At 58.5% G+C, this 102,350-nt stretch overlaps 1 protein-coding gene across 3 annotated transcripts; it reads right to left on the bottom strand.

Moving 5' to 3' along the window:
* Positions 1-4,138: 4,138 nt before the first annotated feature.
* On the bottom strand, positions 4,139-97,635 carry PACSIN2 (protein kinase C and casein kinase substrate in neurons 2). Of its 3 annotated transcripts, none has more exons than XM_075553529.1 (11): positions 97,538-97,635; positions 29,689-29,827; positions 19,295-19,451; positions 17,541-17,776; positions 16,783-16,938; positions 13,844-14,019; positions 12,962-13,082; positions 10,682-10,803; positions 9,544-9,669; positions 9,050-9,246; positions 4,139-5,717 (listed from the first exon to the last, which is right to left on the bottom strand). In XM_075553529.1, the coding sequence occupies exons 2-11, from the start codon at positions 29,746-29,748 to the stop codon at positions 5,605-5,607; spliced, it is 1,464 nt and encodes a 487-aa protein (XP_075409644.1). In that variant the 5' UTR covers positions 29,749-29,827; positions 97,538-97,635; the 3' UTR covers positions 4,139-5,604. The 3 variants fall into 3 exon arrangements, with proteins under 3 accessions (XP_075409644.1, XP_075409646.1, XP_075409645.1); XM_075553531.1 differs by having other exon boundaries at positions 9,544-9,666; XM_075553530.1 differs by lacking the exon at positions 97,538-97,635 and adding an exon at positions 72,841-73,007.
* Between the last annotated feature and the right edge of the window lie 4,715 nt (positions 97,636-102,350).

Here is a 102,350-nt window from a genome sequence, read left to right as displayed (position 1 = left end):
ACTCTGCTGTTTCTTTCTCCCCTTCCACGGCCGGTGGATTTGAACTACTGACCTTTCAGTTAGCAGTCAATGGACTAGCCACTGCACTGCCTTCGCTACCAGGTGCCTCTTTTCCATGAGTGGATGTGGAGTCACGAGAACAATGTTGCCGGAGGTTGGGCAAATAGCGGGGTTGGGAGTCAAAGGTAAAGCCTTGGCTCTAGGCCCAGCTCAGCCACTTTGAAACTCCATAGCCTTGCTCAACGCCTCCACTTCTCCGAACCTTGGCTGGCTGTCTGCCCAGGGTGGTTAGCAAGGAAGAATCTGAGCCGGGCAGCTTCCCATGGAGACCTGGGGAAGCCCCCAGGCAGCCCTCCTTCCACTTTCAGAGAGGAGACAGGACTATGGCCTCAGCTCAAGACGCCCAGTTAGATACTCTCAGAAGTTGGAAGCTTACAGGGAAGGTAGGCTTCCAGAAACCCAAGCTTGGAACTTCCCCAAAGACAGAAGGTGTCATCTTCCAGAAGGGCAGACAGTGTTTTCGAGCACAGCTGTTAGGGAAGCCCTGGTAGCATAGTGAGATATGCAATGGGCCCCTAACCACAGGTCAGCAGTGTGAATTCCGCAGCCATTCCAAGGGAGAAAGAGGAGGCTACTGGAAAGAGCTAGTCTTGAAAATCCACAGAGCCATTTATACTGTCCAGTGGTGTCTCTGTGAGGCAGAATCTAGACCAACGGCTCTCAACCTTCCTAATGCTGAGGCCCGTCAGTACAGTTCCTCATGTGGTGTTGACCCCCAACTGTAAAATTATTTTCATTGATACTTCATCACTGTCATTTTGCTAGTTATGAATAGTCATGTAAATTTCTGATATGCAGGATGTATTTTCTTTTTTTAAACTTTATGATTTAAAACTTTACAGAATGCATTCGTTTTCCATGCAGGATATATTTCCATGGTTATAAATTGAACATCATTAAAGCATAGTGATGAATCACTAAAACAATATATAATTACATATTGTGAACTATGTATTTCTAATGACAAATGAAATCTTGTCTTGAAGCATGGTACAGCATGGGTAGCAGTCTTCAAGCCAGGTACTCGTAGGTGGGCGTATCTGCATGTGGACCAGCCTGTAGACGGATAGAGGAGCAGTCTCTGCTCCTAAGACTATTGGAAATAGGTGTTTTCCGATGGTCCTAGGCTACCCCTGTGAAAGGGTCATTTGGGCCCCAAAGGGGTCATGGCCCACAGGTTGAGAACCACTGAGCTAGATGGAGGGGTGGGTACTAGTAAGGCCTACAGAACTCTGCCCCCTTTTCTACTGTTTACAAGGAGCAGCCACACCCTGTAAGAGGGGGAAATACATTCTGTCACTGAGTAAGTCAGTGGCAACAAACTAACTGCTGGCATAGAAAACCCCATCTGTCTGTCTCCCTCAGAGCAGCCGGTGGCTTAGAACCGCGGGCCTTGTGGTTAGCAGCGCCGTGCATCACTAGTATGCCACCACGGCTCCTCCTCTGAATAGGAAAGCTGGTCCCACTTCGTGGTTGGAGGGGAGTTCTTCCTACTTACACGTGACACACGCGGGTTTTAAGACCAGAAGCTCTTGGAAGGCAAGGCCCAGACAAACAGACCCGCCTGGCCTCGTGGCTAATTGTCTCTGTTTATCTTTCTCAAAGGCACCCTGGTTATGGCTGTGGCCACGTGACAGGTTGTGTTGTTGACTTAGCGTCTTCACAGTCCAAGGGGAGCTTGCACAAAGCCAAATGCCACCGTCAGGAAAGGCCAGGCTGGCCGGCCGCGACAGTCACCGGTGACTCACCGAGTGCAAACCAGCGTAGTTCTTGCCCCTTACCCCTGGTGGCCAACACCAGCAGACTTTGGTCAGGCAAAAGGGAACTCAGGAGACGTTCTCATACACACCCATCGTGCAGGGAGGGAGGTGTCCACTTCCCACAGCCCCAGGAGGGTCAGAGAACGGGGCTCTGGAGGGGGTTTGGTGGCTGAATTATCCCCAGTCCGTGCCCAGACCTCTGAGTGGACTCAACCTGTGGTCAGCAGCTGAGTGTGTTGAAGTTCTACCTGGGGGCCACCTCTAACCAGGATGCAAACACCTCAACTAGTTGCCCCTCCACCCCTTCGCTGGCTCCTTTGCTGCCTCTGGTCTCCTGGGCCCTCCCCCACCCCCTATCTGACCATCCATGTTTATGGCTTTCACCCTCGTTCTGGAGCCCCCACCCCCATCCAGCCTCTGCAGTCCCTGGCAGCCTGCCCTCAGGTCCCATGGCTAATGACGGGCATGGAATCCTGGCCTGGATCTTCAAGGATGCTAGTGGGCAGAGCTCCATTTTGCCAGCCTGCCTTCCCCCACCAGAGTCCCGGGAGCAGTGAGGTTGGGGAGGCAGCAACTGGGAGGGGCCGGAGAGGCTGGGGGTGGGGAGGAAGTGGGGACCACCTGGCCCTGGGCCACTTGGAGTTCTGGTGAGTCTGGGTGGGGGGAGGTGTATGCAGCCAGGTCCTCAAGAGAAGACCCGCCACACTGGTGCGGCAGTGTCCCTCCACCACCCCACACCCCCGGTCTGCATGGCCACAGCAATACCACTCACTTGGTCTGGCTTCGCACACAGTAGGTGCACAGTCATGGCTTGGTGAATGCAGAGTACAGATGGCAGGAGGAGGGAGCCAGCTGATTCTCAGCCAGACGGGGCTGCTCGGGACTCAGGCTCCCCCAGACCCGTGCTCCGTGGCTGTGGGCAAATCACTCCTTGCTGGCCTCACTGGGCAGCATTTCCCCCTTTAGCATTGTGGGGGAGGGGCCAGGTGTCCCCCTGGGCCTTTCCCAATCAGACTGGAGGGGTCCCTCCAGTAACGAAGGGGTAGTTTGGCAGGAGCATGCCCTAAGAGAGCTTGGTGACCCGGTGTGGAGAGTGCAGGAGCGTGGCTGAGGGTGCCGGGTGGGGACAGGGGGATGGAGAGCCACTCTGACACAGGCCTGTGTCCTGACTTGACCTTCCCAACCAGGAAACCAGGAGTCACTCTTTTCTGGAAACGTGGGGCCAGAGGGACCAAGTAACTTGCAGAGACAAGCTAAGGAGCTCAAGTCCCCACTTTAGGTGGGCCAGGTAGACAGGATCCAGGTGGGAAGCAGGGAGGGGGCCCCAGGGATCCAGGAAGGGGCCATGGGGAAAGAGGTTCTTAGCACAACAGCCAGGCCCTGCCCCAGCACCCTCCCTCTCCCAGGCCGCCCTGTGTCCCCAGCAGAGGGAAGCAGTAAGAGCCTACTTGCAGAGCTCTGCAGACCAGGTTTAACTCTCCTCCCAGGACTCTCAAGGTCAGCAGTTTGAAACTAACAGCCAGTCTGGGGGTGGGGGGAGAGAAGGGGCTCCTACTCCTGAAAAGACTTCTTCTTGGAAACTCACAAGGGCAGTTCCCCTGTCCTTCAAGGTCACTGAGTTGGCCTTGATTTGATGGCAGTGTTTTGGTTTGGAGCAGAACCTGCGCCTCCCCATGTCCACTGGCTTCCTGTTCTGTAAAGTGGGGGTGCGGTCCGAGGGGAAGCTCAGCAGACCAGGTACCCACGACCCCACTGTGGTGTGTGGGCAGTTGGGCGGGAACTGGCAGCCACTCAGACTTGACCACAAGGCACGTACATTTAGGCACCCACTCCACCCCCACGAACCCTGTGTGTGTCCCCAGTGAGCACTCAGGGTCTTGAGGTCAGACTGGTGGCTGTCCACCCTGAACAGCAGCTGGTGAGCATCCAACAGTGATGTGGCAGGGAGGGAGTCACCAGGGGCAAGTCCACCAGGGAGAAGCCCACCAAGGTGAAGCCAGGCTGTATAGCATGTTTTGGGGAGAGGGGAACCCCACACTCTAGAGCACCGTTTCCCAACATGGGAGATGGCACAAAAGCAGATACCTATACTTTATCCTGGATTAGGGGCTATGGTACAGAGGTTTTTAGTTGTAGGGTGGGGAGCAAGTAGGTCAAATCAGTTTTGGAATGTGACTTGGGGGGCGGGGAGTGGCAGGGGGCACAGGGCCCTGAGATGTTGGCAGGGGTCCTGCAGCCTGGCCCAGGCCATGCTGGGGACACAGGTACCTGCCGTTGTCGGTGATGGGGCATCCCTTCAGGAAAGAGGTCCACGCTCATGAGATCAACTGTTTATTGATTTGCTAAAATACTCTACCCTCTGAATAAACGCCTGGACTAGGGAGACGTGGCAGTTTGGGGTAAACCTGCAGCGCAGGCGCGGGGTCGGTTGGTCAGTTCTCGCGGCAAACACGAGCTCACATTCATTTCCAAGCACGGCCTCGCTCTCACTGGAAACGGTGTCCGTCCGGGCAGAGCTGGTGGCAGCGGCAGCCACCGCAGGGGTCAGACTGGGTTCCCCTCCTGCCGGATCACAGCAGCATTTCCGGTACGCACCTCTGCCCGCTCGGGGGGCCTTGGGGGACCCTGGTCCCATGGGCCAGACACGGCCTTTTGTGACTGGGGGATGTGCAGCTGCTCGGCAGGCTCGGGGGGTGGGGGGCATGTTTACAGTGTTCTGCTACAGAAAGGACTCAGACGCTGGCCCTGAACTGGCCGGCGTGGACTTGACTTCTCAACAAAGCTAGACTCCTGCACCAAGGTCGTGGGCTTCGAGCGGTGTACGACGCATGAAGCCATCTGCCGGTGGCCACCCACTCTCGTGAGCTCGGCAGACAAACTCTTTTAGGATTCTCTGAATACCAAATATTTACAGATTTACACTGAGCCGGGGTGGGCTGGCAGAAGACGCCTTCTGGTTTTACACAGAAGTAGCCGTCTTGTGTTTTGCCTTCCAAATCAGACAGAACGGTTAACGGGCAGGAGAGTCGAGTGCAAGGAAGGGGCGGGGGCGGGAGGGGGGCAGAGAAAAAAGTTTAACTATGGCAGCTTCGGCAAGTCCAATGCAGGAGACTTCTGAGCTGCAGCCCAGGTTCCTCCGGGGCTAGAAGATCCACCACAAGCAGCCCCCACCTCCATCCATCCACCCACATGGGCGACACCTCCTGTGGCCAGCAGTGGGGCCAGGGGGGAACGGGCCTTTTCATCAAGACTGGCACACGCCAATCTAAGCCATAATTTAAGAATGAATGAGTGTGGAAAAGCAGGTCTATTTTTTAAAGGGGGGGAGGGGCATACATGGACGGAGCCTTCAAATTAAAAGAAACCTCCCAATCTCCAATCAGAAAATGGCACGTGAATTTGTTCGTGTGAGTGGGAGGTGGCCGGCTGGCCAGGGCTATGGGAATCAGCAGCCGACTAGGAGCGGGTGTGGGGCAGGACAGGCAAAGGAGGCCCAGAAGCCAGCGAGCAGGGCCACGTCGGCTATACTTTGTCCTGAGCTCGGGCAGCTCCGGGCGTGCTTTGGGAAGGGCTGCATCCTGGGTGAGGTGACCAGCTCGTCCACCTCTGGGGGGGGACACTGTGAAGCCGGAGCGACGGAACCATCATCGTCCGCGGGAGGAGTGGGCGCCCCACATGGCTGCCGGGGGACGCGTGAAGGTGCTGCTGCCCAGGGCCACGGGCTAACGGAACTCCAGGGGCAGCAGTCTCTGGCCCCCGCCTCCAGCCTGCCCACCGACCCCGGTCACTGGATCGCCTCGACGTAGTTCGCTGGGTACAGGCCAACCTCTCCACTGTCCAAGCGTCCCTTGCACCAGCCCTGCTCATCCTCATCCTCTATCTTGGTCAGCTCGTCCCCTGCAGGACAGAGAAGCACAAGGTGACGAGTCAGAGAGCCGGCCCCGCCACTCTCGGCCCAGACCTGGTTTTGGAGCCCCGAGAAGTTCAGTCTAGTGGGGAGCAGCAGGGGTGCACGGGCCCATGACCCACAGCAGTAAATTGTACTTAAGTCGCTACGTCATCAGAGGGGCCGTTGTGGGACCTCAAGATTAGTGTGGCCCACACCACGGTGACGTGGGGTTGGCCCTACGGACTGGGTGCCTGCCCTCCTCCTGTGTCCTTCCTCCCCCTGGGGTCATCCGCTGGTTGCCTTGTCTCTCACAGCCTTTGTAGTGACCGGTGTGTCTTTGCTGACTCACCCTCTCCCCTTCCAGGAGCTCGGGGGATGGTGCAGATTAACAGCTAAGCTGCTAACTGCAAGGTCAGCAGTTCGAATCCACCAGCTGCTTTACGAGAGCAAGATGAGGCACTCTGTTTCTGGACAGGTTAATGGCCTTGGGACCCCACGGGTAGTGGGCTGTCTACCTTGCCCTCTAGAGTCCCCGTGAGTCAGGACTGCACAGTGGCAGGGAGTCTGTCTCGTCTGCCAGATGAGAAGTATGGGCCGGAGGGGCGGGGGTGGACGTCTGTCATGTCTGTCATCCTGTCCGCAGCACCGACCTCGGGGCTAATGCCCAGTGGCCTCGCTCTGGAACCTCCCCCAGGGCTGTGTGTGCTGTGGGCCAAGCGTCTGTTTGCCTGTCAGAGAACCCCGATCCTCCAGAGACCCAGCTGGAGCAAGGTGGGCTCCAACTCACTGACCTCCCAGGTAGCGACGAAACACTTAACCCCCGTGCCTCCGGGGAGCCCGGTGGGGGTTCCTGCATCGGTTCCCACTGATCACAACCCTACACACCTCAGCCCCTCCCCACAATCGCTGCGTCTGCTTGGGCCGTCCATGTTCTCACGGCCGCACGATGTCCTTCTTCAGGACCTGGTTCTTCTGAGAACGTGTCCAAAGTCCGTGAGGCCGAGTCTCACCAACCTGGCTCCTGAGGAGCACCCTGCCTGCATTTCTTCCAAGACCTCGGGCGGGTGCGTCTGGCAGTCTACGAGACAGGTAACTCAGCGCTGCCAGCACCGCCAGCTGAAGGCATCACACTTCGTTCGCAGTCAAGTCGGTGCCGACTCCCCGAGGCCGGGGGCCCACAGAACGGAACACTGCCTGGCCGGCACCCGCCATGCAACCGTTTCGAGCGCTGGGTCAGTCCATCTTGTCCAGGGCCTTTTCTTTCGCTGCCCCTCCGCTTCACCAAGCAGGACGTCTTTCCCCAGGGACAGGGCTCGCCTGACAACAGGTCCAAAGCACGTGGGACGAAGTCTTGCCCTCCTGGCCTCCGAGGAGCATCCTGGCCTTACCTCTTGCAAGACAGATTGGCGTGTCCTTTCAGCAGTCCACGGTCCTTTCAATATTCTTCTCCAGCACCACCGTTCAAAGGCACCGGTTCTTCCTGGGGCTTCCTTATTCACTGTCCAGCTTCCACACGGAAGGGAGGCCATCGGCAAGACCCTGGCTTGGGTCAGGTGCACGCGAGTGCTCAAAGCAGCAGCAGCAGCCTGGCTCTCTGGCACTCTGGAGAGGTCTCGAGCCGCAGACTGACCCAAAGCAATGCATCGTGTGCTCGCGACTGCCGCTCCCTGGGCACTGAATGTGGGTCCACGACAGGCAAAATACACGTTAGGTGGTTGAAAAGCACCAGGGCGTGCGTCCTGCACGTGCCGCCTTTGCTCCTAACCGCTGCAGGGGTGGGCTGCAGCAGAGGTGACCGGTGCAGAGGTCATTGGATTCCGTGACTGTGGCGTCTCTGGGGGTTGACGATGGATCCAAGGACGGAGAGATCTGTGGCCGTGCCCCTCATTGCCCCCTCTGAGGTTGCTCATTGGTCCAGCTGTGAGGGGTTTTGTTTCCTTAACATTTGAGGTGCCACCCCGACAGAAGGCTGCCATTGTTTGTTTTTTTAAACAATTTTCTGCACAACTGGGTGGAGGCTGGTGGAGCCTGTGCTCCGTTCCACGAGGCAACGTCGTCTCATTTCCTCCCTGTGAGCTACCGGTCCCAGTCCTCCCCCTCGCCCGACCCGCTGCATGTTGTCCTGATTGATCGCTGTCCCCCACCCCCATCCCTTGGTGACAAGTGGTGGACTGTTCCACGGTGTGTGTACCTCGCTAGTGTGGTAGTACCTCGTACAGACCCGTCGTGTGGCTGAAAACTGAGCCATTGGTGAGTTCTCTTCCAGACCTGAGGGGTGACTGAGGGGCCCGTCTCAGGGGTCCTGCTAACTTCCATCCAACTAGCGAGCTTGTTTTTTCAAATTCTGCATCTTTGTCTCACATGTCCCCCCATGCCACCTAGGACCTTCTAAAGCCGTCTCTTTGAGAGCAGTTGGTGGCGGGAGCCGGGCACCATCTAGTTCTTCTGGTCTCAGGGTGGTGGACGCGGATGTTCGCATGGTCTGTGAGTCCACTGGACTCACTGCTTCCGCATCTTAGATTTTCATCACGGCGTTAAAGACTCAGTCGTTGCTCACACCAAAGTAGGACCTACAACACTTGGCTTTTGTGGACGAGGTGCCAGCTGACCTTGGGGTCCCCTGAGACCACCTTCCTGAACCTCCAGCTCTCAGGACACCTTCCCTCGAGGGGTCTGGTTATATCGCTGGAGTGTTTGGGCTTCACCGGGGAGTGCTTTGAGTCCTCTTCAATTTCGGCGAGTAGGGCTGTCATCCCACTGCTGCACGTGGTGAGGGAGCCTTCCTCCGGTCCTCCTGCTGTTTCCTCCTCCAGGAGCCCCGCTCCTCAAATTCTCGGCCGAGCTGATGGCCTGAATAAGGACGGTGACGGGACACCACCCCGATGCACGCTGTCCCTGATTGTCAAACAGGTAACATCCCCCTTGGACCCTCCTGGCCTCCGGACACAGGCTCCTCGTGGGAGCACGAGTCTCCTGGCGGTCCGGCTGCTCATGAAGTCCACAGTGTGTCATGACCTGCACAGTCGAGCGCCTCTGCGTCACCAATTAAACACAGGCATTCCCTGCTTTCAGCCTAGAGCTGTCTGACATCAGCACGCCATCGCTTGTCCCCGGTCCTCTTCTGGGTCTGGCTTGGCTTTCTGCCGGGTCCCTGTCCACGTGGCCCGGTGCCCCGCTTTGCTTTCTGTTTGGCAGCGAGCATCTGCCACGTTTGACATGAGGGAGCTAAAGGCCCACAAAACGACGCCAGGAGGAAACGGACGAAACTGGGGACGCCTCCATACACACACACACACACACATACACACACAGATGCGCTGGGCAAGGCCGGCCCACCTACCCGCCTTGAAGCTCAGTTCGTCATGCTCCTGCCCTTCATAGTCGTACAGGGCCCGCACCCGCACCCCGGGCACCGACGTGGCGTCCTCCTCAAAGGGGTTGGAGTCCCCGTTGGCGTCCGTGGAGGAGAACGGGTTGTTCGACTCGTCGTCCGACCAGTCCGCAGGGTAGGGCTGGGTCTTCTCGTAGCTGCTCACGCTGTGAGAAAGCAGTGGACATGGGCACCTCAGCCGGGGGAGGACCGCGGACCCTTCTGAAGGGGCCGAGCCCGGAGCAGGGAGATGCCCCCGGCAGGACCCGCTCGGGGCACCCACAGGCTGCTGTCCTCCTGAGGTGCAGTCCCAGGGCCTTGGCGGGGGGGTGTGCAGGCAGAGAGACAAAGCGTCAGCAGAGTGTTAGCGGTGCACCCCCCACAAGAGTCCCGGCTGAGAGCCCCCCAAGGCTGAGCGCCCTGGACATGGAGAGAGAGGGAGGGGGAAGCTTCTGTTCACCCACTTTTTGGCCTTCCCGTCCTCCTTCTCGCTGACTGTGCTCCCCGTGTCGTCCTCCTCCTCGAAGGGGTTGTAGCTGCTGGACTGGGACTGGGAGGACTGGGTGGGGTTGCTGGCGACGCTAAGGCTGCTAGTGGGAGAGAGAGAGAGAGAGAGAGAGAGAGAGAGAGAGAGAAGCTTTCAGAGCCACGCCATGGGGAGCCCCTGTACTCAGGCCCGAGCTGCGCCGTGGGGCGGAGGAGTCCCCACTCTGGGTAGCAGACAGGCGGCCCAGGCCTGCGAGAAAACCAGATCCCCAGATTCCCATCCACCAGCCGCAGCCCCGGGCCTGAGCTCTCTGGCCCCTGAAGTGCCTTCGGCAGCCTGTCATCTGGGACCAGCAGAATCCTCTCTGGAAGGGAGAAAGGCACCCGTACGCGGCGCAGCAGAGAGAGTGTGTCCAGGCAACTCCGTCCATGAGTGCCCACTGCAGGCCCGCCAGGCTGGCTGGAACTGGAGGGAGAAGCCCCAGACCGCCTGTGGGAGACCGCCAGGCCCTCCTCCCTGGGGTGCTTTCCTGGCAGACGCTGGTGCTGGGCCTGACCACTAGGTGGTGCTGAGTGGCCCTGTGCCCAGGCCTTGTGCTGAGTCAAGCTGGCCCTTGTCGCCCAGGGAACCAGGCCTGTGGGCAGAGAAGGCTTCCAGGAAGTGGCCGTGGAGGGCTGAGTTCCGGAAGGCAGAGGGAGGCCTCGCCCAGCACATATGACGACTCCCGACCCCCATCCCCGCCTCTTCCATCCATATACCCTTTCATCAGCGAACCATGAGGCTGGACATCGCCAACACGTTCGGTCACGAGGTGGCCTATGACCCTGCCTTGTCCTGTCCTGCTCAGGCAGCACAGCAGGTAGGGGCAGACCTCCAAGACCCGAGCCTACGCCCAGAGGAACCCTCTCGGGGCGGCCATCACCACCTGGCACGAGCTTGCCACGCCTGGGCCTGGTGCACGGATGCAGCTCAGAGCCAGGCAAAAAGGTGAGCCTCCCCAGAGATACCCAGGGGCTGTGCTCCCCCGACGTCTGGCACCCAGGAAACTTCCAGGAGGCTGCCTCTGGGCTCCTGCAGGGCACCATGGGCTGCTCCCAGGTGCCCGCAGGACTCACCTGCTATGCTTGTTCTGCAGGGACTGGTCGCCCGTTTGGTTGATGCCCGTCAGGGTGACGCCATCAGCTGCCTTCTTCTTCTCTCGCCGGCTCAGTGTCCGGTTCAGGTCTGCGGACCACTCCTGGGTGACAGGTGCCCGGGAGAGAAGTTGAGAAGCTGATTTACTGGAAGCACATGCATGTAGGACACCAGGCCAGCCACCCTTCTGCTGGCATGGCTGGGGATGCTGAGCCCCGTGTCTAAGCGCCACATCTTGGTCCGTCGCCCAGACCTCGGGCCTCAGGCACCCACTACCCCACCCCACCCCTCTAACTGACGGCAACACCTGAGGCCATTGGCAAAGAGAGCCCTCACCCACCCACCCCCCACCCCCAGCCTCCTGGAGGTGCAGGCTCTGACACCGGGGCAGGACAGGGCTGACACCAGTCCTACACCCCAGCCCAGGGACTTGGGGGCTCCCTCAGGACAGGACAGGGGGCGCTGCTGAGGCTGATGGCAGCCAGAGTCCCTCAGGCCTCCAGGGGACAGAGCAGCCCCCCTCAGGAGTTCGGGGGGCAGCAGCCTTGGCCTCACATACTGAAGGGCCTCTCCACTTGTGCCCTTTGTCCCCAACTGAGCAAGGGCTGCAGCTAACGCCAGGCCTCAGTCACTCCTGCCCAGGGAAGCCCACTGTCAAGAGCCGGCCTAGAACCACATGTGCCCACCTACAGGTGGGGCCACCGGAGCTCCCGAGGGTACACCCGGGGCCCCTAACATCCCAGGTGGCTGAGAAGGAAACTAGAATCCCCATGGTGGGCTCCCAAGCCTGGCAGTGACCCACACCAGGGCGACCTGAATGAAGGAAGGGCCGCTGGTGACCCCCGAGCTGTGGAGGAACACCGGCTAGCCGGGACGCAGACAAACAACAAGCACACACACTCACAACTACCACACTGGGGGCCCACCAAGCTGAGAAGCAACACCTGCACACACGTTACACACCAGGCCGAAAAACACCCCCCACACACACACACTCCCCACACCAGGCTGCGTGCACGGATGTCCCACACCAGGCTGAGAAGCACGCCCTCACATGCGCACACACAGTACACACAGTACACACACTCACTGCACGCACTGGGGGCTCCGCGAGTTGGCTGTGAAGCAGAGACTCACTTCGTCCTTGCCGCATGGAAAAAAGCAACGACCTTGTCAGAGAAGTCACACAGGCCCTGCTCGTGTGTGTGAGGCCAGCCCCTCCACGCACCAGCAGCACTACACGGGACCCCGCCCCGCTCCCCAGAGCACCCGCCACGGCCCCGAGCAGGGCTGGACCCCAGCTGTGTGCCCGAGGGAGGGCGGGCGGGCCTAAGCCCATGTCCTCAGCAGCCGCCCAAGGCCTCCCTGACTCAGGGGCCTGGCCCTGCTTTCCCCCATCCTCTGTGGAAGCAGGCAGCCGCAGGGGCTGCAGGGACCCCCAGCGTTGCCGGGAGTGCCCAGGGGTGGCAGACCTGCAAGAGAGGGAACCACAAAGGGTCCCACTTGGTGGGCTTAACAACAGCTGCCACGTCTGCCCAGGCCACATGCTGCCGCCTCCCCTGCTTAGTCACAACAGGGCGGAGGCTCTGCCTCAGCAATAATCCCACACAGCAACTGTAGGCTCCGACCCACAGAGCCCCTCCCCACACTGACCCTGGAGCTGACCAGCCCCTTCCTGCGGAGACCACTGCGGGGCAGGTGGCCTGGTGACCCAGCCTGAGGCTGCGAAAGCCCCGTGGGGCCTAAGCCCTTGCATTTTAGAAGAACAGGATACTGGTCGGTCCAGAGTCACAGAAACAGACAAGGGCAGCTCATCCCAAAGCCAAACTGGCTGGAGGTGCTACCTGACCCTACGGAGCCCGGAGGCGGGGTACACAGGGCGCACATGGGGCTGCCTCCACCTGTGGCCACCAGGGCCAGTGTGCACGGCAGCCTCTCCCGTGCCCATAGTCGGACACGCTCAGCTGCCACTCCCACCAGGCTTAGGGGCCCGGCTGTCATACCCAGGACCCCAGGGCCTGTGAACACCCACATGGCCAGTGGACAGGCTGCCCGCTCTGTATCTGGTGTGAACACCAAGTGGCCGGTGGACAGGCCACCCACTCAGTGTCTGGTGTGAACACCCATGTGGCCGATGGACAGGCCACCCACTCAGTGTCGGTGTGAACACCCACGTGGCTGGTGGACAGGCTGCCCGTTCCACATCTGGGACACTCACAAAGGCCGTCTCGAGGAAGCTCCGTGGGCCCGGTGGCTCTTACCTCAAACTGCGGCCAGTTCATGGACATGCCCGGCCCGTGATTGGCTCGGAACCACCTGAGGTCCTCCACGGCGTCTGCCACCTTGATGCTCTGCTCCAGATCTCGGTAGATGTTTCTGTAGCTGTACCACAGAGGGAGGTGGGAGCCCCATCACTCACCCTGCCCCCGCTGCCACCAGCTGACACGAGGGCCCACAGCCCCCCCAAGTGGGTGGTCAGTTAGCCCTGATGTGCACAGAGGGGGACAGGTGGACACTGTGCAGGAAGCCCCGCTCCTGAAACCAGGGGAGGCCGAGCAAGCTTTGCTCCTGGCCAGCAACCCCATAGGAGCCACGGGGAGGCCACAGAGCACCTTGATCCGTGAGCCCACAGAAGGGTCCGGATCCAAAGGGAGGGGAGCACAGAACTGCACAAGATGGTGTCCTGGGGGAGCTAGGTGTGCTGACCCACTGAGGGCCTCTGGGATGAGGTTGCTGGTGGCGCAGAGTGCCCACGGGCACTTGTTAGTATTGCTGGCGGAGAAGCATTATCACGCACTCTGCCCCCACAGGGCAGAGGCCGAGGGGTCATGTGGCAGAGAGAGGCTGAGGACCGTGCGGGGCATGCCTGCGGGTACCACTGAGAAAGCAGGCCTTGCCAGCCCAAGAGCGGTGTCCGGGGCACTTGTGGTCCAGGGTCATCAGTGTCTATAGACCCCACAGTTTACGTTTCGCCCATGCGGTCGCTCCACCAGCTGTGTGCATCCCGGGTGGGACGGTGGGCATCACAGCCGTACAGGAGGAGAGCTGCCCGCCTGTCTGCCCTCAGCCTCGGCCCATGGTGGAGCTGGGCTGTTCCTCCCACTGGCTGCCTGAGCCATGCTGGTCAGCGCCAAGGGACATACCTGGGCACGGTGGACAGATCCAGGTGCTTCTGGACCTCCAGTAGAACCTCCCGGAAGAACCGCAGGCGCTTCTCCTCGGACTGCTGGCACTGCTCGAACACCTGCTCCATGTTCTCCATGTACTGCGGCGTGCCCGCGTCCAGCTCTGCCAGCGCCTTCTCGTACTTCTCCTTGGTCTGCGGGGAGGGGGCAGCACAGGACAGGTGAGCTCCCGCGCGGGCCCGGGGCCAGTCTGGGGGGACCCACGCACCTGGGGGGGGCAGGGTGAGAGGAGGTGGAGGAGGCTAAGGGGGGGTGGGGGGGATACTCTGTTTCCAGGCCAGGGGGCAGGTGCAGAGGAGTTCAAGGGCAGGCTGAGTGAAGGAAGTTAACCTCTCAGACGCTGCAGGGCTGCAGGCTGCACTCTCGGGCCCGCTGAGCAGTGTCTGCCTGTGAGTGTGAGCACCGGCCAGGCGTGTGCTCAGACAGACGTGGTTTAGTCAACCAGGGTCACCGGGAGCCCTGGTGGGGCAGAGGGTCAGCGTTGTGCTGTTAATGGCAAGGTCATCCTTTTCTGCCGACCAATCACTCGATCTGCGGGACAGCGAGGGGGCTTCCGCTCCTGGAGATTTATGGGCTCAGGACCCCTAAGGAGCGATTCTACTCTGTCCCACGGGGTTCCCAAGAGTCTAACTGGCTGGCCGGCACCGGGTAAAGAGCTTGATCACTAACTGCCAGCGTCTGGGTTGAAAACCAGTGTCCTTGCTCACTCAGATGGTAGGACCGGGGAGCAGGGAGCGGAACCAGCCAGCCGAGTGGTGAGTGGGCTCTCTGGTGCCTGCCTGGCCCGCTGACCCACTGTGGCCGTAAGGTGAGTTCTGGGGGATGTGGCTATCGCTCCTCCGGCTGCTTCTGGTCAGTGTCCCCTCCTGCTCTGCACCCCATGTCCAGCCACGTGTCCACATCATTCTGTGCCAGGAGCCCCGCTGGTCTGCCCGTCTGTCCCACTGTGGTGGCATGTGTGTGGCTGGCGCTGGAGGCTATGACCCTGGTGTTTCAGATGCCAGCAGGGTCACCCCGAGTGAAGCGGCTTCGGTGGAGCTTCCAGACTAAGAAGTCGATGGATAGGGACCCGCCACCGGAAACCCCATGGGGAGCAGTGGGACATTGCCAGGTACTGCGCGGGACACTGGTCGGTCTGCTGCACAGGCCTGCTTTCAGGTGTTGAAAAGCCAGGGGGTGACTTTGAGGCCTCAGGTGCGCCTGGCCCAGCCATGGGCTCTCCACACATACCACCGCCCACCCCCGCCCGCCCCGTCCGCCCAGGCATGGGACAGGTGGACACGGAATGAGGGAGACTGAAGAGCTCATGCATTGGAGTGCCGGTGCTGGTAGGGATCAATCACTCAAAGCACCGTGGACGGCAAGAAGACACAGCCATCGGTCTGGGAAGAACACAGCCACAGTGCCCCTTAGAGGCGAGGACGACAAGACTTCCTCCAGCTCCTTTGGGCAAGTTGTCAGGAGAGGGCAGTCCGTGCAGCAGGGCATGGCGCTTGGTAAAGCGGAGGCGCAGCGGTAAAAGAGGACGGCCCTCAAGGAGAGGGGCGGACACGGTGGCTGCAATCAGGGGCGCTGGCAGAGGAGCCACGGTGAGGGAAGGGCGGCGCAAGGACCGGCAGGGTGTCCTCCGGTTGTGTCTGGGGTCACCAGGGCTGGAACTGACTCCGTGGCACCCAACAACAACTGCGGGGCTGGGGGGGTCACTTTAGTTCTCAGGGTACACTGGAGTTCTTGGGGGTACACTCAAGTTCTGGGGGGGTGTTTTCATTCTGACCAGTTCACTTCTGAAAAGCAGCACTGCCGTGAGCTTGAGCCATCCCAGTCACTGGCGGGGCCACCCTGCGTCCGGTTTGAGGTCAGGCCTGTGGCGGTCCGGCCCCCTCTGCAGTGTCTGTCTGTCTGTCCCCCACTGTGGCTGCTAGAAGTTAACTTTCTAAACCAGTGTTTCCCAAAGCGGGCGGATACCACCTCTGGGTCAGTGCCGCAAAGACAAGGGTGTGGGGGTGTTTTCAAAAGCAGGTGCCTGCACTTTAACCTAGACCAGGGGCTAGAGCCCACATTTTTAATGGCCAGGAAGGGGCACGGAGTAATTTCTTTCCCCCCCTTTTCTTTTCTGTAAAGGGGCGGGCGGTAAGCCTGGGGACCTGTTCTGAGTGCAGAATATCCCGAAGCCCCAGTGTCGGTGGCTATCTATCGGCTGCCGCCACTCAAAAAGCTGATAAAATTAGTGCTTGTACATTTCTGACCACACTTCCTGGCCTGTGGTTTCACCCTGTTCTCAGCCAGCAGCTCACCCTGTATTCTAAATCACACAGCTGACTACTCGGGAGGGAGCCCCAGGGTGGTCGGGCTCAGGGGTGTGCCTAGCAAGCTCGTGTCCAAGGAGTGGAGCCTCGGGGCAGCGCCCTGGGTCTCGGCCCTCTTCCGGCCACACCCACGTGTCTGATTTACTGAAAAGCAGACTGGCCACTTGGGGAGCAGCAAGCACAGCTAAAGAGCTGTGACCCAGCAAGCCAACGGTCCCAGGAGCACTCCGAGCTGGCTTGCGACCCTCCCCCTGCCTCCTGTGCACCCCAGGGATGCACTCCCACCTTTGCCCACCAAGAACTCCTGCCCAACCTGGGAGCCAGGCCCCAACACCTTTGGGCAAAGCCTCTGTGACCCCCCACCTGTGACCCCCCAGGGCAGGATGAGCCCCTCCTGTCTCAGGCCTCAGATTTCAAAACCAAAGACCACAGTGTGCAGACGAATCAGCCATGGCTGGGTCCCGGGGGTGGGTCTTTGCCCCCATACGAGCTGCCCCGCCCCTCTCCCCAGACCTGGTTCCGGCCACCTCGGAGTCCCAGCAGGTGCGGGGGGACAGCTGAGCGAGCGGCAGCGAGGGGGGGCGGTCCCACCTTGAAGACGTCTTGCTTGCATTTCTCCACCTTGTCCTGCAGCTTCTTCAGCTGCTCAGGGTTGAGCGCCGGGTCGGCCTTGCTGCTGCTCTCCCGGGAGACGGCAAGCTTCTCTTCCTTGCACGCTGTGTGGTGCGCCTTCTTCGCCGCCTCCACCTGCGGGCACCACCGCGGCCTCAGCACCCTCCTCCAGGCCCAACCACAGCAAGTGCCCACCTTGTCCTCTCTAAGGGTGTCCCCATCTGTAGGACCTGCCCCTTGGGTCCTAGAGTGACCCCCCCCCACCTCCACCCAACAGCAGTCACCGCCAGCACCCCCCACCCCCACCCTGTCTGCATCTCGCACTGTGCCTGGCAGTGTGGACATGGGCAGGACACGGCATGGGACTCTTGAGCCTCATGCCCCAGGCGGGAGACAAATGGCCCCAGAGCCACAGAGAAAGAGTGGCCGAGGAGGGAAGGGAGGAGGTGGTTCGGGAGTGAGGCCTGAGCGCCTGAGAGGGCAGGTGGCAGGGCCCTCCCCTTCCCCCCAAGAGCCTGGGTGGAGAGCGTGGTGAATAGTGGGAGCAGGGTGCAGGAATGTGGGTGGGTGGGGTGGGGTGCAGGGTGGGGTGAGTGAGGAGCGTGGGTAGGGAGCAGGGTGGGATGGATAAGGGGTGGGGTGGGGGTGAATGAGGAAGGAGCAGGGTGGGTGAGATGGGGCGGGTTGGGGAGCAGGGTGGGGAGGAGGAAGAGGGTGGGCAGCGGGCGTGAAGGCACCTCTTTCAGCTTCTTGGCCCAGGGCTTCTGGGCCTTCCGGAAGCCATCCTCAGCCTCCTTGGACTCCTTGAAGCTGCCCATCATCTGCTTGTGGAAGGCCTCCTTCTGCCAGTTCTTGACCTTCTCGAAGTCCTCGTTCATCAGCGAGGCCTTGACCTCCAGGTGCAGCTCGCTCACCCTCTCCGCCTCAGTCAGGACGGCCATCCAGGCCTTCTCCACGGTGCCATACTGCGGCCCTGCCGGCGGGAGCGGGGTCAGCAGGGCCCTCTCGGCAGGAGGCCACCTGGTGTTCTAGAGCCTTCTCCCCATGCCCACTGCTCCCTGGGCTCTCCGGGATGAGGGTGGAAGTGGGGCCGAAGCTGACTCCGCCCTGCCCAGGGCGCACGGGGGACACACTCCTTGTCGGTGGTCAAGACCACTACGCTCTTCAAGAGGCCCCATGTCCTCCTTTAGGAAGGTGCAAGCAGCCCTGGGGCACAGTGGTTAAGGCATCAGGCTACACGGTCGGCAGTTCAAGTCCAGGAGGTTCTTTGAGGGAGAAAGATGAGGCTGTCTGTTCCTGGGGATTTACAGTCTCGGGGTAGGGGAGTGTGGTAGGGGGTAGGCCCATTCTGTCTGACAGGCTGGAGGAGCTGGCATCAAATTGAAGGCAGGGGGCTGGTTTTGTGGGTTGAATCTGCTCCAGACTGCCTCACAGTCCCCTGCCCAGACTTCTCTCCCAAAGCCGGGGCTCCCCAGCGATATGGAACCCCTGTCCCTGCAGCACAGGACCGCCCCTCCCTCTACCCCGTCCAGCAGACAGGGCAGAGAGCAAGAGGGGAGATGTTGATGGAATCGCAGAAAGGGGGCGGCGTCCTCAGCCCCGCTTTGATGGGGGAGAGCACGTCTCATTTCTAGATCGTGTGTGCCCCGGGTCCCTCACCCAGACTGGAACCCCTTCTTCCAGTGGCCTCTTGTTAAAGGAGTGGAGCGGGATGGGGTGAGGGGGAGAGAGTGCTGTTAGTGGTTCCTGGGATCTGAGAAGGGACACAGTGCTCGGGGGCAGCAGTGAGACCTCAGGCCCTAACGACAGGGCAGTGTGACCCTTGCCCAGCCCAGGTCTGGAGCGGGGCAGAGGGTGCTGGAGCCCACCCCTCACCCTGCCCACTCCACGCCCCAACACAAGACTCAGAGCTGGACCTGTGAGCACTGGCCCAGATGGCCTCAGAGGTGAATGCTGCATCCCAGCTCCAGGGGGCAGGCGGGCCCTACAGCGGCCTGAGGCCCTGACCTACGGGGGGAACCTGGCCCCACCCCACCCTGACCCTGTTGTGTGTCCCCTGAAACCCCTTCAATGTTAGGGGGGTTCTGGACTGAGCTCTCTGGCAGATAGGGACAGAGAGGGGACCAAGGCTCCCCAACACCTGATGTTCTTTCCTTTAAATTTCAAAACAGAAAGCTCACTGCATGCCCCCAGCCAGTCCCCGGCGGCCTCACTGAGTGGCCAGGTGGGGAACCAAGGTGCTGGGCCTACCCCAGCGGGGCTGACTCACGTGCTGGGTCTTAACTTGGCTTGTCCCACAGGGGACAAGTGGGCTGGGACAGGGGGCGTGGCTGCTGTCTGCAGAGGACAGTCTTCTGTCCCCAAAGGAGCAGGGTGGGCCCCATTCTATCCCCCCAACCCACAAGCCCCCCACCAACCACCCTGCCGCGGGAGAGGGGAAACAGGCCAGAGCTCCTCGGCGTCCAGGGTGCCAGTCGGTGGCGCCTCCTACCTTTGTCCACCAGCTGCCGCCAGCGACGGGCCCACTCGGTGAGCTGCTGGGCGTAGGCCTTCTCGATGCGCGCCCGCTCATGCAGGCAGCCCATGAGGTCGCTGCACAGCCGGTGGCCATCGTCAATCCGCCTCACCGTCCGCTTGTAGTTCCCGACCTGAACGGAGAACACGCTGTGAGCTAGGGCCCTGGGCCACCCCCCGACAGCCCGTCCACGCCTGGGAGACGGACAGTAGGACTCGCACACGCACACCCTCCACACCAGAGCCGGCTGTGCACTCGCTCACCCTGAGGGTCTGGCTCCCATTTCCCACCGCCCCCCACCCCGGGTGCCAAGGCACCCTGCTTGGTAGTGAGAGCTTCCTGGGTCTGTTAGGACCCGCCCCTCAGAGGGTCTGTCTGCCTGCACTCAGCACCTCCCAGCCCGCCCTCCGGCAGCCTGTGGCCCGTGAGGAGCCAGAGAGCACGGGGAAGGGCCAGAGGCAGGCGGGCACGGCATCCCAGAGTAGGTGACACCTAAGCAGAGGTGGGTGGGTTTTGGATCCGTAACCATTCTCCAACCACAGGCTTCCCGGGCTGGCCGTGTCTGGGTCACTGGGCACACACACAGGCTTCCAGGGGCCTCGTGCTGGACTGGGTCCTTCTGACTCTTAAATGGCAGCAGTGACTAACAGACTGATCTATGAACACACGCACACGCGTAACACACACGTAACAAGATGTGCTGCCAATCCTCCAGGCCCAGGGTGAGAAGCCCACTGAGGGGTGGGCTGTCTCTGGTCGGTGAACCAGGCAGGACTAGGGGAGGGGGTGTGCTGAGTAGGTTCCTTCGGAGCTAGAAAGGAGGTTACACAAGGCAGCAGGGGGTGGGTGGGTGGGGGGGGGGACAGACGGGGCTCAAAGAGAGGCTGAGACACAAGGAGGTCTCTGGAGCCTGGATGCAGGACAGAAAGAACAAACACCTCAGAGAGAGAGAGAGAGAGAGAGAGAGAGAGAGAGAGAGAGAGAGGCTCTCCCTCGAGCTAGCCCACTAAAGCATGGAGCCTGCCACCCTGAGAGGATGCCGTTCTGCCTGTTAGTCACCCACGTGGGGTATCTCTGTGAAGACTGGCCTACCGAGGAGGACCGGCCACTCCCATCTCACAGGTGAGGACATGGAGGCTTGGAGAAGCTCCACAGGGGCTGGGCTGCCACTGACAGCTGCGTCTCCAATGGCTGTGGGCCAGCAAACTAAGGCAACCACCCTGCTGAGCGGGTGGGGGGCCCCAAGGTGGGTTTTGATGACCCTTCCGCCCCCTCCCCATCTCATCATAACGTGGCTCAAACCCACTGCCACCAAGTCAGTCCCGACAAGGTGACCTTGTGCAGGGTTTCTGAGGCTCTGGCTGGTCACAGGCGCTGACAGCCTCATCCTTCTCCCACACAGCAAAGGGTGGGTTTGAACTGCCCACCTTGCACCAGACTGCACTACCTAATCTCCTTACAGGACGGACCAGCTCTCCTGTGAGGGGGGGGGGGTAGGGGAGAACCGGAAAACGTTCACTGCTAATGTGAGGTAAAAATCCACGTGTCCTTCCCTAGGTTTCTGTCCCGCAGCCCTGATCTGGAAGGGCACACGGGCACAGAGCACAGATGGCTGGCAGCTTGTCTTGCAGCGGCCTCAGCCACCCTGTGTCAGACCGACCGAGTCTAGCGCCCCTCTGCCTGCCCGGGCGGGCTCAGGACATCACCTCTGCACTGCTAGCACCGCAAACGCTCTGATTTGCCTGCTTCTGCAAAAGAGAGCCGGACTCTCTGGTGCTGGGGGCAGCTTGCCCAGCTTGGATTTATTTCCCAGCAGGCCAAACAATCTGACGCTGCCTTCCGCCCCGAACCAGTACATTCTGACTCTAACAGCCCTATAGGGCAGAGAAGAACCGCTCCCCAGGGCTGTGACACCATCCAAAGGCCCCAGCTTTCTCCTGGGGAGCAGCGGGTGGATGGGAACCGCCAGCCATGGGGCACACAGCTGAAGGGGTAACTCCCGTGGGCACCAGGCCTCAGCACGACCCCTGGCCGTCAGCCTGGGTGGCCCCTCCAGGGCCAGAAGCCCGTGGTCTGCAGCAGGCCATCTCCCTCCACGGACCCTCCGCCCAGATGGGGTCCCGCTGTTTGCCTTGGCAAGAAAGGCCACTCCACCACCCACCCGACAGCAGCTCTGGGAGCTGCATATTCCCCAAGCTGCCTTCCACCCACAAAGGCCTCCCTGCCGGCCCGGCCACTTCTGCCTCCTGGCAAACCTCGGTCACTGGGTTTCTGAGGCCATCCAACTTCAAGGAGCAGAACAAGCCTCATCGTTCTCCCTAGGAGTGGCTGTTGGTCTCGAACTGCTGACCTTGCTAACCCAGCGCATATAACCCACTACACCCAGCTGGCATGGTCTCAGCCCGCTCACCTCCCTTCACAGAGGGCCCTGCGGTGGCTCTTGAATTCACACAGGTAGAAGGAAGGAACCCACAACACTCGCTGGGCCGGGGGGAGAGGGGGCTGACAACCACAGCCTGAACTCCACCTTGACCTCCAGCCCCTCGGCAGTATGCACCTTGGGACCCAACACCGACAGCTCCCCCAACCCCGGGCGCTCCAGAAGCAGTCCACCCCCCTCCAACGAGTGTTCAAAAGCCCCAGAGAAGGGTTTTAGGGTGTGGCCTGGGGGCATTTAACAAGTCAGGGCAGCTGGTCCCCCTGAGTGGCTGCTGGTCATGTGGAAACGAAGGACAAGCAGCGGGAACTGCTGGCCAACTGCACGGCACCTGTTCCAAGTTTAGGTGTGAGCTCTCGGGCGTCAGATGGGAGGGGTCTCTTTCAGCGGCCATGTCCCAAGGACCTGGGACACGGGCCCTGCGGTGCCCCGTCTGCCCTGCTGGCCCTTGTGCCATGGGAGAGGCCCCATCTGGGCTGACGACAGCCATCAGCTAACCCTTTACATTCGCGTGTCAGGCATGCTCCAGGGACCACCAGTCCTGCAGCAGTCTATCTGCCTGCCTGCCTGTCCCTGTGTCTGAGTGACATGCTGTGGTCGCCACAGCTGCCTGCTAAGACAGGCGTGCCCGGGGGCATGGCCATTGCCACCATGAGGGTGTGTGAGGCTTCCGCCCGCCCCCCCCCCAGCTCCTCTGCACCTGCAGTGCTCACCCCCCACACCCACACCCAGCTCCCTTGGCTTTTTGTGTGTCTCATTACCAGGATGCCCAGGACATACGCAGCCAGAAGGCAAGATGCAAAGGGCAAGGGCCGCTCCCGGGGCCCCAGGCCCCAGAGTCTCTGAGGAACGCGTTTAAACAGGCCTCTGCCTTCAGAGGGTGAGGCAGACAAGGTGTCCCAGGCATGTGTCTGTCTGTCTGTCTCCTTAGGGCGTCATTTGCTTTTGCCTTCGTGTCTTCTAGCAATCAGTTTTATTTGTAAAAAGATGACATGTGTCCATGTACAGAAACACGTTAAAAATAAAGGTTGCGGGCGGCTTAAATAAAAAACAAAACACCCCCCTCCCAAAAAAATACATCTACAGAGAAGTCCCCAGATGGGGGCGGGGGAGGCAGGAACCGAGAAGAAAGGTCCTGAGTGGGTCCCGCAGACAGCCCACACAGTCCTGCTGCTGTATGGGGTGAGAGGTGCATGCGGGTCAAATGATTTTTCAAACGAAGGAACTGGGGCCCCATGAAAGCAGCGGCTTCGGAGGCCACGCAGGGCCCCGCCGATTCCAGGCCGAGGGGTTGGTGAGCTCTGAAGGCTCCCGCGACTGCTCGCTGGGACCCCAACGGGTTCCTCTTCACAGAGCCACGCAGCGGGCTCGGGAGAAGCAGGGGCTTGTTGGGAAGAAGGGGAAGGGTGAGGAAGAGGCCGGAGAGGCCGTGCTGAGGGGCTTTGCCCATCGGTTCCAGAGCCTGCTCGTTCTCGGAGGGCAGCAGGGCTGTCCTGGGAGTTCCCCGGGGAAGCCCACTGACCTCCACATCACCCTACAGCTGCTCTTTGTCCCCCAAACTCAAGAACATTTCGAGGACCGCTCCTTGGGTCTCTTGGAGATGTAAATGGGGAGAACTGGCTTCTCCGGGGACAGGAATGTGGAAGCACCACCTTCCAAAGGCCACGCTGACACACAGCCGCGTCCCGTCTGGACAAGAACTGCCTGTCTGTGGGTCTGTGGCAGTGTCTCGGGGCTGCCCCGGCTTCGGTTGCTGCTGCCCTGCTGCCCGGCTGTCCATCACAGGCTCCTCCTTCTCCGTATGGCTTCGTTTAGGTTCTCGGCTAACGAGGGCTCTTTACTGTCCATCCAGTTGGAGGACATTTGGGTTGTTTCCCATTTGGGGGCCGATTTTAAATAAAGGGGCCACGAACACTTACCGACAGGCGTCTGTGTGACTGCGTGCTCGCTTTCCTCCCACGAGCACCCACCAGTGGGGATGTGGTAAGAAGCGTCCTTTGAGCTCTGTGGGGAACTGCCAGGCTGCCCCCCACTCCCGCCCCCGCCCGGTGGCTGCAGCATTCCCTCTGCACTGCCAAGAGCCCCCGGCACGGCCTGGGCTTACCGCGGGGGCAATTCCACTTTGTCTAAGGGGACACCCTTCATTAGACTGGAGTCCCTGGGGGAGGTGTGGTCAAGCACTGGGCTGCTGGTCTAAAGGTTGTCAGTTCACACCCACCCGGTGACACCTCCCATGCCAGCCGGCAGTCTGGTCCCCAGCAGTCACAGCCTGGGGAGCCGTGTCTGGTCTGAAGGACACTGGACTCCACAGTAACCAGCAGGCGGCTTGATACCTCACTGGCTTCCCTGCTGACTGCTGACACCACCCCAGGCCCAGGGGGAGGAAAGGAGACAGGCTGGAGGCTCAGGTGGCTCTCTCCTCCAGGAGGAGGGGGAAGGCAGGGTGGGGTGGAGCCAGGCTCCAGGCACTGTGGCAGTCACCATGCCCATGCTCCAGAGAGCAGCTCCATCCCCCACCCTCCATGGGCTGGCAAGGGCCCCCATCCACCTAGTCACGGGCACACAGTCGATCTTCTGAAGGACCCGAGCGGCCCTGTCCACCTCCCCACAACGCACTCTGCCTCGGTCCGAATGTCTAACGATGGGGAGGGATTAAGCCTGGGGTATGTCCAAGACAGAAGACAGGGCTCCTTGGGGAGATGGGCAAGGGTCTGAGCAGGTGCAGGCTGAGGGAGAGGAAGCCCCCGGGCTGGTGACTCCTGGAGCATCAGGCCCCCTCACTGCATACACTGGTGGGAAAGCCCTGGTCCCCACACCAGGTGCTGTACACCCTCACTTCTACCTGTGGGTGAGGGCCCAGCAGGGGGGCAGGCACTGGTAAGAGGACGGTGTCTCCTTTCTGTCCCTTCTGCTGTGCATGGGTCCCGACCAACTGGAGGGCCCTCACAAGGAGCATGTCTGAGCGCAGCCCTGGCTCCAGGGGCTTCCAGGGGAAGACGGCCAAGGAGCTCACAAGAGACCAGGGCCTTCGCAGAGCCTTCGCTTAGGGCAGCGGTTCTCAACCTGTGGGTCTCGACCCCTTTCACAGGGGTCGCCTAAGACCATCGGAAAACACATTTCCCATGGTCTTAGGAACTGAGACCGCTCCTCTATCCGTGTCCAGGCGGGTCCGCCCACATGCAGATACGCCCACCTACGAGTACCCGGCGTGAAGACTGTTCCCCATGCTGCACCGTGCTTCAAGACAAAATGCCATTTGTCATTAGAAATAATATAGTTCACAATAGGTAATTACGTATTGTTTTTGTGATGAATCACTACGCTTTAATGATGTTCAATTTGTAACGATGAACACTGAACATACATCCTGCATGTCAGATATTTACATGACGATTCACAACAGTAGCAAAATGACAGTGATGAAGTAGCAAGGAAAATAATGTTAGGGCTGGGGGGTCGCCACCACATGAGGAGCTGTCTGAAAGGGCCATGGCATGAGGAAGGTGGAGAACCACGGGACAGAGCCAGCACCCTGACTTTGGGCTCCTTGCTTCCTAATCTGTGAGAAAACAGCATCTGTTTGAGAAAGCCACGCCCCCCCATCCCCTACCCGTGGTATTTGTTACCGCAGCACTAGCTGGCGGAGACGTCAGCAATGCCAGGACGGTCAGTACCGTGTGTTTCCAGTAGCTTCGACCCAGCAATCCTGCCTGGAGTTAGGAGAGGTCCCACGGGACAGTGGGAGGCTTTCATCATGGTGGGTTCCCTCGGTGGGGAGTGTGGGGGCCAAAGGGGTGGGCACACCTGGCCACAGCCCAAGGAACAGGAGGTGTCACCAGGTCACCAAGCAGGCCACTAGCCAGTGGGCGGCACCCAGCACGGGCGCAGAGCTGGCCAGCATGAGGGCAGGTTGGGGGATGCTGAGATCCCAGGGCCTCCGACCTGCCCGGCTCTGGGTGGCTGGATGAGCCTCCCTGGTGGGCCCCATGCTTGCAGCAACCCCAGGAATGGGCGGCCATGGCCCCTGTACTTGCAGTGGAGCAGGGCAGGACCCGGCCGGTGCAGGGGTAGCGCAGACAGGGACAGATACTGCCTCATTTTCACTGGGCTCCCCTCGGACACTGCTCGGACCCTTGTCCCCTTCTCGGACCCTTGTCCCCTTCTCTGGGGACACACATACTCCTGTCCAGAGCCGACATCACCATGCCGCAGGGGGGCAGAGCCTGGCCTTTCGCACCCACCTGCGCCCGCCCGGGGTTGGGGACTGAAGGTTGTCAGCCAGACATGCCAGCGGCTGTCAGGCAGCAGGTGTCTAAGGAAGGCCAGAGAGATAGAGAAATAGAGATAGAGAGAGAGAAGAGCACACATTCCTGGTCCAAACCCTGCTCAAGACCCCGGAGCCTGAGACCTTCCAGCTTCACCCTCCCGGTCCTCGTGACCCAGAACCAGAGGCCTGGCAGCCCCGGCAGCCTGGGCGGTGTCAAGGGGCCCCAGCCAGGACCATCAGGCTGAGCAACGGGAGGGAAGGCCGCCACTAGGGAGGGGCTCCAGGCTCACAAACTCCGGGCTCCGCCCCCAAGCTTAGCAAAAGAAGCAGTGGCCCCAGGGCCAACCACCAGCTGTGAAGACAAGCAACTCCAGGGAGAGGGGGAAAGAAGCCAGAACCTCCCATCAGAACCAAAACACAAGGGAAGCCACCGAACCTTCCCACGGCTGTCAAGACAGTGACGTCACGCACGGAAGGAGCCACAGAACAAAAAGAAAGAAGCCAGCCTGGAACCTTCCACCAGAACCAAACCCCACAGGAAATCACAGACCCTACCCTTCCACCAGAACGCATGCCCCCCCACCCCAAAAGGAAGAAGCCACTGCATCTTCCACCAGCTGTAAAAACAGAACATGCCGAGGAGAGCCTTCCAGCAGCTGTGCGGCAGGGATACTTCAAGTACATCGGAAAGCCACAGAACCTGCCACCAGCTGCAAAGTCCAAGATGGGTCAAGTGCAGGCAGAGGCCACCGACCCTTCCTGCAGAGACAGAGTCACATCGAGCACCAGCTGCAAAGGCTCAGAGGCAGGTGCATCCACACGCCGCAGCACCTCCCACCAGCCGTAAAGGCAAGCACACGACGTCGGGCGCCTCTAGACGCCACAGTGACCCCACCTTCTGCTGGAAACAAAAGAAGCCACAGCACCTCCCACAAGAGCCACGGAAGGCAGAGGCCCTCCGCTGGCTGTGGTGACAAGCACCCATCGATGCCCCAGCTGTCAGTCAAGGGCCGAGGACGCCCAGCTGCCAGAGACCCAGCAGTCGGGAGGAGGGTGCGTCCAGGAAAGCCTGAGGCCATGGGGCGCCGTGCTCGCTGCGAAGACACCACTGATGCCAGGAAGCCACAGAGACAAAACGAGTGGGCGCATGTATAAAAAGAGGCACAGAACCTCCCTCCACTGCAGAGACCAAGGTGCATCAAGTGCAAACATCTGTACCCACAGAAGCTTCCGCCAGCCATAAAGCCACGACCCCACAAGGACAAGTGACACAACAGAACCTTCCGCCAGCCTAGAGACAAGGCTGTGTCAAGGACACACCAAGGGCACCACAGTATGGCAGAACATGCCAGCAGAAAAGACAGGGATATGTCAGAACACAGAACCTTCCGGCAGCTGCGAAGGCATGGATACAAGGATGACCCTTGAGGGCCTGCCACTAGACACACACGCACATGCACATGCATGTTCTCACCAGGAGGACTGCCACCAGGAACACACACAGACATGCACATACCCACCGGGAACATTGCTACCCGCCATGCATGAGCACACGCACACACCCGCAACACACATGCAGACATACAAGAACATGCACACATGTACACATCAACACTGTCACCAACGCCACCCCCCCCACACACACACACATTCCCCCAGGGTGAGTGCCACCACACATGCACAGACCCCTCAGAAGGACCCCCACCAGCCTCTCCATACATACACAAGTGCGTGCGCACATAGACACACCCACACCAGGAGGACTGCCACCACCAACTCATCTACACACACATGCCCATCAGAACTGCCGCCAAACTCACCACCACATACATGCATACATATGTGCCCCACAGGTGCACTGCCACCAGACACACACACACACACACACACACACACACACCAGGAGGAGCCCCAGCCCCCAACCACACACATGCACAATAACACCCATATAGAACCACCATGAGAGCTGCTATCACACACACACATGCACACACTAGAACTGCCACTAGTACACACACTCACACCTACATGCCTGTACTCACCAGGAGGCCGGCCACCAGACACACTCACACTGACTCCCATCATGTGGCCACTGCTACAGAGACACACCAGCAAACACCCATGCGTGCATGTGCATGCCCACCAGGACTGCTGACACGCAGACCCACCTAGAGCACTGTCACATGCGTGTGCACCCACACCACTACACACTCACACAAGAGGACGGCCACCACATGCAACACAGACACACACAACCAGGAAGACGGCCACCAGCCACACATATACCCACTAGAAAGACTGCCACCATCCTCTTGGCCTCCTGGTGGGCACCTGTTGGGGTGGTGGGGAGAGTCCTCCTGATGGCTACTGTCAGTCTTCCTGGTAGATACGTGTCTACATATGTGCCTGGTGTAAGGCTTTCTCTGTGTGTGTGCACGTGTGCGTGTGTGTTAGCTGGTGCAGTCCTAGTGGGTGTGTGTGCGTGTGGTGTTGTCAGCTGGCGTGGGGACGGGGGTGCCTGGTGTGCGTGTGTGTGTGCCCACAGTGCTTCCAGTGGGTACTTGTGGGTGTGGGTGCACATGGGGGACTGGCGGCAGGGCTGTAAGTGTGAGGTCCCCCAAGACTCGTTCCATGCCCACTCAGCAAGCTGGAGGCCTCTGTGGCCTTGGGTTGCACCTGCCGTGGGTGGCAGGAAGGTGTGCCCTCACGGGTCTCTCTGGAAGTGCATCACCAGGAAGCAATAGACTCAGAACAAAACGAAACGCAGGGGCTTAGGTGGAGAGCAAATGTTTTGAGAATGATGAGGGTAATGAATGTACAAATGTGCTTTACACAATTGATGTCTGTATGGATTGTGATAAGAGTTGTATGAGCCCCAATAAAGCCATTAAAAACAAACAAAAAACCAAAACGAAATGTGGAGGAGTTGAGGTTGATAAAGCACTACCCGTCATGCCGGTGTCGTCCTGAGGCCCACTGCCATGGTCAGCCTCGAAGGGAGGCTACAGCCATGCCCTCACTTCCCATACCCTCCTCGACAACCAAGCCCCAAGGTCAGGGCTCGCCACAGCACCGGCAGAGAGAACCCAGTGCCTGCACCGCAGACCCAGGAGCTTCCCCCCAGCCGCTGCTGGGAGAGGCCAGTCGGGCACCAGGGCAACAACAGCGGGAGAGAAGGCAGCAGGAAAAGGAAGTGAGAGTCAGGCGGAGCTTCTCCCAGGAGCCATCACGGGGAAGGGAGTTTCTCGCAGCCCAGGGCCGGCAGGGAGCCGCCCAGCTGTCAGCCACTGACTGCTCTTCTGCACTGCCCACCACCCTACCACGCGGTGCTGTTTCTTTTCTAAGGCTGCAGCAAGAGAGCTGCCTCTTGGGCCACGCCCGGCTACCCCCGTGTCTCCTGGACATTCAAGCCCACGTTTCGAGACACAGACGGAAGACAGGAACAGCCTGCTCCGCTGGGCCCGTGGGAACCAGCCCCCGCCTCTGTCCGGATCAGAATCCTCAGGCACAGGCGTTCACTGGCTTCATGGGTGCCCAGCACACTGGACGGGGCCAAAAACGCGTGTCCGCGGCCTTCCTGCAGCCGCGGAGAACTGACACGCACCCCCGGCACAGACGTGGCCCGGCCGGGGGCCGCTCTCCACGGGAACAAGCCCAGGCAATTACCTCCCAGAAGCTGTCGCTGGACACTTCAACCCCCACGGAATCGTCGTACGTGACAGACATCTCTCCAGAGGGCGAAGGAGCGCAGGGGAATGCTTAGATCCGGAGGCGGGCTTCCGATGCTCGAAATGTGGAGACAAACCTATAAAGCAAACAAAGCAAAACGGCGTTGTGGTTTCGGAATCCCCCGGGTAAAGCGAGCAAGCTTCTCCATGGTGCGGGCCACTTCCCGTTTCCGGGGTGGCCTCTGGGACAGGGCTGCCCGCAAGTCCGCTGCCGGTAGAAGAAAGTCAGTTGATCCCAATAAACTCTGGGCACTGACAAGGATGTGCGTGTGTGTGTGTCTGACAAGCAGAGGTGAACGAGTACTGACAAGGGTGTGTGTGTGTGTGTGTGTGTGTGTGTGTGTGTGTGTGTCTCACACGCAGAGGTGAACATGGCTTTGCACCACCTTTCCCCAAAAGCTCGAAGAACTTCCCAAAGCGTGGCGTGTGTTCTTGGGCTGAGCACTGTAGTGACACAGGTGTGAGGAGACCCCACACTTCACGGACGACCACCGCACCAGCAGCCGAAGCAGCGGGGAAGGGCTCTGGGGTGAAATGGGTCAAGAGGGCGCAGTCCCACCCATGACACCTAACTGCCATCTCCAGAGCCCCCACCACGTTCCCCTTGTCGGGCACTGTCTGCCGCGCGGGCCCGAGTGATCTCAGTCCCCTGCTGAAGCCCCAAGCCACGACTGCTGTACTCTGACCCCAGCCCGGTCAAAGCGCGTGTGGAAAAAGAACTCTTAGATGTTTACAAAGCTGGACCCATTGACTCTGAGTCAGATTCTCTGTCCCCAAACTCAGGCCAAGCTAAGAGCGGGGATGAGTCTTCCGGATGTGGGAAGGCCTCGATGAACCACACCCAACAAATCATGCAAATGAAGCGACCCATTGCACCAGCTCGGGGCTCTTGGTACAAAGTTGACCACACCGTGCTCTCCGCGTGCCTGTGTTCAGAGCACAAAGCCGCTTTCTTCACTGGGCTGTTCAGGCAGGCAAAGCCTCAGCTCAGCAGTGAGAGGAGGGCCGGCCGGGGCCCGTGACCAGCCCTCGGCTTGCGGCTTTGCTCGAGGTGTCTGCCCACACGTGACCATCTGATAGCACCCGAGTCCCTGTGACAGACACACAGCCCAGGGCAGCAGGAAGGACACGGGGGCTGCCTGGGCTCCAATCCACCACCCACCATTGGTGAGCATCAGAGGACGGCTGGATAAAAGTGTCAGAGACGTGGGACCCAGCTAGGGCCCGGTGAGAATGACACACAGCCCCCAAGCAGGGTGCCAGGCTGCCTTGTCTACAGGGTGCACCCGGGAACCCACCGGCAGGCGAGACCAACACCGAGTCACGGCAAGAGTCCAACAGCATTGCCAATGATGGTGACCCTGAGGCCTTGCCAGTCCCCCAGCCCTGTTTTCCACCGGCTCATCCCCATGCTGCTAAGTGGAACAGGCTGGTGCTCTGGCCTCTGGTCACCCAAGTCACAGATGGGGGTACCCAGGGTCCGCTCCTTACACCAAGATGCGTTCCGTAATGACCTTGCACTTCCATAAAGCAGATGACCGGGGGAACAGGCCCACCTCCCGGCATTCTCTTCTTCTGCAGGACCCCTGGGGGACAGGATTCTGCCCAGAGGGGCTCCTCCGGCGGGTCTTGGAGGTCATGATGGTCACACGGTGCACGGTGGGGGAGGTCCCTGGCTTGCTCTCGTTCCCTATGTTCAGGCACTGTGATCATCCTCCCCGCTCCCGCACCCCCGAGCTTGGCTGCCCATGGAGGACTCAGTATGCCCCCTGGCACCCTTGCGACCACAGCCCATGTCTCACAGCTGCAGGGGTTCTCTGTGCTCGTGGATGGTGTCAGAGTAACCAATAAGCAAGGCTGACCAGTGCTGGCTTGAGAGCCTGCAGTGACGGACCCCATGTCCCCGGCACATCAAGGAGTCTGCTTGTAGGCCTGGCTGGCAGCTGTGTCTGTCTCTCCCCAGCTCCCTGCCCCAAGCTTCTGACGACGCCATCAGAATCGCCATTCTCTCTGACACTCCCCATCAGGGGCTGGGCGCCCAGTGAGCAGGACAAGCAGGCGCTCACCTGTGTCTGGTTACTAATTGGGAGGGAGTCACCTGTGGACTTGGTGACCACGGATTCGTAAGCAAGCACCAGCCAGCATGTGCTTCCCTGGCTTGTTGGCAACCTGGTACAAAGGGTTCGTGAGCCTGGACTGCTTCCTAATAGGCTGGGGGGCGTGGGGGGGGTGTCCAGGCCATGCCCAGGTGCCTCAGACGCAAGGCCTGGTGCTCTGCTTCCTGGAAACCCCATGGAAGCCTCATTCTAGTCTGCTCGTACGGGGGCCGCTGGAGACCCAGGCCGCGGCTCTGCTGTCAGGGGTGACACGGATGCCGCAGGGGAGAACCCGTCCCTTCTCTCTCAGCTCTCCCTGTAGTACCATGAGGTGTTTAACAGTCCCGACACGGCAACTTTAACTGTTTACTGCTCCAAGAAGAATTGATTTCTGCCTGCTGGCTACTGCGCCACTTCGGAATAACTGACCACCTGAGGGGAAGCAAGAAGCTGTGGCTGTCAGGGACAGGGGGCAGGTCCCACGGGCACCAGTCTACTCTAAGCAGAGTGGGTACAGTCAAGGTCCCATAGTCACGTGCTTGTCTGAGCCCCGTGATGGAGCCTTCAAAAACAGAGCAAGGCACAATCGGAGCGGTGGCCTCCAAGGGGGTCTGCTGGGCGGAGAGGTCAGCTCAGGGGGTGTGGTGACTGTGTCTGGAGACTCCAGAGGGGTCGGTCACCTGGCTAGACTTCCTCCACGGGCACAGGGCATCCCGGGGGTTTCTCCTGGGAAAACGCGTAACAGTGTTGGTGGGGAAAGGCGGGAGAGTGGCAGAGGGGCCTCCCCCACCGGGAAGCCTTGCCCCGCCCACCCTACAGCCCCCCTCCGGCCCCTCTGCGCTGCTTTCTGTTCCCTGAACTCCCAAAGAACACAGAAGGAACGCGAGGTGGGTCCGTGGACAATGTCCAAGCCGCCACTGTGCTGGGTGTGCACGGCAGGAGTTGGGGGCAAACAGGGTCAAAGGGATGGAAACACGCCCTCAGAAGGGGCGGGGACTGTGCGGAGAAACGTCCACGCCCACGCTCATCAACATTCACATCCCCACGGCCTGAGAGCAACCCCTTGTGAGTTGGCGAGTACCTTCCTCTGGGTGGTCCACGCACTCCCCCGCCTCCCATGGGAACAGGGGCAGGGGTCAGCCGGTCTCTTCCTCCTGCCACACTGCATTGGCTGCCCGGTCCAGGGCTGACCACAGGCTTGATTCTGGATCTCAGGCACAGCGGGCAGCATCTCGCCACCCACTGTGACGTTGCTATGGGGTTCTCGGGCTATTGCGGCCAAGGCCAGCACACCGCACACCACGGGGGGTGGGGGGACGGGACGGCTCCAGGGTTCCACGTGGCAGGCCAAGGGGGTTTCTGTCTGCTCCCAGGTCTATGAGGTGGGGCTTCAGAGAGTTTTTTTGGGGTATATTCCATTATCTTTTCATTCTGAACGAGCCCCTTGTCTCACAGACGGACTGTCGGTGCCAGACGGGTTTTCTGGTCTCATCACCATTCTCCAGCACGGGCCAGGGAAGCCACCCTACCTGGCTTTCCTTTGAAAGCAAAAACAATGCACTGCCATGGAGCTAGTTCCGACTCACAGCTCCCCGGGCAGGGATGGGGGGACGACTTCTGAGCGTGCAAATCCTTCCCGGAGCAGAGGAGAGCCTCAGCCGTCTCACCTTCTGAGGAGCGCTGGTGGTCTCACCTGCAGACTTTCTGGGTCAGCCCGCCAGGGCCCGGCTGACGCGTTCTGTAAGCCGTCCTATCCACAGGCTCCAGTTCTATAACGGGGAGCATTTATTCGTGTATTTTCCACCTCCTGTGTATTGATTTCAGTAAGTTGTATTTTCATATGGTGTCTGATTTATTGCCCGCCACTCCCCCCCGAATCCAATGACATAAAATGGTTCTCTGATCTCTTCGGGGCCTGCGTCTGTACCTGTGCTGATGGCTCCTTTTCCCAGTCCCTCACTAGTGACTTTTGGGTGCCCTTTCTCTTGCTCGGACACCTTCATCTTCATCGAGAGAGCGTCTCTCCGGGCGGTCTGCGTGTCTTTGTCTCCTTGGTCCCTTTCTTCCCTGGGATTCCTGTCCTGGCTGCTCTTCTTTCTCCCAAGCTCCAGGAGGGAACATTGTGTTCGTTCATTTCCAGGCTGTCTCCTTTTCTAAGGGACTCGTTCAAAGGCAGGAAATGCCTCCTCCTTCCCAAGCTCAGTCATTCTCCGCAACAGTTCCGAGGGGTGTGGACTTTTAGTCCTTGGTGAAAATGTGAAGAGGAAGGTGGGAGAAGTAAGGAAACCCGCTCAAGGTCACACAGCGAGTCCGCAGCGGCCCCAGAGACCAAAGCCCCATCCTGCCTAGTCCCTGAACGCAAGACGCAAGGGCAGGACCCAGCACGGTGCCAGGAGCCTTGGGGCAGAGTGGCTGCGTGCTGGGCTGCTGCCTTCCTTCAAGGTCAGCAGTTTGGAAGCGCCAGCTGCCCTTCGGGACACAGACAAGGCTGTCTGCTTCCATAAAGAGTGACGGTCTCGGAAAACTCACAGGGGCAGTTCTACCCTCTCGTGTAGGGTTGCTGTGAGTTGGCATCAGCTCGATGGCAGGGAGTTTGGTTTGGGATCTTCTTTTTTCAGTGGTGAGGGCATCCTGCTCCTAACAGAGAGGTTGGAGGTTCATATCCTGCATTGGATCCATGGTGGTCTGTTTCCACCAAGCCTTTCGGCCGTGGAAGTGCTAGGGGCCCATTCCCTGAGGCCTGGGGAGTCGCTGTTGAGTCAGAATCGACTGGGGCAGCAAGTCCTATGTATTAAGGTGCCGTGATAGCGTCCATCTGAGTGCTTCTCCCAAGAGCCTGAGGAGCAGGAGAGGAACTGACGGGCAGGTGACATGTGATGTGGGGCTGTGGGTGCCTGAGCTGTGGAAGGACTTCCTCTCGGAACGCAGTCACAGATGGGTCAGGGAGGCCAAGGGCACCTCGTCTGTCCAGGCAACCTACAACCTGTCCGTGCACACAGCAGAGGCTGGGCTCTGGTGTCTGGCTCACACAGGAAACGCCAGCCCCTGCAGCCGCCACCGCCGCCACCACCACCACCACCGCTCCCACCTTAGCTTCCCTTAGCTCCTTCCACACAGCGCAACCACCAGCCCCGATGCCTGGACCCACATGACCTCTGAGCCACACCAGCTCCGACCAGCCTCAGTGTGGTGGGCGGGAACCCAGAAGCACCAGGCGGCCTCATGTCCGACCCCACGTCCGCTTTCGCTGGGAGAGAGGGGAGGGCCTGCCCCTGCCAGCGGCCCATGGGGGGGCCTCGCCTGTTCCCTGCGTCCTCTCTCAGGCCCCAGAGCTGCTCCGGGGCACAGACAGGCACAGCTCTGGGGCTAGCCCATGTCCTTGGAACAAAACTGGGAAACGAACAGTGGGCCCAGAAGGAGGATACGGAACATAGAAACCTGTCAAAAGCCTGCGGAAGAGCTCCTCCGCTCTTTGAAGACTGTAAAACACAAGCAGAAAGAAATCCCCAACTCACTGCCTGCGAGTGAGTCCGTGCTGACTCACAGCGCCCCCGTGGGTTTCCCAGGTGGGAATTGCTGGCGGGAATACACAGCCAAGTTCGGGAGCGGCTCAAAAAAAACTGGCAGCTGCCTGTCTGTGTATGCGTATGGGAGATCTCCTCTGATGGAGGCGCTGATCTGATCAGATCAACTGAGGCTTGAAAAAAAGGTAACTGTAATTTTAAAAACCAATGAAAGTAACAAAGTTCCACATGGACACCTCAGAGAAGAGTGGAAATGCTGCCCAGAGTCCCAGCATCCAAAGTCACGTACACACACACACACACACACACACACATGCGCGCACGTGCCTTGCCCTGCCAGGGGATGTTCCTCAGGAACCTTCTGTACTCCTCACGGTGAATCTGAAGACCAGCTGGTTCCTCTAGCCCAGGGACCGGTAGACTCCTTCAGTGCCTTTGTGTGGAAAATGTTAAGGGATATTATTCAGGAATGGTGACTTCCTGTGTTTGTAAATTAAAATTTATGGCTCTCGAATGAGGTTTAAATTGTGAGGGACAGGACTGGCTCTTCAGTCTCAAAAGTTCGCTGGCCCCTTGCTCCCGAGGATGAGCCCCTTCGCCCGGAGTCTGGAGGAGCCCAGCTCTGGGGTCTGGCTTCCAGCCCGCGGTCGAAGGGACAAGGTGTTCTCGACTAGCACTGAAGTGCTCTTCAGGCCGACACCCCTGCAGCGTGCACTAATTATTAACGGAGCGCTTCTCGGCTGGCAAGGAACGTTCCCGCGGGTCGGGGCGCGGCTTCCGGGCTCCACCTCTGTGAACAGGTGTTTGTCCTCCTGACCCTGGGCCTCCTGCCAGTCACGCCTCCTGCCCGCCTCACCTCCCAGGTGCAAGAGGCTTAGGTGGCAAGAAACTTGGGGAAAGTGAGACAACCTCACTGCCACTGAGCCGGTGCCGATTCACAGCCACTCCACAGGACAGGAGAACTGCCCCCGGTGTGCCCAAAGCTGTAACGGGGAGCAGAAAGCCCCGCCTGTCCCCGAGGGGCGGCTCATGGTTTCGATCTGCTGCCCTTGTGGTTAACAGCCCAACGTGATCAGTGAGCCGCCAGTGCTCCTTGGGGACGGTGCACACGGGCAGACGAAGGTGTCCTAGCTGCCTCCACCCAGGACGGGGGCTGCGTCTGTTTCTCTCGTATGGTTCCTGCTGTCTAGGCGGCACCGTGGATACACGTCAGGCTGCTAGCCACTAGGTCAGCGGTTCAAAACCAACAGCCGCTCCTGGGGAGAAAGACTGGGCTTTCTACTCTCATCAACTATAGTCTTGGAACTCACAGGGGCAGTTCTACACTGTCCCAGAGGGTCATTATGAATCAGAGCCGACTCTGGCCGTGAGTGGGAGAGTGAGTGAGTGAGTGACTGAATGTTTTGAAGGTGTCCCAGGGGTGTCCTACGAGCCAACTGGCCGGCAGTTCAAGCCCTCAGTTCTCCCTCAGCTGCTCAGAGGCAGAAAGATGAGCCCATCTGCTCCCCTCAAGACACACGACCTCAGACAGACAGACAGATACACACACACACACACACACACGGCAGAGTTCTGCTTCTCTCCCGGGACCACCGAGTCAGAATTGACGTGTTGGCAGTCGGCTGGCACACAGTTGGTGGGGGAGCAGTTACGTGGTCACTGCTACCTCAGACCAGGGCCTCTCCTCAGGCCTTCCCTGGTCAGTCCTGGCCAACAAAGTAGAACGGGGCAGACTCGAATGACAGACGAGAGTAAAGTGGCATGCTATCCAGAACTGACAATGACGACCATTACACATGGGGTGAAACTCCATCCCCCTCCTAAAACACCAGGGTGGCACACCCACTGCACACCGGCCAAATCTCTGGACCGATGACCGTGCACTGATCAAAGATGGTGGGCAAGTGCCGCTCTCCACCGTCCTGGCAATGACCCAACCACGTGCTTCAGGCTCCCGGAAGGCCTTGCCGTATGACATTTCCAGGTGTCAGTGGCCTGTAATCTCTCTGTTCTGTCTCACCGGCGTTTTAACAAGGCAGGTCTGTTCCACTTTCCATCATTCAGTCATTCGTTCGTTCGGTCTGGCTTCACCAAGACTTACGTAGTTCAAGGATCTGGCTGAGACACACCCGGCAGCTCCGAGGAAGACCTGGCAGATGCCACAGTCCAGGAAACCCGATAGGGCAGCATTCTGCGGTCACATGGGCTCACTGAGTCAGAACCGGTTGGACAGCGCCCAACAGCAAGGACGTGCACTGCAGGTGACCAGTCTGTAAAGAAACTAAACTACAATGACAAATGCCACGCCCAGCGATTTCTGCTGCGACCATCTAAGAAGACACCTTCCCGGACCTCCTTCCTGCTCACTGGACCCGGCACAGTCCACCCTCGACAGGTGATTTCAGCAGTAACACTGACCCCCGAGTCTCCACCTCTGCCCCTACATAAGGCCCACGGGTTCAGCATCTCAGAGGCTAACGGAAGTGGCCAAGGGCACCCCAGAGGCAAGCTGGAGGTTACCCTGACCCCTCCCGCCTTCCCTCCAGGCCTGATTACAGCAATCAGGTGAACTAAAGGTACAAAGTCCATTAGTCCACCCGCCCTCCACCTTTCAGTGCCCTTAAGTTATCCTGAAAAGGAAAAGCAGACGAGGGCTTCAGAGGAGAGCTTGTTACCACAAGGTGAGGAGTTCAATGGGGTTGCACACGGACCTGCTGACCACCAGGTCATAAGTTCAAGCCCAGCAGTTGCTTGCAGGGAGGACGGGGAGGCATCTAGTCCCATAAAGATGTAAAGTCTTGGAAACTCATAGGGGCAATTCTACTCTGTCCTGTAGGATCTCTACGGGCCGGACATCAACTCTGCAGGGAGAGTAAGGTCTCCTGGGTGAAATGCCACGTCGCCCACCTCTTCTTGCACCAAAGTCACGAGATCAAGTGACGTATCACAGACTTCATTAAGAGGGCTGACGAGCAGGGATGTCCCTCAGAGCACAAAGGGGTGCCTGGCCCGAGCCATGGTGCTTTCAATGACCTCCTATGCACGTGAGAGCTGGATGCTGGATCAGGACGGCTGAAGAACGAGTGCCTGAATGACGGGGCTGGCCAGGAATATCCCAAGCACCATGGGCTGCTGAAAACAGGCGACAGAATACTCCTCAGAGGCACGGCCTTTGTCTCACGCCCTTTGGACATGTTGTCAGGAGTGACCAGTCCCCGGAGAAGGACACCGGGCCTAGTGAAGTGGAGGGGCAGCAAAAAGGCAGCGACCCTGGAACAAGATGGATTGACCCCGTGGCTGCAACGACGGGCTCAAGCCTGACAATTTGTGAGGACGGCGGGGACCGGGCAGCTTCACTGTGCGGCCAAGGGTCAGAACCGACTCGAAGGCACCTGACAACGGAACGCAAGGAAGGTGTCCAGCTGCTGGGCCTGGGAAGGAGTGTGTAAGGCCAAAGGGTGGGCAGACAGCACCCAGCGACACTTAGGGCTTCCATCTTGTCGAGTCGGGGAGGGAATGCCTTTGCGGCCTTAACATGACTCCCACCTCTTCTCAGGGGTGAGGGGGGTGCGGCCCTGAAGGAAGGGGCACATTTATCCCTTGGCTTCCCCGCTGTGCCAGGGGCTCCCCCAAAGCCAGAGGATGGAGCAGGGCCCAAAGCCACCTCGGGCTCTGCCCACTCGCCTGCCCAGGGAAAGCAGCAGGGAGTCTGAGAAGCGCTCAATACCATGCTGGAATTCAGCAGTCCCTGTGGCCTGTTGGGTGAGCACTTGGCTGCTAACCAGAAGGCTGGCGGTTCGAATCTCCAGCCATGGAAGTCTGGAAACCCCATGGGACAGTTCTGCTCTGCCCCCCAGGGGTGGCTGTTGAGTCGGAATGGTTGCTGGTTCTGGGTTTGTTTGTCACAGAGCAGAGGGCGGAATAAGGAGGAGGGACTTGTTGACGCAGAGTGGTCAGGTCCTCTGAGGACCCAGGAAGATGGGTCACGGACACAGGAAGGGCAGCAGAGGCCTCCCTCTGCACGAGCCAAGGCCCCAAAGGAGCGGGACCTGACCCAGCATGCAGCAGGCCCAAGGCCCATGTGCCCGGGTGGGGGCAGAGAACAGCACCCCAAGGACTTCAGGGAGGAAGGAATTGACGTCATTAATAAGTTGCATGTTAACTCAGATCTTTAGATCTGAGCTGCTCGTTTAATCTACCAAACACTCACGCACCGATGAGCTACGCTGTTAAACAGCAGCCCAAACACACCTATCCGCTGCACAATCGTCCTGGGAACGGACTCGCATGCTCTGCATGTGCCTTCGGAGCCCATGCAGGAGCCCACGAAAGAACGCTTTCCCTTCGACCAACCATTTCTTCTGAAACGGGAGCCTTCAGGGAACTCGCCCCACACAGCCAAGCACAGGTGTTGTCGGCGGCGTTCTATTCAGCCGCAGCAAACAAACATACAGCACAGCTCGGTGGCCACAAACTCTTCTTCGACAAGAATACAGGGGGAAGCCTTCAGGACGGGCGCTTCGTGGGAATTCCGAGAGAGGAGACCAATAAGCCAAGCAACAGGAGGAAAACCTTACAGATTGCTTATTTGGGGATTAAAAAAAATTTTTTTAAGCAATCCATGAGCTTCCAAGAAAGAACCACCCGCAAATGGAAAAACAGAGTTGGAAATCGTGAGGCTGGGGGGCACAGAGTCGGGGGTCCGTGCCCACCCACTGCAGACTGCAGGTGGTGTAGGAGGTTAGCAGAGCAGGTCTTCCCAGGAGCCGGCTCCATGGGAGGGCTTGGGCTGGAAGCAGCCAGTCAGCATGAATGTTGAGCCTGAAGAAGGCGACAAAAATCCCGGCTCGCGTGCAGTACTGAAGTTCTCTGGGCCAAAAGGGCGGGATGACACGGGAAGCCTGGAAAACGGAGCGTGTGAGAAATACACAGAGTTAACATACCCGCAGGACACCGGGTCGCAGCATCTGCTCGAGAACAAGGGGCCGAGAGAGCCCCAGCTGCACTGAAGCCGCTGGTGGGAAAACAGAGCTCCAGAAATGGGCAGAATCCAATTGAGAAGTCTCAACAAACGGATGCAAAGCTGGGTGCGCCCAGGCCAAGGCGTTTGGAAGACAGCAGCTGCCTGGCCAGCCGACTGGAAGAGCCATATTTGTGCCCATTCAAAGAAAGGTGGGCCAACAGGATGCGGAGGGTGGGGAGCAGTGCTACTGATAACCAAGGGAAATGCTGCTGAAGTCCCAACCCGGTAGAACAGTACGTGTACGGGGAACCTGATGAGATCTTCCAGCCAGATTCCGAGGAGGACGTAGAACAAGGGGCGTCGCTGCTGAGGTCAGATGCACCTTGGCTGGAAGCAGAGAATACGGGAAAGATGTTGACCTGTGTTTTATCGACTGGGCAAAGGCATTCGACTACATGGAGCGTAACAAATTATGGCTAGCATTGAGAGGACTGGGAATATTCCAGAACGCTGAACCGCGCTCATGCAGGACCAAGAGCCAAGTGTTACAGTGGAATGTGCAAAGACCTGGGGTTCGAAACCTTAAGGGAAGAACGCACCCGGCTTGTCTCAAGACCAAGGAGCAGGTAAGCAGTTGCTGAAACAGAACAAGGTGATGCTGAAAGGTTTGAATTCAGGAGAGGTGTGCATCCACCCGGGAGGGATGAATCCTGTCACCACACTTAGCCTCGTGCTGAGCAAGTCATCTGAGAAGCATCGGGTTGGAAGAAGGCTCATTAAGAGCCTGATATGCCGATGACACAACCTGACTTAACTCGAAGCACTTACTGGTGAAGAGCCAACCCCACCCTTCAGTACAGAAGACATCTGAGCATGCAACGCCTCACTGTAGGACCAATAGGCCTCCGCGTTGGAAATGGATAAAAGAGGGATGCTGTCCAGGATTTCATTTTACCAGGATCCCAAATCGGTGCCCCTGCAAGCAGCAGCCCCAAACAACCAGATGATGCCCTGCTCCGGGCAAAGCTGTTGCAAGAGACCTCTTTGAAGTGGACAAAAATCCCACTTTGAGGACTAAGGCGCCCCAGATGTGGGCCGTGTATTTTCAATGGATCCACATGTCCCCAGAAGGTTGACCATCAAGAAAGAGGGCCGAAGAAGCCATGCCTTTGACCGATGGTGGCTAGGGAAGGACACAGCACATGCTACGGACCGCCAGGAGGAGGAGCAGATCAGCCTTGGAAGAAGTGTGGTCGAAATAGTCCTTGGAACCGAGGATGGTGAGACTCGGTTTTGCATCCCTCAGACATGGTGTCAGGAGGGCCCAGTCCCTGGAGAACGACCTCAGGTTTGGCCAGGAGCAGGGTCTGTGGACTGAGGATGGTCACAGTGGCTGGGACACAGCGATGATGGTGCGGCGATTCAGGGCCAGGTGGCACTTCTGCTGCACGCGGGCTGATGTGGAGTCAGCCTGATGGCACCTACACACCATGACAACGGCAGTACAAGAGAGAACCACCCGGCATGAGGAGAAACCACGTGCCGGTGTGTGTGACCACACAGACCTGACGGCTTCAGAAGCTCGTGCTCGGCCGGACGAGGACTGTGGGATCCCACTTACACGAAACCTCTTCAGGGGCAGTGGAACAGTGTGACCCCAGCCTGGGCCTGGGTACAATAGGGAGCTATTGCTTCGTGGGCACTGGGGTGATGGAGCATTCCAGAGATAGGAAGTGGGAGTGGCTGCACAACACTGTGGATGCTCTGTCCCTGGACTGGGCATGGAAACTAGCGACAACGGCCCTTTTGATTGATTTCTCTCTCTCTCTCTCTCTCTCTCTCTCTCTCTCTCTCTCTCTCTCTCTCTCTCTCTCTCTCCCCCCTTCCACTCCCTGGACTGGTCTTCCCCAAGATAGCTATCTACCACCACCCACCATTGCCAGCTGGGGTCCAGCCACACCAAGATTTCCTGACTCGCTTCCCCCCCCCCCGCCCCCACCACCACACACACCTCTCTCCTTTCCCCGGGCATTTGCCACTTGCTGACCCAGCCACCACTTACTCAGTGGTTCTCCTCCTGGCTCCCCCAGTCCCCACCCCCGGGTAGGCCGTTGGGACCCCGAGAGTGGTGAGCCACTGGCTCAGGAAGAACTGAGGCCAAGGGGCTTGCAGTGAACAGTCAGACAGGCTGTCACCGACAGCACAGCCAGACAGCTGCCCCACTCGCTGCTGCCACCAGGCCAGCCCCACTCACACACGCGGCCCTGCGGTGCCTGGTTGGAGTTGCCTAGCGGTTAGCATGCTGCCCCTGCTTATATTAAAAGCCACAACCAGGGGTCGCCACCAGGCTGGGGGATGGGTTGCTCAGCCGTCTGCCCACCAGCAGTCCCCAAAGACCGTCTCCTGTGGGGCAGCATCCAGGCTCAGCCCCTGTGACAGGTAGGTTTGTTATGCCAGCCTGGCCAATAGGAACATGTGGGATTAATTAGGTCGCAGTTTGACTGGAGGGCAGAGAGATAAATGGCTCTGTAAGGCCCGCCCCACTCTCTCTGGCTCTCTGGTGATTGGAGCGGGGCTGGGGTGTGTGTGCTGCTGCCGTAGCTAGTTCTCGGCCTCAACCTGTGAGCTACACTACCTGTGGGTCAGGCCAACCCATGGATCATGTCGCTAGAGCCCGAGGCTCCTTGGAGACCTGTTTTGCTACATTGCCGGTGCGTACTTCGCTTGAGCTTGAGGCTGATGGGCACGGCATTGCTTGTGCTTGATATCCCATCCTGCCTGCTTCACCAAACTCCTGAGCTACTGACTATTGGTGACCACCCTGCTGCTTGCTGCCTATGGACAGACTCTGCTGTCTGCTTCCTTGACCTTGGACAAGCCCACGTGAGTTGAAGGGCTTCCTGTATGTTAACTGCTGCACGGAAGTGACCCCTCTGTACTGCCGTGTGGGCTAATTGGCTGTTATGGTCCTTCTCGCTGTGTAAACTTATATATGCACAGAAAACCGCTGGTGTGCTGGTTTCCCTTCTCTGGAGAACCCTGCCTAATACAACCCCTACCTGGGCCAGGGTGGGCCCACGTGTCCACCCAGCCCTGGGCCCTTGTCACTGCCACGGATCTCCCAGTAGGCAGGCCAAGTCTTCACCCACCACCCCAAACACACCCCAAGGGAACTAACGAGGGGACACGGACCGTAACCTGGGGTGATGCAGAAGCCACTCTTCCAGGGGCTTTTGGGGTCAGCATTCAGATCTGTTCCAAATGTTCCGTGCGGCAGCAGACCACACTGCCTGCCACCGACTAGCCTGGGCAGGGAGGGCCGAATGAGGAGTGATCCCAGTCCAACAGCGGGGGCACTTGCTCAGTCTCTAGGCCTCCTCTGGGAAATGCAAATGACCTATTGTGACCTGCTGCTGCCGTCGGAGCCCAGTGCACAGAGTGCACAGTGCTTGGCACACAGGGGCACCCTGATGGCCAGGAAGGGCGCTGAGGAACCTGGAACAGGAAGCAGCCAAGACAGGCTAATGGCGGGGGCTGGACTGGACAGTGCCAATAGGGGCAGCCGGGACCCAGAGGGTTGATTGAGTGCCAATCCCCAAACGGGAACAGGACGGCAGGAGGGGGAAATGGTACCTCATTGCTACACAAAATCCCCCCCCCCCCCGTGCGGTTTGAGCTTCGTGGGTTGCCCATCCTGTCATCTCCTCGCCGTTGGCTACGCTGAGCCTGTCCCGGTCCGGTCGATCACTACGTGTGAATGAAGTGACAGGGCGGGAGCAGGCTGTTAACGTCACTGTCACCTGCAGACAGAGCAGGTGGATACACACTTCGCCTCTCTTCCAAAAGAACCTCCCATCACAGGAGCTGTGGTTGTCGGGTGCCACCAGTCGGCTCCGCCCATGGAGACCCCATGCACAACGACCCCGTGCAGCCCTGTGCCGTCCGCACAGTGGGGAGGCACTGATGCAGCCACCGTGTCCATCTGTCTCCTAGAGGGCCTTCCTCTGTCACCACCCTTCCACTGTAACCAAACCTGGTGTCTTTCTCCAGGGACCGGTTCCTGCTGACAACACGCATGACCCAAGCATGTGAGACCAAGGGTGGCCATCCTGCCTCTATGGTGCACTCTGGCCGTGCTTCTCCCGAGGGAGAGTGGTGTGTCCTTTCAGCAGTCCAAGAAGCAGGACTTGGCTCCCCACTTGGGAGGAGGAAGCTGCTGACAACCAGTGATGGTCTTAACGACACCCCGGTCTTCAAAGCCCATGGGAAGACGAATGTTTCAGTTTCCCAGAGAGCCCCACACAAGAGGACGGGGAGAACGCACCCCCACCCCGACCCCGACCCCATGGCCTCCTCGGGCAGTCCTGCAAAGTCCCGCACTCGACTTAATGAGTTGGCTGATAACCGCAGGGTCAGCAGTTCAAAACCACCAGCCGGTCTACGGGAGAGAGATGGTTCTCTGTACTCCCATCAAGAGTCACCATCCCGGAAACCCACAGGGGCAGTTCTGCCCTGCCCTACAGGGTCGCTGAGCCGGCATTGACTCGAAGGCAGTGAGTCTGGTCTGGGGTTCCTCCTATCTGCCTGCAAGTCCCCATCCCCGTTTGCACCCTACTGGCCCCGCCCTCTCCTGCCTTCCTCCCAGCACACCCCTCACTGCCAACTGCTGGACCCACTGTGCTCCAGCCCCAGGGGCCTGTCTGGTTTCCCTAGCTCATTCCTGTCTCTGGGACCTGCACATGCCTTCCCCCGCCTGGAACGCTCTTCCCTGCGGCACCTGCACGGCGGTGGCACGCAGGGTCTTCAGGTCACCCTCCTTTACACACGAGCCGTTAGAGAACACACCAGGGCTGGAGGGGCCGCCCCCGTTCCCAGCACGACTGGAAGCGGCAGGGGCCAGAAGAGGAGGACCACGCGGAGGGAGACTCCGGCTGCAGGTGACACCCTCGTGGCCTTCCTGGCTTTCACATCCACTCGTGGTGAGGCGGAGACGGCCGGGGTTTGGGGGAAAAGGTAAGTTCAAGCAAATGAATATTCTTTGTAAGGAATTTTAAATGCAAAAACCCCTCTCATGTCCAAATGTCCAGAGGGTGTCCTCTGGCTTGCTCTGGGGTCTGCTGTACTTCAGACCTGGGGGCACCCGGTGAACCCGTGGACATAATTACCATATATACTCAAGTATTAGTTGAGTTTCCAGCACATTTTTAATGCAGTTTTGGGGGTAAAATTAGGTGCCTTGGCAGATATTACGGTCGACTTATACTCGAGTATCTATGGTACACTGCAGTGAATTGGCCAGGTGAAAGGACGCTGGGGGAGTAACCTGGCGGACATGCCAATTTTTAAAGAAGACTGTGCACACACATCCCCAAACCAAATCTCTTCCCTGAGGCACCTACACGGCCAGCCCTCCTCCTGGGAAGCCTCTGGCCAGCTCGCTAATCCAGCCTCCAGCTCCTCTCTGTTCTTACACCTTCAGATCGCCGTGGGAACGAACACACACACGTCTCACACGGCGGTACATCCCGCCTGCCTGGCTCACACACAACAGCGATGACTTTTACTGAAGCTGACAGAGATATCTGTTAGGATCTTTACAGATGAGAGGCAGGTGGGGGTGGGGGGACGACACACTAAACCCGCTGCTATCGAGCAGATTCAGACTCACAGGGCTTCCGAGACTGAAGCTCTCAACTGGGGCAGAAAGCCTCAGCTCTCCACGGTGGAGCAGCTGGGGGGCTTGAACTGCTGGCCTGGCCTTCCTGACGGCACCACAGGGCTCCGACAAGTGAGCGTTGCAGGGAAGTAACGCGTGGGGCTCACAAGGACTGTCCCGGGAGCACTTCATGACCAAATCCCGCTGTGCCGTTCCGCTCCTGCGGGCACAAGCTGGTGTCTCTAGACAGCAGAGGGAGACAGGGAGAAGGAGGCTGAAACTCAGATTTCTGACCACCAGTGTTTCTGGAGCGGAGAGGAAGATGTCACATTGTCAGTGACTGGTACGGAGGGCAGCTTGGGGAGCAGACACACTGGAGGCGCATCCACCTACGGTCTCCCGGGCAGTCCCCGGAGCCCAGAGCCTCATGTCTGCCAGTCCTCAGCTTCGTCTCCTTTCTGGGGTCAAACACGGGCTGGGTCAGAGGACCCTGCTGTGTTTGGGGACCAAGGGGCAGCTGGTCCCCTCCCTCGCCAGGTCAGAACTTGCCGAGGAGCATGCAAACGTTGGCAAAGACGAGGCCTGAGGCCCCGTAATAAACCCAGGCTGGTCCCTCATGGAGGTTCCCAGGGGAAGTGTTGTCCCTGCCGAGCGGTGTGTCAAGAAACCAGGGACAAACTCTGGCTGCGCTCCCGCAGAGCGCTGGGCCTTCTCGGACCTTCTTCTCAATTAGGTATGGGTTTACATTTCAGATTAAAAAAAAAAAATTTAACGAGCGCACTATTTGGAAACGAATGTGGTACACATTTCTCAGAGCAATGAAATGTGGGAACAGGCTCCCCGGCTGGCCGGTCCTGAGTGTCCGGGAGAGAGGGGAGAGCAGGCTGTCCAGGGACCGCGAGGCCTGCTGCCTCCTGGGGCTGACCACAGCTCCTCCAAACAAGAGACCCGCCCAAGTGGGCACCTCCAGCGAGCCCATGAATCAATCAATCAATCGTCAGTGGGGAGGTGGGTGAGTGAACGAGGGCAGGGGAGGAAAGACATACTCAAGTTGGAGGTGACTAAGAACCACCGAAGAGTGCTGGAAGTCTGAGCCCAAGGAGCAGCTGTGGCAGCCTGCCCACAAGGCGCCCCCCACTGACCGTGGGGCCCAGCGGGAAAGCAGCTGGTGTGATGTCCGCAAGTCCCACTGGAGGACGACTGTGGGCGCCCAAGAGGCCCGCACCCACCGCACGGGGCTACCTCCCCAGCCTGGGCCCCTTGGAGAAGAAACAGCCGCCTTTTCCCCAGGGAGAGAGAGAGACCACTGTCGCTGGGGAAGCAGACGGCCAGAGGAAATATTGTGGAGCCATGGTAACAGACCAGGGAAGGGGGAACGAGCTGCTCGGGCCGGGCAAAGACACCGGAAACTACCATGCCAGCAGCAAGCGAGCGAGCGTGCGTGACTCAGCCCGTCCTCCCCATGGGCTCGTGGGAACAGCCAGACCTTCGACACCCTCCTCCTCCAGGCTTGACCCCAGGGGCCCTGGGACACAGAGGAGCAGAAGGACGAATGGACCGACAGACGGACACATGCACTGAAAGCAGCTTGGGTCTCGCCAGCATCTGCTGTGACGGGACCTGAGAGGTTCAGGGATCAGGCCAGAGGCTGGGGGCCTTCGCAGAAGTCAAACTGTGCTCTTGGCTGCAGCCTAAGGCAGGGGGAGGGCTGACCGAAGTGTCCGGAGAGCTGTGCGTTCCTGTAGGGAAGCACAGTTCCTGGGACAACACCCTGGGTGCACAGTCCCCCTTCTTCCTGCTCCTTGGCTGGCTTCTGTGCCTGTCCCCCTGGAGTGGCCCGTCCCTGCAGCCACACACACAGCTTTGTTGTTAGCAACCCCCAACACATGGTGACCTCACGCTCAGCAGGTCTCCCTGTGCTGTCCCCATGATGGGTCACCAGGCCTCTCCTCCTCATCTCAGTCGGGGATCCCTACCGAAGCCTGCCCAGCGCCATGGTCCTGGCTCACAGTGACCCTACATATGGCTGCGTAAGACCGCCCAGTCCTGCGCCATCCGCACAAGCGTTGCCAAGTCTGAGCCCCTTGTGGCTACCACAGTGTTACCCCATCTGACGGAGTAATGTCCTCTTTGTCTCTGTCCCCCGACTTTGCTGGCAAGATGTTCTTTTTCCAGGGGCAAAGCCCATGAGAGACCTCCACCAGCATAAGGGTGAGGGCTGGGCCTGATGGCACCTGGTCGAGACTCGAACCCAGGTCTGTCTCCTCCTGCGGCAGGGACTCTCTCTCACCCCTCCCCACTCACTACCCAACACACCTTCTTACTGTGGCAGCTGCACGCGCCAAGAGGACACACCTAGCGCCCACGGTGCCTGCGACAGCCCTTCCTGGCCCCCAACTCTGTGACCCCATGTGATGTGGCTCGGGCTCCAGGGCTCTGCCTGGGGCAGTGGCTGCTCAGCGCCAGTCACTGAAGGAACAAACGCTCACTCACAGGTCAGGAGGTCGCTAAGGAAGACACATCCCTTGTCGGTCCAGGGTTCCCCCACCCCCCATCTCCTCTCCTCAGCCCATGAGACGATGTCCCCTCTGTCACTGACTGCCACTGTCCCCAAGACAGTGAGCGCAGAGACCCACCTCAGCATGCACCTCACCCCCTCTTGACTGGGACTGGAGGGGCACCCAGCAGGCTGGCGCTGCCTACTAGTCAGCTGTGCCCCCCTGGAGGGACCACTTCATCGTCTGCTGTACCCTAAAAGCTGAGGTTTCCACCTGGTTTGGTCCCAGGGTCCCAGCTTGCCGGCAGATGTCCATCAGCAGGGCCAAGTCCTTCCAGTGGAGACAGGGTCACCATGAGCACACGCCCTGGGCCTAGTGCTGGGCCACACCGCTAGTACCAGGAAGACGCAGTGACCGCCAGCGTCCACAGCCAAGGCTCCCCTGGACGCTCACCACCCTGTGCCTGCAGCCCCGCAGTCCTTCTACTGAGTCCCCACCTCATGACCCAGCAGGCACATGCCTCTGGCCCCCCATCTCTCCCTTGATGACACCGGGCAAGTCGACACTTCCCTGGGCCCCGGCGGGCTCCTAGGAGGGGACTGGCTGAGAAGTGGAGGGACTGTTGGCTTCTTAGCTGGCAGGCCGTAAGTGTTGGTGCCACTCCAGGCTAATAGTTCTTAAATGTTAGGGGGCCACCATGCTAGCAGGCCGTACATATTAGTGTGCACAGCCCCCCTCATGCTGGCAGGCAGGTCCTGCCCCGCCCTCCCTGATATCAATCACACCACAGTGCCAAATGCCCTGGCTGATCTCAGCTCTGAGAAGTCTCCCTGGCCCTTCCGTCTCCTGGCCCGGGGAAAGTTGATCTTCAGGTTCTGCTCTTGGGGGAGACTGGGGCTGTGGTCACGGGGTGCCCCACTAGCTCTGGGCTGGGGAAGTGTGCTCTACGCACACTGTCCTTTGTATCAAACACAAGAAGTCTTTCCCAAACCCCCAGTGGCCAACAGAAGGGGTTCCTTTCGAGCTCGCAGTGGGGACGAGCCGGCAGCCTGCCTGGCTCTCCTGTTTCTTCTGCCCACTCCCCACCCCTCCTCGGCCCTCAGGGGCCACAGAGCCACACTGCACGGTGTGGCCAGAGCAGGTCTCACTGTACAGGTGACTGAAACCAAGCCAGCGCTCCAGCTGGCAAGTCCACTCTGACGCACAGGCACCCTAGGGGGAAGGATGGGAGTGACCCACAGGGAGTCCAAGCCTGTCATCTTCCCAAGAGAGAGGGCCTGGTCTTTCTTCCCAGAGCCGCTGGTGGGTTTGAACTGCTGACCTTGCGGTTAGCAGCCCGACCCATCACCCACCAGGCCACAGGACTGCTGGAACGGCAGGAAATGCATGCCACTGTTAAAGGCCTGCTCAGCAAAGGGCATTCTCTCAGAAGGGCTCCCCAAGTGTGCACAGGGCGGCGGAGGCCACCCCAGGCAGTGGGTCCAGCTCTGAGCAGGCCACCTGGATTTCCCTCAGGAGGGACGACCCTGTCATCTCCTCGCAGAAACACCACCCTCTGAGCCACTGCCTTCAGCCCACTGTCTCTGCCCTGTCCACCTGGGTTCTGGGAGGGCAGGGCTCCGCCCTCGGGGCTTCGTACTTGCCCCACAGATCCAGGGGCCCTGGAGGCAACACAAAGCAGCACTCTAAGGTCTGAGAAAGCCCAGACAGCTCGCTCCCATCACGGTGACAAACCCAAACAGGCAGGGCTCTCTGGTCGGACTGGGCCTGCCACTCTGGCCCGCCCACAGCCTTCCACTGGAGCGGGGACCGCAGCCATTCCAGGGGGGCTCACCAGCCCGCTGGACAATAGGCCCAGAGAGTAACAGTCACGTGGGAGGGTGAGGAATGGGTGCTGCAGACCGGTCAACCACTCAGTTATGTAAGGTCAAACAAGGATAAGCAGACGGAAGGGGCAGAAAACCCAGAGGCGAGGCTGCGGGAGCAGGGTGGGGTAGGCTGTGGGAATTCAGTGGGCTGCCGGACCTTTCCGAACCAGTGGGCATACAGGACTCCTCTGCTCTGCCAACCTTCGCCTGATCAGAGCCCCTCTGGAGGAGCCCCACCCCGGAAACCCCATGGGGTCAAGCTCTGCCCTGTCACCCAGTGCTGGCTCCCCAAGGGGGGCAAATGGGGTTTTGTGCGGAATTCAAGCTGAAGAAACATCCAAGGCACGGGTGCGGGCTGTTACCCTTCAAGGAACCGGTTCGCCCCGGGGGGTTGAAGAGAACTCTGGTGGCCAGTTGGGTGGCATGTCCTGGGCTCACGGTGGTGCCAAGGTGCACAGAATGAGCAGCAAGGGAGGTGGGAGGAGACCCCGCCCCTGCCAGCCTTGGCCCAGCCCATCCGCCGCTGGCTCAGGCAACCTGACTGGGTCAACCACAAGCTGGGCCCGGGTCATTTAAGTGAGACATAGGTGCAATGACCCAGGACCTTGGACTGATCTTTCTGTAACTGGTTGTTTTTTGTTTGTTTGTTTTCAGACCTCACGTTGGCAAGCACCCTGGGAACCTGCAGATTCAGGGTGAAGAGATCCCCAACCCCACCCAACCCACCACAGGTCACAAAATAGTAAAGTTACTTCTAAAAGGGCAGACACCTGTCTCCATCACCCTGAGTGCAGAAGCAGCAGATGGTGCCCAACTGCTCTGAAAGTGAGCCCCAGAAGACCCTGGACAGACGGGGGGGGGGGGGGGGGCCGGGGCAGCGGACACAGAACAAAAATCAGAACCATGAAAGGATGGGGTTTACTGGTTGGACAGAGGCACGTGGGCCACCCAGGACCATGGCCCTTGGTCACAGGCCAGCTGTGGGGGCGGGACTCACACCTTCATGAGAGAATGGAGGGTCATTGGGAGTAAAAGGGCAGCACTGACGGGCCCATTGGGGGGGGACTCCCTGCGAGGGGTGAGTTCACACAAAATGTGTCTGAACTGTTAAGTGGGAAACCTTTCATCTGCCCCGTAAACCTGCGCCTAAGTCACAGTCAGGAGGAGGGCGGGGAGCGAAAGTGGGAACGTTCAAACCTCATGTCCACATGAAAACATGTGAGGCTAACGGCAGATGTCCAGCGAACTGGACGTCTTAGCAGGGCAGGAAAACGCAGCGCGGCCAGAAGGAAAGGGGCTGAGCTCACTTACTGCCGCTTCCCCCAGAGCCTCTGAGGCTCCAAGCCGTGGGACATACTCAATCTCTCACAGAGCCCTTTTCCCTCGGGGCGGGGGTGGGGGGGTGGGAAGAGAGGTGGAGAATGTGCAGGGCCCGCACACCGGGATTCCAGCACTCGCTGGCACTTCCTGCTGACTGTATTTCTGGCTGAGGCTTCTTTAGATCAGTGCACTGCAATTCTCCAGGGTGCTGCTCGAGGAGCCCTGGTGGTGTGGGGGCAGGGGACCAGTTCGAAACCACCAGCCGCCGTGAAGAGTCCTGCCCTGTCCCTGTCCTGTCGGGTCGTCCTGCCCTGTCCTGTCGGGCCGCCCTGGCCTGTCCCTGTCCTGTTGAGTCGTCCTGCCCTGTCCCTGTCCCGTTGGGTCGTCCTGCCCTGTCCCTGTCCTGTTGAGTCGTCCTGCCCTGTCCCTGTCCCGTCAGGTCGTCCTGCCCTGTCCCTGTCCTGTGGGGCCGTCCTGCCCTGTCCCTGTCCTGTTGAGTCGTCCTGCCCTGTCCCTGTCCCGTCGGGTCGTCCTGCCCTGTCCCTGTCCTGTGGGGCCGTCCTGCCCTGTCCCTGTCCTGTTGAGTCGTCCTGTCCTGTCCCTGTCCTGTCGGGTCGTGGTGACTCCACTCTGAGGCGGGCGTTGGCGTTTGGAGGTGCCATTACAAATGTAGCTGTTTCCTGGGCTTCATCTTTGCATGGCTCACTCCCCGAGTGGAGAAACGCCAGCAAGCTTCGTTCGGTCCTGTGCTGGGTTCTGCCGCCAGGGACATGCGTTCGACAGGCTCTGGTGCCCTGCTTAGGGCGAGCAGAGAGACTTCTGGGACTTCTTTTCCCACCTGTCGTCTCTCATCCCCTTCCTGGTCCGGCTGCCCTGCCTGAACCTCAAGTGCAGCGGTTCTCAACCTGTGGGTCGAGAACCCTTTGGGGGTGGGGGTGGAACGACCCTTCCACAGGGGTCTCCTAATCCATCCTGCACATCAGATATTTGCAAGACGATTCATCACAGTAGCAAAATGACAGCAACGGAAATCATTTTATGGTTGGGGTCATCACGACATGAAAGGGTCGCGGCCCGAGGCAGGTTGAGAACCAGTACTCTAGTACCAGGCTGGCCAGCAGTCTTGGTCATGGTCGGGAAGTTGCCCTGTGACTCTCTCAGCTGGGTGCGCTTCCAGGGGTGCCCCAGGCCAGGGTGAGGAAGTTAGTTGAGTGTTTTTGAGGCTCCTGTATTGAGACAAGCAGCCCCTCCCCGGGCGGAAGGCAGGGCCGCCTGCTTCGGGAAGGACAGTGGTCGAGGGGACCCAGTGGGGCTTCTGGGAGCCGGGATCCACTCGAGGGCAGTGGGTTTGGCGGGAAAACCGGAGGGGACGCTGACACTGCTGCTGAGCCTTCCAAGGAAACATCGAAAAATGCGGAGCCAGGCCGACGGCAGTTACCGACCTCTGACCCTGCAGTCCCACTCTGGGGAGGATGCCCCAGGTAAACAAATACACGGGGGTAAAAATAGCTCGGACAGAATGTTCACCTCGGTAACATTTATAGCAGCAAACGCCAGGCCCCGGGCAAGTGTCCCCAAAAGGTTGACAACAGAGTGAATGGACAGATGGGGCATCTAGCAGGCAAGTGGGCAGGAAGGCCGTCTGACTTCTGAAGTGGACACGCAGGGACGCAGAGGGAAGGGGCACTCGACCACTCAACACCCAGACGGTCAGTACCATGCCGACGGACCATCCGGCTGACCCAGCCAACCACCCTGATGGAGCACACACCGGGCCAGTGAGCATCCCACATCATCTCAGAATCACACACACGCGTGCACCCTGCGAGAAATGCAGAGCACCCCAGTCACATACACCCCAGCACCGTCCCCAACATTACTGCCAGCTCGACCCACGTGATCTCGCAGCCTGGTCACAGCAGCTAACAAGCGACAGATATGCTGACTCTAGAGACTTGCAGGACGACATGGCAGGGGACTGGGCAGCCTATGCGTGCACCTCTGTCCGCTTTCACTCCTCAAAATGCCAGGTGTTCAGCTTTCAGGCTAGGCAACAGGGCCGGGATGTCAGGCCCATCAGGGTCCCTCCACCCTGAGGCCGGGCTCCTCACTCAGACTTCCTCCAGCCCCGAGAAGGCACGTGCAGGGAAGAGAAGGATTCTCCTGGCAGAAGCACAGGGGAAGGATGGAGTGGGGGAAGGGGGGCTGCACTGTGCAGGTGACAAAGGGAGGGCCCTCCCCCAGGGCATCGGGAGGGTAAGTCTGAGAGAGGTCAGAAACTGGCAGAGGGTGCACTCCAGGGGGCTGAGACAGGTTCCCAGAGCCAGACAAAGGCATTGTTAACAATATGCATGAGTCAGTCAGAGTGACCCCAGGTCACTCCCCAGTCCCCTGCTGGGAGCCCCCCCCAGGAAACCTTTTGATGGTCACACAGAACCCCTCTATGCATCGCACCCCACCCCTTACTTCCTCGGGTAGCGTGGAAGCTTCCCTGCAGCCCACCCTCAGCCGCTCAGGGAGCAACTTTCTCTGCAGAATGTTCTAGAATAGTCTCGGCCCTGGCTGATATTGGGGGGGTTGGGGGAGGGGTGTAGCAGTGTGAAAGTGAGGGACAGTGCCAGGGCATGACACCAGGGAGCACGGATCTATCAGCCTGCCGTAAGTGTTGCCGCTTTCAGAACTATCTTGTTGTTAGAGGCCACAATCATATTCACATAGACAACAGAACACGGCCCTGTGCACCACACAGTGATCCATTCACAACAGAACACGGCCCGGTCCTGCACCATCGGCATCACTGTTGCTACGCAAGAGCCCATGGGTGCAGCTCAGAACTCTCTAGAAGGGAGCAAAGTGACCACAGCAATGGAGGGAAATCATGCTCACGGGGGAACCACAAAGTCACGGAGGGAGAGGGTGACTGGCAACTCGGGAAAGGCACCGCGGTTCAGAGAGTGTGTGCTCTGCTGGGTGCACTCAACCACACCAAGGCTGCACCACACAGATGGGCCGTCCAGGGATGTGGAAACTGCAATGGGGACCCCATTTGGAGAGCAACATTTGGAAGCCTGCAAGCTAAGCTCCCGGGCGGCCTGGCCAGCAAAGCGTTCTCTCTCTCTCTCTCTCTCTGTCACTGGGAGCGGCTGAGGTGCAGGGCTTGGCACAGCACGGGCAGCCATGGGTGGTGCCCTGTTTGCTTCTGAGCCTCGAGGCTCGTTCTTATCCGTCAAATGGGGGCGCAGGCCGCCCGGCTCTGTGAGGTGATCATGCTGGCTCTCTGTGACCTCCCGGCAGATGTTCTCTCCCCTCTGTCCCCCACCTGCAGGACCCTTTGGCCTCAGCGGCCAGGACAGCTGTCAGCTGGCAAACAGGGTGGCCACACCCTTTCCCTGGTGGCTTCACTCAAAACTCCAGGAATTCAAAACAAAGGCCTGCCCTTAGGAAAACCCACCCAACCCGTCAAATCCATTCCACACCACAGCAACCCCCAGGGACAGACCAGACCTGCCCCGGGCTTCCGGGCTGTCGGCAGCCTTCAAAGAGGAAGACAGGGCCACGTCTCTCTCCCCGATCAGATGGTGGGTGTGAACCACTGACTTCGGGGATGGTCGCCCAGCACCTCACCATTCATGGCACCACCTGGATCCCACCCAACACTAAGCCCCTTCTGTATCTTTGCTCGGAGCCCTGGCAGCGTAATGGTTACACGTTGGGCTGCTAACCTCGAGGTCAGCAGTTTGAAACTGCCAGCAGCTCGGAAGGTAAAAGATGAGGCTCTCTACTCCCATACAGTTAGTTTCAAAAACCCAGGGGGGCAGTTCTGCCCTGTTCTGTAAGGTCGCTGAGTCGGCACCCACTCAATGGCAGGGAGTGTGGTTTGGTTTTTATACGTTTTCTGCATGCTATCACATGCCTAGTATATATTTCCAGAGACCATTTTACAATGGGGGGGCCACAGGGAAAGCTCTCCCCTGCCCTTTGACTTGGCATCCACTGGACGGCAGTGAGTTCTGAGCCGATGGTTGCAGCTCAGAACTATCTAGAAGGGAGTTTGCTTATTCATAAAGCCTGGGCTAGCTTGATTGCCCTGTGTTCCAAACTTTTTGATGTTTTTTAATAAAAATTTAATTTATTGCCCTAGACTGAAAGCATCTTAAGCCCAAGTATTGTCATGTTTTATGTAGATTTCTCCTGATCCTCTAAAAGCATCGACTTTCTCTTAGCCACAACACCCGCCCACACCCACCCCACCCCCGCAGAGAATGGTGGGTAAGCCGCCAGTCAGACCTGCCCTGGCACTCACAGGAAGGTCAGCAAGATAAGACAAGGTCATAGGAGAGTGAGCTGACTGGGCAGGCCCACGGAGTGCAAGGCCAGGAGGCAGTGAGGGAGGGAGGGACGGGAGAGGGAGGAGGAGAAGGTGCAGTCTGGGTGGCAGGGAGGCTTGGTGCCCACAGCAGGGAGGAATCTGAGGCTGCCCCCAGCCCAAGTGGGGGTCCCAGGAGCTGCCCAGGAGAAAGGAGGTGACTTCGCAGTCACCGACAGTCACCACCAGCCTCCTGCCGCCTCAAAAGCTGCACTGGAGGGAGTGCTTCTGTCGGCCGACGTGGGCGACGGACGGCCCAGGGTGGAGATGCCGCACCAACCTGCAGTCAACTGGTTTCAGCCACGGGACCTAAGCAGGACACGCATGGGTGTCGTGCCATGCCCACTCCTCCGTGACGGGCCAGCTCGCTATCCGACATCCAGTATCCGTTTACCTCGAGAGTAAAAAACTGACCATCCGATCCACGCTAAGCGTCCACGAGGCGTGTCTGCCAGCACAGACGGAGGAGGGGCAGGCAAGAGCTGTTAGGGAGCTAGGACAGGGACAGAGGTTGAGCTTCGTCCAGGAAGGGGCGGTACACCTAGGTGGGCGTTACACTTGGATTGGCCCATCTGGGCCAGGTGAATTCAATCCAGTCAATGGGGTCGACCAGTATCGTCGACCGTGCCTCCCAACGGGCCCCTGGAAAGCCAGAGGTTTTGCTCTGGCTCTCTCTCCCAATGGCGGCTACACGATGCGGCACAGCCGGGCTGTGGTCCCGCAACCATGCCGCGGACGCTGTCTGGCCTGCATTCCATTTACTGTAGAACCTGACACTGCTGCTCTTCTCTATAAACTCACTGGGCTCACAAACCAGGCTTCGGCGTGAATTCTTTCTCTCGAGAAGCCAAGGACGGAGGTCTGCCTCCCACAAGAGAGAGAGCTAACAGTCACGTGCTGTGACAGTCGGGCTGGATGACGCCTTGGCTTAGCCAGCTGCCTGTCTTGGTGGGTTGGCAGTTACGTGACCAGGTGGTCAGTGACCTGACAGGGTAACCATTCACAGAACGCCCATTTCCACTGGGCAAGGGGCCTGTGTGCGGAGCCTACACATGTGTGTGTGCCCGCAGAGGGCAGAGTCTTGGCGGGAAACTAGAGTGAACGGAGCCTGGCTGCTGAGGGGTTGGCGAGGGCTAGGAAGGAAAAGGAAGCGGGGGGGGGGGGGGGGGGGGGGAGGACAGAGAGCTGAGGGTGGCCAGGGGAGGTCCTCCTGGGGAGGAGACGGTGACAGTGACGTCACTGGCATGGCGGGCGGCCTGGCAAGCTTGGCTCTCCCTCTTTGCACCTCTGCCTCCTTTCCTTTGCCTGTCCCGAGACCGCGCAGGGTCGCCCCCGCCTCCTGTGTGTGAAATCCACGCTTTTCTGGGAAAAGGATCCAGGCCCCTTATCTTGGTATCTCTGATAACCACCTGAGGTGTCGCTTACATCCCAGCAGCACAAGGCTCACATGCCTTCCCTCCTGGTCCGTCCCTCAGGGCTCCTACATTCAGGGGGTGACACTCGGCATGTCTCAACTAGGGCACAGCCCCCTCACCCTCCCCCCCCCCCCCCCGTGTCTCTGAGGGTCTCAGAAGGTTCCTCCATTATCCACACCAGCTCCTCTCCAGGATCCCTCAACCGCCAACCATGTCCTCCTCCCTACCCCCGCCACCCCGCAAATCCCATCGGCTCCACCTTCGGAGAAATCCATGTGGGCCCATCTCCCTCACTACCTCCTGCCTCAGCCACCCTGGTCCAAGGTGCCACGCTCCAGCCTTGCCAGTAGCTGCCTGTGGTTGGGACAACCGTGTCAGAGAAACACACCAGCGACGCTCATCTGTGTACAAGAAAGAACTTTTTTATCCAGAAGCAACTGTCCATCAAGTCCCTGGATCCAGTGCTAGCCAGGCCTCTTCAGAGGCATGTGGCTGCAGGCCGCTAAGGCAGGAAAGTGGCTCGGGAAGCAGGGAGGTGCAGAGTCACGTGAATCGGGGTCAGCGGGAGCCTGGCAGGGTGGGGGCTGCTCTCAGGGTCCACGGCCCACATGGGGCTTCCCTGGAGGCAGGCACGGGGTCCCAGCAGGGAAGGGGGTCGAGTGGCAGAGGAGTTGTCTCTGCTTGCCCTTGCCCTTGCACAGAGACCACAACCCCAAGGGGGTGGGATAGGGGGTCAACAGCTACCACTTTGACTGACAGGTTGGACTCCACCTGTAGCCCACGTGTCCAGTTGATATACTCCCTACTGATCACAGGCACTGCTTCTGCATTCTCTTGTCGACTGTACCCCACCTGAATACAGGATCTCCCCGGACCCCTGACTCCTACATTGGGCTCCCATCCATGCCTGCACCTGCTCCCTTGTGCAGGTTCTTCCTGTGTCCCTGGGGCTCACTTCATCAGGTATCTGCTCCAACGTGGCCCCTCCACCGGTATGCCGGCCACGAACCCTGCCACGCTGTCTTAATCACACTGGCTGCCTTCAGCCAAATGGTGTATCTCTCTAGATTCTTCCATGCGTAACCCTGGTGCTGGTGTGGGTTACACGCTGCACTGTGAACCTCGAGGTCAGCAGTTCAAAACCACCAGCCGCTCTGAGGGAGACGGATGAGGCTTGCTACTCCCCCGTAAAGCAAGGTCCGGACTCAGAGCACAGGGGCAGTTCTGCCCTGTCCTAGAGGGCCGCTGGGAATCGGCATCGACTCCACAGCAGTGTTTAGTTTTTGAGTCTCTTCCTCTCTCAAGAACCTATGACGTTAAGAGCATGAGTCTGTCCTGCTCACTGCAAACCCCAGCACAGACGGGCCTCGGGTGTCTGCAACAAGGGACTCAAGGAGCATGCTAGAACCTGGCACAGACACACCGAAAGAGGGCCCAGGTGTCTGTTTTCAGCATTCTGGCAATCCGGGCACCTCAGCTACTCTCCCGTGGGCGTGTTCCACAAGCAGAGGAAGGCAGAACTGCACTGCGGAGCTGGCCGGAGAGAGAGGACTGCGACTTGGGCTCCAGCTGCCGGTCACTGGGTCTGCCCGGCTGACCGCAGCCTGAGCAGGAAGAGCAGAGGGAGAGAGGGCCCGAGCTGCGAGCAAGGAGGCCCGCCAGCTTTCCCTGCGAGCAAACAGAGGAAGGAGACAGGGAAGAGAGAGTAAGGTGCCTGGAGGAGATGATGAGTGCAAACTTGCATCCAAGGAAGTCCCAGAGGACCTCGCACCAAGCACGGGGAAGAAAGCTGGCAGGAAAATAAAGGTGTATAAACTGTTGAGTGGAATATCAATTTGCTCTGTACACGTTCACCTCAATATCTCTGTAGCTCACTCGCTCTCTCTCACACACACACACACGCACACGCGTGCACAGTCTCACAGAGGACAAAATACCCAAGGAGATACTTCAGGCAGAAGGAAATGGAGTTGGGTGAAGCACTGGAAACAGGAGACGTGTGAAGCACACAAACTAGTTGGTACACAGCACAATCTAAATTAACAGACTGGGAAGGGAAAAACAACAACAATGTCTAGTTTATACACTTTTTAGAATTAGAAAAAATATTGGACGGGTTGGGAAGGAGGCTGGCCTTTAAATGTTGTCAGCCCTGCCACTGCTGAAGAGGGGACAGGACGAACCACCGCCCCCTGCGCCGGCCTCGCGCCCGATGGAAGCCCTTGTGGTGACCACTGTCACACGGCTCCTCAGCGGTTTCTTTTTCCCTGAGCTGCCAAGCATGGCGTCCTGCCCCAGGGACTGGGCCTTCCTGGTCACAGGTCCAAAGTCCACAAGACAGCATCCAGGCAGCACTTAGCCAGGCTTGCTCGTCCTTTAGCCAGGCTTGCTCGTCCCTGGCACACAAGATCCTCTGCCAACACCCATGTTGGCCATGAATCGGCAATCAGTACTTTAATCAGAAATGAAGTCTAGCTGTCTCCATAGCTCCACCAGCCCCTGCACGATGGTCGCCGACCAGAGGCAAGCTCTGGCTGAGTCAGTCATAACTCCTGCAGACCCCATGGACCATGGACCTGAACACTGCACAACCGTCATCCCCCAGCCCGTGTGCCAACCCATCCCTTTACAGGCCTTCCTCGTTTCCAGGGACCCTCCTCTTACCAAGCCTGACGTCCTTGTCCAGGGGCTGGTCTCTCCTGGTTACATGGCCAGAGTATGTAAGGTGCGGGCGTCACATCATCTCATGTCAACTGGAGGGTATTAAGAGTGAGCGGTTGGGGTCTAGCCTGTCCATCAGGTCACATAGTCTGATGATGGCTCCTAGTGGGCGTGGCCTTCTCATGAGGATTCTGAAAACCTCCCCTCTCTCTCTGCGTTGGTCTTCCTGCTGGCAAGCCACGCTGAGACTTGCTGAGCGCTACTAGACTCTCTCTCTTTCTCTCTCTCCTCTATCTTCCTGTTGAAGAGCCACACTTGGAGAGCTGGAGAAGCTACGTGGAGACCCGGGTCAGCCCTGAGATGCTCCCACCACCACTGGATCCACAAGATGCTGCACCCACCGGCCTGTGATCTTCCTGCATTCAGCATCACTGCATGTGCTGCGTGAGTCTGAAGAGGAATTCATGGGCTAGTAGCAGATGTATGGACTTGATCTGGACTGGGCTGGGATGGTTTTCTTAATATACAGTTACTCTTTGATATAAAGCTCATTCTCATACATGTGAGTATCCATGGATTGGTTTCTCTAGACAACCGAGTCTAACACACTAAGGCATATGCCCAAAGAACGTGACTCTTGCCAATCTTGCTTCTAAGGAGCATTCTATTCTGGCTGTGTGTTGGGGCAGGACTGGAAGCATTTGCTGATGCAAGGTCAGGAGCTGGAGCCTCCAGGATGGACCAGGAACTCAGTATAGACACAGCTCAACTCAACTCTGGGCAGACACAGCCCTGTGGGTTTCTGAGACTTTAACTCTTTACCAGAGTAGAAAGCCTCATCTTTCTCCCATGGAGGAGCTAGTGGTTTTGAACTGCTAACTCCGTGGTTAGCCGCCTATGTTAGTCTGGGTTGACTAGAGAAACAAATCCAGAGACATTCAAGTGTGTAAGAAAGAGTTTTATATCAAAGAGGAATTGAATATTGAGAAAACATCCTAGTCCAGTTCAAATCAAGTCCATAAGTCTGATATTAGTCCATATGTCCTATAACAGTCTATAAAGTCCTCTTCAGACTCACGCAGCACATGCAATGATACCGAATGCAGGAAGATCACAGGACAGTGGGTGGAAAGGCTTGTGGCTCCAGTGGCAGTGGAAACATCCCCAAGCTGGCAGGGGTCTCCATGTGGTTCCTCCAGCTCCAAGGCTCTAAAGTAGCTCCATGTGTCTTGTAGGCAGGAACGTCTCTCAGGGAGTGAGTGTGTGTCCCGCCTCCTATAAGTTATTTATCTCCTTAGTGCCTCTAAAAGAGGTCATATCAAGCTGCAACCTGATTGGCAGGCTGGACTCCGCCCCTCTACAAGTTGACACCAAATGACACAACCATCACACCACCCAGTGCATAGCCCACTGCCACGAGGGCTCCCCGGCGGCAAGCAGAGAATGGACATGCGTGGCGTGGAGTCACAGAGGAGGCAGACTGACCTGAAGGAAGCCCTCGGCTGACTGGTCAGTGTGCAGCAGTGTTGAGGGGATGGATAATCAGTCATTCCTTCAGCTAATCAATGCCCAGGTTTCCCATGGACTCTCTCCCCAAATCACACACACTCTTCACCCCCATCTCCGGCCTAGAAGCTACCTGAGAGACTGGGAGAAGGCTCCTCACACCCCTAGAGAAGTCTCTGAGACCACCACCTGTCTGCAGAGGCTGCTAGCACAGACAGGTAAGGAAGGGGGCGCCCAACAGTAGCCCCCAAGGCTGCCCTCCAACAGGCAGAAGCCAGGGCAGCAAACACCAGGGGCTGCAGGAAGTTGGTGGACACATGGGATTCAAGGGTGAAGGCATTTCCTACCAACTCTCCGCTGCCCCTTTCTCTTACTTACTGATTATGGCATGGGCTAACACGGTGAGGCTTTCTATCTTTTTTTTTTTGTCAATTCAGTAGAGGTTTAGAGAGCAGGTCAAGTCGATCCTCTATATTAAGAAAAAGGCCAGGTGAAACCTCCCCTCCTTGGTGCATGATGAATAGGGCGCCGGGAGCAAAGGCAGCTGAATCAGGGGCGAGGTGAGGTAAGCCACCCCCAGGAGCTGGCCAGCCGGCCACATCCTTTCTGCAGGGCTTAGGACGGCGTCCCGGCTCCCAGCGCCTTCTTCCAGGACAAAGGCAAAGAGGGCCATGCAGAGCCTGGCTGGCAGGCTGTGTCCCCACTGTGGGCGACTTACCAGGTACAGTAGCGAGGATGACATGGGACAACGCAATGACCGCAGGACAGTTCAAATGTTGATGCACAGGCTAGTTGGCAGTGCCTGAGAACCCCACCCAGAAATTGTCAAGTGGATTTGGTCGGAGCATGGGCCACTGCTCTGTCCCCACCCCCCTCTGCCTGCAGCGAATGCCTAGGCCTGAGCTTCTGCAGGATTCCAATTCTGAGCAGAGTCTGCTTTGACCCGAGGCTGGAGAGCTGCCAATCAGTCATCAGTTCCACCTTATCACCAGAATTGTTTCCCTTTTTCTCTCCACTTGGGGTGTGTCACTTTAAAGTCTGTGCAGCCCAGCTCCCCAACACAGGTCATCAGGACCGCCTCCTCTCGCCGCGTTCCGTGTCTGTTCCCGTGACTTAGTTGTGAGCTTATTACGCCTGGGGTCACCTCTAGCAGATGACCCCATAAGGTACTGAGTCCAGTGGATTACTACCCACTAGGTCCCGAGGTCAGCGGCCCCCAAGGTTGGGGAAGGAGCAAACTCAATTCAAATCACTGCCATCAAGTCTGACTCACAGAGACCCTACAGGACAGTGTAGAACTGTTTAGGAAAGTAGACAGCCTCATTGTGCTTCCACGGAGAGGCTGGTGGTCTTGAACTGTCGGCCTCGAGGTTAGCAACTCAACACATTACCCACTACGCTACCAGGGCTCCTTAGGGAAGGGGCAGGGAAAGTTTCACAGTGAGAATACCGATGTTTCCTGCCTCTTGACAATGAGGAGCGTCCTGTCCTTCCAGGACCGGGCTCAGAGGCACGGGTTCTCAGCAGGGAGCTGAGCGTCAGGAAGGAGGGAGGCCCCGGGAAACAGGCTCCTCAGTGATAAGGGGTTGGTCATTCCCCGCCAGGTGCTGCTGACCTTGAGAAGATCGTGTAGACAAGGAGGACAGCCTGAGTGGAGAAGCCAGTGACCTTGAACAAGCCAGTGGCCTAGCTATTTCACCTCGCCATCTCGACCTTCAGCGAGAGACGGTCTGCTCCCGTAGACTTACAGACTCAAAACCCACAGGGACAGCTCCACCCTGCCTGCCGGGCCCGCTGTGAGTCGGCATCGGCGGGGTGGCAGAGTTTGGGGTTTTGTCTTCTTTTGGGGGGTCTAGACCATCGGGTTAGAAAAGCTCCCGCTACAGCAGCCTTAGATCCCCTGGCTTGTTAATTACGCTGCCAAAGGCAGAGCGGGACCAGCCAGAGGGGGCTGGCCAAGAGCTAACCAAAACTGCGACCGACCGAGGGGAGAGAGGGTGGGGCTCGTTCTTATTTTCAAGTACAAACCTCCTGCCTGCAAGAGAAGCTGTGGGTGGTAGCTGCACCCCTCTCTCCATTTGCATACACATGCCCTGACCCTCACGGACCCCAGTGCAATCTGATTACCAGGAAGGAAGGCCTACAGCGCAGCTGGCTAGCAGACCTGCTGAACCGCAAACAGAAACTCGAGTGGGGGGGGGGGGGGGCTTCTAGGACCCTTGCCTAGGCAGCCCTGAGACCGTCGGGATACACAGAGCCCACTAGGTGACAGCTTAACAGGAGAGGATGCTGGCTGGCACCGAGGGTCCCGGCATGTCCACACCTGGAGGGCGTTTGGGGCAATAGGTGATCCTATAAAAGCAACCCACTTACCAACGGAGGCCGCGGTCTGAGTTGGGGAAAAAACAAAAACTTGCTAGTTAGGGTTACCAACACCGAAACCAAGCACAATGCCATGAAGTTGATTAGGCCGGGCCTGCCGGAATTAGGAGGAGTGGGGGCCAAGGGAAGGGAGCCCTACCTTTGCAGCTCTAGAATTATGACTGCCAAGGTAACGATTAAATATGTATGGGCAGCCGCTCAGTGATCGAGCAACACAACCTTGCGACTCAAGGGGAAATCACAGCAGGCCTCTGGAGAGGGGGATTCAGAGTGGGGTGATGGGCCCTGAGAATCTGGGGGTACCCACCTGGAAGGCCCAGCCACAGGGAAAGCAGGTCCTGTCCCTTTGCTCTCTGAGTGCCACGGCGGAGTTTGCACAATGGGCCTGGCCGGTTAGAGAGGAAACAGCAGCCTGCAATGGACTCACAGGGGGAGGAAACCCCTCTTCTCTACGATGACCATTTATTTACTGGCCTCGCTGCCCAGTGAGTCACATACACAGCCAGTAGGTCTTTACCTGAAGCCCTAACATAACCGAATGTACCCTGTCCTAATAGACACAAGGCGTGCACCTGGGTTCTCACACCAGGACACACAGCAGAGACGCGGTCTCCCTGGGGTCAGGCCAACAACTCGTCCCCAGGAAAAGCCCTCACCCTGACCTCCCGGCCGGCACTTGGCTAAGGCTGACCTGGCTGAGCAAGGGAGCTGTCCACAGGTCACTCACTGGGTCACTGTCCCCTTGCCACAAGGGTCCACCTTCAGGGCAGCATCCGCCTTGCTCGGTGGAAGCCGCCAGCTGCCGCTGCCGCTGCCTAACTTTCTGGGGCGTCCGTCTGTCCCTACCTGCCTCTGCAGCCCTGCCGCGCCTGTCCTCACCCCCGCCCCCCTCCCCCGCAATGCTGGCTCCCAGCCCAGCTCTCCCAGCTGATTTCATCATTTCCGGTTGGCTGCCAGAGGCATCCCTGCAGCCGACAAGAGAAGGTCATTCCCACCAAGACAGATGTCCTGCACGCCTGCCCCGGCCCTTGGCCCTCACCCTTTCTGCATTGAGGATCCTTCTGCTTCCGAGGGGAAAAAAAACAGAGGCCCCCGGGTCGCCCCCAGACCTGAGGAGCCAGGCATCAGAGCATCAGGAGACAGGGACGTACTTGTAGGAGCTAATCCTACGTTTCACTGCGTCTTGTGACTGCACATATCAAGGGCCTGCGTCCCCAAGGTGAGCCTCCCTGACCATACCTGCCTGCCCACCCCCAGGGATGCCCCAAGGAAGCGGTGGAGGCATGCACGGGGCAGTTCCCAGGAACGTGCTGCTTGGGCCAAAGAAAGCAGCTCAAATGGCCACGGTGCGGAGAAGTAACACTAGACAGACAGACGTGCAAGCGGACCTGGGGACAGGATGACCAGACTCTACCCCCACCCCACCCCACCCTCCGGCCACACACACACAGTAAAGCAAAGATCACACGGGACAGTGAGTCTCGTGTACACATTGCTTTCTGTGTAAAAATCACGGGTACACTCTATCAAGCGTGCAGCAGAGTGATGAGGCAGTGTGGAGTGTCCTAGATCGACTCTGGGCCCGTGTGGCCCCAAGGGACACAGAGACAGGAGGTGAACACCTGCTCTGGGGACCCGGCACCGAGCACAACTTGCTCCACGTGGGACTGGGACACACCTACCATTTGTGGGGGCAAAAAACCCAAACAAACCAGTATCTTCAGCATGCGCAACAAGACGGGTGTGCCTGTCCCCTACTGACCCGCATCCTCACTACCCACAGGAATACCAAAGTGGGACGTTAACAAGTCATCGAGCAAAATGTGGCCTGGGAACAGCAAGAAAGGGCCGGTCAAAGGACTCCTCCTTCCAGGATCCTGTGCTTAGAAAGGTCACCAAAAAACCAACAAAGCAAAGGCCACATGCACCTGTGACCAGGTGGGCTGATGTCTACAGTAGCTCACACTGCCACACACACACACAGACACACCGAAGCCAGAGAGCAGCAGCGCTAAGTCAACGATCAGCTCAGCGCAGGTCAGGCCCCAGCTCCTCTCGGCGGGCAATGTCATCAGCCTCCAGGGAGGACTCCCGCTTGCTCCCCTGGCTCTGCACGGGAGCTGAGGGCCTAGGGGGTCACAAAGGTCGCTCTGTCTGGTGGTGGGCAGGACAGCTGGAAGGATCTGAGCTGTGGGTCCAGATGACACCTCCAGGTCTGTCAGTGCGCTGAAACCACAGCATGAAAGTGAGGTTCCCAAAGCCACCGGACCCCAACGTCACCAGTCAGTGACCTTCCGTGGCTCTCCAAATGGAAGCGATACAAACATCCGGTTGCAGGGTGGGGCCCTTTGAGGGGAGGGTGGCATTTGGTGCTGAAACTGGTATTTCCAGTTCCACCCGGCTCCTGTCACGGAGAACTTGAAACCAGCGGGCACTGATCCCTTAAACATTACCTCTGGGCAGAGCATAAAACTGGACGGTCCCTGGCCCGAACTGTTCCCCGTCGTGTCTGGGCAGACACTCGCGTGAAGAAAGTGAAAGGGCTTGAGCTGATAAATGCGAGAGGCCAGGTGTCCCACAGGCTAGGGGACACTTCCGGAGACAGGAAGGGCTGCCCAAAGGAGGGGCCCTAAGCTGGCCACCTGCCCACTCAAGTCAAAGGGACGAAAGGCACCGCTGAGGGCGGCACTGTCCAGGACCTTGCTCCTAGTCCAGTGGCTGCCAAGGGCTCACGAGCACAAGGGACGGGTCGCCAGGGCAGTGAATTATTTCCTGTGCCGCTTCCAGCCAAAGCCTCTTAACTCAGGTGGTTCTGAACCTTTCTCATGCCGCCCTTTCATAGTTTCCTCACGTGGTGGTGATCTCCCAACCATAAAGTTATTTTCATTGCTACCTCACCATTGTCATTTTGCTACTGCTATGAATCGGGTGACCCTGTGAGAGGGTTATTTGACACCCAGAGGGGGTCAGAACCCCCAGGTTGAGAACCATTGCTCTAACTCCTACCAAACCAACTCTCCCTGCATACACCTGGTAAGCAGGTGGGGGAGATTCTAATAGGATTCACCTGGGAAGAATTGTGAACAGGAGTCCCTGAAGTGGCACCGTGCTGTGTATAAACGAGCCCTCCGAGAAGCAGGAGGAGGGAGCTCATGACCAGCAAGAGCCAGGAGGGGAGCGCAACCTCTGGACCCGAGATCCCTGCCCAGTGAGCATCCTGGATCCAGGTGACAGCTGTACCCTCAGAGAAGCAGCAGCAGGACCAGGAGCCAGAGCAGGACACAGAGTGAGGGGCTTCCCAACCCTTGGAGGTCAAGCTGAGGGCTGTTGGGCAGGTGGCTGGCTTGTGGAGTTGGGGGCCTCTGGGCACTTAATTAGGGAAGTTGGACTCGCTGGCCCACAAAAGTGGAGTGGAGTACCTTCCCGCTGAGGTTTCCTGGAGTGGGGTGCCTCTGGGCACATAATTCAGGGAACTGGGTTTTCTGACCCACAGGCTTGGGTTCGAAGCCTTGGGGCGGAGGCTTATACTGCAGCTCAGTGTTAAGCATTTGGGGGCATTTATAAGCACACCTGAAACTTTGTAACACTGACAGACAACTCAACCTTGAGCACTTCTCACTGGGATCACAGTTTGTGAACAAACCCTTTAACCAGGGTGTGGGAGCTATATAATCATTTATCAATTTGAGGATTCAGAGTGTAGGGGTGGAGTCTAGCTTGTCAATCAGATCATAATAATGAGGTCTCTGTGTGGGCATGGCCTGCTCCTGAGAATTCTGGGCACTCCCGTACTTCCTCATTGGAGGTGGGAGACTCTCTGCTCACTCCCTGGGAGACAGTGCAGCTGACAAGACACATGGACCCACCCTGATGCAGAGACCTCTGCCAGCGCTGAGATGTTTCCCATGACACTAGATCCAAAGACTTTCTACCCATTGGCCCGTGGTCTTCTACATTCGGCGTCACTGCATGTGTTTCGCGAGTCTGAAGAGGACTTTATAGATTGGTATCAGATATATGGCTAGTATTGGATTTATGGGCTTGCTCTGGACTGGGCTGGGATGTTTTCTCAATGTTCAACTGCTCTGGAACATAAATATAAATCTCTTTCTTATACACATGTGTGTCCAAGGATGTGTTTCCCTAGTCTACCCAGACTCACACACAGGGCTTGTGTGAGTTCTGCGGAGCCACTGCAATGGATATTGGAAACTAACGAGGGGAATTAGAGAACATCAATTAAGACTACACGGAGGCTCAGGAGACAGCCTCTCTGGTCAGATGGCTACTGTCCCGTGACTGTCACCAAGGGCCTGTGGGTCTTTAAGCCACTCTGTAAGAGAGGTGCCACTAGACCCCCGTCTTATAGATGGGACGCCATCGGACAACTCGACGGGCAAACCACCCACCCACCCAGGTAATCATGGCACAATGGGCTTCCAGCCCGGCCCCCATGGGTGCCCGTCTGCTTTCAGTTTTCTGTTGGGGGCGACTCCTAGTCGCTCCGTGTGGCAGGGGAGACCTGCCCCACAGGGTCCTTGGAGGCCAGCCTCATGGAAGTCAGTCCTTGTGTCTTTTTCCCACCGAGCAGCTCCGTGGCCGGGTCTGCCCCACCTGGGCAGCTCCTCCTCCTCCAAGCCATGGAACGGACCCAGAAGGGAAGGTGGGGAGGCTGGTCGCAGGTTGTGCAGGTAAAGGAGCCTCCCCCGGGTCCTGACACGCGGTGATCAGATGGCGCATTACAAAGAGGTAAGTACAAAAGTTGCTGCGAAGTCCGTTCTGGCTCAGGGGCCCCACGGGACAGCACAGGCCTGCCCTGTGGTTTCCAAGACACTCATTTCTCGAGGGGAAGACGGCCACATCGTCCCCCCCCCAAACCAATGACTTTTTTTGGTTAAGACCAAGAACCTAATGGTGCTGAACCCGGGCTGCTGGGGGTGGGGAGAGAATGCACAGCCCTCGCCCCTGCAGCCCCTTTCAATCAGAGGACAAAGACCCCACTGTCGCTCTTGATGGGAATAGAAAGTCCCGTCTTTCTCCCGAGGAGCAGCTGGGGGTTTCAAACTGCAGACCTTGCCGTCAGCGGCCGGAAGCCTAACTGCTACGCCACGAGGCTTCCAGAGCGTGGCGAGGAGGGGCTGTTAAACGGTCCTCAGCCTTACGCTGTGACATCAGTTGGGGTGGCCATGGTGCCCACGCAGTTAAGGCCCAGGCCGAGCAGCGCCTGTGTTCCTGGCCCACAGGGAGGGGCAGAGTTCGGGCCACTTCCTATGAACAAGAGCAGGCCCAGAGACAGCGAGGGTCATCACGTGGAGCCCGCTGCGGCAGCTCCCTTTGTGGTCGTGAGAACCACCATACAAACCAAACCCAGAGTGTGTGGCGCCGGCACAACGCGTGATCTTCAAAAGCGCCGCCGTCCTGGGACACGGGGCACGCGTGGGACACCGCCAGAGCCCAGGGAGGCCACAGAGGCCAGAGTAGGGGAACCGGGAGTCAGACACGGCCCAGGGCTTAGCCACCAACAGCGCACCAGGCTGCGTGACATTGGGGGGTGGGGGTCGTCTCTGCGTGAATCTTATGTTTCTGTGAATCTAAAACACAGCCAAAACGAATAGCTTATTACCCACCCAAATAGTCTGAAAGGATGTTCCCGGAGGCCCCTGCCCATGGTGAAGAGGTCTTCATTTTCCATTTCAGCGCCGGGAGGTGAAGCCAGAGGAAGGAAAGTCACTGGACAGGCCTCCCCAGAGCCGACAGTGTCCTTGTCCTAGTTGTAGATGCCACCGAGGCAGGTCTGACAGCGACCCAAGGAACCACGGATGGAAACACTGCCCGGTCCTGCACCGTCTCACTAGGGTCCCCCTGCCTGAGCCCGAGGTTGAAGCCACAGTGTCTGTCCGTCCATCTCGTCGAGGGTCTCCCTCTCCTTCGCTGCCCCTCTGCTTTACCGAGCATGACGTCCTCCTCCAGGGACTGGCCTCTCCTGACGATACGTCCAAAGTCCACACGCAAGAAGTCTCGCTGTCCCTGCCTCTAAGGAGCGTTCTGGCCATGTGAGCACTGAAATGAAGGCAGGCCTGTGGGGCCTCGCGGCCACGCAAGGTGGAAGTGGCCATACCCCATACACACGGAGACTGTGACTGTGCCCCCCAGCAGGGCAGAGCATACCGTGGGACGTTTCATCTAGAAAAGAGGGCTGGGCTCAGAGCCCAGTGGTGGCCACCACTGAGTCCACAGCTGCCTGGGACTTCCAGGGAAGGTGGATCTCTTTGTAAGGGGGTGCTGATGCGGACTGACTGTGGCTCTGCCTCATCCCGCCCGTGCAGGTGCACTCACGGACGCACACCTGTGTGCATGGAGCAGGCGCACTCACGGACGCACACCTGTGTGCATGGAGCATGCGCACTCACGGATGCACACCTGCGGGCGCTTGCGCTGAGCACCTCACCAGAGGCTGGGGCCCGCATCCGGCCTCCCCCATGCCCCTGGCCCCTACCCCTACCACATGGGCGTGCTTGCTCACAAGATCCCCTGCCACCTGTGAGAATCAAGAACGGGTCTCGGTGTGCGGCCACCCACCCCAAGCCAGCTTCTCGGCCGCCCTGCAGACACAGTGGCGGCCGGGGGCGTGTCTCAGTCACCACTGAAGTAAGACTGCCATATGAGCCAGGCGATGCTTTAAATGGAAGCGAGGAAGAAAGGGGGTACTGTGTTCTTCAGAGTGGGGTCGTCCCAGTGAAAACCAGCCGCCCCCCATAGCGGGCTCAGGCTGGAGCCCCTGCACATGTCACCCACGCTCTGCCCACCAGAGCGCCGGCGGGTCAAGTGCACCCAGAGGCCCCTCAAAAGACAGGTCTGGCAATCTCCGTCGGAACAATCAGCCCGAGACCCTCCCGCGCTGCCTGCCACACACGAGTTCCCACCAGCCAGAGTCGGTTCCCACTAGACGCCCTTCCTTGGGTGGCTGACATACTTGCGTCTCAGGACTTTGGAGCACACACTCGCCAATCTTGAGACAGACACGTCCCCGAGCCTCAGGCCAGGTTGGAGTCTCGGCTTCCGAGCCCAGGGCAAACAAGTACAGGCTGAGCAACAGCTGGGGGCTGGGAACCAGGTAGGGGTCCCCAGAGCCGCAGAGAAGCCAGCAAAGGGCAGACCTGAGATGGGCAGCGGTTGTCCCCAGGCCCCAGAAGCTAGACATGCGACAGCCCATGGGACCCCAGAGGGCGGGAAAAAGGAAAAGGGGGTCCCACAGAGCAGATAAGCTTGGGAGATGCCCCCTAAAAAGGAGAAGAGAAGGCCCGCTGAACTCTAACTGGCCCTCCAAACTGCAGCCCCGAAATGGCATGCCACCTCCGTTCTCATCAGTGGGGTTCCCCCACCCTGGGCAGCTTCAAGATTTTCCCGTCCGGGTCTGGAAGCTGCTTGCCAAACACAGCTCACAACTTCCCCTCTGAATTTCGCAAGCCCTGCCCCAGCGGCCTCTTGCTCCACAGCCCACCACCGGCGTCACGCATCACACAGGCGGCTTCATCCACCCCTTCTCTGAGCACGCTCTCACACTGGAAGTGCTCCGGAGGTGCCTTGAAATCACATGCCTGCCGGCTCCTGTGTGTGCCACCTGCAGAGGTACCTTGGCTGGTAGGGCCTCCGTCCTCCAGCACCCCTCGGATGGGCCGCCCACCTGGATGCCCTAGCACCTAGCCAGGAGCTCGGCACCCAGGGGAAGAAGAAAGGAGGGGACCTATCTCACCCCCAGGCACACACGGCACATGGGGCTCGGGTGCTGGCTCTCAGAAGGGGGACCCTCCTCCCCCAAGCCCCCTCCCATCTCAGCCTTACCTTCCTCCAAAGCCTGGCAGACCACCGGTGTCCCATGAGCGAGTCTCCCCCCCATCACCAGTGATGAGGTACAGTGAACACACAGCTGGTTCACCGAGAGGTGGGCATCTTTCTCACCCACCCACCTCTCTTCCCCGGGGCACCAGGCACTCATCTGTTGAGTTTGAGTCCATTCCTCACCCACCTGATCACCTGTGCAGGACTGAGATAACTACTCACAGGACCCTGCAGGACCAGCCGAAAGGGTTCCCCATCTCCCACGCCACAGCTGGTGGGTTCCGGCTGCCCACTTTGGGTTAAGAGCTGAGCACTTTAACCAGTGCTGCCACCGGAAGCCAGGGCAAATCCTCCCTGGAGGAGACAGCTCCAGCTTGGCCCTGGGGATGGATATCGATCTCTCCCTCTCCCTCCCTCTCCCTTACTCGCTGTGAAAACAGGAATCCGGAACGTCAGCCTGGGGGCTCCAGGCAGGAGAAGTGCCAGGAAAGGAAGCGCGAGGGCAGGAAAGAGGCGCTGGAATTCAAAAGCGAACGTGCTCCATCTGGTAGGTTTCAGAGAGCACACACTGCCCTTGCTAGAGCTTCCAGAGAGAGCCCTGCTGGCCCGTGCAGCAGCACAGCGGGTGCTCAACCAGCGGGAGTCGCCGGGTCCAAACCAAACTCACGGCCATTAAGTCAGTTCAGACTCACAGCAGCTCTACAAGGCAGGAGAGAGCAGCTCCTGTGGGTTTCCGAGACTGTAACTTGTCCGGGGAGTGAAAAGACTCATCTTTCTCCCGCCGACCTTGCAGGTAGCAACCCAAGGAGGGTAAGCCATCAGCCCCAGAGCTCCTTCCTGACTACAGGTCAATGTTGCTGGGTGCCGTCGAGTGGGCCCTGAGTCCCACAGAGTACAACACTGCGCGGTCCTGCACCGTCCTCACAACTGCCCGATGTCGGATGCCGTGTGTTGCTGCAGCCGCTGTGTGAACTAACCCATCTGGTCGGGGCCTACCTTGGTCGCCGCTGCCCCTCTCTCTATTGATCCAGCGCGATGCCCTCCCGCAGGGCCTGGTCTCTCCGGAGGACGAGGTGACACAGCACTGTCCCCGTGCACAGGACTCTGCGTCGGAGAGCTGTGTCCGTAAAGACAGCGGCCAACAGAGCAGCGCTCTCGGGTTGACTCGTGGGCTCTGGGGAGCAGGGAGATGGAAGAAGTGAGAGACCGGCGTGTCTAACGCAGCTCTGAGCTAGAACCGCAGGAGGGGAAAAAAAGGGAGGATAAGAAAGACAGTCCACAGAGACGCGCAGAATAAAAGAAGAAAGCAGACAGGAAAGTGGGCGGTGCTGCTGCTGTTCCACAGGTGCTCGACTCAGTGCCGGCCTGCGCTGTCCTCCCACCTGTGACGGATGAGCCCGCTGTTGCAGTGGTTAAGTAGCCAGAATAGGGACTGGGGGTGGGGGAGGCCCCCAGAGGAGGTTGGGATGGAAATCAGGCAAGCATTAAGCATCTATGAGGACCCCTTAACCGGTCACGCTCCAATTCAAGCCCCCAGCCAGGTGGGCAGTACACCTGGGCGACCCAAACTAGGCCCAGGTGGGCTTCATTCAGCCAATGGGGTCAACCAATACTTTGGCCCACGCCTCCCCAGGCAGAGGTTTGAAATACCCTGGCAGCAGGAAGGCCATCCTCTTTGTACCCTAGGGGCGGGTCGGAGGGGGCCTCTCTTCTCACTTACTCTCCCCACAAACCACCCCCAGCACTTGCTCTCTCTGGCCTCAGTGCCGCAGGTGCGGTGCACTGTCCCACACTCGCACGCTTCCCTGAAATCGCAGGTACTCTTTTGAGACTGTAAAACCTGAAACTTGCTCCGTTCCTCATCAAAGCTCACCGGGATCACCAACAGTCTTCGGCGTGAATTTTTCTCGTGTGAAGCCGAGAACTGAGGTATCACCCACTGAGAAGCCTCACACAGCCCCGTGTCCATCGTGTCCTCTGGGCTGTACCCGACAGGAGGTCCTCCTCCAGGGCAGGCCACTCCTCATCACGCATCCTTGGAGGCAGTAGAAAAATCTACATCTAAAGGCATGACCGGCGATGGCGTGTCCCCGGGGAGTCTGCATGTCAGCAACCCCAAAAGATGCACACACTCGCTGAACTTGCCAGCGCCGAGAAAGGGTGCCAAGCCACTGTTTAGAAAAGAACACCAGCCATCTGCTTCCTTACACAGGGAACCTCACGGGTTGGTCCGAAAATGTTGGAGGGAAAACAAATTCTCAAGCCTGACTGAAAAACACCTGGAGGAAAAGGTGAGGGGGCGGGGCCTACTGACCGCAAGAAACACCAGTCACACTCACGGGCACCGGCTTGGTGCCGACTCACAGTGACCCTGACCCTTTAAGGTCAGGGTGCAACTGCCCCTGTGTTTGCAAGACTAACTCTAGTTTTAGGAGTAGAAAGCCCTGTCTCTCTCCTAAGGAGCAGCTGGTGGTTTTGAACTGCAGACAGCCCAACACGTAACCACTACACCACCAAGGCGCCGACGTGAGACAGGGAGAGTACCTAAAAAGGGCAAAAACATATCAATATGGGTTTTTTTTCCCCAAACATCTGTTAATATTGGGCTGCTTCCAGCACATGTGGGGCCCATATGTGCAGAGTGGAACTGCTGCAGAGACGGTCTCACGGCGGTGAATGTGGGGGCAGGGCGGGCACCTCACCCTGCAGGCGGGCAGACTGGGAGACCTCACTGTCCCAGGGGGATAGGCCTCGGACCGCCACACAGCAACAGTGCCACCAATGTGGCCTTGTGAGATGGTGCATCCACTTCGAAGGCTCAATCGCTTGCCCCCAGCTGTGGGGGCGGGTGTGGAACATGAGCGAAGCTGAGGGCTCCTCTCTTGCACTCGGACACACACACGGGTCTTTGTTCACTGCAGTCACGGGGGTCAGGAAAGCTGGCTGCTTCCGGCAGGAAAGGCGAGCAGGAGGTGCCATGGAGGGACACAGGGTGACAGACAGAGGGCCCCTCCCTCTGCTAGCTCCGCAGCGCAGCCTCCAGAGCACCGCAGGGTCACCACCGGGCCCGCAGCCTGTCCCTCAAGCAACCCTGAGTCCCAGGGCTCAGCAGGGGACCCCTTCACGAGGAGGCCCCTGGCTGCTCAGAAGGGCCACACCCCAGCTTGTACCTGAAACGCCCTCCCCAGGTGACACCTAGATGTGTGAGGTGCCAGGGTTCGCTAAGTGACCCTTCATGAGTGGGCACCCGGTCCGCCTGCTCTTCAGAAGGTCCACACACAGCACAGTGGTCCTGGAAGTCACCCGGTTTTAACACCAAGGTGGTCACACAGGCAGGGCCCCAGTGTGTGATGTGGACGCCGTCAGACATGCTGTGGGATGGAGCAGGTGTGCTGGCCGCTGGGGTCTCCCGCGAGGACTGTGGGGGCAGCCAGGGGGGTTGAGCCTGACCGATGTGCCTGTGACATGTGCAGTGGCCGTTTCAGCTGCACGTCCCCTGAGCAGCTGGGGTGCCTGCCTGCTCTGTGGCCACTTCTGGGCCCATCTCATGACTGCCACGTGGCTTGCCTGACAAGGCATCTCCCGCTGGGGGGTCTTGGGTCCTCGGTGAAGCTGCCCCTGGGCTTCTTCACATCCCACCTGGGAGCTCTTATTCTTCTGGGTCGGTGGGAGGAGGGACAGCCCACTGACCCCACACAGCAAGATGAGTGTCCATAGGAAGTTGAGCTTAGCCTGGGGCTGCCACTGCTGCCCTGGGGTCCACCACAAGGCTCCACTCCAGTCAAGGTGACCTCAATGTGTCCCTGGTCTTGAGACCACATCACTTTCCTTGGCCAGTGGCAGCGGCTCCCTAAAGTGACCATCCTGGATGGGCAAGCAGTGCTGGGTGGCACTGGAGCTCACCCCAGGGCTTCTGGTGGTACTGGGTGGGGTGACCCTGCAGGGTTCCAGGGCTTTGTTAGAGCCCATCCCGTGTGTGTGTGCGTGTGTGTGTGCGTGTGCATGTGTGTGTGACATATGCACCCCCTGTGCTCATGTGGAACTTATACACTGACCCAGAAGCAGCAGGCTGAACAGCACCAGGGCAGGTTGCAGGGTTTCCAATCAGGGAAGGTGTGTGTCAGGGCTGCACCCTTCCCCCATCCTCGTCCCCTCCAGAGCTGCGCTGTATGAAGCAGCAATGTGGCGCCGGGGTCCGAGGGAGGCTCTTTCACAGGCTGCAGTGTGCAGGGGGCACAGCCCTGGCGGCAGAAAGCGAGAGGAGGCTGGAGGTGCCTCCTCATGAAGACCAGAGACGACAGTGTTCGGTGTGGGTGGTTACGCCGCCACAGAATCAGTTAAATGCCGCCTGCCCTGCGCCTGCCTCACGTGGCTGCAGTCACCGCGTCGATGCGTCCCGTCCTGTCCTGTCGAAGGTCTTCGCTTTTCCACTGCCCCTTCGCTTTACCGAGCGTGATGGCCTCTCTGGAGTCAGGCCCCTTCTGACCACACAAGACAGAGCACGCAGAACAGACAGTCGCCTGTCCTCACTCCCAAGGAGCAGGTCGGCTCCGTGCTGGGTGTACATTGCTCTTGCTGCTCCATCAAGCCCTCCCTGAGGCCTCCCTGGGCGCCCACTGTGCCAGCCTCTGCAGCACCCAGCCCAGGAGGGTCAAATGGACCCAGGAAGGACGGGGTCTCCCCACAGCCTCAGGAGAGCGGTGCACGTGAGAGGCGGCTCCCCAGCTCTGTGCCCTCGTGCCGTGGGAACGTGGGGGCAGAGGCTGGCTCCGATCCTGCCTCCTGACCCGCGGACTCTGTGACTCTGCATAGGGGCCTGACCTCCCTCTGGGTCATCATTTTCTCCACGGGCTCAACTCCGTGCCAGAGGACAGACAGTGGGACTCACTAATCCTGCCTCCTGCTAACTAAAGCAGAATCTGCCCCGTGTGAGACATTGGAAATCCGTTCAAGGCTGACACGTCCTCAGCTCACAGGCGTCTGGGTCTCTCGGGTTCTTTAACTACGGCAGCTCCGGTGACGGTGACAACCGTGTGGCCCTGAGAGGGCAGCAAGAGGCTCCCAGGTTCAGTGCCCAGGCCCTCTCTCCGGAAGTAACACCAAATGGCAGGGATGCATTCCAGGGCACGCTGCCAGCAAACATCCTCCGAATCACCCATCGTGACTGGTTCGCCCAAAGACTGCAAGGAATGGCCTCACAGCATAACACTGGGGAACGGGACAGAGATGCAGAAACTTAAATCCAGGGTCTAAAAGACGGCCAGAGAAGCAAGACGCTTCTTAACAGTCACCAGTCACCTACTGACTGAGGGATCAGCACTGACCTTCTGACTCCAAGAATCAGCAGCCGGATCTGCTCATTCACAAATGTCAGCCTCTCCTATTTACTAGCACAGAGCACACACACACACACACACACACACCGCCGCCGCCGCCACCGCCTAGCGCCGAGCCCAGTGTGAGTCAGCCACCACATGTGAGAGGTGTGGGGCGGATGTGGACCGCACACTGGGCAGACCAGAGCAGGATGCTGAGCCGTGGGCTTTGAAGGGTGAGCAGGAGTCCAGCAGGCAAAGATGGGAAGACCACAGCGTTCGCAGCAGGGTTTGTGGGAGCACCCGAGGAGGGGACTTGGCAGGAGAGGAGGCTAAAGCAGAGGCCAGGGCACAATTGTGGTGGCCATTTGATGTGCAGCCGCAGGAAGCCCTCAAACATCCTGGGTCTTGTCCCATGGGCCCCTCGCTGGATGAGGAATGAGGACCCAGGAAAGAGTCCCTTGTCAGTCTGTCACCAATGCGTTAAAGAACAAAGTGTCTCCCTCGTCGCTCACCCCGGGAGCGGGGCCCAAACACATCTAGCCCCTCCCTGCCTCAGGGCCTCACCTGCAAAATGGGCACATTCCGTTGACAGGGCCGGGACATCGGGGGTCTTTCCCTGTGCGGAGAGGAGCCCTCACGGTGCAGTGGTTATGAGTGGGGCTGAGATCCGCATGGTCGGCAGTTGGAAACCACCAGTAGCCCTGAGCGAGACGGCCTGGGCTCTCTACTCCCGCACAGTTACAGGCTGGGGAACGTGAAGGGGCCACTGAGTCGGCACTGACTTGATGGGGGCACTTTCTGCGGACACACAGCGAGTCCACGAGTCAGGAAGCAGCGCAGGCGGCACCTCCTCCTGTGCAGACAGGGCACACTGGCCGACACAGGCGTGCCGGTGCAGAGGACTCCCCCCAAGGCCATGTCCACTGCCTGGGCCCAGCACAGGCCCAGAGGGCTCACTGTCCCCTCGCTGCACTCCACCTGGCAGACCTCCCTCCCCAGTTACGTCTGGAAATGGGACAGCGCACAGAGGCCTTCTAAGCAGAAAGTGCAGAGCTCTGGAAACCCTGCAGAGCCCCCAGTGTCTGCCGCAAGTGCTAGCTGGTGGCAGAGCTACAGAGGAGCTGAGTACACACACACCACACCACACCACACCACACCACAGGCCCGCTCATGAAGGGAGGAGGCTGTGGGGTCTCAGCCGTCAACTCTGGGTTTTTACTGTGGTGCCCTCCACACTTGGGGGCTTCTCAACAAGCAGTGCAGAAACGAGTGGAAGTAGATGAACAAGCAAACCTCAATCCATCCCCCACGCCGTAACTCAGAAGGGCCCGTCGGCCCAAGTGGTAACCAGAAAGCTGCTCGGAGAAAGCGCCCGCGGCTGACCCTGGGTCAGGTGGCCATGCTTGCTGGGGCAACAGCCACCAGGACTCAGCGAGAGGGAGAAGACGGGACGGACACACAGGGAGAAGGGACTCCCGTCCACACGAGAAAGAAATACGGAACTACCAGCAAGTCCCAAGATGAAGTCATCAAGCAAAAACCCAGTCTGGAAACGGCAAACTCTTTGGGTGGATACATCACCAAGGGCGACATACAAAGGGGAATCCACAACTGAAAGCTGCTCGGCACCAGCAGTCCTTCCAGAACTGTCCACCAGAGCCACCAGGAGACGGCCCTGAACTCACCGAACCAAAAACCAAACACGCTGCCACCGAGATGATGCCGACGCGCGGTGGCTCTACAGGACGGGTAGAGCTGCCCCTGTGGTGTCCAGACGGCAACTCCCCATGGGAGTGGAGAGCCTCGTCTTTTTCCCAGGAGTGGCTGGTGGGTTTCGAACCGCTGAGCTTGTGCATCGCGGCCCAGTGTGCCACCGGCCAGAGCTCCTCTGCAGGCTTATTACAGCAGGACTGAAGTGAAGGCGGCACCAGCACATCCCTCGACGCTCGGATGTCAGTGGCCGGTGGGGACACACGGTGACACAGTCACCTGGACGTGTTCTGACGGCGCTAAAGGAGTGCCTGGCTGGTCACCAGCTGCTCCACGGCGGGCATTTGCCCCAGAGAGGAGTGCGGGTCCAGTCAGATGTGGGCACAGGGGTTCGTGTGCCCAAGCCTCCAGCAGACAGTCCATCCAGAGGAGAGTGGGCACGCAGTGCAGCCAGAGCGGAGCTGACACATGCCCCAGCCGGGATGACTCCCCTCTGAGCACAGTGGGCAGCGCCTTCACAGGAAGTTCCAGACATGGGGGTGGGAGGTGGGGGAGAAAGGGGGGAAGGGAAAGAAAAGAGAAAGGCGGAGCTGATACCAAAGGCTGGAGCAGAAAGAAAATGTTTTGAAAGGGATCATGATGACATATGTACAGATGTCTACTGACACAATGGATCTATGGATGGATGGTGATAAGAGCCCCCAATAAAATAAAATTAATAAAAAGAAAAGAAAGTTCCAGAACCCGCAAACTCCTCTGTCAGAAATAATGCCTCGCAGGGGACACAAGAAGCCAGAGGAAGCTGTTGGCAGGGACCACATGAAGCTTCAGCCTCCTGGATGTGACTGCCCGCGCATCCGTTAGGACTCAGTCCAGTCCAATATTGCACAATAAAGGTTGCTGACTGCTCTGTTCCCCCCAACCTAGAACAGCCTTTAAAAACCGCATGGTCCACGCACTGGGCTGTTGACCCAAAGGCTGGACATTCAAGACCAGCTCAGAAGAAAAGCGGGAAACTTCAGTCCCACAAAACACCCTGGATCCATTCTGCAGCAACTGGTTCTACCAGATTCCCAACAACATTCCCTGAACAGACAGGACATCTCAGCACCAAAGACGTGGTTCTCAACCTTCCTAATGCCGTGACCCTTTCATACTGTTCCTCATGTGGTGGGGACCTCCCCCCCAACCATCACATTTTTTCCGTTGCTACTTCATCACTGTGATTTTGCTACTGTGATGAATCGGGTGACCCCTGTGAAAGGGTCGTTTGACACCCCCCCCAAGGGGGTGGAGATCCACAGGTTGAGAACCGCTGCTTTAGACTAATAAATAGTAAATGAGCTGCTGGGTGGCAGGTGCCCCTACAGGCATCCCCCAAGCTCCAGGCCCGCTGTGCGCATCTGACTGACAGGACAGTTGCTTCACACCCCAGGGCATTTTGCCACTCTCCAAAAGGACAAGAAGTCACAAAATAAATGTACCAGAAGGCTTCCCAGCTGAACAGTGAGAGGACTTCTTTCCTGGGGGGCAGTGGCCCCCTGACTAGGGGACTGGCCCCTGTCCACACTGAGGCTATTCGCTTAGGTTTTCTCAGGCCAAAGTCTTGTTTCCCTGAAGTAGACACACACCTTGAGCCCCACAGAGACCCAGGTGCCGCCTGGAGTCCGAACAGCGGCCTGGACAGTGCACACAATCCCAAAGGTCGAAAGCAGCCAGCCCTCCTCTCGAGCTGCCGGCTGGTTGCGGGGTTAAGAGCAGCTGGGCAGGGATGGGCTGTGGGGGATGGGCTCACAACGCACATGTGGGGGCTCTGGGCAAAGCCCAGGACCCTCCCACCAGGCAGGGCCACCGAGAGGACCGGACCTCCTCAAGTGGACAGGCACAAAGAGCAGATGTGTCCAGAGACACACATGAATCCATGTGCAGCATCCCACCCAGAGATGGCCCTCACATGCATGTGTGCACGCACACGCACACACACTCACTCACAAAGGGCTTCCAAAAAGGTTCATGGGAAAATTCCATGATCTTGTTATCTCTTCTTTCCACCCACTTTGTGAAGCCCCTCACATATAAGAGCCTCTCGGTGACTACACTGCCTGCCATGTGGTGAGCCCGTTCTTGAATAAGGAAGATAGATATTCAACTTCTGGGGAAACCCAGCAGCTGGAGAATGGAGACAGCCTAGGGCACGTGGAGGAGGCTACCCAGAAATCCCCGAGGAACAGCTATGCATATTATTTATTTAATTTTTAAATTAAATGTGTCCAAATGACTCGAGAATTCCAGTAAAGTACCCCACCCCCCACCAAAAAAAAACCAAGAGTGTCCTGGAGTGAAGTCAAGTGCCTAAAGCAAAGGCAGGTGGCCCTGTGCTGCGGTTGGAATCCTCCAGGGTTCCTGACTCACAGTGACCCCACACACAACATCAGGGGGCACCACCGCTGCGTCCCGGCCCCCAGGACCGATCTGATGTCTGAGTCCCTTGTTGCGACTGCTGTGTCCGTCCATCTAGTCGAGGGCCTTCTTCTTGTCCGTTGCTCCTCTATCTACCAAGCATGAGTCCTTCTCCAGGGACAGGTCTCCCCTTAGGACAAGGGCAGTGTCGCCATGCTTGTGTCTTCGGAACACGCTGGCTCTACTTCTTCTGAGACAGAGCTGTTTGTTCGTTCGGCCGATAAAACTCAAAAAACAAACTCACCGCCATCACCGTCGACAGTTTGCGAGACTGTCACTGTATAAAAGCCTGGTCTTTCTCCCCAGGTGCGGCTGGTGGTTTCGAACCGCTGACCTTGTAGGTAGCAGCCCAATGGTCACCAGCACCCCACTGAGGATTCACTGTGGCCTGTACGAGCCCTGGTGGTGTAGCGGTTCCTACTCCCATCAAGCTCTCCAGTCTTGGAAACCCACAGGGCGGCTCTCCCCTGTCTGGTAAGGTCCCTGAGTCAGCATGGACTCAATGGCAATGAGTTTTCAGTGACTAACACCTTTCAGGTCTGTAATTAACACCCAAAGGAACATGCCACTCCCCTGTGAGCCTCAACCCAAAGGCATTAGGCTTAAGCTCCAGAAAAGCACCCTGAATTAAGTGCCCGGAGACACCCACTCCAGGAAGCCTCGGCCAAAGGGACTCAGCTCCACTTCCGTGGGTCAGCAGGTCCAGCTCCCCGAGCTAAGTGCCGGGAGGCCCCCACTCTGCAAACCAGCCTCCTGCACAACAGCCCTCAGCCTAACGTGCTCAGTGTGTCGGGAAATCCATCACTCTGTGACCTGCTCTGGCTCCTGGTCCTGCGGCTGCTCCTCTGAGGGTACAGCTGGATTTGGGAGAAAGCACTCCATTCCTGGCTCGTACTGGTAACGAGATCCCCACCCCCTCCTGCTTCTCCGAGGGCTCATTTTATAGGCAACAGGATACCACTCAAGGGAATCCTACTCTCAGTTACTCCAGGTGAATCCGATCAGAATCTTACCAGACCCATGCAGGGAAAGGTGCTTTGGTGGGAGTTAGGGGCTTCAGGTAGAAAAGCCACATTAACTAGTTTGCTGTCCCTGCAGGAGTCCCAGTGTCATAGGGATTAAAGCACTTGTCCACTAACCTGAAAGTCAGCTGTTCAAACCCACCAGCTGCTCTGCTGGAGAACAATGAGGCTGTCTGCTCCCTTTAAAGATTCCTGCAGGGACCTGTGCGTAGAATGGCCTGGACTGCATGGGTTTGGTTTAGAGGAGGGAAACACCTACGTCCACCTTGCTGGCATTTCTGCCCAGGTCCTCAGGCTGAAGTCCACAGGCCTAGCTGCACCCTGGTCACAAATGCACGGTGTGTGTGGCCCCATGGTGAGCAAGGACTTATCGGCACCACTCCGCCAAGAGCCCGTGATCACTGCGTGTCTGTGTTCCTCTGGGGTCACTCATAATGCTTCAAACGGTTTCACATGCCACCAAAGCCAGCAGCCTCACCGCCATCGTGTGGACTCCGAGGCCATCGATCTGCCCGGGAGCAGGCAGCCCCCGCTTCCTCCTGGGGAGCCCGGCGACGGGTCGGACACAATGAGCTTCCGATTAGCAGCCCGACATCTCATCCACAGCCATCGGAACCCCTTACCCCAGAGATTCCGGATCATACTAAACCCATCGCTAACTAGTAGGCTCCAATTTGAGATGCAGTCCATTAATGTGACCCTCTTCGCCATAATTCCTCATCTAGTTCACTACAAATTCTAGAAGACTCCACACTCCGACTACAATCCCATCAGGAGGAGGGCGCTCTCTGCTACTGTAACGGGCAGGATTACGGTGGGATTAGGTCTCCGCCTGGGTAGGAAGTGTGAACTGAGTGTCACACCCTGTTTCCTGGGGGCACACCTCAAAGCCATTCTGCCTGTCAGGAGGGCCATGCAGGAAGCAGAGGAACTCCGGGCGCCTGGGAAGTGTGGGACGTGTGAGGGAAGTGGCAGAGACCAGAGGCCGCAGCACAGAGACCATGAGGCAGAGCAGAGAAGCTCAGCGTGGACCCTGCGCCCCCAGCCTTGCTCCCGATTCACAATGCAGTTCAGCCACACTGGTGACCCCGTCAACTCGGCCACATGCCCGAAGCGAGGCAGAGGGCAGACACACAGAACCTACACCCAATTCCGGGCTGGAAAAAGCCAGGATAAACACCCACTGATGCCCACACCCTGTGCGTGGGCTCCGCCTCCGACCGCCCAGGTGCAGCCAAGAGAACGGTTCTCAAGAGCTGGCTTTTCTGAGTGGATCCCACAGGCTTCCTTCGGAGGCAACTCTGGGTAAACTCAAATCGCCAACCTCTGGGTTAGCAGACAGGGGTTCTCTAGCTGCACCCCAGGGGCTCCTCCCCCACCCCATAAGGACTCCCTTTGAAATCAACAAGTCCCCTAGGGTCCCTAAGTAAACAGTGACTGACAGGAAAGATAACAAAAGATGGCTGTCAATTCCAGATTTCAGTCGGCCTGGCACTTTATTCACCCCAGCTTACATGCAACAACGTGTAGCACTACACAGTCCAGGTGGGGGTGGAGGGGCGAGGGGCTTACAGGTGCAGACCCGAGTGAGAGGGGCCCTCTAGGGAACCACCAAGGCATGGACAGAGGGCCCTGGGCCAAGTCTGCGTCAGGGGACTTCCTCCGCCCCCAGTCTGGGTCCTCTCCTGCACAATGGAGTTCACCAGCTCCGTCCCTGGTGTTGGGAGACGGCAGAGCAGCGGCAGCTGTACCCCATGGTTCTCTCAACAAGTCACCTCCCCTTGTCTGCCCCCAACCTCCGTTCTCCCAGCTGATAGGAGGCACACTCACACCATACACTGCAGGGCTGAGTTTGAACCCAGATTTCCACCGTGGTTCTGGTAGGTGCACGGCAGGAAGGTGGCCGGAACTCAGTCGAGGCACAGCCCTGCCCCACGCTCGCTCCGGAGAGAGGCCCTCCTACATGTGCCAAGTCAGGGCCCAGGAGCCAGCATCCACCCCATCTGGTCCTGAGCTTGGGGTCTCGATGGACCCAGGCCTCACCAGCTGCACCCTACCCCACCTCCCCCTCTCCCAGTCACACTGGGACCATGCCAAGGGCGGGGCCCTGAGAGGCACTCTCCCTCCGCCTCTTGTTGGTGAGACAGCACGCCATTTGAAATGACGCCTGATCGCGGAGCGGAGACCCCCTCGGAGAACAGGACCCGTCTGAGCTTTACAGGAGGTGACAAGACCGCCCCCCATTGCTGGCAGCCCACATTAGTGAAGCAGTAGGAAGAAAGGGAACCCAGAGGCCAGATGGGAAGTCCCTGGGATGGGGACAATTCCTTCTCAGCCTCTCGTGTTCTGTAAATCTGCCCGATGCTTTAAAGGGCTGAACCAACCACTTCTGCCTGTTGTGGCCAGGACCATAGGAAGGGGAGGGGGCTGACACCGAGGAAATGCTCACTGCCTGAAACAAAATCTTCATCACCCCCACCCCCACCCCCTGCTGCGTCTGCAGCTTTTCTTGTTCGTGCACTGACCCAAACCCAGTCAAGCCCACAGCCACGGAGTGGCTGCCAACTCCGGGCGACCCTGAGCAGGCAGAGTAGAATTGCTGCACGGGGTTTCTGAAGCTGTAAACCAGGGGTTAGGCACGTGCAGCCCCCAGGCCATACACAGCCCGAGAAATCATCAGCACCAGTGAAACACACACACACAGCAGAGAGGCAGTTCCACAGCCACCGCAGGAGGGGAGAGCTCAGTAAATGCTGGAACAGGATGGCCCGAGGAAGGTATAAATACCCGAATGGTTCTTGGCAGAACGAAAGGTTCCCCCACGACACACCCTCCACTGCTGCAAATCTTTACGGAAGCAGCTGGCCCCCTCGGAGCAGCTGGGGTCTTTGAACCACCAGCCCTTCTGTTAGCACGGCTGGGACACTCCATACCACCATCAAGGCCATTCGGACTCCATCAAGGTCATTTGGACTCCCAGCGCCCCTGCGAGACAGTCGGAACTCTCCACCAGCCTTTCAAGCCTGTGAATGTCTCGCTGGGTTCAAACCGCTGGCCTTTCAGACAGCAGGTGAGCGCTGAGCTCCTGCAGCCACCTCGACAGCCTGCTGCCATCAGGCCAGTTCTGAGTCACAGCGACCCCAAAGGGCAGAGCAGAACTGCCCACGTGGCTTTCAGGGGCTGTGCAGCTCTGTGGCTGGTGGGTTTGACCCACCGACCTTGCAGTTGGCAGCGCAACACATAACCCACTGCACCACCAGGGCTCAAGCTGAGCACTGAATGCACCTGGTCCGACTTAACCTACGCATACCTACAGGTACAGTGAGGAAGAGATCGCTCTCAGTCACCTGCAGACTCCCAGCCCGTGCAAGCACTCACTGCTCAAGGCCACACCTGGAATCTCAGGGGCCGGGGGGCATGGCGGTTACCAGCTGGGCTGCTAACCACAAGGCCAGTGGTTTAAAACCACCTGCTTTTCCAGAGAATGACAGCCCACTCAGCCTTGGTGAGAAGAGACGTGTCCCACTCCACAAGTCCACCCCGTCACTTTCCCAGAAGAAATCCTCTTGACACGGCCAGACAAAATAAACCTCGGGACACCGTGACCGACTCGGATGTGGTCAGCCACCTGCAGAAAGTCAAGGCAGAGGCACAAGGACTGCTCAGAGGCCTGGTTCCCACTCAGGATCTGGCGGCGGTGGAAGGGACAGGGGCTCGATGGGAGCTACCGGCCCCCGTGAACCCTTGACGGCTGTGTGGCGCCCACCCACGGCCAGTTCCACTTCCCCAAGAGGGCCTGCAGCTCAGCCTCCTCAGGGCAGCCCAACGGGGCAGAAAAGGCAAGAGACTGGCTGGGCGCCAACATCAGCCTGTGCCCACCCTATGCACGAGGGCCGGGTCTGAGGCGCCCCTGGCCCCTTGCCCAGCCCAGACACCAGCTGGGCTCAAGGGCCCATAAGGCCTGGCGGGGGGGGGGGGTGTCAGTCACCAAAGGCTCAGCCCCAACATGCATATGCCCTGCTCCCCGCCTGGGTGGCTGAGCGAGCAGGGCTGGTTCAGGACCTAAAACAGGAAGCTCTCAAAGAGAAAAGAATGTGTCTTTGGGGGTTGGGAGTCACCAGCCAAAAGTGCCCTGGTGGCACGGAGGTTAAGCGCCCCACAGCCTGTCCAAAGTGGTGCATTCGACCCCCGGAAGCAGCGTGCTTCTGGGCAGATTCTCGGGACCCTCCACACCAGCTCTGCACTGTCACAGCGGGTGCCAACTCCACGCCAACAGGTTTCTTTCTCTCTTTTTTTGATCTACTGCCCCACCGGCCCACCCCCGGCCCCCGCCCCAATAGCTGAGGAGCTGCAAGAGCGACTCGGAGCATCTATCCAGCCTCAGCTTCACCACACACACCGCCGACAGTCCGCTGGTTGCCTGGGCAACGGCCAAGCAGCCCTGTCTCTCAGCATCTGTGGAAAACAGGGCAAAGTGCCGCTTTGCCCACTGCCACAGGGAAGGGCTGCCTGGCAGGCAGGACCCACGCCGTGGAGGGAGCCCAGCCACATGCAGCACCCACAGCACAAGCTCCGCCAGCTGAGCCCACCGAGCGTGGGTGGCGGGGTCCTCTACGACCCCCTCCTCTCAGTTTACCTTCGGATGCAGTGGAGCCGTTTCTGTTTGGTTCTGTTTTGTTCTCCGCCTTTTTCAACCGAGACAAGAGAAACCAGGAAAGAAGAGTGCTTGCCGGCCTGTGGTCAGGCCCGAGGACGAAAGGGGAAGCCGAGGGGGGGCCATCAGGGTGGGGGGCATGGTGCAGGCCCCAGAGTCCAGGGGAGGGCAGGCAAGGGCTCAAGCTGAGGCTTCCTGGCCCCTGGACTTGGCCGCCTCTGCTGCCCTGCTATCAGCACACGGGCCTTGGGAATGGGGCCCCAGGAGAGCAGGGCCCCTCACAGTCAGAAGGCGAACACCTAAAGGGCAGTGGAAGGTGGGCAGTAGCCAGTCCATGGCAAAGGAACACATCAGAGGGAGATGGGGCACAGAGGGGGGAAAAAGAGGAAGCAAGTACTTGCCAGGAGCACCCACTGTTAAGTCCCAGCGCGCGCTCTCTCTCTCTCTCTCTCTCTCTCTCTCTCTCTCTCTCTCTCTCTCGGAGGTGCCTGGCCTCCAGCAAACCAACATACTCATGGCCAGCCAGTCAATTCTGACTCGTGGCAACCTTCTGGAACAAGGTAGAAATATCCTTGTGGGTTTCCCAGGCTGCCCCTCTCGACAGGAGCAGGCAGCCTCCTCTTTCTCCCACCGAGCAGCAGCTGGGAGCCACGGAGGCAAAAATCAAGCCGGGACCACAGAGCAGGCCTGAGTGGTAAACGAGCCCCAGGAACCACCTGGCGGGGACTGTGCTCGCGAGGCATGAAGAGGAGGAAGTTGAGCGAGCAAGTCCCAGGGCCCTGGGATCCGGAGTCACCCGAAGATGCGGTTGATGAAGACACAACCTCCCAGGGTCACAGTCACAAGGACACAGCCGCGAGCCCAAGACGACTGATGAAGAAAGCTGCTGTTGATGTTGTCAGGTTCCAACTCACTGTCACCCTCTGTTACAGCAGCGGAAACACTGCCCGGCCCTGGGCCATCCTCACAGGAGCCTGTTTTCAAGCTCCTGTTAGACTATGTCCATCTGTTTCATGGGGGGGGGGGAGGCCTTTCCTCTTTTTCCCTGACCCCCTACTTTCCCAATCATGATGCCCTTCTCCAGGGCCTGGCCTCACGTGAGACCGAAACTGGTCATCTTCACTTCTAAGGAGTAGAGTTCTGGCCTAAAACAAAATTTCTCTTGGCAGGCCATGGCGCGCACACTAGCCTTCTCCAGCACCGTCATCCAAAAGCATCGAGGGCTTCTAAGAGGCCCGTGGCTTGCTTATGAACGAAAAGCTTCTGATTCAGGTACAATGACATCCAAAAGCCTAGAAGAAACTGTGACTCATTTAAGAAGCTCGTTTCTTATCTTGCAGATGTTTGGACGTTCTAATGGTCAAGGCACCCTAAAGCGAAATAATACTCGGGTTTTCTTCAGTCATAAACATCAGAAAAATAAGGCTACAAACACTTGGCAGAGCGGGCCGTCCAGCCCTCCCAGACGCCTCTACGCAGGGAGCCAGGATTTCATGCCGGGGCCTTGTCCCCACTCATTTGCTCTGTGTTAGTCCAGGTAGACTAGAGAAACACATCCATGGAGACATTCAAATGTATATCAGGGAGAGGTTTATATACAGAGGAATTGAACATTGAGAAAGCATCCCAGCCCAGTCCAAGTCCATAAGTCCCATACTAGCCCATATGTCCAATACCAATCTATAAAGTCCTCTTCAGACTCACAAAACACATGTAATGATGCCAAATGTAGAAGATCACAGGCCAGTGGGTGGAAAGTCTTTGGATCCAGTGGCATTGGAAACATCTCAGCGCTGGCAGGGGTCTCTGCATCAGGGTGGGTCTCCATGTGTCTTGTCAGCTGCTCTGTCTCCCAGGGTGTGAGCAGAGTCTCCCACCTCCAAGGAGGAAGTACCGGATTTCCCAGAATTCTCAGGAGAAGGCCATGTCCACATCAGAGCCTCAATGGCTATGATCCAATTGACAGACTAGACTCCACCCCTTCCCTCATAATCCTCTCAAGTGGACAATTATCTAACTACCACACGCTCCAAAACTCACTGCCAGTGATTCCATTCTGACTCAGAGACCCTACAGGACAGGGAAGAACAGCCCCTGTGGGTGTCCCAGACTGCAACACTTTATACCAGTAGAAAGCCTCATCTGCGCTCCCGGAGCAGCTAGTGGTTTCAAACTGCTGACCTCGCAGCTAGCAGCCCAATGCAACCCCATCCCCAGGAAGTGCTGACTGCGCAGATGAAATAGTAGGCTGCTGCTTCTGCAGCAGAAACTCACCCAGCCGCCAGGGGAGGGAGGAGGGGGGCGGGACTCCCAGGCCCAGGACAGCAGTGGGGAAACTTGACCACTGGAAGTGTCTTTCCTTACGGCCTTTTCACCAAAGAGCGGGGATTAGCCAGCAAACTGTGTATCGAGCTCAAACAGCACAATCGAGGCACAGAGGACAAAGGAGCGGGGTAAGCGGGGAACCCGCTCTGTCACAACCTGGGTGAGCCTGGCCCAGGCTCACCTGTCCTATACCTCCAAGCTATTCTGTATTAGAGACAAAAGGAAGCACAGGTAAGAGAAAATTCAGGGACTCTGGACACCGGGATGAGGCAGCCAGGCAGAGAGCAGAGTTGGAGTCTATTAACCGGCCTTCGATGTTACACCCTCAGCATGGCCTGAAGACTTCACAGTCTGACAATGTGGCCCCTCCTCTGGAGCTCTTCAGCAGCACAGGGCACATTGTAACACTAGGTAGTTACAGGAGGTTGGCAGGTCAGGCAAAGGAGCCACCCCGCTCTGGCTCCCTGCGTCACTCCCTCCCTTGGGGGGGGGGGGGCGTGGGTGGCTGGGGTGGACCATGAGTCACCCCGACCAGCAGCCGGGCTATTTAGAAGCCACACCCTTTCCAACCCTTATCTCCCAGCTGGGTAAAGGATGGCTGGCCCTCATCCAAGCCAGATCAGGCTTGAAACAAAAGACCCCACAATGGGTTCAAGAGTAACTCAGAAAGAGTCTTTCCCCCTGTGCCACGGGGCAGGCTCTGCCCACACAGTCGGAGGTCAGGGCTCCATTCACTGACCAGGTCAGCAGGGGGAAGGAGAGCTAAACAGGAAGGAATGTAGAACGTCTCGTCTGGTCCCACAACCGGCTTGGAATGCATCTCCACCTGCCTCAGGTCCCACCCCCGATGCCCCAGCCCCCCACCCACTCCCAACTCTTCTGCTGACACCAGTGGACAGCACCTTTGTGGCCCCCTCACCAACAAACCCACTGGAGGCAGCCCTGGAGGTCTGTGCAGAGAGCCCCGGCCACTCACTCAGGCTCTCCCCGTAGACTATGATTCACAGTCCTGGCACGCTCAGCAGGCAACAGCGAACTTGGAGACGAGGGACCACAGGCTGTGTCGAGTATGAAATATGTCCAAAAGCTACAGTCTGGGGACCGCGTAATAATCGTCAGATTTAATTCTGCAGGTGGTTTAAAATCAGACGCGCCCCTGGGCTAGTCAATGCCTGGAAGAGCATCCTGCGAGCCCAGCTGAGACCAGCTCCGACATGGGGTCCCCGGCTTCTTTCAGGCTCTTATCTTTTTGCTAGCCATGGTGGTACAGTGGTTAAGCACTTGGTCACTAACCAAACCCAAAGGTCGCTGACTCTAGTCACTGCTTGGAGAGGAAAACCGTGGTGGTCGGCCACCATAAAGAGCCCGGTCTTGGGGGCCCTAGGATACAGGTAGTTTATACCCTGTCACAGGGGGGCGCTCTAGGTCAGGATCAACTAGAGGGCAAGAGGTTTGGTTTTTGTGGTTCACTGGTTGAGGCATGAGCTATCTTCACCATGACATTCACTCTCTCCAATTCAGCAAGTTGCAGGGTCTAGCCTGAGCAAGATGCTAGAGTCCCAGCAACACCCACCAGAGGGAGGGACCTGGCCTGGGGCTTCCAGCGACAAAGGACCCATGGAAGTGAGGCAGGCCGGGCTAAGGAGGCCAGAGGCGCAAGGTTGGGGTTCTGGGGAAGGCTGGGGTACTGCTTCGGCAAGGGGCTAGCAACCTCGCGCTCCCATAGCAGCATCTCGGGCAGAGAAATCCAAGCACGGACTGCACTCAATTCCAGCCGGAGCCTTGCCAGCAGACATGGATAAAGTGCACTGGGCCGGGGGTGTCAAGGGGTGCGCTGTCCTGCAGCCTAAGTCCCTCAAGCAGCGAATGGACTGCACGTCATATGGCTCAGAAGTCCCTGAGCCAGCACCATGTGGCAGGCCCCAGCAGAGCCCCAGAGGGCAGTCTGGGGGTCAGGGAATAAGACAGGCCACCCAGTAGCCTGGCTGGCTAGCCGGGTGCCCAGTGTGGGGGGCCGCTCCTCTAGCTGCACACCTCTGAGCAGGTGAACCCCAAGAGGACGCAGATCAGGCTGGGCACCGCCATTTCTAACCAGAGCAGAAGTGAGGGTAAGAAGCCAGGCCACTCCGAGGAGATGCCTCTCCATAGCGTTTGGACCCTGCTTCCTGGGAAGGAGGGCAGCTGGCTGACCGGAAGCCTCGGGGTCATGGGTGGCCTTCACGCAGTGCCCCGACGTCTCCATCCGCATGGACTTCTCCGAGAGCTGCTCCAACCCCCGCATAAAGCTGGTGGCCATAGGGGGCCTGCATGCCCGGCCTCCTCTCCACCCCCATGGGCAGCCGGGCTCGTGCCCGCCCCCATGGCCAATCTGCCACCTGCAGGCCACGTTGCCTCCAGCTCCTGTCACTGGCAAACCCGCTCCAAGGTCACCTCCGTGAGGTCGGCTGTCCCATCTAGGTGGCACGCAGGCCTATCTGAGGCTGTGTCGATTAGAAGGGACTCCACAATTAAAAGGGACTCCATGAGACCGGCCTCCACTCCCAGAGGCGGGGGCGCCCCATGGGGCTGGCCTTACGACCCCCTCGGGCCCAGGGTCCATTGGAGTAGAGATCAGGCCCAGGAGGGAGATAAGACAATTTAGCAGGGCAGCCTGACAACCCCACCCTGATGCCCAAACTCACCCACCCTCCGGGGCACTCCAGCCCAATTGCACTGGGACCACACCAGACAAGGTGGCCCCGCCCCATCTGGTTTCCAGGGCCTTCAATATTGACGGACTACAGGGCGGGGCTGGCCGGCCTCCTCTCTTCAAAGGGGCTGATGGGGTAAAACTGCTTCCCTGTCAGCTAGCACCCGGACATTTACCCACTGTGGCGCCAGGGCGCCTTCACTGCCACGCCGTCCATATTTAAACCCCAGGCATGCGGCCGCCCCGGACCAGAAAGACCAGCCATAGGCTTGAGCTTTCCGGTCAGAGCCAGTGTGTCCTGTACATGCCTATGGCAGGTCCAAGTCACACGACCCCCTCGGGCTGACGTTAACTGGCCCTCTGCTTGCCCTCTGATAGCAGGTGTGTGGCCGGTGCAGCCTGGTCTCCTGCCAGCTTCAGCTGAAGGCCACCAGCCATCATTGATGGTGGAGATTCGGGACAGGTGCGCGCTCCTTTCAGGATGCTGCCCTTGAGGTCTCCGGGAGGGAGGCAGGTGGCTTGAGTTCTGCCTTGTGAGCAGGAGGGCAGGCCTCACAGCAGAACACTGGTCCATGAGGGGCTCCATCAGCGGGCACGCTCCTCACCACCATGCCCCTCCATGTCACACATCTTTACTACCAGTGCCCACCGGTGCCAAACCGGCCAACGTCCTTAACACTGTGGAGTTCACTGTCCTGAGGGCTCTGGTGGCGCAGCGATGAAGCGCTCGCCTGCAAAGCAAAAGGCTGTGGGGAAATTGTCCTCTGTCCACAGGAACTGCTGAGAGCGACACCAAAGTAAAAACAATCGTGTTGTTAGGTGCCTTCCAGTCGTGCTGGCCCACGGCGACCCCGTGAGCAGCCGGACAAGCACCCAGGCCGGTCCTGCACATCCTCACAATGGTTCCTGTGGTCCAGCCGTGGTGGCAGCCCCTGTGTCAGTCAACCCGTCTCATCGAGGGCCTCCGTCTTCTCCACTGCCCCTCTGCTGCACCCAGGAGGATGTCCTTCTCCAGGGACTGGTCTCTCCTGCCCGCATGTCCACAGTATGTCAGATGAAGACGCCTTGCCCTCCTTCCCTCCAAAGAACACCGTCTGTCCTTCTTCCGAGACAGGTCGGTTTGTCCTTTCAGCAGTCCACAGCCCTCCCGACGCTCCTCTCCAGCAGCGCAATTCACATGCACGGGTTCTTCTCGGGTCTTCCTTAGTCCATGCCCGACTTTCACCAGCCCATGTGTTTGCCAGGGCACCTTAGTCCTCAAAGTACAGTCCTTGCTCTTCAGTGCTCTGAAGAGGTCTTGTGCCGCAGACTGACCAGATGCCGCCAGTCCAGCCTTTAAATGATTGTTTCAAATGTGACGTTGGTTGTCTTTTAAACCCACGATCTCCTTATAGACCCGAGACTCTTTTCTGTTAGTGAACTGAAAAGAAGAAAAAAATTGGCCAGGAGGCCACGAGAAGCCACTGCTGGCCGTGAGGGACACTCACACAATCACCCACAAACCCAGCCAGCGGATCCGGGTGTGGCGGGGTCTTGCAGGCCACTGGGAGCATCTGCTCCGGGGGACACATCTGGACGGGACAAGCTGGAAGTCTGGGTTTTCACTCGGCGTTGATTTCCCAAGCTTCTCGGGTGCTGGTCTACTACAAAGTCCTGGTTTCATGGGGTTCTCATCAACAAGCACGACCCAAGTCAGCCCAACACCAGTGCCATTATGACAGCAAAGCCGAGCAGCACGGCGTGATCCACGCCCAGCAGCCGAACAAACAACCTTTTCTGCAAGGGACACATCCTGGGGTGGTGGCCTTGCCAAGCATAACTCCCAGGCACAGCCACCATGGACGCCAGGCCCAATGGAAAGCCCCAAGTTGGCAGCCAGGGGGCTGGGGCTGGTCCCCAGGCAGGCCAGTGGCTGTGTGGTCTATCAAGAGAGAGCCAAGACTGTACCCCCGGTCTTGGTCACTAATGGGAACATCATGCCCATCATCAGAACCATTCAGGAGACAAGAAAAAGAGAGGTAAAAATGATCAGGGGTGTGTGCCCCACATCACTCCCACACATCAGCATGATGAGCACAAAGGGGGTGGGGGAAATCAGGTGACAGATGATCAGAGCAGAGAGGGTGCTGAGAGGAGGGGTGGGCCAGGCCTCTGACGCGGGCCCAGGCCCTGGAGGCCACCCTCATGAGCGCATTCTGGGAAGTGGTTCCCACATGATTGCAAACCCCTCACACACCACCACCGAGTCAGTGCCGAATCACAGCAACCCCCACAGGACAGGGTAGAACTGCATCCGTGCATTTCGGAGACTGGGAACTCTTTATGGGAGAACTGGGGGGTTCTGAACTGCTGACCCACCGCATCATCAGGACAACAACCCTCTCCCTTTACCAACGTGAGGGCACGCTGATCGGCTCACCTCAGCATCAGGCAGGACAAAGTTGGGCAAGAGTGCAGGGTCCCAGCCTGCCGCCCTGGGCATCCACTGGGGACAATCCACAGAGGCTGCAGCAGCCTCTGCGCATCAGGCAGGACAAGGTTGGGCAAGAGTGCAGGGTCCCAGCCTGTCGCCCTGGGCGTCCACTGGGGACGATCCACAGAGGCTGCAGCAGCCTCTGCGCTCACGTGGGGCCCCCAACGTGACAGCTACCTTTCTGTCCCCATTTCTCCTTTTCACAGCTGCTCACCAGGGTCCCCGCGAATTGAGTGGGCATTCTGTGCCTTTCGGCGTCCTCAATTCAATCTAGTTCACTGCTTGGCGCCCAGAAACACTCCAATGGGTTTTTAACACTGAAAATAAAAAGGCTTCACTCCGGGAAGAAAATGCGATTACGTGGTGCTCTGTTGGCTTTATTAAACAGATAATACGCACAATCCTGGGACCAACCACATCATTTGAAAAAGAAAATTTTTCCCCTTTCTTTGTGTGGCTGGGGTGTGTGTGCGTGTGTGTGTTTCCATCAAAGTTGTGTGCGTGCGTGTTTCCATTAAAACATCCAAACAAGCACACTCAGATGGCTGCTGTCACACAAGACATAGCCTGTGGAGTGGCACACATAGGCCAAAAGTGTCACAGCATTGGACAAGCTGCCTCGAGAGTCCTAAGACTGGTCCCATGGGGGGAGGGGAGAATGCAGCACCCTCATCTGCTTACTAGAGATCAAAAAGGGTGCCCTACCAGCCATCCCAGGCCACCTCCAGAACCCAGCAGGAGGCATTCACAGAGGCCAGAGTCAAGTTTCATGAAGCAGCAGCACCCCTGTAGCCATTACAAAAGGAAACCGTGGAATGCAGCCGTGTGCGGGGGAAGTTCGGCGCTAAGGCAGGCAGGGCTCTGGGAACAGTCACAACCAGCTTAATCTCCGAAGGGCAGCCTGGTAGAGCTGCCATTCCAATCTGATGGCGGATACCGCAGATCCAAATCAAGGGCACTCCGTAAACTTTGACGGTGGCGCTTGCGCCCAGGAGCCCTGACTGCCACGATGGAATGCCCCGTCGCCATGACCAGCTCCCCATCCGACACACCCGCGGCTGAGCCTGATGCAGCAGGGCACCTGAGCATCAGAAGCATGGCCTTCAAGTGAAGGAAGGAAGGAGGACCCCAAGGGAGAAGCATGAAGGCCCTCTGCTCCCACACCAGATGGCCAGGTCATGGGAGACAGGGAGCAGGCTAGCTCTCAAACCCAATTGTGTGTGTGTGTGTGTGTGTGTGTGTGTTACCTATGCATACCTTCCTATTATTTCAGCAGTCTCCATTTTACACGTGCCCTGGTGGCCCAGTGGATTAGACACCGAGCTGCTGACCACAAGGTTAGCAGTTCCAGTCTACCAGCCGGCCATCTGCTCCCAGGGCGGAAGATGAGTCTGTCTGCTCCTGTAAAGATTTACAATGGCAGCAACCCCTAGGGGCAGTTCTCCTCCTTCCTGGGGAGGTTTCCAGGACTCAGAATCCCTCAAGCGCAGTGGGTTGGGGTTGGGTTTTGAAGAGTGAGAACAGCGGGAACCTTCCATGGCACCGCTGCTCCAGCAACTTCTCCTGCTCAGAAAAAGTGAGCCAGGAGCACGCACCTTATCGCTCATCTCCTCATCTGTGTCATGTTACCTTCCCAAGGCACAGCAGCAGCCTAATGGGCAGTTCCCTTAAAGCTTCAAGACAATTGTCAAAAGAAAGGAGAAAAAGGGGGTGGGGGGCCCACAACACCCCACAGAAAAGTTTCTGATGCAGTGGCCTCACATCTCAAGCGGCATGGCCTCTCTGCCGCAGCTGCCAAACTCCGGAATGAAGTTTGAACGCGCCAAGCGGAGTGGAGTTTCCCACGTGAATGGGGAGAAACCCAGGGTGCTCTGGCATCTGGCCAAGGCCTCATTGAGGAGGCTGCAGGCCGGCTTAGGAAGCAAGTGGACTAAGAAATGGGAGGCAGGCATCCAAGCCTGCCCACCTGGTGGGGGCCCCTGGCCCTGGGCTAGGTGCCACTTGCATGGGAGTGAGCATAGCTAGGGAGCTCACTGCAGGGTGGACTGAAGCATGGGGGTGGGGGGTGAGTTCATCAGGCCCTAGCTCAGGTTAAAATTCTTGGCGTTCCTGATTTTCATCAGGACACCACGGAGTGTTTGGTAAACAGGGTAATGAGTAGCCCAGGAGACTCCCACAAAGAAACAGAAAGGGCAGTCAGGAGAGGAGACTAGAGCCCCAGGAAGGGCGCCTCGCCCAGCCCAGCCAAGCCCAGCCTGGGGCCACTGAGCCTCCAGCGCCCAGCCAGAGCGCCACACGCCACACCCCCAGGGCGTGTCCACCCCAAGCCCCCGCCATCAGGGCCCCAAGGAGACAGCGCAGTTTCGCTCCAGGACCAGCTCCCCCTGAGACACGCTCCGACAAGCTTTGGGGGAGGCCAGCCCCGCAGCCCCCACGCCCCTGCCAAGGAACCACGCTGCGAACAGCGGCAATCGCTAACTCTGGCCTCGGGATGGCACGGCAGCGAGGGGACTGCATGCCACCGCTTGCATGCCCGTCCGGGAGAACTCCAGGGCCAAAGGGACAAACTCCCCGGCCTCCGGAGTAGCCTCCAACCCCGGGGCCTGCTCACAGGCCGGCCCTGTCCCCTCACCGCCGGGCAGGGGGTGGGAAGGAAGGAAACGGAGGGCGGCCATCAGAGCGTCCCAAATAAGCGCATCCGCCCGGTGTCCCACCGTCGACCCCCGACGCCGCCCAGCAGGTCGCCTCGGACCCGCCTCTCCGCCAGCGCCCGCACCGCGACCCCCGGCCCGGACACCCCGGGCCCAGACTGCCCTCTCCCCGCCCCCCTCCAAGAAGCCCCCCGCCTCCAGCCCCTCCGTCCGGCGCCCCCTCCCTCCAGCACCCCGAACTCTCCGCGGTGTCCTCGCCCGCGCCCCGCGGCCCCGACCGCGCCCCCTCCCCGCGGGGACAGGAAGTTTGGCGCGACCCTGGGAGCGCAGCACCCCCGACCCGCGCGGCGCCCCGCTTCCGCCCGCGCCCAACGGCCACGGCGCGCCTTACCTCGGCCGTCTCTCGCCGCCGGCCCGTCCGCTGCGAACCCCGCTCGGGCGCTCCAATGACTCCCTCCCGGCTGCACTCCGGCCCCGCTCCCGCCCTAGCTCCGGCCGCGCCGCCCCGCGTGGCCCCGCCCCGCCGCGCCCGCCGCGCCGCTCCATTGGCTGCTGGCTCCGAGTCCCGCCCCACCGCCTCCTTGAAGCAGGCGATTGGGCCAGGAGAGCTACACGCAGCCGAGGCGGCACGCCCCCGAGCGGGAAGAGGAAATCCTCTGGGCGCGCACTGGAGGCTGCTGCTGTCAATCAAAGGAGTGTGCCTACTGAACAGGCTGGAGGCCCTCGGGCTCAGGAGCCCCTTCTGGGTGGGTGGGGTACTTGCTGTGGCGGGCCGGGGCAGAAAGTTTCCTCTCCTGGGGCGCAGACGCGGGGGTCCCAGGACGCTCTCCACTCTCGACACAGACTGCGAGAAGGCCGCAAGGAGATGTCTGTGAGTGTGCAAGTGTGTGTGCGCGCACACGTGTGAGATACGCTGAGCTTACTTGTGCTGTTCGTGCACAGATGTTACTCATGTGCATGCAAGTGTGAGTGGTGTGTGTGCACGTGTGAGAGCATGTGTGCTGTGTGTACACGTATATGCACACGCGTATGAGTGAGTGTGCACGTTTGTGAGAATGGTATGTGTGTATGTGTGCCGCATTTGTGAGTGGTGTGTTACAGTACAGTATGCTCATTGTGTGTGTGAGGGCATGACTTGCATGTGTGAGTACATGCATTGTGTGTGCACGTGTATACACGTGAGAATGGGGTGTGTGACTTACAAGTGTGTGCATGTGTGTACAGTGAGTGGCGTGAGTACATGTGTATGTGTGTGAGAGAATGACATGTGCATGTGTGTGCACAAGTCTGAGTGTATGTGCCTATGAGAGCATACTTGTATTGCTGTATGTGCACACGCGTTTGTACACATGTGGATGTGTGAGAGAACGGTATGTACATGAGTGAAAGTTGAGTTGTGTAGCATGTGTGTGTATGTGTTTCAGTTGTAGTGTATAGAAGAAGGTGCCAGAAAGTGGGACACAGGGCAATAGACCCATTCCTTCTGATTCTCCGAGGCACCTGGCCTGATGGGAGATTGACCCATCCTATCCAGGTGGTGGTACAAGTCGGAGCCAGGTGGAATTCCGTCAGAGAGGGAGCTGTCTGCTCCCAGAGAGACCCCAGCCTCAGAAACCTACACAAGGCAGCTGAGTCAGAGGGAACTTCCTGGAAGTGGGGGTTCAAGTTTATTCTAAGAACCTCCCGTGCATTGCTTCCTGGAACCCTGGCAGAGAGGTGGTAAAAGCCTGCTCAGGCCTGCTCATGGGCAGTTTCAGGAAACTGAGGCCACAGATTTGCCAGGAAGGGACGGAGTTAAAAGGGAAAATGTGGCAGAGCTGGGATAGGAGACCCAGGTTCACCTGGCCCCCAGCTTGTCCTGGTTCCACAGGTGACAATATGGAGAAATGCTGAGACAAAAACCATGAAGTCAAGCAGGACACCAGGTGCTGGGGATGCCATAACTGCATGCCCACCGGTCCAAGGCCGGAGAGAAACCGCCGAGAAAGAGCCGGTTCTTGGCTCCCTCTGTGGTCTGTTCTCTCACCCCACCCCGGCCTGTGGTGATAGTTGAGGAAGACAGAGAAGGGAGCCATGCCTTGAACCAGGACAAGATGCTGCCAAGATCTCCCTGCCTCTTCTTCAGGGTCCACTCACTCACCAATCCTCTGTGCCCGCCCCCAGCCCCCACCCGGACTCTCCCAGTGGCCTCTTCAAGTCTGGCTAAGTTCGCCATCTCTGACTGCCCAGTCCCTGGACCCTCCCAAGGTTTCTGAGTCATTATCTCTCAGCTCGGCCCCCCATCTCCTCTCCACCTGCTCCCCTACACACTCACCCCTCACTACCACCCACTTCTCCTGGGCCCTTTCTCATCACCACTGAGAACCAAGCCCCCTTGACTTGCCTTTGACTCCCCTCCCTCAGCCCTTCCTTCTCAGGAGAAAAACAAAATCCCCATCATTCTCTGGGGCCTAGTAGTCTGCACCCTCTGCGTCTCACCTTCCACCCTGACAGCCCACCCGAGTTCTTGGCCGAAGGGAGCTCCTCATTGGTGGCCGTGAGTGCCCAATTTGATACACCACCTCCTTCTATCACGTGAGTAAGGCCTGGAGTCTAGCCCTGCCTCCACCCCCTCACCCACATGGGCGCTTAGGTGCAGCCACCTCTGAGAAACGGGAGAGTAACAGAGGCCTCTTCTCAGGGCAGTGAGAGGTGACTAGACATAAGACTGTGGAGGAGGGTGCAGGGTGTACTGTCGTGCACGAAGGAGCCAAGCAGTCCTTGGGGCTCAGGGTTCATCAGCTGCTGTTCTGCTTCCTCCTTCTCATGAAATGTAGGTCAGAGGTTCGAAACCACAGGTGTTCCGCCAGAGAAAGATGAGGCTTTTGATTCCGGTAAAGAGTTGGTCTCAGAAGCCCAGAGGGGCAGTTCCCCCTGTCCTATAGGTTTCAATGGGTCAGAATCAACTTGCTGCGGGCAGTGAGTTTTCTGTTTGGAGGGAGGAGGCGGAGAGGAGAGGAGAGGAGATAAGCTTGTTACTTGGGGTCATTGCATGCCTGCTGGGGTTGATGGGGATGTTTGGAAGCATCACTGGCGGTTACACAAGTTGATGAGTGCAGCCATCGTCACTGAGTTGTAGGGCCATGAGGGATGACGTGCCAAATGGTTTCTGAGTCAATTTTGACTCAGAGCAAGCCTACATTGGGTTTCCGAGATTGTACATCTTTATAGGAACAGATAGCCTCATCTTTCTCCCATAGAGCAGCTTTGGGCTTTGAACTGCTGACCTTGAGGCTAGCAGCTCAATGTGTAACCCACTATGCCACCAGAATATATATATATATATATATATATATATATATATATACACACACGTTTTGATCTTGATCTTTATTGACATCTAGTCTGTAGCTTTGCACTCGGTGCCATCGACTTGAGCCCCACTGTTGGTGGCCCGACCTGAGCAGAGCGGAACCTCCCCCAAGACCTTTCAAGACTAACCTTTCAAAAGCAGACTACCAGGATGCTCTTCGAGGTGCCTCTGGGTGGGTTCGAACGCACCAACCTTTGGGTTGAGCGCTTAAACATGCGTGTCCCCAGAAATGCTGACTTCTGTCGCTCTCATATATGTATTTTTTTTTAAGACCACTCACTGCCTTTTGGTCAATTCCAGCTCCTCGCAGCCCTACAGGACCCAGTAGAACTGCCCCACAGAATGTCCAAGGCTGCCAGTCCTTATGGACACAGTCACATCTTCCTCCCATAGAGAGGCTTCGGACCCATGGCCCTTCTTATTCAGCAAAAGTCCCTGAATGAAGCCCCTCCCCCAACCCCTGACCAGAAGTATGGAGATTCATTGTATACCTGTCACTGATTGAAAGACCTGGCCTGGCTGATCCTGTTACATTATTGTCACCATGCATGTGGCTCAGCTCCTGTGGGCCAAGGTACCTTCACACCAGGGAGCCTGGAGCCTGATCCCCACAATATCTGCCCCCAAAGTCAGTCACGGTCCACGCACATCACACTGGACCAAAAAAAAAAAAAAAAAAAAACCAAACCAGAAAACTCACAGGCATCAACTTGATGCCCCTACAGGACAGGGTAGAACTAACTGCCCCTATGAGTTTCCACGACTTTAACTGTGAATGAAGAAAGTCCCATCTTTCTCCCAAGGAGCAGCTGGTGGTTTTGAACTGCTGACCTTAGGGTTAGCAGCCCAATGCGTAACCACTGGGCCAGACAAACAGACAGAGCTTCTCAAAGTGCATCAGCATCACTCCATTTCTGCCAAGTTCCTCAGGAAGCGCTGTATGATGCCTTGTGCTGGCTGGAAAGCATGGGTCCTGGCGGTTTTAATGTGTCCAACATCAGGGAACCCAGTTGCTGTCAGGTGGAATCCATGGTAATGCCAAGTGTCTTGGGCTGGTGTGTTAGTCTGGGTACTTTAGAGAAACAAATCCACAGAAACACATATATAAGAGTTTTATATAAAGGTTACATGTGCATCAAGAAAACATCCCAACCCAGCAATGCCCAAGCCCACAAGTCCAACATTAACTCATTAACCCATATGTCCAACACCAATCAAGAAAGTCCTCCTCCATCTCAAAGCAGACGCAATGATGCCAACTGCAGGAGGAAAGTCGAGTCAGTGAATGCATAAACATCTCAGCGCTGGCAGGGGTCTCCACACGGCTGCTCCAGCACCCAGGGCTGCATTGGGGTAGATCCATGTGACTTCTCCTTGGGGATGTCTTGCAGGAAGTAGCCTTGCCAGCTGAAGCAGGGAACTGGCTAAGGCAGCTACACCCTGGTCCGACCATCAGAAAGCAAGAGACCCGAGAACTAGAAAGGCGAGGCTCACCAAGTCATTTATCCCTCCATCCTTCAGTTAACCCCACATGTGTTTATTGGCCAGGTTGGTATAATAAACTAACTCAGCTGGGCTCCCTGGAGATGCAGAACCAGTGAGGACTTATATATGTATCTGTTGGGTGCAATGGAGTCGGTCTCCATACACAGTCCTGCGTCATCCTCACAAGTGTTCTTATGTAATCTATAATATGTATTACATATCTATGTATAGGCCCAAGGATCAAAGGTTGGAAGGCGATCCAGACCCCGCAAGAAGCAAACTTTCCCACAGTGCCCACTTATATTAGAGGCAAGCCACACCCCCAAGGAAGCCTCTCAATTGCTTGTCGATTCAAAGCAGATCTCAT

Source organism: Tenrec ecaudatus, chromosome 6 (genome assembly GCF_050624435.1).
Source record: "Tenrec ecaudatus isolate mTenEca1 chromosome 6, mTenEca1.hap1, whole genome shotgun sequence".
In the NCBI taxonomy this organism is placed as follows: Eukaryota; Metazoa; Chordata; class Mammalia; order Afrosoricida; family Tenrecidae; genus Tenrec; species Tenrec ecaudatus.
Note: the sequence above shows the minus strand (reverse complement) of the source record. Positions and strands in the feature narration are given on the sequence as shown.

Coding starts and splice junctions, on each gene's coding strand:
- PACSIN2 (XM_075553529.1), bottom strand. CDS start 29,748: ATGTCTGTCACGTACGACGATTCCGTGGGGGTTGAAGTGTCCAGCGAC. Junction 13,083..13,843: donor GATCTGTCCACCGTGCCCAG/GTATGTCCCTTG, acceptor TCTGTGGTACAG/CTACAGAAACATCTACCGAG. Junction 9,670..10,681: donor CTGCAGAACAAGCATAGCAG/GTGAGTCCTGCG, acceptor CTCTCCCACTAG/CAGCCTTAGCGTCGCCAGCA.